Below are 144,179 nucleotides of genomic sequence, written 5' to 3'. Positions count from 1 at the left end.
ACATGCAGCTAAAGTAGGGTCACACTGCAATAATTCTACAGTGCAAATGCACCCTTAGTTCCAGGAAAGATCTTTTTGAAATAAGAATTGAACAGTGGCTTCTGTTCACTTCATGAACGTTTCTTCAGGACCTAAAATGGCCCATAGGCTGAGAATGATGCCTCCCGCCATGCTCTTTTGGGGCTTGAATTTTGTTGATCACCTGTAGGGCTAATGAGATCTGCTGACTTTCGATAGCTGACTAGGAGTAGTGGTTAGAGTGCTAGATTTGGAAAATGGAGGTTCAAGCCCCCTCTCAGCCCTAAAATTCATTGGGTGATGTTAAATTGGTGATTCCCCCCTCAGCCTAGCCCACCTTGTTTATTGATTTTTCCTATATTTTATGTATCTCTCACCTTTTTTCCAGAACTTTCCCAAAGAGCTGTCAGTATGATTAAAAGAGAAGCACAAATAAAGGTATTGCAACTTCCAAAATTAAATCATAATCAAGCAATCTCTTTTTAGAGAGATAAAGTGGAATATAACTCATAATGATGATGTTTTTAAATATGGATGGTTTTAATATATGTTTAAATCTTATGTTTAAATCTGTTGCCTTTTAACTCTGGGTTGTACCCCACCTCAAGCTTTGAGGACAGATAGATAAGAAATAAAATGTGTTATTATTATCTGACACACAACAAGAGTAGTACAGAGCAAACAAGATGACTGTGTTGGATTTTGCATTAGATCACACGTTGGACACTTCCCAAGTGTCTAGTTCTGTGTGATGTTTCAGGGAATCATGCATGCAGATCCTGGTAGGGTGTTCTTTTGCAGCTGACATATGGTAATTTTGTCAGGGCCAATTGTGTTTAAGTGCAGGTCAAGGTCTTTAGGCACTGCACTCAGTGTTCCAATCACCACTGGAATGACCTTTACTGGCTTGTGCCAGAGTATTTGCAGTTCTGTCTTTAAATTCTCATATCTTGTAAGCTTTTCCAGTTGCTTCTCGTCAATTCTGCTGTCACCTGGGATTGCAACATTGACGATCCATACTTAGTTTTTTTCCACAATCATGAGGTCAGTAGTATTGTACTCCAAAACTCTGTCACTCTGAATTCAGAAGTCCCAGAGTAGTTGGATGTTTTCATTTTCTGTAACTTTTTCAGGCTTGTGATCCCACCAGTTTTTGTCCCATGCAGATGGTACAAGTTCCAGTGAATCATCTGAGCAACAATACTATGCCTCTGCTTATAGTCCATCTGTGCAGTCTTCTTGCAGCAGCTGAGTATGTGATCCATCATTTCATCTGCTTCCTCGCAGAATCTACATTTGGAATTATTATTATTATTATTATTGTTGTTGTTGTTGTTATTGTTGTTGTTGTTGAAAATTAAGATGTTGTAGTACTTACCTGATAAACACCTTAAAATAACCTTTAGAACAAATTGATTTCTGAAAGCTCACCTGAACAGAAAGGACTTTGATAATCTTGGAAGGTCTGGGAGAAGCTACCAAGAAGACCAGTTCATAGGGTTGCAATGTGGATAAAAATAGAGGAGAGCCAGGAACAGTCTTTTTTGCACTCTTGGAAAAATATAAATATTAGAAACAACTAATAAATTAGGGTGTTGTGTGGTTGCTAAAGCCATGTTCTAGCAGCATATTCTCCTGACGTTTCACCTATATCTTTGGCTGGCACATTCAGAGGATTTTCAAAGAAACTAATAAATATTTATTTTTATAAATATCAGTTAATAAAATCAACAAAATATGTGTGAGAAAATGCAGATCATGCACAAGAACCTAAACTTGGGGTGGTTTTGTTTCTTGTATGTTCTGTTTTGTGCTACAAAGCAAAGGGGATGGGAATCCTGTTTTGCATTGTCCTGAAATGACAGCTCCATACAAGAGAATGGGTCAACATTTCAGACTGTGCCTTGTGTTTGAGAATGGGATTGAGCATCCCTGCTTTGCATAGCCACCTTGGGAGGTTCTCTGTGGTCCCAAGAAATGCTCAACCAAGGAGCAGAGACAGGAGCATGGGGCTCACCAAGTGACCTAATAGGGGAAGTAAGCGTTCAAAGCCAGAGCCACAATGAGTCGGCTTCGGAGTGATGTTTTCCACAAATAGCTCTGAATAATTAACAGATTAGTAGAAAATGAAAGTCTTTTTCCAGCTAACTCACAAATATAAAAGGGGGTCGATTTGTTGAATAAACTGAATAGCTTTCCCTGCCACACACACAATCCCTGCCCCAAGTCCCAGCTCCAAGACCCCAGTTTTTAGCCCATCTTCTGTGTGCAGGGAATGTGCGTGTGAAAAGAAGATTCTCTGAAGCGCTGTCTAACTATTTTTCTTTGGCTATTCAGTTGTTTTTCCTAAAGTGAACCTAAGACTCTGAGGACTGGATGCCTGATTGACACAACCTTTGGAACCTGAGCAGACCCAAGCTGTTGTCATACTTCTCTGTTTTAATGGACTTTTGCAAAGCGAAAGGAGCCCCTGTTCCCTGCAGCTGGCTTTTTCCTCCCATTAGGCAAAGTAACAACCCAGTAATGCCTTGCTGATGAGACATGGAGAGGATGAAACATGTATCTGTGTGGTCATCGTTTCATCTCAGCAATGTAACACCCAGAAGGTTTTGCAAAAATGGTTTCCATTGATGCACACAGTTTATAAAATCTTTTGTCCACTTTGTTTCAGAATGTTTTTGTCTACTTTGTGAACTATATGGTTTTTATGCAGTGCAGATACAGACTCATTGGTAACTTTCAGAAATTCTTTTTTTCCCCCACAAGGCGCTAATTGAAAATCAAAGCCTAAAAATATTGTGAGGTTTTTTCCCCCATGGTTGGAGGTTTGTGGAAGCTGCCGTCCAAGAAAGCCAATTTCCAAGTTCTGTGTCAAGCACCAACAACTAAAGATGCCTCATTTGTAAGGCATTTGCTCTTTGCTTGGGAAAGAAATATCTGGAAATAAACTTCCTTATTTTACCATATGCTTCTACAACAGCGTTTCTCAACCTAGAAGTCGGGACCCCTGGGGGGGGGGGGTCGCAAGGGGGTTTCAGAAGAGTCTCCAAAACCACCAGAAAGCATATATTTTTGATAGTCTTAGGAACCACTTTGGCAGAGAAGCCTGAAGATTGCTTCACCTGTCCTTCTCTTCCTTTTTGGAAACAGACAGTGAATCCTCCCACCAAAAGCCCTCCTCCGCTCTGATTGGCAGGTCTCTCAAGGGTTGGGCTGGGGAGGGCAGGTGTGCTTGGCACATGGCAGCGTGGTGTGCATGTATGGGTGAGGAGTGTGCAAGGCTGGGGGGGAGGCTCATGCCAGAGAGTCCCTTTGAGGCATGGAGGTTCTGTGTGGGATGTTTGGTCCAATTCTATTGCTGCAGGGCTTCATAACATTCTTTGGTTGCATGAGAGCTATAAACCCCAGCAACTACAACTCCCAAATGTCAAGGTCTAGTTTCCCCAAACTCCACCAGAGTTCACATTTGAGCATATTGAGTATTCGTGCCACATTTGGTCCAGATCCATCAATGTTTGAGCCCACAGCGCTCTCTAGATGTAGGCGAACTACAACTCCAAAACTCAAGGTCAATGCCCACTAAACCCTTCTAGCATTTTCTGTTGGTCTTGGGAGTTCTGTGTGCCGAATTTGGTTCAATTCCATTATATGAAGTGGCATTGAATCGTTGCCTAATGTAAGCCGTCCTGAGTCCCCCTTCAGGAGTAGAGAAGAGACGGGGTAGAAATACCAGAAATAAATAAATAAATAAATAAATAAATAAATAAATAAATAAATCTGCCATAGTTCAATACGACAGAATCATGGGACTTGTGGTTTGGTGAGTCCTTAACAGGGAAAGCTAAATAAAGATTTTGTAAGACCAAAGCTCCCATAATTCCATAGCATTTGCTACGGTGACTTCTGTTTCCCAAAAATCCTCAAAGATTGTTACCAGTAGTTTTAGGGGTTTTTTTTCTTAATATTCTTTGACGTAGTTCATCTGGCCCTGGAGACTTGAATTCATTTATGGTGGTCAGTTATTGCCTCATTCTGTGTTGCATTCCCCTTACTGCATCATCTAATTCATTTTCCCTAGGTTGTGAACTGTTTTTCTTTTGGAAGAAAATCAAGGTAAATAAAGTTTAACTTTTTTTCTGCTTCCTGTTAGCATTTTGCCATCATCTCAACACAGTGGTCATATCCTTTCCTCGTTCTTAGAATTAGAATCATAGAGGTGGAAAAGACCTTGTGGGCCATCCAGTCCAACCCCCTGCCAAGAAGCAGGAAAATTGCATTCATAGCACACCAGACAGATGGCCATCCAGCCTCTGTTTAAAAGCTTCCAGAGAATGAGCCTCCACCACAATCCGGGGCAGAGAGTTCCACTCTCTGCCCCAGGATTGTGGTGGAGGCTCCTTCTCTCACCGTCAGGAACTTCTTCCTGATGTTCAGGTGGAATCTCCATTCCTGTAGTTTGAAGCCATTGTTCTGTGTCCTGGTCTCGAGGGCAGCAGAAAACAAACTTGTTCCCTCCTCCCTGTAGATTTTAATATAAAGTGATGTGTCTAGAACAATTTGGTCTGATGCTACATTGCCCATTAGTTTGAATTATCACTTCAGTGTCAAAGTATCTTCTTTAAAATGAATAAGCAAAGCTTTGACAGTATTCCAATTATTGGTCATCATTGATCTGTGTGAAACAAGACTTTGATGTCAGCCAGCAAAGGCCACCATTCAGTCCTCAAAGTGGCACTTTGCTAAGTTGAGGTGGAAGAAGACAAAAGCCAAACACGATGGCCCTCAAACACATACCCCTTTTTGTTGTTATTCACACTGAAGGGATCTCAGAAGAGAACTTTTATTCCACCTTAATGTCACACGAAACTGGACAAAAACAGCACCTCCGCTATATAACTCACAATTCAAATGCTCATAAGATGTTCCTTTTTGACTGTTATTTAGTTCAAGGAGGCAGAAAAATACTCTGAAGAAAGTTTTGTATGGGAACTTTAACTTCCCATCCCATTTGACTTTTAGTCTTTAAAAGACGGGTCAAATCAATGAATTTAATGAAGGCCATTTAACACAAAAGCTTTGCCTTGCATTTTGACCCAGATAAAGGAGAGTCAGTTTAGGTCAAAAAGCTTTAGCAAAACTCTAAGTGGTTAGTACACAAATGTGACAGAATGTTTAGAATCTCGGAGTCTTGCAAGTCCCATTGACAAGCCGTTAAAAGTATTTGAAATGGCTGCATGAATGAACTTTGGTAAGGTAGTCCTATTGTCTCCCATTGTCTCTTTCTCTTCATACGAAAACACCCTCCGAAAAAGAACAAGAGTCAATGAATGTATAATGTAGTCTCACTTTTTACTGGATTTCTTTGGACTTTTTGTGGGCCGTTCACTCTATTTAAATTCCTCGCTACACATTAAAATCTCTGAAAACACTGTGACTGTTGAGTCACTCATGTCAGACAACAGGCCCTTTAGTTGTGCCAAGAAAACTATGGTGGGTTGGGACACACTTGGAGTAATAGAAACGAAGATTAAATTAAGGATACTCTGCCTTTCTCATAAAATGGATTTTTTAAAACGAAAACAGATTCCACTGATACCAGGTTGCTTGGACACCATGAGGCTAGGCACTATTGTCAAAACAAAAATTCAATGGGAAGATGGGATGCAGATTCATATTCAGTGTGTTTAACAGGCCACTTTCCACTTGGGCAACTTCATGGGAGTTTTTCCAACAGTGTCAAATGGCAGCTAAAAGAATTTCAAAGTCCAAAGCAAAGATGGAAGCATTTGACTACGTACTTCAGAGATGCTTTTTTCCTATTTAAAAATTCTGTCAGCTTTGGAGAAAGAATCCTCATTAGCATGACTAGCAATTTAATAAGGCTTCTGCGATCTTGGCAATAAATGTGATTTTTCTTTCCTCTTTTTGTCACAAATAGCAACCTGCCAGGTCAAAGATTACATTGATCTTTTATTTATGTTTTGGAGAGACCACTCCAATGAACCACATGCCAATTTCACATGCGCTCATGGCTTCCCGGTCTCAAACACTGCGCTTTTTAAGGATCTTTTCCCCCCAGTAATTCCCTATAGCTAGATTTTTATTGTATTTTACCCTTTTGTCTACTTTTTTGTGTTTGAAAATTTTCCCCTTCATTCATTGACCGGCAACTTTCTGTCACCCATCTTTGACTTTTCTCCTTACATCTGCATTAAAGCTGTCATTTACTACTGCGTCTCCCTCCTCCTCTCTCAATATTTGACAGGCAAAAGCCCTCGTTCGCTTTTATAGCTTTTTGTTCGCATTATGACATAACCTGTGCAAAGTGGCAATAGCTCCCCAATCCCCGCATGTAAAATTTGCAACATTTTTTGAGACGGGTCAGTGCCCATTTTGGGGACCCTTTTCTTCATCTGAGGACCGTGTTAAAACTTTTTGCAGATGTGAGCCATTCAAGAGCGGTCCATGACTGCATGCAGAGATGGAAAGAAGAAGAAAAGGCCTTCCTATTTTGTGATTGCCATAGTAACTCAAACATTGCCAGTGTGTTAGGGGTGTTTTGTGTTTTGTTTTTTTGTCATGGTTGGGGGGGGGGGGGGTGGAGAGAAAAAGTGCATTAGTTAGACCCAAGTCTATGCATTTGATTTCCTGTGCAATAAAGCCCTCTACTGGATATCATAGCTTGGATGGCACAAGGTTACAAAAAAGGCAGGATCCTCGTTAGGTCTGAAATTAAAGCGCTGCCATTTAAAATAATACCCATTTGTAACCATTTTGTTCGACATAACAGCTGCTAGCCCCAGGCTGACGGGTTTGCCTTTTAAGCCAAAGTCTCATATGACATTTATGAATGAGGCAGACCCTATTCAATTTCACTTTGAATTCGCAGTCATTATTTTGGGTTGCTTGGTGTTATTTTTCTTCTTCTTCTCTTTAGGTGCGCGATGCCTGGTTTGGTGTATGGAGTCACGGACACACTTTTTAATGAGAAATAGTCTTGTCTGCAAAACAGGTTCTAAATAATTTGTGCTTGATGTGAGAAGGAGGGGAAAAATGAACAAAAAAGCAAACAAACGAATGAACAAATGAGAAAGAAAGAAAGAAAGAAAGAAAGAAAGAAAGAAAGGAGGGAAGGAGGGAAGGAGGGAGGGAGGGAGGGAGGAAAGCAAAAGCTTACATTTTAAATCACAAAATTTCCATTGTATTATCTTTTTGTAACATCAATTTTATACTACTGTTGAATGCTTTCAAGTCCAACTCTATCAATAGTCACTTAAGTGCACCTTCCAACATTTGAAAACCAGGATGTGTGCTGCCTGAAGAAGAATACACAAGCTAGGAGAGACTGCATCTGTTTGCTTTTGCCTGAATCTGCTGGATCTGCTCCTCTCTGTTCAGTTAAGTGAGATCAAACTACTTTTGGCCTTTGAATGCCATTTGCAACAACTGAAATGAATTGAATACAAAGGAATAAAGTTGAGAGGAGAGAGAAACTATAACTGAAAAATTAAGACAACAGAAATTTAACTGGCATTAATCCTCTCAAATTGCAGAAGCCGAGGCACATAAAGCAGCATATTATGGATGTTAGGAAAGAGCAACAAATTGCTGATTATTCACTTTGTTCTTCTTGTATATCTACAGCCAAGAATGTGGAGAGGCAATTGTGGCTCCATCTCTTTCATATGCCAGAGTAACTGAATTGCCTTTGGCACACCTTGATTTGGGCGAACAATGAGGAGCATCAGATGGCAAAAAATGTCTTGGAGCAGATCTGAAATAACTTCAGTAACAGTTGCCATTGCCATGTCATGAAAAATATATGAAGTCCAAAGTCAACCAAACAAATGACTTTTCATTCAAAGCACTTCATGCATGTGGTTTGGCTACTTGAAGAAATTAGTTCTATCATTTTTGTGGCATCCATAAGTCTATTGAGAAGATAATTCTAAGAAGGACAGCTTTAAGATATTTTTGCAAAGAGATTGTAAAATGCTTCTTTTGGACTACAACATCCATGATTCCTCAGCTGAAATGCAATTGACCATTATATCCATGGGATTCTGGGACCTGTGCCAAGTCCTGATTTTGCAGTCTGAGGCAAAACATGCAAGGAACACCCACTATCCTAAGTCAAGGTATGTAGTAGCCAAGGTCAGCCACATTTGGATATCTGTGATACATATTCCTACAACCTGGATACTTGAAGGAGTGTCTCTCCTTATATTTCCATACCTGAGGATCAAGAATTGGAGAATCATTCCTTTGTGATCTACCAGAGGGGGAAATATGATGGCAGAGGTCATGAGAGAAGCTCATTTCTACTTTGACACCAATTTGTAGAATGCCTTCCTCTCCTCTCTCTTTTCCTGTAGAAATATGTAATCACTGTAAAAAAGAGTCTGTGGATCTGGATCAACCATAGAAGTTGGGGACTTCTATAGCAATTGGACGATTAATTCACTTTAGAGTCCCACCAAAAATTTAAAGGAGCTATCCAAGGTGCTGAATCTTAACACCTAAATAGAAATAACACATTGAAATCCCTGTTAAAGTTCAGATTAAAACTTGAAAGAGATCAGTACTTTGCCAGCTGCTATCATGGACAATTATTTATTATTTATTTTATTTACTACACTTATATACTGCCCCTCTCAGCCCGAAGGCGACTCAGGGTGGTTCACAATTGGCAATAATTTGATGCCTCCACAACTATAAAGTGCAAGTTAAAAACAGATTATAAAAACAATTAAAACATTAACATATAGTATAAAAAACAAACAAAGCCATAAAACACAATCTTCAATGTCTCCTTACTAAAATCATGATCCAAGTGCATTGTCAATAGTTCATCTTTATCTAATTATGTTGCATTAGCGAAAGCTTGCTTGAAGAGCCACGTTTTAACCTTCTTACAGAATGTCAGGAAGGAGGGGGCTGCTCTTATATCCGTGGGAAGGGCAGACAAGTTATGTTAGCAAGTATAAATCCTTTTTTTATACTCAGTTGGGCGTTTACCAATCAATTTATTATTTCTGCATGAAACACTAGGCATCAAGGTTATTGATAAGCTGGAAGATGTCCAGAGATAGACGACAAAAATGTTCAATGGTCTAAAAACCAATCCTTATGAGGAATGTCTTGGAAAGTTGGGTATATTAACTCAGAGAAAAGATTGAGAGATGAAATGATAGCTACATTTAAATATCTGAAGAGATGTTGTGTAAAATATGCAGAGCAGAATATAAACCAATGCTTCAAATTACAAGAAAAGAGATTCCACATAAAAATTAGGAATAAGTTTTTTTACTGTAAGAACTATCTGATAGTGAAATACACTACCTTGGACTACAGTTTCCATTATTTCCTTGTTTTCAGCATTTCATGATTCCTGAGGTCCTCTAGGAGGTGGGCTCTGGCTTTTAGTTAGAACTAACTAACTATCATCCAAATATTTATTTATTTACCATATTTATACTCCACCCTTCTCAGCCCATGGGGGACTCAGGGTGTCTCACATATATAGGCAGTGATTTGATGCCATAATAACATACATCAATAAAATAAACATATACATTAAAACAATCATTAAACACATAGGTAAAGGTAAATAAGTCTAGCCGTGTCCACCTCTGGGGTGGTGGTATTCATCTCCATTTCTAAGCCAAAGAGCCAGCATTGTCCATTGACACCTCCAAGGTCATGTGGCCAGAATGACTGCATGGAGTACCATTACCTTCCCACCAAAATGGTACCTATTGATCTACTCATATCAAACACTAAGAACCACTAATTTGAAATCACTCAATCCAATATCACCTGAAGACATTGAAATAGTTAATGTCCCAGATATTACTCAAGCATTAATTAAAAAGGAGACTACAGTCAAGGAACCAAAAAAATACTGGGGCTTAAAAAGGCAACTATGAAGGAACTAGAGAAGATAATAAATGAAAAAAATGGCATTATTGAGTATTGAAGTTAGGATTCTCCATGCCATCATATTTATAACTTCTATGTATGGTTGTGAAAGCTGGGCAATGAACAAAGCTGATGATAGGAAGAAAATAAAAAATGGAAATCTGGTGCAATAGAATAGTTTCACATATATTGCAGGCTGCTAAAATGATGGATTTGAACCTTGGTCTCCAAAGCCCTAGTCCAACTCTCATAGAATCATAGAAGCATAGAGTTGGAAGAGACCTCATGGGCCATCCAGCCCAACTCAGACCTCTTCACCATACTGGCTCCCATTCATGTCCATTTTTTGCTAGTTTTGGATATTATATGCTTTAATGGGGTGGCAGACAATGCTATTTGCTGTTCTATCTCAGGCAGCAATATTGTACGTTCCAAAAAAAAAAATGAGCCTGATTTGAAATTGCTGTATCTCGGCAACAATGAGCCACCCATAAATGAAACTCTTGCTCTTCAAAGGGGGAGGGGGCATAGAGTTTTACATAATTATTGCTAGGTACCTCTCCCAGCAAAAAACAGCTCCTAGCCTCAGTCATTCACAAGATGGTGACCCCACAACGTAAGATTTTTTGTGTTCTCCTGTATGGATAACATTGAGTCAATAGTTGCATTATTTCCAAATGACTCTTAAGTGCCTTCTTCTGCTGAAATGACCACTGTTGTGATTCTAAGGGGTGTTTCAAAATGATGAACCCAATTTTAAAGCAGTATATTTATGTGACAACATGTTACAAAGGCACAAAATGCTACAAACCATTTAATGAGTTATGAAATTATCAAGTTTTAGTAACCATTTTGAGCCAAAAATAAATCTAAAAAATAACTCCTCAAATGGAGAGTATCTCATTAGGCCTTATGTTGTGGTGGCACAAAAATATGGTCTTTTACGTATTTCCACAAAAAAGGCACAAGATGCTTTGTATAGTACAGCAGGTGGAGGACACATTGAGCATTTATAAAATGGTTAGGAAACTATGATACTTGATAACTCATTAAGTTGCTTGTAACCTTTTGTGTAATTATAATATGTTGCCATCATGAAATAAACTGCCCTGAAATTTGTTCCATCATTTTGAAACACTGTATTTTAAGATGGCCCCAATTCTACATCCATTCTGCTGTTTGAATGTCTGTACCACCAGAAGACAAGTGTAACGCTGAAAAGCTGAGCAAATGAAATTTGTAGCCACCGTGGAGTGAGGAAGAATGACAGACTGGGAATAGCAGTGCTTATTTTGCATTTATGGGGTGACAAAGTTGGTAATTTGCAATAGATCCGAAGGAGTTAAATGCCTTGTGGGGCAATGGTATAATCTTTATTTGCTCCTCTACCACCACAACTGAGTTCTGTGTTTAAACTTGATTGTATTGACACCTGCACTGTGAGGAGGATGCTGGGATGGACTTCCTTTGTCACTTATAATGGCTCATCATTATTGTTCTAACATGCTTTTAAAAAGAATAGAAGGGTGGTGGGGGGAACCCACAAACCTTAATCTTCCCCTTGGTGCCAGTGAAGGCGACAATGGTGAGATAGTTTGTTTTTCTCCCCCACTTCTCCTCTTACTCTCTCCCTTCACCTCCCATTGTCCCTCTTGCCATAATACTGGGTCATGGCACGGCTGGTTCCGGGGCAGTTTCTTGTACTGTATTGCCCTTTGCTTGATTGTTTAAATCTTTCTTATTCAACTGTTTCTGAAGATTTACATTTTTAATGGCTCATTTATGTAATCCCATAAATAGAGTAGCAGAAAAAGCATCCCACACACAAATGAGCGAATGGGAGGGAGGCCTAGAAGGAGGGAAAAAAGCTGCTTGCACAGGTCACTGGGGGTCTCAGCTGTGCAGGCCTTGATTGGTATCAACCCTCCTACCCCTGTGGCAACCGACTTAAGACCACCCAGTCAGGCACCAACGGTGCATTACCAAGGAAGAGGACGACGGACAGTCGTTCTTTAGTCTCCCCCATTTATAGAGTTCTCTGAGAAGCCTCATTTACCTTATTGCTTTGACAGCTGCATGTCTCATTCCAAAAAAAGGGGGAAAAGTTGCCCATGATTAGCTTGCTTTTCTGCTAGCAAGCAGCTGATGTTGTCAGGGTTTCACTGACAACACTGTGTCCCGTCCCCCCCGCGGCTTCCACTCTCCCTGTTCCTTAACCAGTTTTTCCTAAGACCTATATATTCCCTTCTAAAGAGTCTGTGAATTCAACCACCTGCCCTGAAGATTCTGCATGACATCCTAGGCAGTCAAATAAAAACGAAATGTATTTGATGGTGACCCCCACTTTCCATTCTGCTCGCAACCTCTTCCTGCTCTGTCTCTAAACACAAAGGCTTGGAGACGAAGAAATAAAGGAATTATATTTTATCAGGGACTGTGTGAGAGAGACAACAAATGGCAACTTGATGGAGATACTTTACCTTTAATTATTTCTTCCATTGACAACACAGCCTTGTCTCTGCTTCAGACAGTAGTGTTTTGTTCTGCTCGTTTACCTTTGTGAATCACAACACTAGTTGGTCTATATCTCAAAACATACGAAGGCTTCAGAGCAAAGCATTCAGCAACAAGTTTTAATGATTGATTGGATGGCATAAATAAACATCTAAGACTTATTTGTATTGATGGAAATTAAAAATGTATTCTAGAGCATTGTGATTGTGGATTACAAATATAGCGTTGGATGGTGCCCATTTCCATTATAGATGGAAGATAGATAGATGTTTTGTTTTTATTAAAAGAGCACTGAAAATGGACAAAACAATTCTACATTTAGATTTTGAGTACTTTGATGGGAGAGTTTCCAACCCATCCTAAACTTCTTCAGATTCACAGCAGCATAGCAGAAATGAAGAAGAGGTCATGTTCATCTTCGGCTCATTGTGGTCTGTCAGTTCTATCTCATGGTCCTAGAAGTGTAATTTGAGACTGAGAATTCCCAAAAGCTTCAGTCTGCATGGTGAATGGCAAACAGTTGTCCAAATCACAACCCAAAATAGTTGGAGGAGCAGAAGATATAGACCATGCATTAGGGGAAAAAAAACTGTCACTGTGAAACTAGTGACACTGGAAAGCTTAGTGGCACTGGTATTCTAAAGGCCAGAAGCTGAGTACTTTAGGGACTACATTTTCCCATGACCACCTCTATCTCTTGCCCAACTAGGGGACCCCAATCTGCCTTGACTGAAGTTCAGTAGATGGGAATGACACGCAGGTTTAAAATAATACATGCTGCAATTCAAGATGAAATCATAAAAAGTTTTTTTTTACCAACTTTACACTGGAATGAAACCAAAGACCAGTGTTAACTTAGTCCCCACAGGGAGGGCATTCAACGAACAGAGTTCCACAGTCTTAAGTGTTTTGATCCCACTGGTTAGACATGTCAAAGGATTCTTCTTGCCTTCGTAATTGTTGTGTGCGTGGATCTACAAGGATTTTCTAATTATGTGGGTGAATACATTATGGAGAGAGAGGAGGCAAAATAAAGGCATTGCCCCTGCAATAAGAATTCTGCTTTCCCTCCCATCACAAATTTCATTCAGTTACCAAATTTCTAGAATTGCAGAGACATTGAAAATTGGTCACACCTAGAACTCTGCCATTTGCAGTGCTCATATTCTCTTGGTTTGCCTTCCCCATTTCTTTAGATGCCCATACTATATTTCAAAATGCTAAAGTTTTAAATTACTGCAGTACTGTAAGTTTGTGAAGGAAAATTTTGCGGAGGGGGGCAAATTCCTATTAGGGTAGCAAATGCTCTCATTTCGTCCCCCCCCCCCCCCCCCCAGCTTCACTCCTGGATGACTATCATACAGAAAAACATTTCTCAGGCTGATTTAGAGAGTTCTACTGAATTCAATGGGACAATTCAGAACACACATGTAGGCTTACATTACAAAAGCTGCCTTAATCTTTCTCCTATATTTGTCAACAACTAACAAGATGCTAAAGTCTATTATTTTTCACAGATTTTCCCTATGTAGAACTTTGTAGTCTTTTTACCAGCCTTCCTGAGAATAATTGTTTTCCCCTGGCCCTGTTCTTTGCCATTTTGAATGTCAACCTAGAACATTTTTCATTTTATTCATCTGATCTCTTTTATTCCAAACTTTCTGCCCACCCTTCCCCTAAGGCTAAGTATTTGATGCTCTGAACAGATAACTGATCATTGTTCAAGCTGAAGATTGATTTACATGAAAGAGGGGCCTGTATGCGAATTCAGCTGACTTGCTAGTATGCACTGAAGCCAAAACAGGACATGCACTTTTTTCATGTCAGGAGTGGCTTGAAAAACCGCAAGTAACTTCTAGTGTGAGAGAATTGACTGTTTGCAAGGGCATTGCCCAGGGGACACCCAAATGTTTTACCATCCTGTGGGAGACTTCTCTCATGTCCCCAGATGAGAAACTGGAGCTCACAAGTGGGCGCTCACCCCACTCCCTGTATTCGAACCACCGACCTTTTGGTCAGCAGTTCTGCCAGCACAAGGGTTTAACCCACTGAACCACCGGGGGTTCCTAGTACATGCACTAAACTTGTGATAAACCGAAGACATGAGTGTTTATGACTGGTAATTAAGAATTTCTATTTATCAAATTATTTTGTTTCATATTTAAACACTTTTACATAATACTTGACACAATTTTAGTATCACAGCTTAGGTTTAATATCAACTCAGAAAAACCACCCAAATAAATGTTGTCTAAAGACTTACATGTCAATGTTTCCATAGAACTTAGGAACTTCAAAGATACGTTAAGTCATCAGCAGATTCAGGATTCACAAAGAACCTAACCAATAAAACTACTAAAAAGACAGTGATCAAAATTTAAGTGGCCATTCCCTGTATTGTTTCACAATTTAAGTAACAACATGTGGTCAACTTTATATCACAGACACTCCTGACGCCCACTGTTTTGCACAGAGATGTCGAAGTACTTTTAGTGACTTAAGAGACATTACCATCTATACAGAGAGAAATGAAATAAAAGCCAATTTTAGATTTCCCAATCTCCAAGTAATAACAAATCACTGCTTGTTTAATTTGTTGGAAAATACTTTTGTATTGAAACAGATTGTATGGCTGAAAATATTCTGTGCATTTAAATAAAGAAACTATTGCTTTTGCCAAGTCCTGTATCATAAGAGTGCCATTGTGCACCACTGTGGACCACATGTCCCCTATGTTTAGTAACATACATTAAATCAATTTGCATGTATTTAAATAATCTGTAATATTCAGGTATATGTCAGATTATGAGCCTAAAATGCAGCTATGTGAGCACAATGGAAGTTTTCTGTACCTACAGGACAAAATAAAATTAAAAGCAAAGATCTTTACAAACCAAGTAATTTATCATTTACATACTATGCATCCATGTATGCTACTATAAAAGATAATGTTTCTGGAAGACAGGTACAAGCATGTTACAACAATCCAAAGAAAGGACAAAAAAGCTGAACTGGAAGAATGTGAGTATGTGTTGGGGGCAGGGGGAAAACAAACACGTCATCAATTTCTTCTTAAGTACACATGAACTCTTCAGGGAATAATCACAAGGAGCAGGTTTGCTGTCTTCTAGAAACCTGCTTTTAACATAGACATCTGTAGTGAAGAATGCTCTCTAGTTGGAAGATAAAGAAACATCGCCCCCATGGTTCATTGTTTAATTACATACTTGGCTTGGAATGGCCTGCTTTTCTCCTCACTTATTTGATTGCTTTTCATACTTCTCCTTTGTGTTCTGCCTTCTGTTCCTGTTTCGATGCCTAGGAGGGGAAGAGCTAACTCTTCTCCTAGACCGAAAGCTGGGTGTATAAGGATATGATCTGTGCCTCTTTGGTTTGGTTTCTTCTCCGCTCTGCTTTGGCTCAGATTCCTTATCATCTTCCTGATTCTTTTGTCCCTGGTCTTGCTCTTTTGAGGAGTGCAATGTGTTCTTAATAGTATTAATAAGAAACCTTTTATTTGTGCTGGCAAGAGGGCACTTCATCCTGCAGGAAACACAACAATATATAAATAGGTTAATGCAAAAAATAAGTAAATAAATAAAGGCCATGAATATCTAAATCAGATAGTTCAATTTGCCATGTTTTGGCTTTCCTTGTATGCCACCTAGTGTAGACTTGCAGTATGGAAAGAAACAGCCAAGATGTGTACACTTTCTCACAGGCCTAAAAGCAACTATTTAACTGTCAGATTTCTTTTTAAAAAGAAGTTACATAATGTACTTGCCATTATTGTGGCATGTACACAAATACAATTATGGTTACACCTGGTTTACAACTATGGTAAAGAATTGTGTAGTGTTCCACTTGCTTGAAAACTACTAATGCTGGGGCAAGAACTTGCCATTTTAAATAAAGGGAGGGCCACAGATCAGTGGTGGCATACATTTTAGCTATGGAAAGTCTCAGGTTCATCTCCTGATTCCTCCAGCAGGGCTAAAAGGGATCTCTAGAAGTCACTGTGAGTCAAAGCAGACAAGGCTAGATGGACCAGAAACTTGATAGAAATGAAAACTTCATATATTTGCACTTAAGCAACAATGAAAATATCTACACAGAGCTTTGTTTAGAAGTAGGTCTTCTTTGGGGGGGGGGGGGGGGTGTCTTGTATTCAAGAAGTTTTAAACAGAAGAGTAAATAAACATGGTATTCTGAAATGCCTAAAGTATAAAGTTATCCACATTCCATAGCACTAAGCAGTTGTCAGATATTAAAAGGCATATTTTGTGCATCATTTGAGCAATTCTGATATAAGCAGGGACCCGGTAATGTTGAACCTGTAAGTACTATAATAATAATAATAATAATAATAATAATAATAATAATAATAATATACTTTATTTATTTTCTGCCCTTCTCCCCTAGGGACTCAGAGCGGATTACAGCATTTAGATACATAGACAAACATTCAATGCCTTTACAATAATATACAATGACACACAAACACAAATAAAGGTAGAGGCTTCTCTTGCATTGTCACCTCCTGGAGCCTGCATTGTCACCTCATAGTTGTGTGGCCGGCAAAATGGTTTGGAGTGTCTCTTTGCCTACCTGCCTGCCTACCTCACTACCACCTCTTCATTCTCAGAAATAAAACCATTTGGGAAAATGAAAGAAATAGGTAGCATTGGGTATAATGGAAGCCCTGCAGATCTGGCTTCCATTTTGGGTCTCCTATTTTTTGTGTGTTATGTTGGTTCTGACCTATGGCCTATGACAATTCTTATTCTATGAATAAAAACTCTCCTAAAACTTCTCTTATCAACAGCCCTCTCTGCTCCTACAATCTTTACTGAGTCAATGCACTTGTAATATAGCATTATGCTTTCCCTACTTCTACTGTATTTTCTAATAAAGCATGCTTTATCATTATATGTATGACAGCGGGATCTACAAGTCCAATAATTCCTGGTAAACAAAATCAGTTTTGTTGGTCCCTCTATAAACAAGCTTTTTTAGCACTTCCATGAATGCCTTTCTTGTCCCATAAGAGCTTGAGAGTGCAAGAATTTAAAGGGGAGGTGGCAGAGTCAGACACCTTGAGTGATGAATGCCAGGATATCTAAGCATGCTTGGTTGCTGTATTAGTTTAAATAATAGAGAAACATTTTATTATATTATTATTTATTTATTTCTATCCTGCTTTTCTCCCAGATCGGAACTCAAAGCGGTGAACAACATGAAAGCAGACATTACAACCATAAAAAATTAACATAGTCACCAAACCATAGCATCTCATGAAAAGCTATAAACCCGCAACAACATAATAAATAACATTGTGAAAAAAAATATGTCTAGATTCCAAGAGTGTACTTAAGAAAAATGCCCTATAAGCAGACCTAGAAAGGCCTGATTCCCTGGATGCTCTCACAGCATTTGCAAAAAGATACTCTCTTTCACTCTCTGTCTTCCCTGCATCCTGCTGAATTACCAGAAACTCTGTTCTGGAGGCACTGTCTAATTTTCCATCCCAGATACTGAAAACACCCAGAGGCTGCGGTAATGTATGGGAGAAATGGGTTTTCCTAGATAGGCCTTCTGTAAGTACCTCATTGGTTCTGGATAAAATATTTAAAACCAGTGTGCTGTATAAAGAGATGCTGCATATAATAAACTATGAGCAACACTACATAGGCTCATTAAAGTCACTTTTCCAAATAAAACTGTAAGCATTAAGGTAATACATGCTCAATTCATCATTTGTATCTCTAACAGCCTCAATCTCATTACTCACTGAAAAACGGAAACTGTTACTTTATTAGAGCAATTGTGTTATCATCAATTTTATTGAATTCTTGCACATGTGCGTAACAGGAATTGCTACCACTAGATAGGTTAGGTGCAATGAATTGATGGTTAAATGGCAAGAACCTATGTAAAACCCACTAAGGCAATGGGTCTATACTAGTTGGGACTAACAACATCACATAGGTCTCTAAAAACATTCTTACTTTTCCAGTGAAGCCTACCAGCTCCAAATGTATTTAAAGACGTTATCCCATGGGTGAGAGGGAAGCTGGGGCAAACGTTTTAAAGAGTAGGGACTCGTCTTACTCCAGAAAGGTCCATATTTGGGAATGGCCAGCCTTCCCACGTCCTTCCCACATAATAATAATAATAATAATAATAATAATAATACTTTATTTATACCCCGCTCCATCTTCCTGCTTTCCTTTGCTTCTCCACTGTTTCTTCAATCCTGAAAATGGAGTCTTCTCTCTATTTTCACACGCTGGCAAGATGGATTCCCATGGACTGCATGATGGGATTGGCTCCGTGGGACTCTGTTTTTCCAGCGTGAGACAACAGAGAGGAAAGGGGGGGGGGGGAGGCACTTGCATGGAATAAGGTTCTAAGACTGAATCCTCAGCCATTATTTCTTTAAGCTGTTTATATTTTAGAAAAGCAGCACATAATCTGAATAACTTACCAGCCCATGGCCCCCATAGTTTCTGCTCTTGTTTTCCCACGCTTGGCCTCTGTGAGAAGTTCTTCCACTGCTTTCCTAAATATAAAAATGAGAAAAGCATTTCATTTTATCAATTCTTGAATGTTCTTGAAATATGGGCACATTTACTTATTTCTGTTGTTCATGAAGAACACTAATGCAAACTACTGACCCATCCCTGGCTCATTAAAGTCACTTTCCCAAATAAAACTGTAAGCATTAAGGCAATGCATACTCAATTCATCATTTGTATCTCTAACAGCCTCAATCTCATGATTCACTGAGCAAATACAGAAGTTAATTGAAAAGGGGACTGATGTTGATTGATCCGGAATGGAAATAATACTGGCACCAATGCAAATGTGTGAAAAGGTGATGTCACTCCATTTTGACTTTTAACAAAACTTATTTTGAAATTGAAACACTGCAGCATTACATTTTCTTAAGTTCATATTCAATCTAGATCTATTAACTTTATTTTAATTGCTGTCGTCCTGTTAACTGTAAATGGAAAAATAAAATACAGGCAATAAATGATAATTACAAATGCTCAGACTTTGGGTTTTTAAGAAAATTACATTTGGGGATGCCCTATCAGCATTCTTCCTCCATCACCTTATTCACAACTGTTCAGTAACGAAGGATCTGAATTATGTTTGAATTCTAGTGACTTGTGAAATTTTAATGGCCTCACACAGAAAGCTAAAATTTTGCTAATATGGGTAACTAGAGGCAGGGTCATAGCCAGAAAAAAAATTCGGGGAGGGTTGCAAATTTTGGGGGGGGGGGGGGAGTTTGAAACCTGCTTCCTAACTCACGCTGAAGCAAAGAGCACAGCAGGGGCAGAGCAGCCTTCAATGGCCTGCAGCTCCGCCCCTGTCAACCACCTCCACCAAGTCTGGCCTCCTTAATGAGAGCATTCAACACACCCCCCCCCCCAAACTTGGTTGCTTCGCTACATCGGCTATTGCTGCAAGTAATGACAGTGTGAATAAATTGTCAATATTTGCTTGAGATAGTGCTTGTAGTTCTGGAGGGACTCATAATTTTTTGCGTCTCATAGACTTAGCATGGGGATTTGGCTAACCAGTTAAAATGAGTAAACCAGGGGTTTTTTTAACCTGAAAATTTTCAGGGGGGGAGGTTGAACCCCTAGCACCCTCCCCCCCCCCCCAAGCTACAGGCCTGACTAGAGGGATATGAAGTATTTACCAGATTACAATTTTACCACAGAACAGTCACATATTTTCTCACCAAGAATGGATGTATGTGTTACTGCACTAAAATCTCTAATGTAAAATTTTCATCCAGATATTATATTATATTATATCTGTGTATGGACTGATAATCTCCCATAGGAGCCTGCAAGTTCCGCTTATAGACAAAAATAGTCACAGTACATAACAATTCAAGAGCCAGCATGTTGTTGTTATTATGGTGAAGTCAAAACATGCTTAATGGACATTGTTACTTGTGATCTTTTAGTTGTATTTTATCTTTTCAAGAGCAATAATTTTAATATTGTCCATGTTTTAACCCATTTTAATGTTGACTTTTTGTATTTTTAACTGTACTATTTTTTACATTGTGAGTCATCTTGAGTCCCAATTTTGGGAGAACATAGGGATAGAAATATATGAATAAAGAATAGATGTGCTAAAAATACCCAGTACTGAAAAGATGCAAGATATTGTTATTTTAGCAAACGCATTAAATAAACAAAAATAGGCTGTCACATTGGTTGCATATATATTAATCCCTCATGCCAGGATAAATTCTGGTGTTGGATGGAGTCCATTTATGTGATATTTCAGGATCTCAGATTAAGCATATCTGCTTCTGGAGGTCTTAAATTTGGTTGGAGAGCATATTGACATAAATAGCACCAAGAAACCAAGGAATAATCAAAAGTAAGTCCAGAATGACATTGTGTAGAAACACAAACCAGAATAAGGTTACTTAAAATAAAATCCCAGGCCATGACAATTCCCCAGAGCACCGCTAAATTATTTTCCACAAACTGATAGAATATGGCTCAGTCACAACTTTGCCTACAGAAGGCCATCCACCGAAACAAAATGAACGTCTTAGGAGTGCATTAGTCACAGAAGCAAACAATTTTGAAGAAGTTGGTGAGATCTGTAGCTGAGATAGGAGATATGAGACAACCACTGTTCAGATGCACAGAATCAGAGCTGAAAGAGACTACAAGGACCACACCGTCCAATCCCCTGCCATGAAGGAACATTCAATCCAAGCACTCCTGACCGATGGCCATCTGGACTCTGCTTAGAGAAGGAGACTGCACCATGCTAGGAGGCAGCATATTCCACTTTCAATGAGTTCTTGCTATCAGAAAGTTCTTCCTAATGTTTAGGTGGAATCCATCGCTTTGTGTCCTAGTCTCAAGCAGAAAACAAGCTTGGACTCAATGTGACATTCTTTCATTTTTTAAAACATGGCTACTATGTTCCCCTCAGCCTTCTTTTCTCCAAGCTAAATAAATATACCCAGCTCCCTAAGCCCTCCTCATGGGGCCTGGCTTCCAGACTTTTTATCATTTTGGTCACCCTTTTCTAGACACATTTCACCTTGTCAATATCTTTCTTGCATTGCTGTGCCTAGAACTAGACATAACATTTCAGGTCTGAATACAGTGGGGCTATGACTTTCCTTAACCTAGACATACTACTCCTATTGATGCAGTCTAGAACTATGCTAGCTTTTTTAGCTGCTGCATCACACAGTTGACTCGCATTCAGCTTGCAGCCTAAGACCCCCTTTCACATGTATGGTTTTCAAGCCAGATGTCACCCATCCTATATCTGTCCATTTCATTTTATCTGAATTTAGCATGAAATCTTATATATCGCTGAGTTGTTGTTGTTGCTGCTGCTAGGTTCCTTCTAGTCATTTCCAACTGATGGAGATCCTAGGGTAGTGATGGAGAATCTTTTAGAGAGAGTGTGTCCAACCAGTGTACTACTCTAAAAGCAATTTTTGGCTATTACTTGTCTAATAATCAGGAATTCCCTAAGGAAGGCCTGCCCTAAGGGAAACCCATCACAAAGGGCTTTCTCTGTTCAGAAGAGGACTTGTCTTTGCTTTACTCTGAGGCTGAGAGTATGTGACTTACTCAAGGTCACCCAGTGGGATTCTGTGGTTGAGAGGGGATTTAAAACCTGATCTCCAGACTCACAGTTCAATGCTGAAACCACTAGAGTTTGATGAGGTTTGTGGGCAGAGAAAGCCTTGTAGAATTACAAATTCTATGACATCTTAGCAATTAAAGTGGTGTCACACCTCATTCATATGGCATTGCAAATAAACTTCAAGTCACAATTATGAGGTTTTTTTTAAAAGTAGAGGTGGAAAAGTGTGTTCTTCTTCTTCCCAGGATGCATCTTCACAGCAGAGTTAATGCAATTTGACACCACTTTAACCATGGCTCAATACGATTGAATCCTGGGAGTTGTGGTCTTGCAAGGTCTTCTTTGCTAAAGAGTGCTACAAAACTATCTGACCACATCACCTCTTACCAATCTGCTTGATCATTTAGATCTTCTTGAGAGAGTCTTCTCTCATTGCCACCGCCGTCACAAATATGGTTGTTGGCAATGAGACAGGGCCTTCTCGGTAACCACCTTGATCCTTTGGAACTCTCTCGCCATTGAGATTAAAACTGCTCCTGCCCTGTTATTTTTCAAGAACCCGTTGGAAACCTACCTGTCCAAGCAACCTTTTGATGAATGAATTCAATTGCTAAAGACAGCAAGGTTGATTGTGAAAATATACTATTTAACTGATGAGTCTCTACAATAACTGTAATTGGTTAATATATATGCTTAATATATATTTCTATCTTATTTCTGGCCATTATTATGCTTTGTGTGATTTTTGTCTTGTATTTTATCTTAAATGTGATTTGCATTATATTATGTTGAGCCCCCAGTGGTGCAGCAGGTTAAATTGCTGAGCTGCTGAACTTGCTGACCAAAAGGTCGGCAGTTCGAATCCATGGAGCGGGATGAGCTCCCCCTCTTAGCCCCAGCTTCTGCCAACCTAGCAGTTTGAAAGCATGCAAATGTGAGTAGATCAATAGGTACCGCTCCGGCAGGAAGGTAATGGCGCTCCATGCAGTCATGCCAACCACATGGCCTTGGAGGCATCTACAGTCAATGCTGGATCTTTGGCTTAGACATGGAGATGAACATCACACCACAGAGTCGGACATGACTAGATTTAATGTCAGGGGGAAACCTTTACCTACGCTGTGAGCTACTTTGGGTCCCATTAGGGAGAAAAGCAGGACAAAAATAAAGATATATAATCATCATCATCATCTTCACTACTGAGTTAATGCAGTTTGACACTGCCATGGCTCAATGCGATCACCCCTTCTGAGTCTCCCTTCAGACACATTACTCCATTTATCCATCTCACCCAGGGTTTTATAAATTTTACCCTTTGAATTTGGCCCGTCCACTGTGCGCTAATTTTTCTACCATTTTATTTTGCATTGTTTTATTGCATATTTTGTTATTGTTTTGCATTTTATTTTGTTGTTATTATTTGCTTGTTTGTATTTTATTTTGCTTGATTGTAATTCTTGGGCTTGGCCACTTGTTAGCCACCCTGAGTCCCCTTTGGGGAGATGGTGGCAGGGTATAAATAAAGTTCATTATATTATTATTATTATTATTATTATTATTATTATTATTTGAAACACAACAAGATCACTCTGTCGGCTGTTGTATTGGATCACATGTCGGACACTTCCCAAGTGTCTAGGACTGTGTGATGTATCAGCGAACAATGCGTGCAGATCCCAGTAAGGTGGCCTTCTGCAGCTGGCAGATGGTAATTTTGTCAGCGCCAATAGTATTTAAGCGCAGGCCAGGCAATTATCTCAGGCTCATCTTGTAAGTACAAAGGCGAGAGCCTTCTCCTCTGTGGCCCCCTGACTCTGGAACTCATTGCCCGGTGAGATTAGGAAATTTTCAAGGAGGATCTCAAAACCTGGTTTTTCCAATGCGCTTTTGGAGAGTAGCCATATTATCATACACAGTTGCTTCCCCTCAATGGTTTTTGTCCCCAGAGTATATTTCCACACCTGAATGAAGGTCTATATTTATGACCCTGTTCCTTTACAAGTTTCTCCCCCACGAACAATCTACTCTATCCCTATCTCATCCTGATTTTAGTATTTTTAGTATCAAGTTTTTATCTTGCACATGCGGCCCACTCATTGTTATGTTATTTTATTTTACGGTGTATGATTTTGCTTTATTGTCTTTGAACTCATATGTTGTATGTATTTTACTGTGTTATTATTGTATTTTGGTTTTACTTTATTGTAATATGTTGTTGGGCTTGGCCTCATGTAACCCGCCCCGAGTCCCCAGTTTATTATTGTTATTATTGTTATTGTTATTGTTATTATTATTATTATTATTATTATAAGGTCTTTAGGCACTGCACCCAGTGTGCCGATCACTACTGGGACCACCTTTACTGGCTTGTGCAAGAGTCTTTGCAGTTCGATCTTTAAATCCTCATATAGTTTCTGCTATTCCAGTTGTTTCTCTTCAATCCTGTCACCTGGGATTGCAACATCATCATCATCATCATCATCATATTATTATTATTATTATTATTGTGGTTTTGCATGGTCTTCTTTGCCAAAGAGTTCTTAGGACAGTGGTTCTCAACCTTCCTCATGCCGCGACCCCTTAATACAGTTCCTCATGTGGTGGTGACTCCCAACCATAAAATTATTTTCCTTCCTACTTCATAACTGTCATTTTGCTGCTGTTATGAATCGTCATGTAAATATCTGATACACAGGGTGTATTTTCATTCACTGGACCAAATTTGGCACAAATACCCGATACGCCCATATTTGAAAACTGGTGGGGTTGGGCGGTTGATTTTGTCATTTGGGAGATGTAGTTGCTGGGATTTATAGTTCACTTGCAATAAAAGAGCATTCTGAACTCTACTTGGCACACAGAACTCCCATGACCAACAGAAAATACTGGAAGGGTTTGGTGGGCATTGACCTTGAGTTTTGGAGTTGTAGTTCGTCTACATCCAGAGAGCACTGTGGACTCAAACAATGATGGATCTGGACTAAACTTGGCAAGAATACTCAGTATGCCTAAATGTGAACACTTGTGGACTTCGGAGAAAATAGACCTTGACATTTGGGAGTTGTAGGTGCTGGGATTTATAGTTCACCTACAATCAAAGAGCATTCTGAACTCCACCAATGATGGAATTGATCCAAACTTGGCACACAGAATTCCCGTGACCAACAGAAAATACTGGAAGGATTTTGGTGGGCATTGACTTGAGTTTTGGAGTTGTAGTTTGCCTACATCCAGAGAGCACTGTGGACTCAAACAATGAGGGATCTGGACTAAACTTGGCACGAATACTCAAGATGCTCAGATGTGAATACTGGTGGAATTTGGGGAAAATAGACCTTGATATCTTGGGAGTTGTAGTTGCTGGGATTTATAGTTCACCTGCAATCAAAGAGCATTCTGAAGCCCACCAATGACAGAATTGGGCCAAACTTCCCACATAGAACCACCATGACCAACAGAAAATACTGTGTTTTCTGGTGATCTTTAGTGACCCCTCCAGGGTCCCGACCCCCAGGTTGAGAACCACTGTCTTAGGACCTCAGCAAACTATAACCCCTATGATTCCCTGGCAGTTAAAGAGATGTCAAACCGCACTCATTCTAGATACACCTTCATAGTTGTGTGAATCCCTTCCTCCTGAAACAGCACCTACCATTCGCAAGTGGTCAGACCCTGCTTAGCTTCCAAGACCTGATGGGATAAATATACTGCAATAGTCATAATAATGGGGTGCGGTCCCTTTAAGATACCGAGGCCCTAAAGATCGGGCGACTAAAGGCCGCTGGGAAGCCTCTAGTAGGACCTTCTTGGCGTTCCCAGTCAAGGCCAAATCCCTCGGCTGCCAAGGGAGCAGCAACCGCCAGGCCTGCCCCTTCCTCCGCGCAGGCCTCACCCACCTCTCCAGCTCTGCGTCTTCCGCCATGGCGGCGGTTGCGGGCTGAGGGGTCTCCGTTCACTCTCACTCTCGCTCGCTCGCTCGCTCGCTCTCTCAGGCCGCCGCCATCATGGCTCTCTTTCTCGCTGCTTCCTGCGACGCAGCAGCCAATGGGAGGCGGAGCTCGCGACGAGGCCAAACAGCCGCTCGCGAGGACCCCGGAAAGGGGCGGGGCCTCTTGGCAGAAGAAGCCCCGCCCCCAGCGCTGCCTGCGCCTGAAGTTCCTGTCTGGGCCCACAAGCCTGAATCATAGAATCACAGAGTTGGAAGAGACCTCATGGGCCATCCAGTCCAACCCCCTGCCAAGAAGCAGGAATATTGCATTCAAATCACCCCTGACAAATGGCCATCCAGCCTCTGCTTAAAACCTTCCAAAGAAGGAGCCTCCACCACACTTCCGGGCAGAGAGTTCCACTGCTGAAGGGCTCTCACAGTCAGGAAGTTCTTCCTAATGTTCAGATGGAATCTCCTCTCTTGTAGTTTGAAGCCATTGTTCCATTGCGTCCTAGTCTCCAAGGAAGCAGAAAACAAGCTTGCTCCCTCCTCCCTGTGGCTTCCTCTCACATATTTATACATGGCTATCATATCTCCTCTCAGCCTTCTCTTCTTCAGGCTAAACATGCCCAGTTCCCTAAGCCGCTCCTCATAGGGCTTGTTCTCCAGACCCTTGATCATTTTAGTCGCCCTCCTCTGGACACATTCCAGCTTGTCAATATCTCTCTTGAATTGTGGTGCCCAGAATTGGACACAATATTCCAGATGTGGTCTAACCAAAGCAGAATAGAGGGGTAGCATTACTTCCCTAGATCTAGACACTATGCTCCTATTGATGCAGGCCAAAATCCCATTGGCTTTTTTTGCCGCCACATCACATTGTTGGCTCATGTTTAACTTGTTCTCCACGAGGACTCCAAGATCTTTTTCACACGTACTGCTCTCGAGCCAGGTGTCACCCATTCTGTATCTTTGCATTTCATTTTTTCTGCCAAAGTGGAGTATCTTGCATTTGTCACTGTTGAACTTCATTTTGTTAGTTTTGGCCCATCTCTCTAATCTGTCAAGATCGTTTTGAATTCTGCTCCTGTCCTCTGGACTATTGGCTATCCCTCCCAATTTGGTGTCGTCTTAGAGTCATAGAGTCATCTCCACTGGGAGAGTGACAACAACAACAACGCATTATTATTATTATTATTATTATCGTCATTATTATTATTTATGTGTTGCCTGCCTCACCTCTTGAAGGCAGGTTTCAACATAATTAAAATTCCTATATACCAGGCCTGGGCAAACTTGAGCCCTCCAGGTGTTTTTGAACTTCAACTCCCACCATTCCTCCAACTCCCAACATCTTAACAGCATCCACCCGAACATCCAGTTCACTATGGAAAAAGAAAACGAAGGAAGACTGCCTTTTCTAGATATCCTAGTCATCCGTAAACCAGATCAACAATTGGGTCACACCGTTTACAGAAAACCCAGACACACAGATAGATATCTACATAAAAACTCCAACCATCACCCAAGTCAAAAAAGAAGCACCATTAAAGCCTTGGCAGACCGTGCAAAAAGAATCTGTGAACCCCACCTCCTCCAAGATGAACTGAACCACCTCAACTGGGCTCTCCAGGCCAATGGATACTCCGCCTCAGACATCAGAAGAGCTGCAAGACCAAGAACAAGCCACGAGAGTAAAGATGAAGATCCACCCAGAGGAAAAGTGTTCCTGCCATACATCAAGGGAACCACTGACCGCATAGGGAAGCTGATGAGGAAACACAACATACAGCTGTGGACAAGTCTACATAGGGACCACCAAACGCAGCGCCCAAACAAGAATCCAGGAACATGAAAGGCACTGCAGACTACTCCAACCAGAGAAATCAGCCATAGCAGAGCACCTGATGAACCAACCTGGACACAGCATTTTGAGAACACAAAAATGCTGGACCACTCTCACAACCACCATGTCAGACCACACAGAGAAGCCATTGAAATCCACAAACATGTGGACAATTTCAACAGAAAGGAAGAAACCATGAAAATGAACAAAATCTGGCTACCAGTATTAAAAAATTCTAAAATTGCAACAGCAAAAACAGCAGAGAGAAAAACAGGCAGGGACATCTAATCACCTTTCAAGAAGAGTTTGCTCCAGGCACAGTCAGCCCATTGTATGCTAATCAGGTGGTCAGTTGAAAGATTCACACCTAGCCCAACTTACAAAAGCCCTTTGTCTCACCCTGATCATTCCACAGATATATAAACCCCCTTTTTTCCCAGTTCCAGCAGACCTCACCTCTGAGGATGCTTGCCATAGATGCAGGCGAAACGTCAGGAGAAATGCCTCTACAACATGGCCATATAGCCCGAAAAAACCCACAAGAACTGAGTCCCACCATTCCTATTTGTGATTTGGACATTTTAATTTTTAATTTAATAACAATAATATCAATAACAACAATAATAAAAAACTTTATTTATATTCCAGTCTTTATCCCCGGGGGGACTCAGGGCAGATTCACAAAAGATTTATTTATTTAAACTTTATTTATATGCCGCCCTTCTCACCCCAAAGGGGCTGCAGAGCAGCTTACAAGATATATATACATACAATATATTATTAGCATAGTACAATGTCAGTATTATATATTACTATATTGTACTATGCTATAATATATTGTAATATAATTAGTAATATTACATGTAATATAAATATATAATTATATTATTAGTATTATATTGCAGTTCATTATAATATTATAAATATATGTATATACAATATATTACATTACATTATATTATATTATTAGCATAGCACAGGAGACAAGGTGGAACTGTCCCCTGGCTCCCTCTCTCTTCACTCTGGCCCAGAGCGGCAGTTGGAGCTGGGGGGAGGGGTCCCCAACTGATGAATATGCAGGAGGAGACAAGGTGGAACTGTCCTCTGCCCCCCCCTCCTCACTTTGACCCAGAGTGGCAGCCGGTGCTTGGGCGAGGGGTCCCCAAATGATGACATGCAGGAGACAAGATGGAACTGTCCCCTGGCCCCCTCTCTCCTCACTTTGACCCCGAGCAGCAGTCAGCGCTGGGGGAAGGGGTCCCCAACTGATGACATATGCAGGAGACAAGATGGAAGTCCCCTGCCCCCTCCCCCGCCCCAAGTGTGTTGTCAAAGTGTTGTCAAAGTGTGTTGGCAGTGTGTTGTCAAAGGATTTATTGGCTGGAATCACTGGGTTGTTGTAGGTTTTTCGGGCTGTATGGCCATGTTCTAGAAGCATTCTCTCCTGATGTTTCGCCTGCATCTATGGCAGGCATCTTCAGAGGTTGTGAGGTCTGTTGTAAACTAGGAAAATTGAATTTATATATCTGTAATGTCCAGGGTGGGAGAAAGAATCCCTGGCTGTTGGAGCTAGGTGTGAATGTTTCAATTGGCCACCTTGATTGGCATTTGATGGCCTAACAGGATTTTTTTTAGATGTGACTTGTTATTGCCTGGGGGGAATCCTTTATTGAGAGGTGATTCCTGATTGTTTCTTGTCTGGAGTTCCCCTGTGTTTGTGTGTTGTTCTTTATTTACTGTTATAATTTTAGAGTTTTTTTTTAATACCGGTAGCCATATTTTGTTCATTTTCATGGTTTCTTCCTTTCTGTTGAAATTGTCCACATGCTCGTGGATTTCAATGACTTCTCTGTGTCATTGAACAACTAGGGGTCCAACATTTCTGTGTTCTCAAATAATATGCTATGTCCAGGTTAGATCATCAGGTGCTCTGCTGTGGCTGACTTCTCAGGTCGAATTAGCTTGTAGTGCCTTTCATGTTCCTTGATTTGTGTTTGGGCACTGCATTTCGTGGTCCCTATGTACACTTGTCCACATCTGCATGGTATACGGTAGATTCCTGCAGAGGTGAGAGGATCCCTTTTGTCCTTTGTTGAATGTAGCACTTGTTGGATTTTCTTAGTAGGTCTGTAGATAGTTTGTGTTTTCTCACCAGGTTCCCTATGCGGTCAGTGGTTCCCTTGATGTATAGTTCCTTTGGGTGGATCTTTGCCTTTACTCTCGTGCCTTGTTCTTGGTCTTCTGATGTCTGTGGTGGAGTATCCATTGGCCTGTAAACCCCAGTTTAGGTGGTTCTGTTCGTCTTGGAGGAGATGGTTTTCGCAGATTCTTTTTGCACAGTCTGCCAGGGCTTTAATGGTGCTTCTTTTTTTTACTTGGGTAATGATCGGAATTTTTATGTAGGTATCTATCCGTGTGTTCTATAAACTCTGTGAACCAATTGTTGATCTGGTTTGCGGATGACGAGAACATCTAGAAAAGGCAGTTTTCCTTCATTTTCTTTTTCCATGATGAATTGGATGTTTCGGTGGATGCTGTTAAGGTGGTCCAGGAACCTGTTTAGTTCTTCTTCTCCATGGCTCCAAGTGGTGAAGGTGTCATTCACATATCTGAACCACATAGTGGGCGTTTTTGTTGTTGTTTCCAGGGCTTGTTTTTCAAAGTGTTGCATGTGGAAAACAATCCAACATAGCCAACATCACACATAAATTATATAAACAACAGTAACTTTCATATGAAATAATTAATTAAAATATGCAGCCAATAACGCCAGCGAGGTCAACTATACCAACCAAGCTAAAACCACCTGAATCAGAGTTTGGTCATAAGTTCAGAACAGGTAAATTGATTGAATGTGAACATAACAAAAATAAAAAGTAATCATGTATCTATACAGGTATCCCACTATTATTATTAATAATAATAATAATAATAATAATAACCCAGTCCTAGAAGCTTGGGAAGTGTTTGACTTGTGATTTTGTGATACGAAATCCAACATATATATCTTGTTTGCTGTGACATACTGTGTTTTTTGTGTCAATAATAATAATAATAATAATAATAATAATAATAATATGTACATATGCAGATGCCAATAATAATAATAGTAATAATTCATGTATATATACAGATATCCAATAATAATCATTTTCATCATCATAATCATGTACATACACATATCCAATAATACTAATTATTTAAAATAATAATATCATGTATGCATACAGGTATCCCAAAATCCAATTATTATTGTTGTTGTTCTGTTGTTGTATTCTGAAATACCTGAATACAAAATGATGAGATATGTTGTATGTCAAACCTCAAACCCAAGTCTAAACAAGGAATCTATGCATGTTTTATATATTTCTGATACATATACTTATTATACACACTTAAAAAAAATTGTGTGCATAAGACACAGGTTTTTTACACTGAACTGCCAAAAAGCATAAATGTCACTGTTTTAGCCGACAAGATGGTCAGTTTTAAATTTTGGAGTATTTTGGAATTCTGGATAAGGAAACTGCATTATCATGTCCTACCCATCCCTCTTCATGGATAAAGGTGGAGAACAACATACATCATCAGTTAAAACATATAGCTGATGTGTTTAACTAGCAGTTAAAGTAGAATCATAATGTTACAACGTTGTAGTATGTATCCACTCAGCAGAGCCTCCCTTTTTGTTTATGATACCTTTATTAAAACAAAAACTTTAAAATATAAAAAAATATAAGGAAAAATTAGATACACTACAGAACACAAAGTAACTACTATTTAAACTGCAAGTGTAAATAACTACACTATAAAATGACAATACAGAAAACAAAATGGGAAACATAAACATGTGACTTCCAATGTCCCAGTTAATGGTTACAATTGCCTGTTTCTTCTAATTTTATAATATAAAAACGGTTCTACATATTTGTTCATGTTTACTATTCTTCAAATCCTAGCACTGTTAATTTCCACCAGTTTCAGAAATGCAATTATTGTGAAAAATTTTTTGTGAAGTTATTTCTCTTTAGCCAAAATTGCTAATTTGTTATCCTTACCAAGCCACACAATGCCACCAACCAATCTTCTTGTGATGGGATGTTTGTATCTTTCCATCTCTGTAAATAAAGCAGCTTGGCAGCTGTAATCATGTACTGGAAGATTATTCCATCATTCCCAATCAGAAAAGTTCTGATTTCAGCTGGAATTTAAATTTCAAAATGTTCTCCATCCAACAAAGTATCTGAGGCCCCTTCTACATCCTATATCCCAGGATCTCATCCCAGATTATCTGATTTAAACTGGATTATATGTGTCTCCACTACCAGTAAAATCTCTGGGATAAAGAGATAATCTGGGATCAGATCCTGGGATATAGGGGCAGTGTGGAAGAGGCCTGAGTCCAAAAGTTTGAGCCTCCCTTTGGAAAGATTAGCATAGCAGGTTTCCTGTGCCTGTAATCTGTACCCTATAGAGCTGTATAGAGCACCATACATCTCTATAGAGCTTGATTTCTAAATTATTTCATATAGGATTGTGTTGTCCCATTTTTGAGTCCGGGGAATATAGCTCTAAGGACCCTTCTAGACAGGATCTACTGTATATCCCACGATATACTCTCTCGTCCATAGAGCCATCATAAGTAGAAGTGCATTATGTTGTAAATAAGGCCCCTTCCACGTAGCTGCATAAAATCCCACATTATCTGCTTTCAACTGGGTTATCTGAGTCCACATTGCCATATAACTAGGTTATATGGCAATGTGGACTCAGATAACCCACTTCAAAGCAGATATTATGGATTATCTGCCTTGATATTCTGGGGCCCCTTCTGGGGGGTCGTGAGGGGTTTTCAGAGGGGTCGCCAAAGACCATCAGAAAACATATATTTCTGCTGGTCTTAGGAACCCCTTTGGCAAAGAAGACTTTCCTTATTCGAAACGGCCGCGGATCCTCCCACCAAAAGCCCTCCTTCACTCTGATTGGCAGGCCTCTCAGGTGGCCTCTCAGCCAAGGGGAGGACTGTTTCTGAGACTCCAAGCAGGAAGGGGAGAGCAGGCGTGCTTGGCACATCAGAGCATGGTGGGCATGAGAGAGCAAGGGAAAGCATGTGAGGTTGGAGGGAGGCATACACCAGTATGGGGGTTCTGTGTGAGAAGTTTGGCACAATTCTGTAGTTGGTGGAGTTCGGAATGCTCTTTGATTGTAGGTTAACTATAAATCCCAACTACAACTCCCAAATGACAAAAATACACACCCCACAACCCCAACAGTATTCAAATTTGGGCGTATTGGGTATATGTGCCAAATTTGGTCCAGTGAATGAAAATCCATCCTGCATATCAGATATTTACATTACAGTTCAACACAGTAGCAAAATTACAGTTATGAAGTAGCAAAGAAAATAATTTTAAGTTTGGGGGTCACCACAACATAAGGAACTTGTAGTAAGGGGTCGCGGCATGAGGAAGGTTGAGAAACACTGTACTAGAGAGCCATGGAAGAACCCCATCTTGGTGGGATGGGAGAATCTTGGTGGGATGGGATGGGGGAAGGGGAAGGAGGAGGAGGAGGAAGAAAGAAGAGGAGGAACATGGAAGGAGAAATGAAGAGAAGGAAGGAGGAGGAGGAAGGAGGAGGAAGAAGGAGAGGAAGGAGGAGGAGGAGGAGGAGAGGAGGGAGGAGGAGCTTCCAGATAAGCTGGGGGTAGGGTGGGGGAATCTCGGGTGCCAAGTCCCGCCTGGAGTTTGCTTCATTCCACGAGTGGCAGTGGAGGAGGAGGAGGAGCCAGAGGGCCTGCCTTGCAGCCCTGGCGGCTCCAGCTGCGGCGCGGCGGGGGAGAGGACCTTCTCTGCTGCAGCTCCCTCTTCCTCCTCCTCCTCCTCTTCCACGATGCCTCCTTCCACGAGACGGCAACTGCGCCGGGCTCCTCCTGCCCCTTAGGGTGAGTAACTTCCAGTGGGAGAGGGAAATGAAATAATGGCCGGGTCTGGGGCGCCTTTTCCTACCCCGGTGCCCCCCCCCCCCCTTATCCTCCTCCTCTTCTCGCAGCCTCTTGTTTTGGGACCCAGGCGCTTCCTTTTAAGGCTCCCTCCGGGCACTGCGGCGGTGCGCATTTCCCGGCTGCTCTCTCCGACTTGCCTGCCTGCCTGCCTTCCTTCCTTTTCTTCCTTCCTTTTCTTCGTTTTTGGTCTGCCGCCACCTCCGTTGGCAACCTCTGCCTGCAGGCTGCTGTGACATCTACCTATAGAGCATCATCACCAACTCCATCATCCCCTGCTCTTCCTTCAGGCGTTGGGTTTCCCATTCATTCTCCCGCTTCTCAAACATCAACAGAAGATGCTGCTGGTGTTGCTGGGAGGAATGATTCCCCACCCCACCGCATCATCTGAGGTGCATCCTTCTACACCAGGCATGGGCAAACTTGGGCCCTCCCTCCAGGTGTTTTGGACTCTCAACGCCCACAATTCCTAACAGGTCCAGTATAGACAATTGGAGCCTGACTCTCACATGTCTGAACGTACACAATGCATGGACTATCTGGGACGGGCATGACTAAACTTGGGCCCTCCAGGTGTTTTGGACTCCAACTCCCACAATTCCTAACAGCCTCAGGCCCTTTCCTTTCCCCCCACAGCTGCTTTCCCCCCATTTCCTAACAGTCTCCGGCCCTTTCTTTTTCCCTCTCAGGCATGGGTAAACTTGGTCCCTCTAGGTCAGTGGTTCTTAACCTGGAGTCCCCAGATGTTTTTTGCCTACAACTCCCAGAAATCCCAGGATTTCTGGGAGTTAAAGGCCAAAAACATCTGGGGACCCCAGGTTGAGAACCACTGACCTAGATGATTTGGACACCAACTCCCACAATTCCTAACAGCCTCAGGCCCTTTCCTTTCCCCTCTCAGCCGCTTTCCCCCCATTTCCTAACAGTCTCCGGCCCATTCCTTTTCCCTCTCAGGCATGGGTAAGCTTGGGCCCTCCAGGTGTTTTGGACTCCAACTCCCATGATTCCTAACAGCCTCAGGCCCCTTCCTTTCCCTCCTCAGCCGCTTTCCCTCCATTTCCTAATAGTCTCAGGCCCTTTCCTTTCCCCTCTCAGGCATGGGTAAATTTGGGCCCGCCAGGTGATTTGGACTCCAACTCCCACAATTCCTAACAGCCTCAGGCCCCTTCCTTTCCCCCCTCAGCGCTTTGACACTGCTCGAACTGCCAGAGCTCCTTGCTATGGAACCATGGGAGTTGTAGTTTTGCAATGTCTCCAGCCTCCTCTGCCAGAGAGTCCAAAGATTCCACAGCTTCCAGTCAGAGTAGTTAAAGTGGTGCTGACATACATTAATTCTATAATGTAAATGTATAGAGTTTCTTAGGCAAGGGGGACTATATTATAAACCGCTGTGAGTCGCCCTTGGGCTTGAGATACAGCGGTATACAAGAATAGTAAATAAATAAATAAATAAATAAGTATATCCCAAGTCTTCCTTGCCTAGGAAACCCTATAAAATATCATGGGGTTGCCACAAGTCCCTGAGCGACCTGAAGCTACATACACTTGGATTTGTTTTTAATCGTGTCAGAAGCGAATTGAGTATATACTGTAAGTCACTTCTGGTGTGAGAGAATTTGCCATCTGCATGGATGTTGCCCAGGGGACACCTGGATGTGTTGCCATCCTGTGGGTGGCTTCTCTCATGTCTCCGCACAAGAAGCTGGAGCTGACAGATGGGAGCTCATCCCACTCCCCAGATTTGAACCGCTGACCTTCAGGTCAACAGTTCAGCCTGGACAAGGGTTTAACCCATTGCACCACCGCAGCTCCATACTCATACATTTGGTTTCAAACCACATTAATTCTACAGTGCAGAAGCACCTTGGGAAGTGGCCCAACTAACCCGTCCGAATGCATCTCCTCCTATGAACCAGCTAGGACATTAAGATCATGTGGGGAGGCCCTGCTCTCGGTCCTGCCTGCATCACAAGTATGTCTGGCAGGGATGAGAAACAGGGCTTTCTCAGTGGTGGCCTCTTCGCTGTGGAACGCCCTTCCTACAGATATTAGATGGCCCCCTCCTTGTTAGCATTTAGGAGGAAAGTGAAGACCTGGTTGTCCGAACAGGCATTTGAACAGGCAGTGTAATGAATATAGGAATATGGAACAACTGGATGATGAGACTGGATCTTGATTCTAACTATGAGATGCTAATGAGATCTTTTATTGATGTATAATTGATTATTATTATCCTACTGTTTTAATTATTTTTGACTGTTTTGTGATGTTTTGAGCATTGAATTTTGCTACTGTTAACCGCTTTGAGTCACCTGAGGGCTGAGAAAAGCGGTATGTAAATATAGTAAATAAATAAGTGGGCACAGAGTCACATAATCCTCCAATAATTAAGAATTGCCTGCAGGGCCAGGAGGAGGGCACACCAATTATAACTTGTTTCTGAATATTAGGTGTCCCGCTTCTGCACACATTATTCTTTTCCTTTATGATAGGTTATTTTATTGATGATCAGAAATTAAAGCAGTGGTTCCCCAAAGTTTGAAAATTTTTGAAAGAAGCTCACTTCAGGCCTGTTTTCTCAGACCAGTGCATTGTATTCAGAGATGGAAGTGAGGCCTTTTCTGCACAGCTGAATAAAATCCAACATTTTCTGCTTTGAACTGGAATGCATGGCAGTGTGGACTCAGATAACCCAGTTCAAAGCAGATATTGTGGATTATCTGCCTTAATATTCTGGGTTCTATGGCTGTGGTAAGGCCACTTGCTCCTTGTGTCGATCCCCTGATTTGTGGCTAAACTAGTGGGCCAATTTTTATTTCTCACACTGTGAATTGCCTCTTAGTCTCTCCCCCCCCCCCCCCCCAAGTGTCCTTCAGTGCCTATCTGTTGTAGGTTTGAGTCATTTGTATTCTAAACTTCCAGGCCCCAGGGATGAATTGTAAGTGATAGCCTCTGACCAAACTATCTGTCTTTATATATTGCTTAATTGGTACCTGCAAGGATATGCATGTTGTTTACATCCTCCTTCCCTTGTGTGAAAGCTTGCGTTTTCAAGGGCAGCACAACAGGATCAGAAATCAAGAGTGTATAACACAAGTAGATGCATCACAAATATATGCTAGGCCTTTCTTCCCCATTTTAGTGAACACTTAGAAGCATCTTGTGAATTATTATGCTGAACCGAGAGGGTCTCACTCTCACTCAAGTTTACAAGTTCCAAGAAAATCATCTGGGCAAAAATCATCTGATTTTTGGATATGTTCAAATTTATTTATTTATTTATTTATTTATTTACAACATTTATATCCTGCCCTTCTCACCCCGAAGAGGAGTCAGGGCGGCTTACATAAGTGGCATTATATTCCATGCCCAAACAACAATTAAAAGCAATTAGACAACAATTTAAACAACATATGTAAACATTAGATGACTATTGTGCATAGATCCAAAGCCAGATAATCAAATATTCATCAATCCAGGGTCAATTCCAACTGTATTGCACAGAAAATTGTGCTGGGCCAAATGCTTCCTCCCAAAGCCAAGTTTTCACTTGTTTGGGAAATGACAAGAAGGAAGAGGCCGATTGAATCCCACTAGGGAGGGAGCTCCACAGCCAAGGAGCCACCACTGAGAAGGCCCTGTCTCTTGTCCCCACCAGTCACACCTGCAAAGGTGATGGGACCAAGAGCAGGGCCTCCCCAGAAGATCTTAACCTCCGTGATGGTTCATAGAGGGAGATGTGTTCAGACAGATTGTGAGCTTGTGTTGAGTGGCTATGGAATAGACTGCAAGTGTATGTGAGAGAGTACAGTCTGTAAGAAACTGCTGACTGGGTAGCATAAATGTTTGGTGATGTTGGAAGAAGTAGGAAAAGAGGAAGACCACATTGTAGGTGGATGGACTCATTACAGAAACTGCAGCCCTGAGTGTGCAAGACTTGAGCATGACTATTAAGAGCAGGTGGTCTTTCAGATCTCTCATTCATAGGGTTGTTATAAGTAGCATAAATGTGAGTATAACTTATAGATATAATGAAAATTGACTTTTTTGGTACTGACATATCAGAATCTAAAGATTAGAAAAGTTACCAGTAGGATTATCAAGTCAACTTTGCTTTATAATAGAATAATTCAGACAGACTATAGGTTATTATGTGACTGGCAAAGAAAAGAACAAAGTTAAACATTAGAAAGATGTCTTAAACCCGTCCCACTGCACATCCCAGATTTTACGGGAAAGTGTGTTGTCGAAGGCTTTCTGTTGCTGTGAGCTTTCGGGGCTGTATGGCCATGCTCCAGAAGCATTCTTTTCTGACATTTCGCCCACATCTATGACAGGCATCCTCAGAGGTTGAGGGGTCTGTTGGAAACTAGGCAAATGAGCTTTATATATTTGTGGAATGTCTAGTGAGAGAAAGAGGCAAGTGTGAATATTGCAATTGGCCATGTTGATTAGCATTTAATGGCCTTGCAGCTTCAAAGCCTGGCTGATTGAAAGTTTTTCCAAGGTCTTTAGCCTTCTCTGTTGAAGAGTGCTGGTGCCTCACCAAACTACTGATTCTAGGACTCCACAGCATTTAGCCATGATAGTTAAAGTGGTGCCAAACTACATTGGTTGTACAGTCTAGATGCACCTTGAGCCTCTAAGGAAAGGACACTTCACAACTGGAGTTTTGTTGCAAGAAGTCTCCACTGTCTACATATAGTGTGTAGCAGCCTTTTTGGAACAAAGCAGGTATTGGTCCAGTCTGGAGGGGAGACTACCTGCACATGTTGTTGTGGGAAGGGATGTAACTTGGTGCTAGAACACATCCCCCTTCCCAAGAGAATTCTCCACAATCTCCAGTCATGACTTTCTGAAACCCTGGAGAACTTCAGCCAGTCAATGTGAACTGTACTAAGTGAGCTACATCAGTGGTTTAAGAGCAAAGTCTAGGTTTCTGAAAGTGCATCCCAATACAAATACAATGGGCCTACTATAACCACAGTTGAATCAAAACACCATCAAAATACTATTAGATACATTGAGGGACAAATGGGTTGCATGCCCTGTATATTTGCTGTATCAAATAACAATGGGGACCCAATTGGTTGTGCCCCAATTTTCAACTGTACTGACCTCTCAAAACAAAACTGGAAGTAGAGTGAAGTCCACGCTTGGCCCTAAAACCAGTTAAGGAGAAGTTATACCACCTCTTCTGGAAGCTCCCAGGACTGACAGTTCTCATTTTTAATCCAAATTGTTTATAGCAGGAAGCCTCAAGATTGAAAGAACGGATCAAGTGCTTCAGAAAAAAGCCTAGAGTAACTGTCATTCACCTGCTTTGTCATGACCCACCTATGATTGATCAAGCCCCCCCCCCCCCCCCAGGCCCTTTTCTTCCTATGTTCTTTGGGTGGAGAAGTCCCTATCCTAGTGAATACTAGAAATGACTTTTGCCCAAAATGTGGCTCTATGATACTTTCCATTCCTAAGGTCATCTGTATCATCCTGTATCAATCCTGCAACCCGCCTGTGTTACAAATGCTTCTCAGCATGGCATTATCAAATTTCACCCATGCTCTGCACCTGCCCTCCACAAGGACACTGCTGAAATACTGGATAAAACAGGATCCCTGATAAAAAAATTTCCCCAGTTACTCTGACCCTTTCTACTTAAAAGTTGTGTTTTTGGAGATGAAGATTAACATGCCCATCAAACAAATGGTTCCGTTTTCTTAGTATTTTGTTTACCTCTATTAGCCTTGGGAAATATCCCAATCAAAGCCTGATTTGTTGTTGTTGTTGTTGTGTGTTCTCAAATCATTTCCGACTTATGGTGACCTGAAAGCAACCTTGATGGCCATACGTTCTTAATCCTGGCATCTGGTATGGTGTTTCCGATTAAAGAGACTGTGTTTAAAGATCTATTCAGTAGCTACTGTGTTCATATCATATTTCTGTAAGTGTCCTAAAATATTTTGCACTAGATGCAATCAGAACATCTTTAGTTCCATGGGCTTGGATTTATTTTTATTTTTTTTCTAATGTTCTTGGCATGGTGCCCAATTTTGATGGATGTCTGAGTTCTTTCTAGCTTTTCCTTCTTGTTGTCATGACTCAGGTATTTTTGTGCCCCTCTGACTTTTGGTGGTCCTACAATAAGGGTTCCCTGCTAAGATACATTCAGGAGCAGGATGCTACTATCTTTCTCTAATGTTGGGAGACTATGACTTACCGTATCTAGAGCTTGAATTGCAAGGATTTGAGGAAAGATTCAAAACCGAGTCCCTATCGACACTTGACCATTTAATGCAGTTGGAAGTTAGGAAGGAACACTCAAAGGTGTTTTTGCAAGTTCTTTTTACCGCAATATAGACAACAGTGCCTGATATCCATTAATGGCCTTCTATCCAAGTACTAACAAGGGCTTACCCTTCTTAGCTGCCAATATCAGATTAAAATTTGGCACCTTTAAGGTATTTTGATATTTTTCACAGTATATTCATGTAAATATCAAGTCCTGTCCCCTTTTTAAAGCTTAATTTCTTTACTTTTTCCCATACCAGTTTCCAAAATGCATGGTATTGGATTGCTGTCAGTATTGCAGTCCAGCTAAAGATATGTCAGAAAACAAATGTGAGGGGAAAATTGATGACTTGCAGGTTGACTCAGCATCCAATCCCAGCAGTAGTAATTCCTCTGTAAATATGCTTTAATCCTCCATTTGTATTGCTGGAAAAATAGAGTTGACAAACCTGTGTTTGTTGGATAACAAGTAGTTCTATATGCCCTAAGACAGTGGTTTCCAAACTTATTTTTGACCAGGGACTGCTTTGTCCAGGGATCACTCTCCAACACTAGTAGCAAAAGGGTTACAAAACAGTTTTTGATCAACTTTAGATTCAATCTGGTTATTTGGGGTGCTGATTCAGAAAATTGCATTGGATAGACCACATCAGCTCAAGTTTCTGATAGAGAACATATACCATCCAGTAGTTGCCATGTGCTCACCCACAGAAAACCACATTGAATAATCTAGAGCTGATGTGGTAGTTGTAATCTTTCGTGGTAGTCAGCCTCTCCCCTCCTGACATTCCCATTGCTTTGGCACTATAAGAGGCAGAGGTGGCCCTAGGTAATTTTCAATGGTAAGCAAACAGTATTTTGGTGCCGCCCCCCCAACCAATCACTGATATATATTTTCTGTTCGTCGTAGGAGTTCTGTGTGCCATATTTGGTTCAATTCCATCATTGGTGGAGTTCAGAATGCTCTTTGATTGTAAGTGAACTATACATCCCAGTAACTAAAACTCGTATATGTCAAGGTCTATTTTCCCCCAAGAGCGCGTCAAAAGCGCCCCTGGGCAAAATCAACTATACTGCAAATGCTTACTTTGCATAATGGGTTGAGCCGCCCCTGATAAGAGAGTTTCGCGAGACCAGTCACTCTTGTTGCTGCATGGTTTCAAGGCAAAGGTGTAGTAATGGTGAGGCCATGGAACATATTTTCGTTCTTGGGGACCACTAGTGGTCCACAGACCACAGGTTGGGAACCACTGCCCTAAGAAAAGGAATTGTTATACTTCTGAGATTTAGTGCCAAAAATTATCACTCATCATTGAATGCTAAAGAGAGTTCATTAAAATGGAAGTGTTTTTATATATACTAGCATTTTGTTTATTGATGCAAGTCAGCCTTCCTCATCCTGCATTGTGTTGGTGGTAAAAATCCTATCATCCTTGACAGCACTATCACTGAATGAAGAGGACCAGGGCCCAGAAGGTTAATAAAGCACTTTCTTTTCTGCAATGGAAGATGGAGTGCATTTCTGAGAAAGAGAAATGTTGATTAGTTTTCTTGGTGTCATCCTAGAATTGCACAGTATGGATAGGTGGAGGAACAGATGCAATCCAAATCCTGTGTTTTACAGCCATGCCAAAGGAAGATACAGTAGTGCATAATCTTTTATTTGACTGTCTCAATTGTTTAGGAATTTAACTTCTGAAAGTATGGCTTTAGATTATGGATCTGCAGTATCTTTTCTCTCACAATTTTTCCTCTTTGAAAATGCAACATGACTGGATGATTCCATCTTGAATAAATAAAGTCAGATCATATTTTGTGAATGACACTGAGATAAAATATTTTCCTTCTAGGATTCATTCAGTTGACTGCATGATACTGATTTCATTATTTTCATACAATGTTGTAAAATTGAGGTGGATGTGATTGGACCACAACTCTTAGCAACTGTAGTCAGTATAGACATTAGGGAGAAATATCCATCTCTATTATAAAATCATAAAATTGTAGCAGTATGAATCAGATTTACAATCCCCAGGTTCAAGTCTCTTCATAACCATGAAGCTCATTGAATTAACTTGGGCTACTCTCTCACAAACTAGCCTACCATGTAGATTTGTTGTGTGGATAAACAAGTGTTGGAGAAGAGTATTTTAATGTGACAATACTTCTGTGAAGACACTGGTGTTGAAGATTAGTATAAAAAAAATAGTTCACCCTCTCCAGCAGATTAAATAAAAAGACTTCCATGAACTGCCTTGATTTAGAGCAGGGCTTCTTAAGTTTTTTCCACCTTTGATCCCTTTCCACCTGAAGAAATTTGTATGTGACCCCAAGGTATATAGGATTTTTTTGTCGTGTCAGGAGTGACTTGAGAAACTGCAAGTTGCTTCTGGTGTGAGAGAATTGGCCATCTGCAAGGACGTTGCCCAGGGGACTCCTGGATGTTTTGATGTGTTACCATCTTTCTGGGAGGCTTCTCTTACATCCTTGCATGAGGAGCTAGAACTGATAGAGGGAGCTCATTCGCATTCTCCTCGGATTAAAACCTGCAACCTGTCGGTCTTCAGTCCTGCCGGCACAGGGGTTTAACCTACTGCGCCACCGGGGGCTCCAGTACATAGGATTATAAAATAGGTATTTTCTGCAGAATCCACTGTAAACCCTGCACATTGTTGCTAACAGATTTGTGTAAATGGGTGGTGCTCAGAAACCTTTTACTGTCACCTAACATTGAACTAAGGCAGTGGTTCTCAACCTGTGGGTCCCCAGGTGTTTTGGCCTACAACTCCCAAAAATCCCAGCCAGTTTACCAAATGTTAGTATTTATCAGGAAAAAGTTGAGATAAATCACCATTTTTTTCTCAGCTGCTTCAACCTTTCAAGTTCTTCTTGAAGGCACGAAATTGGAAAAACACCAGACCCATCAATTTAGTTTTCAACTACAGTGGCACTTTATCTTTATTTTCAAAATATGTACACTACGGTGGTTATGACCATTCACATCTCAGCACACTTCACAAAGCACATTGCAAACGTCTTTTCCGGTTTGCACAGAAAACTCCAAAAGTGACACTCTATCAATTCTACACATCTCTATTGTTTTAACTCACACATTTAACTCACACACATATAGTTTAAACTATAAGCAATTTTCATACTCGAAACTATTATATTCTAAGGGTATTTCTGGGAGTTGAAGGCCAGAACATCTGGGGACCCACAAGTTGACCACTGAACTAAGAGCATCCGATTTGGGATTGGGACCTACCGTTTCAGAAGTAATGAGAGCACTCAAGTGAAAAGTCCAGAGTATCTCAGGGTCCAGTCATGCCCAATGCGCACAGAGGTATTAAAGATACTTATTATTATTTCCTACATTTGTATCCCGCCCTTTACAATATTCAGACCCAGAAAATGTATGTTGATATGAATCTGAGAGTTCACTAGAATAACTTTCAGGTCTTTTTTCTTTGCATCAAAAAAGATAACATGCAAATGCAGTCATTTTTTTTTACAACCATTTATGTCCCAGACATATTTTATCTCTTAAAGAACAGGTAACAGAAACTTGAGGATATTATTCACAGCCCTTCAGCAGACAATGTCATACAATGTCTATCTTGTAGGTCCAGTTCTTTGTGCAGTCTACAACAAAATGCAACTGGAGGACTGAAACATCTCATCTGCCTGAATAAAGGTTCAATTAATAATAACAAAACAGTAATTACAACATCAGAGTTTTTTTTTATCATGTACGGGTGGATCTGGCTTGTGCCTTCTAACCCTCTCTTCCATTGCTAATGCATGCTCAGTGCTATTTGATTGTTTACTTTTGTAGAAATCCTCTATTAAGTACTTCTGAGCTTCATTTAATTCCTTCTTTAATTACATTATATTGTGGGTTCTCCCACTCCTTTTGTATGCATTTAAAAAGATCTGTCGTGGATTAGCTCAAAGGTATGCTTCTTTCTGAAAATGATTTCTAACATTATAAATACGATTGACCTTCTGTTGAGAAGAAAAACTGTTTCTGGCTGGCTAGGCCTTTCGTCTCATTAAATCAACAATGTGACCAATGTGAATTCTTCCCAGTTCTTTGTGACTTGTTGATGTTTTACACTTGCTAAGCATACAATCAGACAAGAGATCAAGGAGGCTTAGGCAGAAACATCAGCTGGGTTGAGTACTGTCCCAATAAAGATGCTTTTACCATATGCTACTCTGACTTTCTGGAAACAAATTTCTTCCCAAGAGAAATGAAATGAATCACATATTCGCCTGATGGGGAAACTATTAGAACATATTTGCAGGATGGGATATAGGAACACATGAAGCCTGGAATAACCTATTTCGGGCTGTATCCTTTTGTGCTAACATTGTAATTGGCAATAGGACAATATACTGGTATTTGGAATTTGCTCAGTACTACATACATTTTGGTAATAAATAGAATTAAAGCAGAATTTGGAAAAAGGATATTAGAGGCAAATATGAAGTATTCTGTCCACATAATGAGAAGACAGGAAAGCTTGGAGAAGACAATGATGCTGGGGGAAATGGAAGGGAAAAGGAAGAGGGGCCGAGCAAGGGCAAGATGGATGGATGTTATTCTCGAAGTGATTGTATTGACCTTAAAGGGGCTGGGGTGGTAACGGCCAATAGATAACTCTGGTGCAGGCTGATCCACGAGGTCATGAAGAGTCGGAAGTGACTGAACAAATAAACAACAACAAATAATCCTAGTCTAAAAGCCTAAGAATTACTACTCAGTGGCTGGACTGAATAAGATGGACTAGTGGTCTGATTAGGAATAAGGAAGACCTTGTAAATACCTGGTTGTATAAGGTTTAGAATCAAGTATGTAAAGCAATATGCTGGTATTGTGACACCAAAGTCATGCTGTTATTGTTAACTGTTGTCAAGTCAATTTTGACTTATAGTGATCCTATGAATGAGAGACCTCTAAGTTACCCTATCCTCAACCAATTCAGGACCGTGGAATCTTTTGATTGAGTCTGTCCATCTGCAATGCGATCTATTTTCCTACTGTTTTACTAAGCATTATTGTCATTTCTAGTGAGCCATGACTTCTCATGATGTGGCCAAAGTACAACAGTTTCAATATAGGGCCCTTCCATCCAGCCCTATATCCCAGAATATCAAGGCAGAAAATCCCACAATATCTGCTTTGAACTGGGTTATCTGAGTCCACACTCAGATAATGTGGGATTTTCTGTCTTAATATTTTGGGGTATGGGGCTGGATGGAAGGGCCCTTAGTCATTTTGACTTCTAGGGAGAGTTCAGAGCTGATTTACTATAAAAAGTTCATTTGATTTTTTAGCAGTCCACGGGGTCTGTAAAAATTCTTCTCCAGCACATTTCAAATGAGTTGATTTTCTTCATAACATATATAACGTAGTAGCTTAGCATTCGTAAGTGAAAGGTGAGGAGAGAAAATAAGCACCTTTGATTGCTGAATATAAAATCAAGAACCTACCAAGTATAATCGTATTAATCTATATTCAGAGGTGAACACATTTGAGTTCAGTGTGACTTATTCCTGCACAAACAGGTAAAGAACTGCGGCCTAAATGTGTCAGATTGGTTTATGGGATAAAATTAAGACAAAGAAGAATATGGGGAAAGATTAAAATAATTTAGTATATATTGAATTACTGGGAGGTGGGGGTGGAATTACCTAGAATGAAATGGATTAGGTCTATGAACTCTTAAGCAATTTGTAAAAGTTGCCAGATTGATGGTTTAACTATAATACACTTTGTATTAGAAGAATCTGGTAGGAAGGATAAATCAAGTTTTGAATGATTACTTAGCAAATAGCTTTGTATATTTGATTTATTTATTTTCAAAAGAAGAAATGGAAGGCATTAGCTATCCTGGAATTTTGCAGCATGGGCGTATTATGTGAATAACATTAGAAATACTAAGATACATTATGAAGTGAATGGCTAGTGTAATGATTATCTTGTTTTCATCCGAGTCAATTATATTAAACAATTTTGATTCTACACCTACTAGAAATTAGATTATTTGGGAATTACGGTATAGTGATTATAATATTGGGTCAGATATATTCTTGTTGTCTGTGGTGGACAAACAATAATATTCTTTTACTGACACAAAAACACAGTATGACACAGCAAACAAGCTATATATGCTGGATTTCATATCACAAAATCACAAGTCGAACAGTTCCGAAGTATTTAGGACTATGTGATATATTTTCGAATGATTTCCACTATCTTTGCAGGTTTATGATCCCATCAGTTCTTTACTACTGGCAGTTGGTATTTATGACATAAACTCCAATTAATCATTTGGGCCACAGAGTTGTGACTCTGTTTGTCATCTGTTTGTGCTATTTTCTTGTAGCAGCTGAAGATATGGTCAATGGTTTCATCAGCTTCCTTGCATAGTCTGCATTTTGGGTCATCAGCCATAATTAACATGATAATTCTGAATAATTTTTCCTGTATCTTTAAGGAGACCCCATCATAGGGTCTTCCTGGAATAATTTGTTCATAAAAGGTTTGCCCATGCCTTAGTTACATTTCATATGGATTACTGCAATGCACTTTGCATGAGGCTGCCTTTGAAGACCATCCGGAAGCTCCAATTAGTGCAAAGATCTACAGCCAGGCTGCTGACAAGGATGGATTGTAGGGAAGATATGACCATATCTCTCCCTATGAACATGCAAGGGGAGACCGTTCTCTTGATTCCACCTCACTCGCATGCGAGGTTGGTGGGGAAGAGAGAGAAGGCCTTCTCAGTAGTGGTCCCCACTCTTTTCACATTCAGGAAGGAGTTAAGACCTGGCTATCTAAGCAAGTTTTGATAATGGCTAGATTATCGGACAGAATTTGATTGACCTGACATCCAACACTCCCTAATGCCAAAATAGTGAAGGAGTTGACAAAAGAGTGGACTTCAGGCTACATGGTTCCTTGGGTCCACCTGAATCACCTTAAAGCTTCTCAAGACACCTCAATTTTTCCCTGGGCTGTTTTTTTATCCGAGGATGATACAGATTGAAGTGTTGAACTCCACAGGACCCCATTTTTATTTTTTAAAAATCTGTTTCCTATTGTATCTATGAATAGAATGAATAAGGAAGATGTTCATTAAATTTTACACCCTACACCCTACAATGATATTTAGACCTCCACATCAAGTATCAGAAGAACCCATATATATGGGCCTATAAGATCCCCTCCCCTTGCCTTTTATTCTAATTCCCAATGTACATATTATTTATTTTATTATTGCTTTGCATATTTATATCCCATCCTTCTCACCCCTGAGGGGGGACTCAGGTAAAGAACCTGGGTGGCTTACAATGGGCATGTTAGAAAGTTCATTGAAATCATGAATCCAAGCTATATATGTCCAAAACTATGGTGAAAGTGGGCAAGATCAGACAACTTCAAAATACTTGCAGGGCATTGTGGGTTTGTGGGCAAAACATGTAGCTTATTTCCTTCCCTGGAATCTAAGATGAACTAAGTGGGCCATGAAATGTCATAGGCAAAGCTTGGAAATACTATTTTGGCAGGAGTATATCTCCTAGAACCCCCAGCCAGCATGGATGCGGTCCAAAAGTTTATTTTTTTCATACTCTGGTCATATGTTCTATTAGAAGCAACCACCCATCTGCCATGGAGATGACAGACGGTAAGACATCTTCTAAATTGGTGCAGAAAGCCAAGTCTTAAATCATCATAGCAACCATATGCTATGATATTTAAAACTCTCTTGGTATTCAATTTGCAATAGTTTAGTGAGATATAATTGATGTTCATGGCTCTTCATTCCTTCATTAAATGACTGGTGTTTGTTGTGTATAAATTATAGGCTCTTGTACATTTGAAATTAAATAATTTCAAATGCCATTAATTATATGCTTTAAATGTTAGGTCATAATATGAAATGAAATAGCAATGTGTTAATGTGTACTAGGTTTTGGATGCAGTCTTACAGGTGCTCAATTAATTAATTTCTAATGTGAATATTTCCATAAGAGCTGCTTTTTCTGTAATATTAAATTTGTATAAACAGTTGAAGCAGGATGCCTGTATAATTCACTCTGGCAATTTAGCTCGTTATATGAAGACAGCCAGTTTTATTCGCAGATATTACTTCATTTTATACATTTTAAAGTTTTGTTATGTGATGTCATGTGCGTTCATTGTGTTGAGTTGTTATTTTATGTTGTTATTGTTTTATGCTATGTATTGCCTGTTTTATGTGCTGTACTCTGGAGTGCTTTTGTGAGCTGCCCCAAGTCCCTTCAGGGAGATGGTGGAAGGATATAAATAAAGATCATCATCATCATCATCATCATCATCATCATCATTATGTTACTGACACAAAAACACAATGTCACAGCAAATGAGATCTATATGCTGGATTTTGTATCACAAAATCACAAGTTGAACACTACCCAAGCGTTTAGGACTGTGTGATATATTTTTGAATGATGCACGCAGATCCAAGTAAGGTGGCCTTTTGCAGTTGACGGATCATGATTTTGTCAATGTTTATTGTTTCCAAATGCCGGCTGAGATCTCTTGGCATGGCACCCAGTGTGCCGATTACCACTGGGACCACCTGTACTGGTTTATGCCAGAGCCTTTGAAGTTCAATTTTGTGGTCTTAATAATGACTGAGTTTTTCCTGTTGTTTTTCATCAATTCTACTGTCAACCCTCAATAATCCAAACTTTTTTCTTTTCCACAACCATGATGTCTGGTGCATTGTGTTCCAAAACTTTGTCAGTCTGGATTTAAAAGTCCCACAGTATTTTTGTGCGTTCATTTTCTACTGCCTTTGCATACTTATGATCCCACCAGTTCTTTACTACTGGCAGGTGGTACTTACGACATAAATTCCAATGAATCATTTGGGCCAAATAGTTGTGCTTCTGTTTGTAGTCCACCTGTGTAATTTTCTTGCAGCAGCTGAGAATATGATCAGTGGTTTAATCAGCTTTCTTGCACAGTCTGCATTTTGGGTCATCAGCTGATTTTTCGATCCTGACCTTAATTGCATTTGTTTTGATAGCTTGCTCCTGGGCCTTCTGTCTCCTTTTTCAGTGTTCCATTAGTGAGCCATAACCAGGTCTTCTCCTTGTCAACTTTTCCTTCAGTTTTGTCAATGAAATGCCCATGCAATGCTTTGTTGTCAGCAATGGGTGCCACCTTTGTCATGGTGGAGGGCTTAACTGCTCCAAGGATGCTGGGAGCTGTGCTGGCGGTAGTGTAACTATCAGCAGGTCCAACCAAGTCAGAGAGGTCTCGGCTGAAGAGTGGAATTAAGATCACCTAACCCATTAGCACTAGGGAGAAACAAAGTCTATACTGGCTCAGTCGATGCCCAGGTTAAAAAGGACCATGGTGGATGCTGCTGATTTTGGACATCCATCAACAAGTGGGCTACAGAATCAAAGTACAAATGGTCACAGAAGTGGCAGAAATATACAATGCCAGAAAACAGCATTGTTGTTGTTGTTGTTGTTGTTGTTGTTGTTGTTGTTGTTGTTGTTGTTGTATTTGGTTGGTTTTATCACTTTGTACTTGTTGTTTGGTTTTATTACAGTAAATAGGGCTTAAATCATGACCATATCTAAATAATTAACAGTAATCAACACTGGTGTTATTCAGTGTTTTTTGTGAAGTCATACTTTTGGCTTAGCCCTTTGTGTCCTATACATTGCTTTATGCAGAATATTGTGTGAGCACATGTTAATTCCACAAATAGCTTTCTCAGACAATGAGGCACGTAAATAACCTTCTACTGTTTTACAGCTTGTTTCAAGAGAAGCAGAGTAGAGGAAAGGTGTGTAAGTGGCCATGATAAATTAAATTTCCTTAGGCCATAAAACGAATGCCTGATATAGCACACACTGCAACCTGCCACAGTCCTGGAAGGAGATAAGTAGGGGAAATACCCTAAGAAGGCATGGGGGAGAGCCTTATCTGCTTTGGCACCCATTTTGGAATGATGTCTGTTTATAAGGGCTTCCTGCACAAGCTTTTCTGCAGAAAGCATTTTTAATAGGCTTACTATAAGCCCTTATTTTGGGCACTTGAGACGGAGTGGAACAATAGGGACCATTTTTAATAGGGGCTTACTGTTATTGGAATTCTATTATATGCAGAGTATCATTGATCAAGATCTTATAACATTCTAAACCAGCGGTTCCCAATCTGTAGTCCATGGACCACCAGTGGTCTGCAAGAACTAACATATAGTCAGCGGCCTCATCATTACAAGAGTGACTGGTCTTGCAAAACCCTCATATAATGCTGAGGCTTATTAAATATGGTTTTCTGTGGGCAAACAGATGGCGACTATTGGGTGGTATATGTTCTGTATCCGAAACTAGAGCTGATGTGGTCTATCCAGTGCAATTTTCTGAATCAGCACCCCAAATAACCAAACCGAATCTAAAGTTGACTAAAAACTGATTTGTAACCCTTTTGGTACTAATGTTAGAGAGTGGTCCCTGATCAAGTGGTCCCTGGTCAAAAAAAGGTTGGAAACCACTGTTCTAAATGAAGATTATGATATTTTCATAGACATTTGTAGCATGCATTTCAATTGCACTTAAAAGTGCTGCTCAAATGTGGGTAGTGCAGCCTTGAATTTCATCTCAAATTTTGGTAGTGGATTCAAGAATCTAGTTATGATAATAAATAGACACTTTACTTCTATTTATATTTCCTTTAAAACATAAACAATTAAGTATAATCTGGGAAAGGCAGATTGTTTTCTTAAGTCATTAGGCAAATTTAACAATCCTTTGCTTTCCTGGTAGAAACAAGGGATGACCCATGGCTAATTCCAAACTACAATTCTATGCTGCACATCTAGCTCCTTGGAAGTTAATTCTGATGGAGTTCAGTATGGATGTCTTCCAGATAAGCATGTGTAGGATTTCCAATTCGATTATTCAGAATAAACCTACTACATCTGTTAAAGATAAACCCTCCACATTTGCAGATTTGACTTTAGTAGATTTAATTAAAATGTTATCTCTAGGAATCTATAGGTCCCCCAGTTGACCACAAAATCATGATAGAGAACCAAGAGATTTCTAGAGAGTGCATCTCTCTTGGAATCTGTGGGTCATTATGCTAGAGAGCCCAGAGATTCTTAGAGAAATGGTCTCTCAGGTTTTAAAAAACTAGTTTTTTTAATTCATTTTTTCACACTGCTGAGTCTCTACTGTGGAGTGCTGACTATAATTTTCAAACAGCAATGGGTCCATTCTGTGGTAGCTTTCCCTTGGAGACTGCCTTCTTTTATTTTGCCCCAGGAGTTGTAGGAATTAGTTCAGCCTCTGTTACGGGCTTTAAAATAAGGATCAAGGAATGATAGCTATTAGATCTCATACCAAAATGAATGCTGGATCTGCTGCTGCAGAGCAGCGAGTGGAATGCACCCTAAGAAGGCAATGCATCCTGGAGAGAGGGTAATCCCTTCCACGATGGAGAGGAATTTAAGAAACAAGCTGACGTAAATGGGAAGACATCTGGCATCCCAATTCAAACCTTTCTGCTGCCTTTTGGACTGTAGTGCCAGCATTAGCATCATGCTTTCTGACATAATGCATGTATAGGAGTTACTATAACTGTTCATTGTGTGTTGCAAGTGTTCTTTCTCAATGGAGAAGGCGGTGTTTCAATGCTTTAGTGCAATGGTGCTGGAAATTTGGTAAGCAGATCAGGTTGGTTCACTTCCTCTCAGTTAGTGGTTGTCCTGTTCCCTTGTCACTTACTTGGCAGCGTTTGCTCCCTTAATTAATGGGGAAAATGAATTTATATATATATGAAGTGCTGGTGGCCCTGCAGATTGTTTTTAAACTGGGATTATATTTCACTGTGACAATTGAGCATATCTGCATACTGTATTTAAAGCAAGACTGGTTTAAAGTGAAGGTTGGAAATAGTGACTGATAATGTGATAGCCTAAGGCTTGAGCTTTGTAATAGTAAAATTTATGTTAGTTGTAATAGTAAACAAGTTAGTGAAGTTATTTGCAGAAGGGAAAACCTGTCCCTGTTGATGCCTATTACAGGAATGGACTAAGTCTGTGGACTCAGAGGGTTCACTGAGAAGGGCCCCTACATCTGAGTCACATGTATACTAAAAAGGGGCAGGTCTTCGCAGATATTCTAAATGATAAAAATGGTAAAATACACACAGCTTTCCATCAAAGAGATTGGCCCTCAAGGCTGGGAAATGAAAGGCTGGGAAATGATGGTTCTCTCTATGGGAAAAGTGGCTCAGAAAATGCAGGGCCTCGAGGCCATTCTGGGCAGTCAGAAGTAGTAACAGCAGATAATGAAGAGTGAAGAGCTGAATGATAAGGAGGGTTCCCAGGAGAAATCACCTGTAGCTGCGGAGATCAACAAAAGTCTTGGTTTACAAATCAGAGCCAAAGATGGATTGCGCGATCAGAGAAATTACATGGGAAAGTTGTGGAGAAAATTCATGGGAGACATACTGCTTTCATGGGTGTCTATTAAACAACAAGTTGTTTACCTTAAGGTCAGTTCAGGCAACATTGTGAAGCTTAGCCTGAGTTCTCTTGTTCCTGTTTCAAGCCAAGTCTTGGTTTTGGGTTTAATATATCCTGGAAGTTTTGTGGTCCTTTCCATGTACTCTCGTTCAAGTTTTTACTAGTTCTACCTTTTTGCTTGTGGACTTATGCTATACCAGTGATTTCTGGCTTTTCCTGGACTTTGTCACCTTTGGACAGATGTTTGTTATCATCTGTTGCTAAACCTTTTTGGATTACACATTTATTTATTTATTTATTTATTTATTTATTTATTTATTATAGTTATACCTCGCCCTTCTCCCCCCAAAGGGTTATTATCTTCCTTTCTTACATATATTACAGTAAACTGTTTGCTTATATTCCTGGATTCTTGTGTGGTGCAGTGGACATCGGCGTTTCCAGGCCTGGCGTGCAACACAAATAGATAATAATGCATTTATTTATTTTTTAAATTTCATCATTGGCTGATAAAACTGTTATCATGAACAAATACATTGTCTATTTATACTTGATTAATTAGTATTTGGAAAGACTATATTCATTATTAACAAATCAATATACATGTAAGTGAACCATAAATATAATTTTATTGACTTTAATAAGATGTTGAATATTGAACATGGTGTTAACTATTCAATTGGCTAAAGTCAGTGGGATGGCCAGGAGGGTAGTGAATTAAATGTCTTTACCAATGACCATTTAGCAGTTTCCATTATTTTTAATATTTTTAAGAATCTGTGGATGATAAAGACTTTTGTCCATCCTTTAATACACTAGGGCAAAATTTCTATGGAAAAAACAGCTTACTAAAACTACTGTATCTATTTGATTCTGCGCACACAAAAATTAGGGTGCGCAGTATATTTATTTATTTGTTTGTTTGTTTATTATGGTTGATGACCAGTACCAAAAAATGAACAAACGTCAGAACAGGAACATATACGTTTGGGTATTAAGAAACACATTAGATTGCCATTAGCATGCACATTAGATTAGCATAATATAGTAAACACCTTTTTGGGTTTCGGGGTTTTGAAAGTTGAAGTGTGCATTAGATTTGATGATGCATTAGACTCAAGTAAATACAGGATAATTTGCTTTCAATTCAGTCATCTTTTTTCTAAATGCAGTTTGTTCCCCTTTTTTTTTAAATGTACCTCATGGAGAGTTTAGATTTGAGTTGAATCCGGGGAAGGAGGTTCTTACTTGAGGTAGCATCCAACAAGGGGAGTGAAGAAGGAATCACAAATAGATTTGGAGTTGAAGGCATTTATAGAACTCTACCTCAGTATCAGGAGATATGTGGCTATTGGTCCTGAGTTCCTACCTGACTAAGATATGACTGTATGTGTCCAGCAGATCTTAGTTCAGGAATACTGTAGACTAGTCCAATGACAAGGCTCTGGCGTAGATTGAGCTCTGCTTACCCAACGTGTCACTGCAGATCACATCCTTCCAACAATGGAACTGACATATTGGATTTTGGGTTGTTGTAGGTTTTTCGGGCTATATGGCCATGTTCTAGAAGCATTCTCTCCTGACATTTCGCCTGCATCTATGGCAGGCATCCTCAGACCTCACAACCTCTGAGGATACCTGCCATAGATGCAGGTGAAACATCAGGAGAGAATGCTTCTAGAACATGGCCATATAGCCCAAAAAACCTACAACAACCCAGTGATTCCAGCCATGGAAGCCTTCAACAATAGATTGGATTTTGCTCAGATAAGGACTAGTTAGTTGCTAGGCATCCCCATAGGAACATTATATGGTGCAAAAGTTATTATTTCAGAAAATAAATGCAGCTGTTTAGACCATCTGAACCTATTTATGGTTGCTCACAGAGAAGCATTACTGAGTTCGGAAGTGCAAATAAATATGTGTAGGATGCATAAAAGGAAATAGCTGGAAATAGCTGGAACTCAACAGCATTGAGTTGGGTATTCGTTTTTCTTGCCAGTATCAGGATTTATTTATTATGTATTATTTACTATATTTCTATACCACCCTCCTCAGCTTTCTCATGGCAGCTGAGGCCAATATTCAGTTTGAGACAGTGTTTTGTAGATTAGAACCAAAGTATTCCACAGAGCATATAGAATTTCCACTCCCATTATTTTATATCCTCATCTTAAACTTGTTTAATAGTAAGTAAGGCTTACTGAATGAGACTTAAATTCCAGATAATTGTTGGTAGGCTTGCTGCCCAAGATACACCCCTGTCCCTCTGGCAATTCTTGGTAGTGCATTAAACTGTGGCATAACCTTCCAAGCGCCGTGCAGATCTCCTTAAATCAATGTCAAGATCTCTCTGGCATTTCAGTTTACTTCTAAGGGAAGAGTGATGCTGATCTAAGTAATATTCCACTCCAATAACACTGGTTAAACAAGAAATTCCAATGTTATATCCTCAAGCTATTGACATTGCTGTTTTAATATGTGGAGATAACATTCATGTTATTTCAGCAGGAGATTGGCAATTCCCAAAAGCCTTTACACAGTGGTCTCATTGAAAAACATTTTCCTAGAAATTGCCTACAAAAGTTATCTGACAATCTCTTACTGCTTTCACAGTTAGAGAAAAAAATTCTCAGAACCAGTATTTTACACATTGTGTACTTAATTGTCCAAGATCAGACGGGTTCAGAAAAGCTTACCTTCAGATAAGTGAGAACAGATTTACACAACCATTGAAAGCAATACCAACATGGTGGATCTTTTTATGATCAGCCTGGGGCTACCACTATATAAATACTGATTGGAAACCCATACCTGGAATTCTGAAATCCAAAATACTCCAAAACTCAAAACTGTCCACATGAATAGTGGAGACAGTAACACCTTTGCTCTCTGATGGTTCATTGTACACAGAAATCAAAATATTGTGTATAAAATGGCCTTCAGATATTTAATTATTGAACATATAAAATATAGCTAATGTTAAAAAATGTAAATTTCTACAAATGTTTGGTCCTAATCATTTTTGTTAGGGATACTGTTTTTATATGTTTATATGCTCATGCACTTTATTATATTTTGTGTATTTGCTGCACTACTAAGTGCTTTTGTAAGCTGCCCCAAGTCCCTTCTGGGAGATGGTGGTGTGATATAACAACAACAAAACTTTATTTATATATCACTCTATCTCCCCAAGGGGACTCAGAGCAGTTTCCAGGTAATATCATCAATACATACAGAGTAAACAACATACAGTATATTCTGGCGTATAAGACTACTTTTTAACCCAAGAAAATCTTCTCAAAAGTCAGGGGTCGTCTTATACACGGGTGTAGTCTTATGCATGAGAGTCGTCTTAACTCTATATTTTAATTGGAAAAGTTGGGGGTCGTCTTATATGCCCAGTCGCCTTATATGCCGGAATATACGGTAAATATAAAATTAACAAAACAATATAAGCATAAAATTATATATCAAAAGTAGTCCTGTTTATTCAAGGCAATTTAAAAGGCCAGGCCAAGGCTAGTGCAAGTTCAAAATTTTTAGGGGACCCAGAAAATTAAGTGCAGTGCTATAGCAGGCAACAACAATAACAACAGGTACGGTCTATGGCTGTTCATTTCCGGGGCCTATTAGAGGGAGTGACCTGGGTAATTGGTAGGAAGAATAAGGCCATATTCAACAATGTCTGGGGCTGAACTAGAATTAGTCATTCTCAAAGGTTTGTTGAAACCACCAGGTCTTCAAGCTCTTACAAAAGGAGGGGAGGGATGGGGCCTTCCCTCCTTTCATAAGAGCTTGAAGATCTGGTGGTTTCAACAATAAATACATTATGATCATTATCATCACGATAACCACCACCATCATCATCATCTTGTAATAGAATCTCACAGGTATTTATGATTATACAATGCTTCCATTTGGATGGAATAGATCTTCCGCACTGGATTGTGCCACAGAGCTGAAAGTGTCTGAAGTTCATTCCACACACTCAAGTTACCTGAGGAAGGAGCCTTCATTCATATGCTTAGATCCACAGTAGTTAGCATGTACATTAAGTTTAATACTAAACTGAAGCTAGAATTCAACAAGATATTACATTATTACAGCCTCATCAGATGGACAAAATTGCCAGTCGTACAATGTTCCCTCTTCACTTATGGCATGGAGTAAGTGCCGTAAGTGCCACGAGTGAAGTGGGAGTGTGGTAAGCCGCAATGGTGGCAACACATGAGGTTTCTCATGTTACATAGGCAACAATGAGGGGAAGCCAGGTGGTAATCATTTCCCCCGTAGGATGGGGTGAGGGGTAAGTTGGGCAATGCAGGGTGCCAGGTTGCCCCTGCCAGATTTGCCACAATGTGTGACAAATCCCAACCTTCATGTGATGAGGTCCTTAGTCTTTTTCAGCATAAAAGACTTAATAAAATCTAGTAGAATCTTTCAGACAAAATGGGAAAAAAGATATTTCTAGCCTGACCTTTTATGGACCCCATTGCATTAGATGGGGTGGACTGAATTCATGAAAGCTTAATGTAGAATTTCCATCTTCCTAGGCTCAATAGTGCTACTGGATTCCTTTATGGTTTTTCATACTAAACGAAAAATTTAGATAATTAATTGGCAATGCTCTGGCTTTTAAAATTAATTGGGGTGAATGCTAATCACATAACTAGTTCATTGCTTGAGGCCACATTGGTTCTGATGTCTTACTGTCATAAGGAATGAAAATTATTACAAACCGTTTTCCCCCCCTGAAAGCAGTTTTCAGCTAATAAAAGTTGAGCATTCCTTAACAAGAATTCCAAAATCTAAACTACTCCAAAATGCAGAATTGTTGATATGGGTGTTTGAGATAACAACATCTTTGCTTTCTGAGGGTACAGTGTATGCAACCTTTGTTTTACACACAAAATTATCAAAAACATTGTATAAAGTTAGCTTCAGGTTTTGTGTATAAGGTTGTACATGAAACATCACTTAATTTTGTGTTTGGACCCATCTCCCTTAGACATTGGGTCCCAACTCTAAGGCAGCTCATTAGCTTGGTAGGTGCAGGAAATACTTTGGATGTAGCATATCTTGTTCTGTGTCCTTATGACTAAAAGTAGAGAGCGTACTGTATACTAAAAAGCTTGTAAAGTCAGTTTAGGTTTGATGTGAAAATTAGTATTGTATGTATTCCAATACCTCCTCCAAACCTTTGGTTTTTTGCCTGGAATAAAATAGTGGATAACTTCCCCCATGGCTCTAAACTTTTAAATAAAATTTGCATATCTGTCTGCCTGGTTTTAAGGACCACAACACCACTTCTGTCATGCAGCAGGATTTTCTGACTTTTCAGGGAAGCAGGAGAGGCTACCATGAGGATTATAGATAATCAGCTACCATCAACCCAGCTGTATGCACATGCATTCAGATCTAGTGCTTAGCATGTAGACGGGCGAAGATTGTAGATTCCATGCCAGTGGGGTACTGCAAACATTCCAGCTTTTAGTTCAGACTTTCAAGGAACTATCCGTGGTGCTGAGCCCCATTCTCATGTCACTCGTGGGTTCAGCACCTTGGACAGAATCTTTAAGCTTTGAACAGTGCCAGTTTTTCTGCTCTACTTATACGATATAATTTGATATAACTAATTCATTTTTCTTTGACTTCTTCCAGTGCCATCAGAATTACACCTTTGGTTTAGATGATACATTCCCTACCACTTCTTTATTCTGAAGCTTGAAGCAAGACAATCTGGTTTAGCTACAATTCAGAAAACACACAGAATACTTATGAAATGGGTTTTTAAGATTGCAGAGATGTCTCCCTTTCCTTCCTAGCCCACTGTGAATTGTTCAGATGTTAATCTGTGTGGTTTTACTAAAGAGCTAGAGATGAAATTCTAATTTTGTTAAAATCAATATGGCTGTGATGCTAGCAATTTAAGTGAACATAGAATTCATTTATAGCTGCAATGGTCACTGAACTGTTCTCACTAACAGTGAATTCTAAAGTGCACGTAATATTATTATAAGTACAGAATCCTGCTTTAGAATTCATTGTAGCAGATCACAAAAGATGTGATTTTGACACAAATCTTGTATGTGCACAAAACTGAATTAAATAATGTCACAGCATTCCTATTCATTTATGGGACTTTACAACATATGAGCACCTATTTCACAATTGTGGTGTGACTGAAGCATAATGGCTTGAAATACAATAGCACTAGCTGTGAAGTTCTCTTTGAACACTCTTGGCAATGCTGGATGTGCATCTTTGCAGATCACTATAGTTGTGTTTTGTTTCTGCAACGTAGCTATAGATTCATAAAGTTACAAATGCAGACTCTGTTACAGGAACTTGTCCATTATTAATAACTAGCCATCCCCTGCCATGTGTTGCTGTGGCCCAGTCTGTGTGTGTTTTGTGTGTGTATATCTATATTTGTGTATATGTGTGTTTGCATGCATATATGTGTGTGTGTGTGTTGTTTTGTGCATGTGTTGTATTTTTTTGGTTTTTGGCTTTTTAAGTCTCTTCTGTGTTTTTCAGTGTTTTTATGAGTGATGGTCACTTGTTGGTCTGATAGGTGTATTGTGTCCAAATTTGGTGTCAATTTGCACAGTTGTTTATAATTTGTTAATCCCACAAACAAGCATTACATTTTTATTTATCTAGAATTATTAACTATTAATAGCAATAATGTCTAAGAGGAACATTAGTACTGGAATTCCAGATTAAGTTGACAACTTTAATTTTAAAAATGTATCTTTTCCTTTTCCTTTTCCTTTCTTTTGACAAACCTCCTAACTTAATTCATAACTTTGTTGGTCTTGTTATCCACCATGGAGTTGACTGTGACTGATGGCAGCCCTGTGAATGAGAGACCTCCAAGCCTCCCTTTCATCATAATTTAATTGATTTTAATGTCATTGTTCCTATCATTGCTGTGAGATTGCTTTGGATGCGATTTTCCAACATCTTGGCAAGGGGGTTGGACTGGATGGCCCATGAAATCTCTTCCAACTCTATGATTCTATGAGAGACATTTTTCTGTCTGTGGAGCTTTAAGTCATGCTCAGTGTCAAATTCATCAGGGTTACATACTAGAAAAGGGTCTGCATATTCTAAAGGCTTCATGTTCTGTCTGATCAGAGAACTAAGCATGGTCAGCCCAGGTTAGTGCTTGGATGGGAGGCCATCAACAAATGCCAAGTGCTATAATCAGAGAAGGGAACTGCAAAATTTATGTAACCTTCTGAAATGCAGGGGGTTGCTGTAAGTACACAGGTGACTTGAAGACACATATAAACACTACAAAACAATGTTCCAAGAACTTCACTGTAAATAAGCTTGTCAGTCATTACTTAGAATTCAAAAATATATTTTAACAGTGGGTTGCTGTGAGTTTTCCGGGCTGTATGACTATGTTCCAGAAGCATTCTCTCCTGACATTTTGCCCACATCTATGGTAGGCATCCCCAGAGGTTGTGAGGTCTGTTAGAAACTAGGCAAATGGGTTTTATATATCTGTGGAATGTCCAGGGTGGGAGAAAGAACTCTTATCTGGTGGAAGCAAATTTGAATGTTGCAATTGGCCACCTTGATTAGCATTGAATGGCCTTGCAGCCATGGCTGCTTCCTGCCTGGGGGAATCCTTTGTTGGGAGGTGTAACAATTACAGAGTGATTTAACATCCCCCCCCCCTTTTCTTTGCATAGTACACTTCCAAGTCCCTTTACATGCAGTGCACAATACCCTAAAATTTATACATTGCCAAATCACCATGGGAATGATGACTTGAAAAGATTTAATGTACAATGTTCGCACTGTAAAAATGTGTCCTAAAATAGATAATGAATGTACTTCTTACCTTTAAAGAGTGACTGGTAGCTTGATTGGAAAATACCTTGTGGGATTTAGTGCATGGAATAGCTGTTAAAACAATTCATTGCAATATTTCCCAGAATAAATTGAACAAACTAATTATACCCTTTGGAGATCAAATGGGAGAATGTGCTAATTTTAGAAGGAACAGAGCCAGGAGGTACAGGATTCCTACAATCTTTTATAGAACCTGCTATTGGAATTCAGTTATGTACAGAGTCTTGTTGGTCAAGGTCTTAATAAAATTTTACAAGAATATTATGAGATTTTAATAAAAGTGGCCACTTTATCTCACATTTCACTTAAAGATGCTGCTCAAATGTGGGGTGCAGGTGTGAATTGCTTCTCAGATTTTGGTAGTGGGTTATTGAATCTAGGTAAAGGTAAAGGTTTTCTTCTGACATTAAGTCCAGTCGTGTCCTACTCTAGGGATTGGTGCTCATCTCCATTTCTAAGCCGAAGAGCCAGCGTTGTCCATAGACACCTCCAAGGTCATGTGGCCGGCATGACTGCATGCAGCGCCATTATTGAATCTAGTAGCAATAATAAGGGAGACCCTGATGGAACAGCGGGTTAAACCTCTGAGCTGCTGAACCTGCTGACTGAAAGGTCAGTGGTTCGAATCCAGAGAGCGGGGTGAGCTCCCTTGTTAGCCCCAGCTTGTACTGCTCCAATGTACCGCTCCATTGGAGCAGTACCCATTGGAGGTACCACTCCAATGGGAAGGTAATAGCGCTCCATGCAGTCATATCGGCCACATGACCTAGGAGGTGTCTACCAGTCCTGTAGCGAGGGGGTGGTTTTAGGGGTTCATCCCCCCCGAATTTTCAAACCCCCCCCCCCAAATTGTCAACCCTCCCCGAATTTTTTTTCTAGCTACGGCCCTGGTGTCTACGTACAATGCCGGCTCTTCTGCTTAGAATTGGAGATGAGCACTACCCCCCAGAGTCAGACATGGCTAGACTTAATGTCAAGGGAAAACTTCTAGCAATAAAAATACATATTTTAACTCTATCTGTATTTCCTTTAAAACATAAACCATTATTATCTGGAAGAATAGGTTCTTCTCTTAAGTCATTAGGTAGATTTCACAATCTTTTGATGTTCTGGTAAAAAAAATGAAAGGATGATCCCTGGCTAACTCAAAACTACAATTCTATGCTACACATTTAGCTCCTTTGAAGTTAATTCAGTATAGCTTTCTTCCGCACAAATATGTGTAGAGTTTCCCATTAAATCATTCAAAATAAGATCCACTAAATTTGGAGATATTTACTTCTGAGTAAACATGCATAGGATTAAGTTGTGGCTTAATTCGAATATGAAAAACTAGATAAATCGGGAAGAAATGGTTGAAAATCTGGGTAAATCCTCCTTATTTGAAGCCTAAACTGGAGGAAAATGGAAATTTGGCAGAGCAAACGGATTGATATTTGTGATAATACAGGTTAATTATCCCTTATCCAAAGTGTTTGGAATCAGGAAAGTTTTGGATTTCAGATTTATTTCCATATGTTACAATACTTGTATTTGCATATAAGAAATGTATTAATGCTTCAGATACACTGTATACATATGGCTTGAGGATAATTTTATACAGCGTTTTAAATAATTTTATTTATGAAACAAGTATTTGTACCATCAGAAAGCAACAAGGATGCTGTCTCAGCCATTCATGTGGGCAGTTTTTCAGAAATCAGGATGAGGGATGCTCAATCAGTATTGTTTTTGACCAGATTGTTAAATAAGCAACACTTTTGGGATTTAAGAATATTGGGGGAAATATGCTTAGATAGTGAAGAGCATTACAGAGATGTTGGGTGCAGGAATGCAGTTGAGTTGCTAGGGGAATTTTCCATTAATTTAGCTACAACTGTGTATATTTATTTATTTCCTGTATTTATACCCTGCCCTTCTCAACCTCATAGGGGAATCAAGGCGGCTTACATATATAGGCAACAATTAGATGCCAAAAACAAACATAATAAAAATATAAGCACTAAAAAGGTTGTTAAAACATATAAAACCTTAAAACCAATTATTTAAAATCACACAATCCAATATTGTAGTCCGCGACCATTCTAATTTGTCGTTGTACTATTTCATATTTTCTTATTGCACTTATAAGATTGCTCATTGAATGCTTGGCCGCACATCCATGTCTTTAGCCTTTTCCTAAAGGTCAGGAGGGAGGAGGCTGATCTAATTTCACTCAGGATGGGGTTGCATAACTGAGGGGCCACCACTGACAAGGCCCTATCTCTCATCCCCACCCACTGCGCCTGCGAACGAGGCGGGATCGAGAGCAGGGCCTCCCCAGAAGATCTTAATCTCCTTGCGAGATTGTGTTAGCTGGAATTATAGGAAACTGCTGAGTTACTGTTATAACACCAAGACGGTCCCCACAGTAGTTCTTCTGGATTTCACACAATCTTGCTATCATGTCAACATCCACATATGTGAAGGAAGGACTAGAACCATGTGTTACTTGTCTTCCGTTTTGTTCGCTCACACACCTGTGCAACTGTAAAAACTGGGGGGAAACCCTTAGTATTACAGTTACACTGCAAAAAAAGTTTTCTTTTAAAATTTTAAAAAGTCCAAACAATGATAAAACTGCAAAATAAGCTATTAAATACAAGTAACTCTTTACATCCAAGCTCTGACTAACACTGCAACTAATTGCAGCTTTCCCACAGCAATTTATAAAGTTTCTGCTCTAATGGCTTGGCATCAGTGGATTAAAACCTTTCTTCCCTAGGAAACCCTCTGGGCTATGAATGATTGTTTCTTGTTGAATTGTTTTAACTTGTCAGACGCTGTCTAGTTAAATTATTTTCTGCACCTTTGCCTAACATTCTTTTGTTACAGGATTTTCTTGCCACTTTCTGTGTTGTTGCTCCTTTGAAAAGTACTTGTTTTAAACTTATTTTTGTTGCCCAACATTAGGAAAGACAGTTTTAAAAACAGAAGTGAGCAACTGTCAATGTTTGGGGGCCATATGATATTTGAGTAGACTCCTGCAACTAATGCTATACGGAACCCCTGGGTTACAAGGGGGTGTCAGATGGGTTGCCAAAGACTATCAGAAAATACAGCATTTTCTGTTGGTCATGGGGGTTTCATGTGGGAAGTTTGGCCCAATTCTCTCATTGGTGGGGTTCAGAATGCTCTTTGATTGTAGGTGAACTATAAATCCCAGCAACTAGAACTCCCAAATTTCATGTCTGTTTTCCCAAAACTCTACCACAAACTCCAACAATGTTCACATTTGGGCAGATTGAGTATTTGTGCCATTTGGTCCAGATCCGTCATTGTTTGAGTCCATAGTTCTCTCCAAAACTCAAGGTCAATGCTCACCAAACCCTTCCAGTATTTTCTGTTGGTCATGGGAGTTCTGTGTGCCAAGTTTGTTCAATTCCATTGTTGGTGGAGTTAAGAATGCTCTATGATTGTATGTTAACTATAAATAGCAGCTACAAGTCCCAAATGACAAAATCAACCCCTCTCCCCAACTCCACCAGTATTCAGATTTGGGCGTATTGGGTATTGGTGCCAAATTTGGTCCAGTGAATGAAAATACATCCTGCATGTCAGATATTTACATTACAATGCATAACAGTAGCAAAATTGTGATTCCAAAGTAGCAACGAAAATAATGTTAAGGTTGGGGTTCAGCACAACATGAGGAACTATATTAAGGGGTCGCGATATTAGGAAGGTCGAGAACAGTTGCTATACCCCTGCAAAACATGTATCCAAATGTTTGAAATTAATTTATGAATAGTTACATAAAGCCCAAGCAGGAAGCTTAAGAAGCCCCAGAATCCGCCACCCAGTTTATACAATAGCCAGACTGTATAGTGGATGCTGGGGCTTTTAGTTAAACATTTCTCAATGTATTCTTTGTTTTATAAAACAGGAAGAGATCAGGTCATGAATTTTGTGGTTCAGAGAACTAGACATTTTGACTACAAAAGGAAGTGCTTTTTATCAACAGTCTGAGCTGTTGGAACCTTTATTAGAAAATAGAAAATGATAACACAATGGTAATTAATATGAGAAAATAAGGATATCAACTCTTGTTTTTCCAGAATCTTACAGATATGCCACCTCAGGAAATATCCATCAGGAACTCCACCTCCACTCTTCGGATGAAGTATCCCACACAAGTAAGCAAAACCAGAGAAATAAGATGTCCCCATTTATAATTGCTGCTAATTTCTCAATGTCTCTCTGTCTCTGTTCTTTGTTGTTGTTGTTAAGCTCAACTATATTGGCAAAATTTTCCTTCCTCCTCCAGCAGGAGTAATCTCATGCATGAAAGAGCCAGGACAGGGGTTGGAGAGGTTTTTATACAATTATACCACAATTATTCTATTTTGTGCCATGGTTCTGTCCTATGCAATTGTGAGATTTTTCCCTTTAAGAAAGAGTTGTCAGCTAGAGAACTCCATTACTCCAGCATAGTATGCCCCAGGATAACATAGCATCTAGCAATGGTGCTTACCATAAAATCACAGCACTACAGTACAGCTGGCTTCCTCACTCACAGATTCCACCACCACAGTTTTAAATTGGTTTTTAAAAATACAGAAAGTAATTCTTGATTTTGGTATTTTAGGTAAGTCATACCTTTCAGTACATCAAAAACAAGTCATGCCAGACTAATCTGATCTTGTTTCAATAAAGTTACAAGCTGGGTAAATGTAGGAAACGCCGTGAATGTAGTGTATCTGGATTTCAGTAAGGCCTTCGACAAGGTCCCCCATGACCTTCTGTCAAACAAACTAGTCCAATGTGGGCTAGGCAAAAACTGTGCTTTGGTTGATCTGTAATTGGTTAAGCGAACGAACCCAGAGGGTGCTCACCATTGCTTCATTTCCATCCTGGAAAGACGTGATGGGCAGAGTGCTGCAGGGCTCCGTCCTGGGCCCAGTTCTATTCAAGTTCTTTATTAATGACTTAGATGAAAGGTTAGAAGGCATGATCATCAAGTTTGCAGATCACACCGAATTGGGAGGGATAGCCAATACTCCATAAGACAGAAGCAGGATTCAAAATGATTTTAACAGATTAGAGAGATGGGCCAAAACTAACAAAATGAAGTTCAACAGTGACAAATGCAAGACACTCCACTTAGGCAGAAAAAATGAAATGCAAAGATGCAGAATGGGGGACGCGTGGCTTGAGAACAGTACGTGTGAACTCATGGACAACAAGGTAAACATTAGCCAACAATGTCATGTGGCAGCAAAAAAAAAGACACATGGGATTTTGGCCTTCATAAATAGGAGTCTAGTATCTAGGTCCAGGGAAGTCATGCTACCCCTCTATTCTGGCCTTGGTTAGACCACATCTGGAATACTGTGTACAATTCTGGACACCACAATTGAAGGGAGATATTGACAAGCTAGAATGTGTACAGAGGAGGGCAACTAAAATGATCAAGGGTCTGGAGAACAAGCCCTACGAGGAGTGGCTTAAAGAGCTGGGCATGTTTAGCCTGCAGACAAGAAGACTGTGGGATTTTCTGCCTTGATATTCTGAGTTATATGGCTGTGTGGAAGGGCTCTGAGACTTGAGCATCCACAGGGGATCCTGGAACCAAACCCCAGCAGTTAGTTTCACCGTAGTGTGAAACAACTCCAGGTCAATTTCAAAGTTTGCAAGATTTTAGATATTGATATGGCTGTCTTGTTGTATCGAGAATCTCTCATAATGTGTTTTGTCTGCATGTATTAAGCGCTTGATAGAACTAGTTCTCTTGGCATTACACAGCATCAAAATCATAACAATGGAACAAAAGGAATCACAAGCCTAAAATCAGTTGTTCATTCCTGCTAGAGAAGTTCCAACACATCAATCAGACTTATATAAGCACTGGCTTATCATGTTGTCATTGATTTAATGGGGTTACTCTTCTTAGAACAAACAGTTGGATTTAGGTCATAATAAATAACTAAGAACCAGTGCAGCATAAACCCATGACAAGCACATTCCACAAACTGCAAAGCAAAACAAAATCTAAAACTGCCCCAGAGGCAAAAGGACTTGAATGTTTTTGGAGAGATCTAGACTGCTTAAAATATTTATAATGTTTGGGAGAAGGAGAAGTTTGGGAGCTGGTGCCACAAATGTGAATAGCAGACAAGCTTTCTTGCAGAAAACATTCCAGGATGCTGAGTCATCGTGCCAAAAGTTATTTCTTCTGCCACCATTTTACTTGATGCAGACAAGAGTTCTTTCTTCCACCCTAGACATTCCACAGATATATAAACCCCACTTTCCTAGTTTCCAACAGACCTCACAACCTCTGAGGATGCCTGCCATAGATGTGGATGAAACATCAGGAGAGTATGCTTCTGGAACATGGCCATACAACCCAGAAAACTCACAGCAACCCAGTGATTCCTGCCATGAAAGCCTTCAACAACACATAGAACCTATCTTGCTTGTAACTGGAGGACCAAAGTGGCTTAGAAGGAACTACTCATTGAACTTTACCCTTGTTTCCAATACACTACAACTTCCTTATCCACATATTCCATATTCATGGTTTCACTTGCCCTTGCTCCAAAACAGTGTTTGAAGGCCTTTCTAGATACTCCAATGCAGTTCTACAGTACGTTTCCAGCCCAGGTATAGTCAAAATATAGGATTCACTATTACCTACACCAGGGGTCCTCAAGCTTTTTAAACAGAGGGCCAGGTCACAGTCCTTCAAAACATGAAAAAAACATGAATGGATTCCTATGCACACTGCACATATCTTATTTGTGGTGCAAAAAAGCCACTTAAAAACAATACAATAATTAAAATGAAGAACAGTTTTAACACATATAAACTTATTAGTATTTCAGTGAAAAGTGTGGGCCTGCTTTTGGCTGATGAGATAGGATTGTTGTTGTTGTTGTTGTTGTTGTTGTGTGCTTTCAAGTCATTTCAGACTTAGCTTGACCCTGAGAAATGTCTGGGTAAATGACCTTGGAGGGCCCCTGATCTATGCTTTCACGTGTCCATGGGGTACATGTCTTGAAACCTATTACATGCGGATACGGTGGTCATACTGTACTTGAATCTGAAATCATCTACTAATGTAAGGTGGGAGATTCAGGTCAGATGAAAATAAGCACTTCTTCATACATTGCATAATTAAGCTGTGTAATTGAGTAGCATAACATGTGTCGACAATTACCAATTTGAATGATTTTAAAAAGGAATTAGACCTATGTGTGGACAATGTGACTATCAATTGTTGCTACTCAGATGGCTTTACATTTCTTTCAATATTAGAGATAGCATGCCTCCTAATTGCCTGTTGCTTGGGAACATGAACAGGAGGATACATAGCATTTGTGTCTTGCCTCTTGACTTTTCCTAGCAGCTTGGTTTGATTATTGTAGAAACAAATCCTGGACTAGGTAAACCTTCAGTTGGAATGAATATATCTGTTCTTATTTTCTTAAAGCCTGAGCCAACATTTATTATTACTTCTTTTGAAAGAATCTCCCATGTATAAGGTCTCTCACCACTCTCTTTACACACTAGACAAGCTGTTTTCATTTTGAATCAGGATGGGCTTCCTGCTGAACCCCCAGAGGTTTAACTATATTCAGTTCTGTAATTTTTAAAAGGAAAGTGCTATTTACATTGGAGTGCTAATGTGGAGATGCCCTCCACAGGAAGCCAAACAAGCTGTGATAGTCTTAATTTTCCAGGCTGTTGACATTCTATCCTCCTTTATCCCCTGGCATTGCTGTCACTTTATTTCCTCTCTAATGGCATGAGCCAAGATGTCATAATATCCAAAATCAAATGTACCAGAAAATGTAATAAATTAGAGTCAAGCTAGCAGAGTAATTGAAGAATAAAACTGAATTTTAAATAACAATTGGCTGCGTTATGGGGTAGTTTTAGATTGACTGCTGTGCGGCAACATGTGCCGGAGGTGAGAGGCACCATGTGATTTTTCTGTAGATGACAAAGAAGCGGAGGAGTCATGCCAAGTGAGGAAATAATGAGGGGAGAATAGCTTGATCCAGTAGAGCAGGAACATAGCACTGTGACAGGATAACAATACCACATTTGTTGCCGTTCAGATTTCATAATAGCATTTTATATAGCATGTCTCAAGTGTTCTCAGTCTTTCGCTGATATAATCTCTCGGATGCAGTACTATTTGTGGAAAATGAAGTTTGTGGAAGAGAGATGCATTTCTGTTGATGCCAGGTACATCAGATGTGGGCAGACTTCAGGCTCGTGGAATCTATTTTGGGTTTTGTTTTATCCTCTAGAGGTCCACTGATAGGAGTGTGATGTAAAAGTCACGTTGTTATGTTTAAATCAGTGGTTCCCAGCCTTTTTTTGACCAGGGACCATTTTCCAACATTAGTACCAAAAGGGTTACGAATCAGTTTTTGGCCCATTTTAGATTCTATTTGGTTATTTGGGGTGCTGATTCAGAAAACTGCATTGGACAGACCACATCAGCTCTAGTTTCTGATACAGAACATATGCCATTCAGTATTCTCCATCACCTTGCCCACAGAAAACCATATTTAATAAGCTAGAGCTAATGTCGTAGTAGTAATATTTCATGGGTAGTCAGCCTCTCGCCTCCCTACATCCTCGTTGCTTTGGCACTATAAGAGGGTTTCCACATGTTTTCAAGGCAACGGTGTAGTAATAGTGAGGACGCGGACCATATTTTTGTTCTTGTAGACTACTGGTGATCCACGGACCACAAGTTGGGAACCACTGGTTTAAATCAGCACCAACCTATGGCAACACTATCAGAGGATTTTATTGGCAAGATTTAGTTGGAAGAAGCTTACCATTGCCTTCCTCAAAAGCTGAGAAAGGATGATTTGCCGAAGGCCACCCAGTGGGTTTCCGTGGGTAGGCAGGAATTCAAACCCTGGTTTTTTGGAGTCCTAGCCCAACACACAAACCACTTTACCACTCCAGCTCACAAAATAGTCAGTTAGTCAGTAGCCTTTATTTCGGTCAACAAACCATCGGCTAAGTCAAGTGAAAGTAGAATGATGAAATACAACAATTAACAATTAATAACATCACATTTGGCTTATAATTAATAAAAACTAGTATCACCATTCGCTATCGGATGAATGACTGAAGCTCACAAAACGAATCCACTTAGAATTAAATAAATTTGATCCTGGGAATTTATGTTGAGTACCAGAACATGATATTTACTGTCCCCATGTGCCAAAAATCCACTCTTGATAACCGAGAGGTCTCTTCATTGAATTTAAACCCAGTGGTTTAAACTGTTTCTTAAGGGAGGGAAATCTTCTAGCAAGGGAAGAAAATTTTCAAGTTCTTATAAGCAATTGTTCTTATGATAACAATTTTCCCCCATTTCAAAAGTATTTTCTGCACACAAAAATGTTTTGCATAAACATTCTTTGAACAATAGTACCTTGCTGTGTGTGCACAAACTCCTAAAAATCTTGCAGTAGTTCTTGACAATATATCTCACTGTGTTGACACAACCTTTTTCACTGAGGATGAGAAAACTTGCAAGTACCCTGCTACATAGGCCATATACAGGTATCCCTCTCAGCAAGTTTCTGGGATCCTTACAGCAACTTTATAAAGCAGTTGATATGATTTCCCCCATATTGCTTTCCTAGAGACCCTATTGGAAATAGGAAATAGCAATCTTCTTCAAGCCTCCACTAGTAATTTGTTTTGTTGTATGTGATTTAGTTTACTTACTGTATTATATATGTATGTTTTGGTATGCAGCTTTCTCTTTGCTCTGAGAAGTTGTGGGAGGGGCTACAGACCACATGATCAGATCTAAGACTGCTCAGAGCTCAGGCCCCATTTTAGAAGACAGACTCCATTAAACTCTAAGAATGTAAAGATGTTGCTGTTTGATTGTAAAAAAAAAAAAAAAGATGCCCCGAGTTATCTCCACAGAGAAACTACTTCAAACATATCTGTAACTCGATTGACAAATTATGTATGTTGAATACACAAAGGTTGTGAGTAAACTAGATATGTTATTTTTTAACGAAGTCTACTTTATTTTTGTCTCTTGAGAGCATGCTATAGAAACAAGATATTTTATGGAAAAGTAGATGTATTTTTGGGCAACCGAAGAAAACACTTCTGAAGAACTGCTATATTTTGTGCATTGGTATAATCTCTGTTCCTAACAGATCAGAGACAACTAGGTTATCAGTCTAACAACTGGAAGCCAAATTGCCTTGCATAAGTACATGTGGTTATATACCACTGAAGAGAAGATTTTACTCAAATGAGTGTTTGGCTCTTCTCTGGGAGATCATACTTTTACAAAGGCATATGATTTTCAAATGGTTGTGAATGCCATTTTTCTCCAAAAGGTTATGGAGATTCTGGGTTTCCAAAAAGTCCACCTAGGGCCACCACTGTGATTCCTTTGGTACCAAGCACATGCAACTCTTTGGTTTAAAATGTGGTTCGATCCATTTTACTCCTTTAAATAGAGGATTTATATTTGACTTGTTTATTGTAGACTGCCTTGGAAGTACCTCTGCAGAGAAAGCATGTAAGTGTTCTAAGCAAAATAGATTTAGTATATATTTGGATCTGGGACTTGTTGGCCGAGAGCTTGCATGTTAATATGATATATCAGTTCTTTCACTTGAGAAAAGTAATATGCCCTGAACTCTTGAAAATTCATTAAATGTTTCAGCTTCCCCAAGGATGATTTTTCAACATGAGTGTTGTTGGTGCAGTTCAGGAGGAAATGGTACTGTTTTCTGTTCATCTTTTTGTATTTGTTCATTTTTTCCCCATAAGCATCCTACTTCCTGAGGAACCTTCAGCTCTTTCCTTCTTCCTTTGGACTGAAAGCGAGGCAAATCGTTTGCCAAGCAGGCCATCTGCTTCCTTGTCTCATTGCCATACGCTAAACAAATCTACTTGGAATTAAATTCTGTTGATTTTCAGTGGAAATTACTTCTAAGTAGGTGCACTCAGGATCGCCTCTTTAATTGCATTTAGTGAAGCTCAAGCAATTGGTTCTTGGCACTTTGATCCTAAAAGCATTTCTGTTGAAGGCCACCTCTTTAAAACAGAAGGGACTGACTTCTGAGAGAAGGTTTCCCTTGGATGCCAGCAGGCCGAGTCCACCCATTCAGGGTTCTTGTTTCCTATAACACGAGATGGAAAAGTGCTTGATTGGCAGTTGCATGCTAAAATACTTATTTATTTATTTATTTATTTATTTGTCATAGTTGTATCCCCCCTTTCTCAAGGGGACTCAAGGTGGCCTTACAAAGGCAACAATTCAATGCCGCATGTATACATACATCAATGGAAACACAAAACATGAAAACCATCCAATTAAAACATAACACTAAAACAACAATTAAAATCACATAGTCTGGGTCATATTCCAAGGCCAGTCCGGACATCTATTCCACCATTTTTCCTAACATGTCCTAAGCTGAAGCAAGGGATTCTGCTGACCAGATGGAACCTGAAGATCTCCCTGAAGCAAAAGTTTGACTTCACTGAAGCCAAAACATGTTACACTCAGTACATAAACTGGCCTGCTTATAAGAGATACAGTTACACAGGGGAAAGAAACTGGTGAATACAAACTAGAATAAATGTGAATTAATATGATAGAATAAATATGATAATCCTTCCACATTTGCTGTGAAAGTCAAAAACTCGCTATTTGTTTAACCTGGTAGAAACCCTCTCTAGGAATCTATTTCCATAGAATTGCATTGAAGGACTTAGCGATTCCTAGAGAGAAGATTCTAAATCAAGTCTGTGAATAATCAAATCCACAAAAGTCAAGCCACCAATGTGGAGGGACAACCGTATAAACTTGTGTATAAGTTGACCTCGTATATCAACCAAGGTCAGATTATGGGGCCAATATTATGGATTTTGATGTGATCTATGGATAAGGTATGAGTCATTCCATGGAGAAGGGAAAGTGCCAGCACTGCTTCGGGGGATCAGCCACTCCAGGCTCCATCACCATTTCCCTGCCCATGCATTCCACTCTATTCAGAAAAGGGGATGGTTCCTTTTTTCGATAATTACATTATTAATTTTGATCAAAAAGGAACTATTCCCCTCCTCTGAGTACTGAGTAAAAGAAGCACTGACTTCTTCTACTCTCTCAACGCTTCTTTGAGGTGAAGCGTCAAAGAGCAACCTCCACCACCACTTTTTCTACAAGCCATTCCAAAAGGCCAGAAATGGTACCATGGCAGAGAGAGCAGAGGGGGGTCAGTACTTCTCTTAGATGTAGCAGACTAGGCTGACATTTTGCACAGAGAAGGCAGTGGTTCCTTTTTTGTTAGAAGTTGATACAGCACTTATCTAGACCCATGGAAGAGTTGACCCAGGTTTTTCTACTCATGTCTCCAAACGATACATGAACACATCCTGTTTATACCTAAGAAGCTTTCTATTGTTGTGTGCCTTCCAGGTGTTTCTAATTTATGGGGTTTGACCACAACCTGCAAATCTCATCTGTGGGAGACTTTTTAAGATCTTCAAGAGTCAGGGTGGAAGTATTTGGATGCCATCTTCTGATCTGTATGGGTGCCTATGTGCCTGTGTCTTTATTACATCCTGCAGTTAGAAAGAAGTACAAAAGGGAATGGGCTGTCTGTCTGATTATTCATCTTCTTTCTTACACTAGGTTTTTAGATAATAGGAGCCATCTAACATTGTCTTCTTCACTGTAATTGAAAAGTAAGCAGGAACTGTATCTACTAGCTAATTCGGTTGCATCTGTACTGTATGGAAATCACTGTCTATTATGACTCTCAAATGGGCCTTCCTCATTGTATTTCAGCATGGTGCTCTGCTAAGGCAGGGTTGGGGTTACAAAAGTGATTAAAGTAAATTACAATGCAAGGTATAAATCTTGGAGTTGATTAAAGCTGCAGTCCTATACAGTTTGCCCTCAACAGGATTGACTTTTGCAGATTTGGTTATTTAGGGATTGGATAAAAATGTTGATAAACGGTTCCAGCCCAGTTTACTTGTCCAAACTGATCTCCCTCTATGGACCATCGCAGAAGTTAAGATCTTCTGGGGAGGCTCTGCTCTCAGTCTTGCCTTTGTTGCAAGTGCCGTTGGTAGGGACGAGTGACAGAGACTTCTCAGTCGTGGCTCCTCAGCTCTGGAACTCCCTCTCCAGCGAGATTAGATCAGCGCCCTCCCCCCTGACCTTTAGAAAGACAAGAAAGACGTGGTTGTAGGCCAAGTCCTTGGCTAGTAAAATAACGCAGTACAAAGAATAATTAAGGAATGTGCAATGACAATCAAAATGGCTATGGTGTTCGGTTTTTGGATCATGTGATTTTAATATTTGTACTAGGATGATTTTAGTGCTATATCTGAATGTTTAAATTTTGTTTGTGTCTTATGTTTAATGATTTTAAGTCAGAGTTATATGTCGTAATTAGTTATTATGATTTCTTTGTTTTACTATATCTTGGCATTGAATTTTTGCCATTAGTATGTTGTAAACCACCTTGAGTCCCGTCCCCACCCACCCCCAAGAGTGAGAAAGGCAGTATATAAATACAGTAAATAAAATAAAATAAAATAAAATAAAAGGTCTCTTAGGGACCTCTTCACACAGTCCCTGTTCCATTTTGCTGGCAGTTGCGTGCGGCACCCTGTGCACCCTCCCTCCTTCCACTGTCACATAGTGGGAACAGGACAAGATGCATTGGCACCCTGTCCCTATCCACATCAGATGGAGGAAAGGGCAAAAAAACGCAGGTAGATCCATCGGAGCCACCCAAAACCCTCTTGCAACGCTTCCTCAGCACTTGGAGGGTAAATGGAGCAGGACTTGCCAAGTGATCATACTCAACTGGCTCTGTCCCCAAAGTGCTTCAAATGGCCAAAAAGCCCCAATGTGATAAGGTGGTAGGAATCTTTAGTTCCTCCAGTGTGGTTTTGTAGTCAGCTTCCAGTAAAAGCTGATCATGGAGTTTTACTAGAGGCTCTAGAAATTCTTAAAGAAATGCTGTGTCAGGTTTTTAAAAATAGTGTTTCTTATTTGTTTTTTTTCACTTTCACGAGGGACCTGTGGCCCCAACCCAAGCAAAAGTGGAACGATGTTAGCATACCACACTTTGGCCACTTCTGTGGATTTGGGGATTGGGGTGTGTGTGTACAATACCTCCAAACGTATCAGAGGCCAGACTTTTCAGTGGCATGGCATTGAATGCCACACACAATTCTTCCTAAATCAATGCATGAGGGTGCCATGCTTTATTTATAAGATTAACATGCTGGGAAGCCTTTTGGAAGTGCTAATCAGAACCTAAACAAGATGCAAACTGCCTACATGGATTTTTAAAAGGCAAATCAAGGCTCCACCACCTGTTTCAGAATTGTAGTGATAGTAGATGGTTTGTGCTCCATTTTTTAAAAGGGGGATGTCGCCTATTCCTGTTATACTCATTTGTCTGCCAGTAAGATACACTGAACTGAATGTGAATTGAATGCCTGCTTGGGAATGTGGGAATGCTCACGTCTGAGACAAACCCTACCCAGTAGTGCTGCAGCTGAGAGCCTTTAGTGTGAAAAGGAGCTGGGATCAGCCTGCATTTCTGATAGAGGAGGACAGGTGGGAGTCAGAGATCAGTAGGCTCTGATTTACATGGCAGCAGCAGATGTCTTTGCCTGGAATATTATTACAGGAGGGAGCCACAGGGGCCCACTTTATATCAATGCCTTGGCATGTCACCAGTTTTCAGCAGAAATGGCAAAACCTCCTGTTCAAATTTTATGCATGATCATGAGCCAGATACAAATAGGAATCTCTTTGACATCCTTAAAGCTACGGAAGGAGAAGGGCAACTTATAACTTGTTAAAAAATATCTAATTTTTATTTTGAAGAAAAATCTGTAGTGATACAATAAAAGAGGGAGAACATTTCATGTGTATAGAAAAGTAGGAAATAAAGTGAGAAATAAAGAACTAAAGCTAATTTCTAAGAAAAAAGAGGAGAGAGAAATGAGAAAAAAGAAAAAGATTTTTTTTTGCTAAAATAGCGCCAAAGTGGAATGGAAATTTGGTATTTCCTATCTTCGCCTCGAAGAATTATTATCTAAGGTAATGGTAAAGGAGAATTATTTGTATAGTGCTAGTCCTTTTAAAGTTTGAATTCAGTCATTCCATGTGTTTTATATAATAGCTTCTTCTATTATTGTTTCAAGATTTTCATTTTTCAAAAAACATTTCAGGGGTGTCCAGTTCATTTTCTTTTTGGGATTTGGGGAATTACACGAGATTTGATATGTCAATATGTCCATATTCATTATATCTAATAATCTTAGAACCCATAGTGTTCTGCTTGGAGTGATTTCTTGTTTCCATAGTTTTGCATACATTAGTCTTGCTGCTGTCATCATGTAGGTCAAAAGCTTGTCTTGGTTTTGATCTAAAACACTGAAGTAAGCTGAATACAAATGGGGAAATTGGGAAGATAAAAGAAGCTGGGGCTTTTTAAAAGCAGCTCAAAAGTGGGATGGCAGTGGAATAATCAGGACGCTTCTTGCCAAACAGGGACAGTTGGTGGGTATATGAAGTCAATATTTATTTTAAGATCCATTGAATCAGTAAGTCTAATTCCAGTTGAGTCTTACAATTGGCTTTAGCCCTTTGATCCCAGCTGAAGCAAAGAATTTGAAAGGAATACCATGACTTGATGGCTACAATCGTCACAACAGCAAAGCAAACAGGAAGGTAGCTATCACAAGGAAAGAAAGAAAGGAAATTTTCAAGGACACAAAGGAAGCAGGTTGTTATTTTAATTTAAACCCAACATATTTTGAACTGTTGTTTTTCTACAGGAATGCAGTAGCGTGCAAATAGCAGGTTGGAATTTTTGCTACACTGGAAGAATAATGACAAAACAATGGTTTGGGTTTAACTTTTTTTAAAGGTATCCTTTTTGCACAGAGAAGCCTTTTCTCTTTAATTAATAAATAAAATCCCACTCTTTTCCCAGCACAGGGCTCAAAGAGGCTCATGGCAAATTGAAACAAAGTACAGATAAAACAGATATTCATACAGAAGTGGAAAAACAATTTAATAATAATAATAATAATAATAAACTTTATTTATACCCCGCTCCATCTCCCCCAGGGGGACTCAGTGCAGCTTACATGAGGCCACGCCCATCGATACAATACAAGCAATATAACACAAAACACAATAAAACGAGCAAAATATATAAAATGCAAAATCAAAATAATATACAACACAACAGTATAAAATCAAACATTAAAAACACAGGGAATTTCACTAGGCAGGGCCAGATGCATGGATAAAATTATATTTTTTTAAAAAAAACACTGGGAGATAAGACAATGTAACTTATAAGGAGGAGGCTCCAAGAATGAGGAAGGATTTCATTGCACAACCCATAAAATAAAGTGCGTCTAAGGACATTTTATGCAAAGTGTGGTCAGGGAGAATCTTACATTCAATCACTGAAGGCACATTGGGATAACCAGGTTTTCAAACAAATCAGTTGGGTTTATTAAAGCTGAGTTTAAACTTATATATACAGTAGTGTCTTGCTTAACCAACATTAAATAGGCTGGCAGAATGTTGGATAAGCGAAAATGTTGGATAATCAGGAGGGATTAGGGAAAAGCCTATTAAATGTCAAATTACGTTACAATTTTACAAATTAAGCACCAAAACATCATGTTTTACAACAAATCGACAGAGAGAGCAGTTCAATACACGATAATGTTATGTAGTAATTACCCCCTAGGGGTGAGAAAGGCGGTATAGAAATACTGTAAATAAATAAATAAATAAAATATTTGTGAATTATTTATTTATTTATTTATTTACAGCATTTTTATCCCGATCTTTTCAGCCTTAATGTGACTCAGGGTGGCATACAGATCGGCAACAATTAGATGCCACAACGTACATACATACATATCAATTAAAAACATTTAATATTACATAATAACAATAATATAAAACTAATTAAAAACTATAATCAGTATCTTTCAGTTCAACTCCTTATCCATTTGCACCATTTAAGCTGTTCCGTGTTCCGAATTTAGTACCAAAACATTGCAATGTATTAAAACAGCTGTGGATCCAGGAGGGAGGCAGTTTGTGTTGGATAATACAGAACATTGGATGAGCCAAGGTTGGATAAATGAGACTCTCCTTTAATAAGATGACAGCATGGCATACCATGTTAAAAGGACCATCTGGCACATGAATTAAGACTGAAGAGCCAGTCTCAATAAAAAGACCTTTGCTTGGCAGTAGAAATGGGGGGGGGGGATTAGGGTCAATCAAAAGTAGTGGGTGACATCCACTAAGGACGAGTTCATTAAAAAATTATATGTAGACAAGAGCCTAATTTCCTGTTATGGCAGCTGTTTCTTTCTTCTGAACATCTGTATTTTTCTGTGGATTTTTTGGGGGGTGAATTGGGATTATGTAGGCTGATACAGAGAAAATAGTAAGGTTTGTTCTCTCCTGCCTCAGGAGGCAGAACTAGGTCTAATGGCCTAAGTTAGAGGGTGGTGTGTTTCAATTAAACATTGGAAGGATATTCATGACAGTAAGAGCAGTTTGGCAATAGAACCAATTACCTAGAGCAGAGTTTCTCAAACTGTGCTCCTTCAGGGGTTTTGGACTTCAGCTCCCATAATTCCTAACAGCTGGTAAGCTTGCTGGAATTTCTGGAAGCTGAAGTCCAAAACACCTGGAGGAGCACAGTTTGAGAAACACTGGCCTAGAGAGGTAGTGGGGTCTTCTTCTCTGGATAGCTGCCTGCTGGATATGCTCTAGGTCAGTGGCTCTCAACCTGTGGGTCCCCAGGTGTTTTGACCTACAGCTCCCAGAAATCCCAGCCAGTCCACCTGTTAAGATTTCTGGGAGTTGAAGGCCAAAATATCTGGGGACCCACAGGTTGAGAACCACTGCATTGAGCCCATAAGGCCCCTTCTAACTCTGTGGTTCTATGAATAAAGATGTTACATATTGAAATAGTCAAGGAAATTCCATAAATGCTCCTCTATAAACTGCACATTTTAGGATTCCATGTGATGTCACCGTGTTGTGATTTTCAGCCAAAACCTCAGATAAAGGGTCATTGCCCGGTGAGGCTTCGCTAAATTCTGATCTCCAGTCATGCATGAAAAAACACACAGGTGAAACCTGGAAAAACATTAAATCCAGTCTTAGGGTGCATCTACAATGTAGAATTAATGCAATTTGACACAACTTTAACTGCCATCACTTTATGCTTTAGATTCATGGGAGCTGTAATTTGGTGAGGCATTAGCACCCTTGGGCAGAAGGCTGGAAACCTTATAAAACTATAATTCCTGTGATTCCAGGACATTGAGCCATGGCAGTTAAGTAGCCATCAAAATGTGTTAATTCTACAGTGTAGATGCACCCTAAGTCTTGGTTTAACGCTTTTCCAGGTTTCACCTGTGTTCTTTCATGCTTGACTGGAGACCGGAATTTGTGAATCTTACTTCTTTTGGCTTCAGCTGCCAGAATCTCTGGCCTGGGTTTCTGGGAATTGTAGTTAAAACAAAAAACTTCCTGAAACTCTTGGTCCAAGCTTCATCTTTATTCAGATTCACAAAAACTCAGTACAATAAATATGTGAGGGGCAGTGTGTCCATCCCAGCCTGTTCTCATATATTTCTGTTACTCTTCTCACCTGGAGTATAATGGTATGAAGAGGAGAGCTTTCTCTATTTGTGGAGGCTCTCTGTGCAGTTCAGAACACTAGAAAGCCGTATCATGTGTAATTGACTCTGCTTTGGGTAATAATAAACACTGTGCACAAAGCCAGTCCTAAAAATTCCAAATTCCAGAATGGAGCTGTCTCCGTGCCCCTGAAGAAACATTTGTATGCCTAATCAAAGCCCGAGATCTGCCTTAAAGTCTGGTTTTCTTTAATATGCCCTCCAGGGGGAAGTAGCTTGAATGCTCACGGCTATGCATCCTTTTAACTATGACAGACGCGGCTACAACACGTCCTGAACTGTGGTTGTCAAGGCTGAGCTTGCATTTATGTGCTGTTATGCCGGAGAACCCATTTACTGTGTTTAAAGCGTAGGCTGCCATAGGTTGCTGTGGTTAGAGAAGGGGCTGGCTGGTGTGCTTTTAATTATTCTGGTGGTGTATTTTTTGCTTATATCGACATGCTGGCAGCCTTTCCTCTTGAAGTTCAGTGGGATCACGTGGTCTCTTTCAATGGGAAGAACAATGCCACTCATCCAATGCCTTTATATGCTGTGCAGGTATGTTGCGCTTCTCTCTAAATAGCAGGGACAAAGTGTGAGAGTGTGGGAGTGAAAGGAGAGGGAGAGGCAATCTTTCATATTTGCAGCTTTTCTAACAGCTTGTTTGTACTGATTTCCTACCTTTCCTGCAGAGGAATTTTAAGGACTTCTGTTTTGCTTTTCCAATCCATGATCTGCCTTATATTCTGTAGCAGGTATCAAGTACATTCATATTTTTAAAGAATTGTTTTAGAATTAATTCTATCGAAAGGCAAGAATGTTTGGGGCTCATTTATATGCACCTTCCTCTCAAAGTCCTATGGTTTTGGAATGGAGATGCAGTTCTATTTAAAACACCAAGTCAGCACAAATCTGGAAGCCTGAAATGAACTATCCTTAAAAGCTGCTTATTGCATTTGTTGGCTTTATGTATCATGGAAAACAGTGAATAGTGGACATTACTTTACAATATTACTATTGTGACTAAGAACTTCTTTGTTGGGTGAAAACGTTTATTTAGGGAACACTGAAGCTCAGTTATAAAGATGCTGTTGTCAAGACCCTTCCTTGCTTTTAGATGAAGTCACAGTAGGAAATTTTAATGCTCTTGCAAATTGAGATGCATGGAGAGTGGGGACGTGACAGATGAATGATATCAAGGGAATAGATATAAATAATTGGCAGCATAAGCAAACAGCAATACACACTTTACATTGTGTCCCAAAATGAGATATTATTCGTTAACCTTCCTTCCATTATTTATGTAGCATGTACTCAGCACTCAAAGCAAGGCAAAGTACCCGGCCTTTTAAGTTATGAAAGCTCAGTCTAGTCTCCTAGGATACATATTCTGTAATCGTTCTGCAGTTATCTATTGACAGTTCTTCATTGGGATACACAGAAAACCTCTCTAAATAGTCCTCACTATTGTGTTCATTCCACTTGGTTTTGTATTTTGATATTGGGTTCTTGCTCTGCTGGGAAACGTTTTACGTAATATAATGGGCCTTCAAATTTGAAAGAGAAGATATCTGACAGCAAGGTGGTTGCTACCATTTCTTGTAACTGGCTCAAATATTCTTTCTAGCTTTTTTGTCTAAAAAGACATCCTTATTTTATGTTGTTGTAAAACAAATGTTTTTCAGGACATATTGTTTGCTTTGTTTGTTCTGCTTCTCATAAAACAGGGAGAGGTCCTGGAAGATATAATTCTTAAAGTTTGTTCTCCGAGAATCTTCAGGACTTGGGAAAGTTTGTTGTATAGATTCCAGCTCCCCGAGTCTCCCAACCCATATGGCTACTGGGCATGCTGGCTGAAGGAGTTGTAGTCCCAATCAGGAACTTTCTTAAGCTCTGGACATCTTATTTAGCTACATCCCTATCTATTCAGATTTCACAGGTGCTTCTATATGCTGAAAAACTACTCCGCTGGACCAAGACATTTTGATCTCTGAGGCAAGGTGATGATTGCTCCATTTGATGACCAGAAGCTGAATGATTCTTGGGGGCCATTCCAGACAGGCCCTGTATCCCAGGATCTGATTCCAGGTTTACTGTTTATCCCAGATTATCTGGCAATGCAGACTGATATAATCCAGTTTAAAGCAGATAACCTGGGATCAGATCCTATGATACAGAGCCTGTCTGGGAGGACCCTGAGTATTAATTCAACCCTTATATTCAGGTAGTATCACTTCCACACATGGAGGCAGTAGACAAGTGTTGGAGGTTCAAGGCAGTTTGTGTGGTATGTAGCACACATTCTGTACATATCACACATACCTGTACATACCTGTCTGAATAACATCCTTTTATTCAGATAGGGTTTTAAAGATGAAGGTTTTTAAGATCAATTCAGGGGGTGCTCTGGCTTTTGACTTTGGATTTGTTTTAATGGTTTTAACTAGGAATTTTTAAATACGGTTTACACTTAATCCTGTTTTAATGTTTGTATATTTTATTGCCAATTTGGAAATCATTCCGTGTCTCCTTTGGGGTTGAGATAGAGTGGGGTAAAGATACAGTGAATAAATAATAAAATAAATATTTGAATATTTTAAATTGTTATGTGAATGCTTTTATATGTTAAGCTGCTTTGAGTTTCCTTTGGAGAGATAAAGCAGGGTGTAGATGATGATGATGATGATGATGATGATGATGATGATGATGATGATGATGATGATATCAAGCTACTCTGGGACTTCCGGATTCAGAAATACAGAGCATAATACTCCTGACCTCACAATCATGTTAAAAAACAAAGTATGGATTGCCTATGCTGCCATCCCGGGTGACAAGAGGATTGAAGAGAAACAACTGAAAAAGATGACACGATATGAGGATTTATGCAGCTGAGTGCTTCCTCTAGAGTAAGAAACACAACTTGCCTCCTTGCCTTGGAAAGAGAGTGTGTGTGTGGCGTGCAGGCACATGTAGTGTGCACGCTTTCTCTCCCAGTACCGACAGCTGAGCACATCTCCTCTAGAGTAGAAACAGCAGATAAGAAGCCTCCTTAAAGTTTACACCTGCCTGCAGCTCCTCTAGAGTAGAAAAGGCTTAAATGCCTAAAATGATGGGAAGGGGAGCCTGAGAAGTGTCGCCCCCCTCCCCCCAAATAATGGGCCAATAAAAAATTGATCTTTTGGCACCCTAGAGCAAAAACATATATTTGCCTTCCTGATTTTGGGAGGCTCCCAAAAAAATGGATCGGGGCCCCCACTGAAAGCCGGGACACGAAATGAGTTAAGGTTTACCCCAAATGCACAACAGTAATAGTTTGTCATCTGTTCCCCCTCCCAATTCTGCATGTGTAGAATCTGGTTTATAGTAGAAGTGGGACTTGGGCAGCCCTCCAGATGTGGTTGGACTGCAGTTTTAGACAATATAAACAGTTGTAAGAAAGTACTAGGTTCTGAGGATGCTTGCCATAGATGCAGGCGAAACGTCAGGAGAAATGCCTCTAGAACATGGCTCTATAGCCCGAAAAAACCCACAAGAACCTAGTTGTAAGAAAGGCTGGGAGCTGCACTTGAGTAACATCTGGAGAGCCAAACAGTTATTGCCCCTGGTTTCAGGTATTATTTCATGTTTGCGTCTAATCCGATTGTTGTGTCATGACTCTCATGTTTTTAGAGATTGGATGAATTACTAGGGAAGGCTATGCTAGAGGTTTTCCTCCCACACCCAAGCAGTTTCTGAAAGAGCATATCCTTTGTTTAATGTATAGAAGCAAAAAAAGCATTTAACATCTGGTGCCATGATGTCATGCAAGATTTAAAAGTAAATGTAGAATATGAATCAGCATCTGTTACGGAAAATCTCTCTGCTGCATTTTCAGTGTTACAAGTTTCCACTTAGTTTGACTTGACCTCTCTCGTACTAGACTTTAGCCTCGGAGTACATTACGTCCAAGAGAGTTCCTGTAAATTACAGTGATTCTGCTGTTGGGCAAATGCAAAAGTTCTCTCCCATGTGGGTTTTAACAGCTGTGAAATAGAATAAAGGAACCTGTCTTTTATCAAGCAAAACCACGGTGCTTCTATCTTATTATGGTATTCAACAGGCATGGGCAAACTTCAGTTCTCCAGGTGTTTTGGACTTCAACTCCCACAATTCCTAACAGCCTCAGGCCTTTCCCCCTCAGCCATTTAAGCTACCGGATGTTAGGAATTTATTTATTTATTTTATTTCCAACAGTTCTATCCTATCCATCTTAACCCCCAAAGGGAGACTCAGTGCAACTTACAACGGCAGCAATTCGATGCCGACAATGTATGACACATTGTGGGAAGTCCAAAACACCTGGAGGGCCAAAGTTTGCCTATGCCTGGTCTACATGGTGGTCAAAAATGGAGTCTTCAACAGTATGGAGACCCTCTATCACGCAGGCTAGTAGGACGCTACAGTTTTGGAGGACGTTTTGGGATAGTCCTCCAACATAGCTAAGAGCTGCAGTTGCCATATAATTTGGGCAATAATCATGATAAAGGGAACCTTGATAGCAACTGAATTGTCAGTGATGTTCCCCTCCAGGTTTGGTAGATGTCTAGTCCAGGCTTCTTTTCCTTGTGAATGATGCCTGCTTATCATCTATACCACATGTGTCAAACCCAAAGACCATGGGCTGAATCTGGCCCACCGTGTCATTATATGTGAACCTCCAAATGCTGGAATAACAACTCCATAACATTAGGCATAATGACTAGAGCTGATGGGAATTAATACTTGAAAGACTGTAGTTCAGGTATGGGCAAACCCAGGCCCAGGGGCTGGATGTGGCCCCCTGGACTCTTTTCTCAGGGCCTTCTCTCTCTCACCATCCTATCCTTCCTTCTTTCTTTCCTCCATCCCTTCCTAACATCCATCTTTCTCCCTCCCCTTTCCCTCCCTTCCACATTTTGTCCTTCCTTCCATCTTTTCTTCCTCGCTCTCTCTTTCTCCTTCCTTCCATCCTTTCCTTTTGCCTTTCCTTCCTTCTCTCTTCTCTCTCTCACTTCCCTCTCTCCATTCCACCCTTCACTTCTTTCTTTCCTTTCCATCATTCCCTTCCTTCCTCCCTTCTCTTTTTCCTTCCTCCTTTTCTCCTGGGGGATGTTTAGCTGGGAGAAGATATGGTTGAGAGGGATCATGAAAACCATGTTTCAAGATTTAAAAGGGTGTCCCATTGAGGACAGGAAGGAAAACTGTCTTTCTGCTGCTCTGGAGACCAGGGCACAAGGGAGCAATGGTTTCAAATGGCAGGGAAAGAGATTCGACTGAAAATATTAGGAAGAACTTCCTGAAAGCAAGAGCTGTTGGAGAGTGGCATAGGCTGCCTTGGAGTGTGGAGGAGTCTCCTTCTCTGGAGGTTTTTCCGCAGAGGCTGTACAGTATTCCCTCACTACTTCGCTGTTCACTTACCGTGGACTCGCTATTTCAGTGTGTATATGTATGTGTGTGTGTGTGTGTATGTAGCAAGAGAACACTGTAGCAAGGAGGGACAAAGGGCCGCACCGCCTTGCCACCTCCTCAATCGCGGGGCCCAAGTGGCGGCAAGAGGACATTTTTCTTCCTCCTCGTCACCGCCTGGGCTTCTTGCTGCTGCTTGGGCCCCACAACACCTCCGCCACCTCCTCAGTCGCAGGGCCCAAGCAGTGGCAAGAGGACCAGGCAGCAACAAGGAAGAGGAAGGTAAAGAGGGTGAGGAGGGAAGGGGAGGGGGCGTCCCTAATTTGCGGTTTTTCACTTATCACGTGTGGTCCTGGAACATAACCCCCATGATAAGTGGGGGAACCCTGTATATCAGGAGTGTTTTGTTTGTGCCTCCTTGCATGGCAGGGGGTTGGACTGGATGGCCCTTGGGTGTCTCTTCCAGCTCTAGGATTCAAGGATTCTATATCAGGAGTAGGCAATATGGGGTCTAATGGATATACGTTTTCTCTCCCGTCCACTATCACATCCTGATCAAGGCTAACCTCTTTTGGGATCCAAACGTTTCCCAACTTTCCTTGATTTTCTGTCTCCGAAAGAGAAGAGAAAGGGGAGGAAAGGGCAGGAAGGGGACTTGAGGAGAACCCCCTCCCTCCCAGCCCACTCACCCCACTCCAGCCCATCATGAAGCCCCCAAGTTAGAAAGTTTGTCCATGTTTACTGTAGTTTCTTCTGTTTCGTCAGGATAATGGGGTTTGAATTTAGATACAAGCCTTGTGAATATGATGTCTGACTTTAAAATATCATTTAACCTTTCCCAACCACAGAGCCACAAGTGCTGTTGGTTTGCAATTCCCATTATCCTCAAGTCAGTATGGCAGATAATCAGAAGTAATGGGAGTTGCTGTTCAATAACATCTGGGAACACAAATGGATAAAAACTAAAGAGGATTATGTAATATATATATAGTTGTCTCTTTATATGCATGGATTCCCCATCCATGGATTCATGGCCATTTGAAGACTGATGTGGCCTCGATGAAAACGGGTTTGACACCGCTGATCTACACTGACTGCTGATGGCTCTTTAGAACTGAATAGTCTTGCCTAGAAATTCAAGTGGTTGAATCTGGGTCCTTCTGCATTCCAAGCATGCGTACTATCACAGCATGAAAGAGTTTTTCTTTTTCTTTTTTTGGACTACACCTGAATTCCCTAGTTAGCATATACTGTCTTGCAGATTTGGTGAGCTACAAACCAAAAGAAAAAAAAAAGGGGGGGGGGACTTTTAAGCTCTGAGCTCTCCCAGGCAGTTACAGCCATTCTGAAATTCAATAGGAAATGGTAGCAGCACATCCCATGATGAGACAGGCTTAGATTACCATGCTTTCATTTTATTCTATCGACATTTATTTAAACCAGTGTTTTGTTTTATTTGTAAAGAGCCTATGAATAAAATGGGGTGGGGTGGGGAGCCTGAAAGCTTATTAAGAGTGGGAAAGACATTACATAAGACTAGAAATGAGAAGTTTGGGGGGGGGGGCTCCTCTTTGATCTGACAAATGCTTTCTTAGAAACCTTTAATGCATTTCATGGATATGGAATTATGACAGTTGAAATAAGGGAATGTATCATGCCTACCTATTGACTTGACAAATGCAGCATTATCTTAATTTGTACATTCGTTTTCTCCCCAGAAAGAGACATGAGTTACATAATCATCTAATGGCCATTTGCCTTTGAGACGCCTATCTGCAGGCTATGTTTAAAATTCTGTCTCTAATATTGATAGTGCAGTTGCATAAAGGCTTTGCTAATCTTTTCAAACATGGTTTCTGTTTAAAAGAACATTAAAGAGCATCACGTGTTCTTTGTTCGTATATTCCTTTTGCATCAGTGGACCTGTTTGAATTTAAGATAGTGCATTTGTTTTCAGTCAATATAATCCCAACAGTGCAAGCTTTAACACTGATGCTCTTCCTTTTCACATTGCATAACTACATTGCTCAGCTTTGTAGTTCATGGAAGCTTTTTTCTCCTATGAGTTTTCAATCTAATAAGATACCTTAAACACACACACACACACACATCAAATTTCCCAACTCCACTCTATTACTGTTTCCATACTGTATTTCATTTGTTCTTTGTATGGAATATATAACTTTCAATTAATTTCACACTGGCAACGAAGATCCGCATAGTTAAAACAATGGCATTCCCTGTAACAACCTATGGATGTGAGAGCTGGACCATAAGGAAGGCTGAGCAAAGGAAGATAGACACTTTTGAACTGTGGTGTTGGAGAAAAATTCTGAGAGTGCCTTGGGCCACAAGAAGATCCAACCAGTCCATGCTCCAGGAATAAAGCCCAACTGTTCAATGGAGGGAAAAATATTAGAGGCAAAGTTGAAGTACTTTGGCCACATAATGAGAAGACAGGAAACCTTGAAGAAGATAATGATGCTGGGGAAATGGAAGGAAAAAGGAAGAGGGGCCTACCAAGGGCAAGATGGATGGATAGTATCCTTGAAGTGACTGGCTTGACTTTGAAGGAGCTTGGTCTGGCCATGGCCAACAGGGAGCCCTGGCATGGGCTGGTCCATGAGGTCACGAAGAGTCGGAAGCGACTGAACTAATAAACAACAACACAACATGCTTTCACGATTTGACCGTCCATTCATAGGCCAAGATCCAATTTCTAGTTCAAGTAAAGCAGGACCATTGAATCGACTGTGGAATAGTAAGTCAACGTTTATATACATTGCATTGCTTCCATGGTGGATTTAGGCCATGATGCAAATTACAGTGGAGAGTAAGTGTGGTGTAGTGGTATGAGTGTCGGACTCAGATTTGGGAGATCAGGGTTCAAATCCCTGCTTGGCCGGCAAGTCACAGTCTCACAGCCTCAAAGGAAGGCAATAGCAAACCCCCTTTAAACAAATCTTGCCAACATAACCCTGTGTTGGTTTTGTTTTACATCATACCATCAACATTTTATCTCAAGAGTCTTTATTTTTCTCACTTATTCAGTTGTTGTTCTCTGGGCAATTTCCAAAGGGCTGGTGGAGATTGCAGTCCAGTGATATCTGGAAGTTTCTGTTGCACTCGAGGCTTGGAAAACCCCATGACCACCGCACTGCAGAAGAGTCCAGGAATATAAGCAAACAATTTATTGTTAGCAAAGGTGAGAACCAAACAATAATCCAAATATCTCATAAAGTCCCAGAGGTGGCAAAGTCCAGGAATATCCAGGAACCACAGATACAGCATAAGTCCACAATCAGGAAGATACAACTAGTAAGATTTAAACAGGAGTATATGATCAGGAACATAGAAAACTTCTAGGATTAATTAAATCTAAAATCAAAGCTTGACTTGAACCAGAAACAAGAGAACTCAGGTTTAGCATCAATTGCCTGAACTGACCTTAAAGTAAACAACTGGAAATCATTCAATTCCCTGTGAATTCCCACACCACACAAGAGTCCAGGAATATAAGCAAACGGTTTATTGTGTGTGTGTATGTATGTGTGTGTGAATATATATATATATATATATATATATATATATATATATGGATATGGGTTAAAGCGCTGAGCTGCTGAGCTTGTTGACCGAAAAGTCACAGGTTCGAATCCGGGGAGTGGTGTGAGCTCCCACTGTCAGCCCCAGCTTCTGCCAACCTAGCAGTTTGAAAACATGCAAATGTGAGTAGATCAATAGGTAATGGCACTCCATGCAGTCATGTCAGCCACATGACCTTGGAGGTGTCTACGGACAACGCCAGCTCTTCGACTTAGAAATGGAGATGATCACCACACCCCAGAGTTGGACACGACTGGACTTCATGTCAGGGGAAAACCTTTACCTACCTTTACCTTAAGGAAAACAACTTGAAATCATTCAATTCCCCATGAATTTCTTTCACAACTTTCCCACGTAATCTCTTTGAATGGTGCAATCTGTTTTCTGCCCTGATTTGTAAACAAAGACTTTTGTTAATCTCCGTAGCTGCAGGTGGGTTCTCATGGGAACCCGCCATATCACCCAGCTCTTCACTCGATTCCTTATCTGCTGTTGCCACTTCTGACTCCCTGAATGCCCTTGAGGCCTTGCACTTTCTGAGCTGGTTTTCTCACAGAGAGAACCATCATTTCCCAGACTCGAGGGCCCATCATTTTGTGCCACAGGAAAGTTCATAATCCCCTCTAAGTCATCAGTTAAAGTATCAGTCCCTGGTGACTGATCTACAACAGTTCCAGATTTCCCATCCTTGCTATCAGAGTGAATAAGACAGTGGTGTGAAGGTAAAGGAAAAGTGTGGCAATCAGGTGCAACAACTTTAAGAACACTGGATGTTCAAGGAAGGTGATGCTCCCCACTTTTGCTCCCCATGTGGCCTATGACTATTTTTTCTGCCTCTATCACTTTCTTTCCAGTCTGGCCAGATCAAAATGTTCCGCAAATTGGCTTTTGCTCATTAACTGCCCAGTGGACCATGCTGCTGACATGGACTGTGAGTTGCATTTGCAGATTCCATTTGCAGATCCAACAATCCTTAGCACAGAGGGAGCTTTAGATTTTGTGTAACTAACAGCCCTGTAGTTTCCAGTCAAGAGGTCATGATGCTTTGTGACTGTTCTTACTATCTTGCGCAATGCTTCATTGTTCTGGAAAAAAGTAACAGGCAGAAGAAATTCTGCCAGCATGATTTAGATCACATAAATGATTAATTCCTATTTTGTTCATCATAATTTTACTTTGTGGCCAATTTAAAAAATGGTTCTGAACTGAATTGAAGGCTATTCTACACTGTTGAATTAATGCAGGTTGATACAATTTTAACTGCTAAGTCTCAATGCTATGGAATCATAGGAGTTGCCGTTTTATAAGGTCTTTAGCCTTTCTGCCAAAGATAGTTGGTACCTTGCCAAACTACAACTCCCAGGATTCTAAAGCATTGCATCACAGCAGTTAAAATGGAATCAAACTGTATTGATTCTAGAGTGTTTTAATGAGAGTTTACCGATTGAAATGAATAGGGCTTGTTAATAAACATTGATGTGAATCCTATTAACGTCATTGAATAGATGAGGACTAAGATTATTCCCTGTGTTTGACTTTGCAGATTACTTTTCATGTTAGAATTTGAACCTCTTTCAATGTAAACATTCAAGAACAGTCTTTCCTAATCCAGTATTCTCCACATATGTTAGACTCGAGCTCCTATTTTTCATAATCAGAAAAATGAAATGTCCATATGTTATGTGCATTTGCTGTGGTTGTTCTTATAATTTTATGTTTGTGTATGTTTGTGTGGAGTGCTTTTGTGAGCTGCCCCGCGTCCCTTTGGGGAGATGGTGGCAGGGTATAAATAAAGTTTATTATGGGTTGTTGTGAGTTTTTCGGGCTATATGGCCATGTTCCAGAAACATTCTCTCCTGACATTTCATCTGCATCTATGGAGACCTCACAACCTCTGAGGATGCCTGCCATAGATACAGGTGAAACGTCAGAAGAGAATGCTTCTGGAACAGCCTGGAAAACTCACAACAACCCAGTGATTCCAGCCATGAAAGCCTTCAAAAATACAAAGATGATGATGATGATGGGAATTATAGTCAACATATCTAAAGCTCGCCAGGTTGCAGAGTACTGTTCTAGAGCATTGCTTCTTACACTGTGGCCATGACCTAAATGGGTTTCCCTTAGCTCAATGTTGGGGTCCTGAAACATTGGACCACAGTGTAAGGTTTCTGAATTCCATCAGTTTACATGAGAGTTTCTCAAACTGTGTTCCCCCAGATGTTTTGGACTACAGCTCCCACAATTCCTAACAATTGGTAAACTGGCTGGGATTTCTGGGAGTTCAAAACACCTGGAGGAGCAGAGTTTGATAAGCAAGCACTGATTTACACAAATCTGTGTGCAGTGTTTACAGTGGACTCTTAAGAAAATGCTTCATCTGTACTCCACCAAAAGGAAAATGAGCCTATTTAACAAGTATGGCAAATGCAGATTTATTATCAGTAAATGTTTGTTTATTATATATACCTATTATATATACCTGTATACCTGGAATCATGTAAAAACATTTTGGGTGGAAAGGGGTTGCAAAAGAAAATTAGGGTGGAAAAGGGTCATGAATGGAATAAGCTTTAAGAAGCCCAGTCCTTAGAGCACTTCATGGGCATAATTTTTATGGAAGCTTGCATATGAAAAAAGGTTATTTCAATAGTTGAACATCAATATACCCACATGTTGCTTTCAAAGCACTCCTGGGAAATGTATGTGAGCGACCAATACCTGCATAACATTTTCACATGAATCACATCCACAGGAGTAACTGCAAAGACATTCCAATGCAAATAAACCAAACCCTACTGAAATCACACCTGAGTCAGTTACCGTTTTTCATGTTTCTGTTTGCTTCAGTTGTGAAGTGAGGTGTTGGAAATGATGGGAAGGAGATCTTTCGGAAAATGAGCCACTCTGTTTTGCTACACATAAATGAGAAGAGGTAGAAAGTAGTGGAAGCTGGGCTCACAGCAAGCAAATCCTGTTTGATATAGAGATATGAGATCTCCAAAGCTGTAGAAACACTTATCACAATCTGTTACATCTAAAACAAGAGACAGATGGTGAGGCACAGAAACAGATAATTTAGTGCCCTTGAGGATCTCTTGGATGGTAGCTCCCAAACATCCAAAGTTTATGTACATTGAACCAAGAGAAGGCAAAGGCATCACTGTCTCAATCACCCAAGTTAGACAATTTTGAAGGATTTTGGATTTCAGAATTTCGGATAAGGGATGCTTGACCTGTATTAGAGTTCTCTGCCTATATTTTTATCCCTATATTTTAATAAATAAAAGGACTAGATATTTCAACTAGAAATTTATAGAAGAGACCTAGGATATCATGGAAGGATTTAGGACCCCCTCATTGTTAATGATGGCACCAGATCTTCTGTTGTAAAGCAAGCAACCAGCATGCAGCTGCAAAGGGCAAGACGGCATATATACCCCCTTGTCCCCAGTACAGAAACTAGTGGGACTGGCTTCTATTACTTTGCTCATGGAGATGGGGTACCCCCCTTCATTACACCTAAAGCAGTAGCTAGTTTGAAAGTCCCAGGACTGGTAGCATGACATGCCTAGCTTTCGTCATAACCAGTTGGAAACAGCCCAAAAAAGTGCAGAAGGAAGAACTGTGAGCCTGCCTCTACCTGATAGTCCTCAGGTCTCTTCCATATTGCACAACTAATAGCACTTTGATACTACCTTAATCACTATTGCTGCATCCTATGGAATCCTGGAATTTGTAATTTGGTGAAGCAATGGACCTCTCTGGCAGAAAATTCTCAATGCCACACAAATGCATGGAGAAGATGTTGAGCAGCGCTGCTTTTCCCTATCCCTAACAGGTGGCATTAGTGCTTTGCCCTCTCTCTGCAGAACGAGCCTCGACTTATCAACAAGTCTGGACAAAATTCATAGTTTTGGACCCAAAATGTGCCCTCAACTTAAACATTTAGATATTTTCAGTGGTTCTGTGTAGTATGAAAGAGACCACAAACTGTCTGTGTCCATTGCTGTGACATGTGTCATGGAATAACTTGATCCCTCTTGTACTTCGCCTGTGACAGTGCTTATATGGCCAATTTGGGTTTTTTGTCTCACTTATTTTAAAACGGCCATAGGGCTGGTTTAGGTGCTTCATTCCATTCACCCCTAAAAAGTTTCCTTTGAGAGACTGTAATGGTTCTCTGACGAAATGGCAAGTTCAAAGCATGGCACATGGTGCCCTCTCGTTTCCAGGCTAAGTGAATCAGATGAGATTTTGGAAAGACAGGATAAAAATGTTGTAAATAAGTGATACCATTGAATAACTATATGAATGAATTAAACCAATTGTTTTAGAAAGGTCTTCTATTCTGAAAGGTAGATATTAACAGTACAAAGGATTGCTGCTGTAATTTCAGTAATGATTAACAAAACTTTCTTCTGTCAGATCTTTGGAAGCAGGCACATTTATGTAAATGCAAAGGGCTTGACTGACCGCATTAGACTTTGTGATCCCAAAGAGTGTCCAGTGGCCTTTCATACAAACAAAGTCCAGTGCAAGCAATTTTTTTTTTACTATCCTGCCTCCTCAGAGTCACTGGGTCAGTGAGAAGAAATCAGGTTGGCTAATTATTCCTTTTCCCTTAATTAAATGACTGCAAGAAGAAAATTCTGCCCATCCAAGTATTCTGGTAATATGTGGGTGGGGACATTTTCTTCGTGTATAAGAGATCTTACTAGCTGAGTTTGAGAATATAGAAGACCTTGTTTTATATTTAAAGATTACATTGCAGCTGTTTAAAAACAATTAGTTCAGCTGGATTGGTGCACACATAGAATAAGGTATGTGCTTTTATTTTATTTTCTGTTGTAAGGTGAGTAACAGGCATGCAATGTGACAAAAAAGAGTACATTTTTAGATACCCAGTGGTTTATTTATCGTATCAGAAGTGAACCGAGGGAACAGTTGTAATGGTGTTTGTTTTTTTTAAAAAAAACCAAACAAACAAACACAGATTTTAAAAACTTGGCATTATACTAAATGTCGTTTGACCAGTAGCTGGCCACTTGAAGTACTTCTGATGTTGCTGTAAGAAGGTCCTCCATTGTGCATGTAGCAGGGCTCAGGTTGCATTGTAATAGGTGGTCTGTCATTTGCTCTTCTCCACACTCAAATGTTGTGAACGCCACTTTGTGACCCCATTTCTTAAGGTTGGCTTGCATCTTGTGGTGCTAGAGTGCAGTCTGTTCAGTGCCTTCCAAGTCACCCAGTCTTCTGTGTGCCCAAGAGGGTGTCTCTCATTTGGTATCAGCCATTGCTTGAAGTTCTGGGTTTTAGCCTGTCACTTTTGGACTCTCACTGGCTGAGATGTTCCTACGAGTATCTCTGTAGATCTTAGAAAACTATTTCTTGATTTAAGGTGATGGTGTGCTGGCTGATACCTGAACAGGGGATGGGCTGGAGATGTCACTGACTTGGTCCTTTCATTATTGGCTGCTATTTCCCGGTGGATGTCAGGTGGTGCAATACCAACTAAACAGTATAATTTCTCCAGTGGTGTAGGGCATAGACATCCTGTGATAGTGCAGCATGTCTCATTAAGAGCTACATCCACTTGTTTAGCTTGGTGAGATGTGTTCCACACTGGCCATGCGTACTCAGCAGCAGAGTAACAAAGCCCAGGAGCAGATGTCCCCATTGACGAAAATTATTTTATTTATTTATTTCGAGTGCTTCTATTGTGTATTTTCATTGTTTGTTCTGTGTATTTTGCCATGTTGATATGTAAAAGTCTATGACGCAGAAACTTAGATATTTATGCAGAATGATTTACATTGGACAATTATTGCTTTGCTTCAGCAACATTACTACATTGGTTGCTTTTGGAAATCCCATGTTGAAAGATAGACAAGAAATTAAATAAAGAAATAAATATACCTGAGACAAGCTTATAAGGAAATCCACGTAAATAACTCGACTTTGTTGTCCATTTTAAGTAATCCAACTAACCGTAAATTTCCATATTAGTCTATGGGCAAACTTCGGCCCTCCAGGTGTTTTGGATTTCAACAGCCAGTAGGTTGTTAGGAAGTGTGGGAGTTGGAGTCCAAAACACCTGGAGGGCCAAAGTTTGCTCATGTCTGGTCAAGAAGGAGAGCTAAAAGCTTTTGTGGTAAACCTTGCTAGCCTGATTGAAGGAAAATCTTGCTATTAGAAGTAGTAGACAAATATTTTAAATAAAAATATTAAATAATCAATTAGATTATTTAAACCCTTGTCCTAATTCCAACAGACCTCACTACCTCTGAGGATGCTTGCCATAGATGCAGGCGAAACGTCAGGAGAAATGCCTCTAGAACATGGCTCTATAGCCCGAAAAAACCCACAAGAACCTAGTGATTCCAGCCATGAAAGCCTTCGACAATAAATCAATTAGATTAATAATAGAGTTGGAACAATGAGGAAGTATTTTTGCCTTATCATCAAAACAATCTGAAACGAACCATTCAAAAAACAGAGATAGCAGGACATGATAAAACACAAAATTATTTAAACTATACAGTGGGCCCTTGGTTCCATGGATACAAAAATATGTGGATGTTCAAATTGCTTTATATACAATGACAAAATCAAGGTTTGATTTTCAGATTTTTTAGAAAACCATTTTCATGTTGTGGATGATTGAATCCATGAATGCAGAAGGGATGACTTTGTCTGGAAACCCTCTGTATTATCAGATTTACCCTGCCTGCTCAAAGCCATCTATTCCAATCTGGCTGAGACAGATTAGTTTGATCCACCAACTTTTGCTGAAATTCAGAACTTTAGAATGGAGATATGTAGCTGTGGTTTACTACTCAGACATTTTACTTTGAGTTGAATATATTATCTTAATGCCATAGACATGTAAGAAGCATTTTTCCATCTTGATTTAAGGTTCACAATTCAACTATACTTTTTGTTTGTGATGATTTTACTACTGGCAATAGATTCTGTAAAGAGACTATTAGACTTCCACTTGAACTTAAGCAGTTTTATCAATGCTTGTCTCCCATCATTCCCGGCACTTTCTCTTGTACAATCTTGTGTGTCATATTACCAGCGTGATGCATTTTCAGCATTGTGAAAGTATATGACAGGAACTTTGCTCTGATCTGCCAGTGAGTTTAACGCCTTTGATATGCCTGCTTGCTTCAGCAGTGTTAATTTTGGCAAGTGGGACAATGTTAGTCAAAACACCACCACAAACCAGGTGCTTTTCACTTATTTTCAAAGTGAGAATCCTAGACTGAGTCTCCTGTATCAGCATCAGCTTCAGTTCTCCTTTTTTTATTTGTTACACAACATCTAAAGGTGAACACAGGAAAGGCCTGGGTGATATTACTATGTGTTTTCAAATAATTCCTGACTTATGATAACCATATAGACCAGCATTTCTCAACCTGGGGGTTGGGACATCTGGGGAGGGGGTGTCAGAGGGGTCACCAAAGACCATCAGAAAACACAGTATTTTCTGTTGGTCATGGGGGTTCTGTGTGCCAAGTTTGGTTCAATTTCATCGTTGGTGGAGTTCAGAATGCTCTTTGATTGTAGATTATCCCAACAACTACAAGACCCAAGTGACAAAATCAATTCCCCCACCCCACCCCTGACCCCACCAGTATTCAAATTTGAGTTTATCGGGTATTTGTGCCAAATTTGGTCCAGTGAATGAAAATGCATCCTGCATATCAGATATTTACATTACAATTGATAACAGTAGCAACATTACAGTTATGAAGTAGCAATGAAAATAATTTTATGGTTGGGTGTTACCACAACATGAGGAACTATATTAAGGGGTCGTGGCATTAGGAAGGTTGAGAACCACTAATATTGGCAATTATGTCTACATACAACAAGGATTGTAGTGATACATAGAGGAAGGGAGGCTCGTGGGGTGATCCAGGGAGATCATTTATATAATACAGTTGCTTTTTCTTTTATCTGTGTTCAAAAAGAGTCTAAGCTGAGTAGGTATTAAATAATTTGTTCCAGTTCTTGGAATATCGTAAAAATCAAGTTGAAAAGTAAAGAAAGAAGAATTCCTGGGTTGTTGTATGTTTTTGGGCTATATGGCCATGTTCTAGAAGCATTCTCTCCTGGCGTTTCGCCTGCATCTATGGCAAGCATCCTCAGAGGCCATATAGCCAGAAAAACCTACAACACCCCAGTGATTCCAGCCATGAAAGCCTTCAACAATACAAAGAGGAATTTGTCTATCGCAATTCAGCATCCTGGGAGGCTCAGAGCTTAGAAAAGTTACTTTTTTGAAGTATAAGTCTTACAGTGAACATCATGCTGACTATCAACAGCTGGAAACTATGGTCAAACAAAGCAACTTTCCCCAGTTTCATTCTGCAACACTCTGGTTTCTAACTCTTATTTGCAGCTTCGTTTGCTCAAAATCAGACCGGGCAGTGTTTGTACTGATGTATCACACATATATCTTTGATGCTCACTCACAACCAACACAGAAAATATAAATATGAGATGCACATTGTTCCCAGAACTATCTCTCTATAAATAGATTGTAGAATATATCTTGAGAGAGACCAGTTTTCATCCCTCTCTCTCTTTAGAGTACACAGAGTATGGCACATATTTATTTCTAGGACCTAATATTAGGCTTTGGTAAGAGAACGTAAGGAGAGGTGTCCTTGAAAGAAAGCGAGTGAGAGGAGTTGGCACTCTTCTTTAAAATCACTGCTGTAATTAAAGCCTGAAGCTTCTTGTTACCATGGAAACCCAAAGCAGCGGAAATATGGAGTGCGGGTTTCAGGGATGTATTTAATTCCGCCTTAATATTATCTGTTCATAAAACTGAAGTAATCCACCTTCTGTTCCCCCACTGCCCGCCCCTATCTCTATTTTCTATCCAATCACTAACCATCTTGTTCCAATTAAACATAAGTGTTCCTCAAAAACAGAGAACTTGTTATTCATAGAATCCTAGAGTTGGAAGAGACCTCATGGGCCATCCAGTCCAACCCCCTGCCAAGAACCAGGAAAATCTCATTCAAAGCACCCCTGACAGATGGCCATCCAGCCTCTGTTTAAAAGCCTCCAAAGAAGAAGCCTCCACCACACTCCCCGGATGATGATGAACAGCTCTCACAGTCAGAAAGTTCTTCCTCATGTTCAAATGGAATCTCCTTTCCTATAGTTTGAAGCCATTGTTCTGCGTCCTAGTCTCCAGGGCAGCAGAAAACAAGCTTGCTCCCTCCTCCCTATGACTTCCTCTCACATATTATACACATGGCTATTATGTGTCCTCTTAGCCTTCTCTTCTTCAGGCTAAACATGCCCAGCTCTTTAACCCGCTCCTCATGGTTCTTGTTCTCCAGACCCTTGATCATTTTAGTTGCCCTCCTCAGGACACATTCTAGCTTGTCAACATCTCCCTTCAGTTGTGGTGCCCAGAATTGGACACAATATTCCAAGTGTGGTCTAACCAAGGCAAGATAGCATGACTTCCTTGAATCTAGACGCTGTACTCCTATTGATGCAGGTCAAAATCCCATTGGCTTTTTTTGCCACCGCATCACATTGTTTGCTCATGTTTAACTTTTTGTCCACAAGGACTCCAAGATCTTTTTTCACATGTACTGCTCTTAGGCCAGGCGTCCCCCATTCTGTATCTTTGCATTTCATTTTTTCTGCTTAAGTGGATTATCTTGCATTCAAGAAACAACTCCCCATAAGGCTGTTGGGAATTGGAGTAAGGTAGAGGATGGAGTAAGAACCACTCTGTTTTTCGGTTACACAAGGTGCCACACCAGATTTCTTTTCCCTCTCATAAAAGCACATGGTTATTTTGTAGAGTTGCCAAGACGAATGTAGGACAGGCTCTTGTATTTTATGAAAGTAAACACATGCTGGAGCAAGAAAGCATCACATAAAAGTTCCACTAGAAAGAAATGTGGGAGTTTTTATCTTGCACTCTCCAATCTGCTTTGAAGTTGCTTTGCCCTTCATTTGGCCATTCACGCCATCCAGTCATGCTGGCCACATGACTTTGGAGGCATCTACGGACGCCGGCTCTTCGGCTTAGAAATTGAGATAAGCACCAAACCCCAGAGTCAGACATGACTGGACTTGATATCAGGGGAAAATCTACCTAGCAATCTTATAGATCTTATATCTTCACCCTGTACAACAAAGGCTACAGAGGATGGGAGGCTCATGGGATGATCCAGGAAGATACACTCACATGCCTATTTACCAGCCAATGAAGAGTGAAGGAGGGAAGAGAAGTGTCCAGATATGAGTCCATCTGTGGAGATAGATGGATCCATAACACTCATGTCATCCTGCAGTGCTGTGAGTCTATCCATTTACAGTTTTAAGAATGAAACTGCCCCAAGGATCCAGAGATGATCATTTAAAAGGCCCTGACTTTTGTGTCCACCAGCCTATTAACTATAATCTAATCTTAACAGCTGGTCTTCAATCTGGGCTTCCAAAGTATGAGCCAGTTCATAGTGATGGAATATATCCTTCAATTAACTTGCTACCTAGCCAGTTTGTATGTCGTACAGGTTGGCAAATAATCAAATTTTCAAACATTGTAACAAAAATTGCAATATACAGGCTGGACAAATTTTTGATCAAATTAGAGTTTCTGTAATGAAGAAACCACTTTCCTCATCATTGGAAAATCAGTTTGCTATCCTAGGGATCGGACACATTTGGAAGCAAGGGGGAAAGTCTGCTGCCAAATATGCCTGATTTCCCTTCTCTCAGTTGTAAACTTAACAGTGCTCTAATCTTAGCATTCTCTTTTGGCAGCCTAACAGCACTGGCTGTTTCCTGCTGTCAGCATCTTTCCTGTGACAGTGTTATATATTAGTTGTTTATACCCAGTCCTACAGGAAAATGTAGCATAATTTCTAAAGAAGTGACGTCTTTAGGAAGATTGGCGTGAGAGTCTTTAATACAGATTAGTTTCCAGAATTTCCAAAATATGATGCTCATAGTGGTGCAGTAGCCACAAACTTTACATAGTACAGGTTGATCATCCCATATCTGAAATGCTTGGGACCAGATGTGCTTTGAATTTTGCTTTGTTTTTTTTTAGATTTTGGAATAACTGTATCTACATATATGTACATAAGTAGACTGAATCCTTGGGGAGTTCAGTTCCACCCTGTCAAACGGGTGGGCAACTTTGGGTGCATTGGCATCCCGTGGAAACCTTGGAGATGCCACAGACATCACTATTCCTTCCCATTTTTGATGTTGAGAAAAGCACACACAAAAACCCTCCCAACATCACTGCTGCTAAAAAGGTGTATTTGTTTGAAGACCCCTGAGAGCTTCAAAAATAGTCTTAGAGCTGTGCGTATTCTGTAATCCATATTTTTTTCACCCCTGCAATTATATACCTTGAAATTTCCCTGATCCCTGGATTTTCTTTCCATTCTCTTCAGTTTTAGTGCCATATTCTATGCTATTTGCAATGAACTCTTGCAGTTTCGTGAGGTGTTTAGAATTCTCAACCATAGAGCTCTAGTGACTCCATTGCTGTTGTGTGCTTTCAAGTCATTTCCAATTTATGCCAATCCTAAGGCAGAGCTATTGAGGTTGGAGCAAGCTTCCATTCTGCTGCTCTATAGTCTAGGAGACATAGCAATGGATTCAAACTGCAGGAAAAGAGATTCTACCTAAATATTAGGAAGAACTATGACCATTAGTAATATTCAACCCCACTCCGAAAGAATTTGTGGGCCTCTCTAGATCACCCAGTTGGGTTCTATATTATGAATCAAGTCCAAGTGTAATAAAAATATAGGGGTCACTATCATCTGTGGTTTCAGGTGTCCATTGAGATCTTGGAATGTATCCCACATCGATATTGTTCTTAAGTGGGAGACCACCAGTGACTTACTTACTTAAGTGATCCCTCGTTGTCCGAGTAGGATCGTCCTCCAGGGTCAGTGTGTACTGTGTGGTGGGTCCATAGGTGACTGTGGAGCCCTATTCTTGATCTGCATTTTCTCCCGCAGTGAGGGCATTGGTTTCCAGGTGGAAGGTGGTCCTGGTCGGTGTTGGCTTGATGCGCCTTCCTCTTGGCACGTTTCTCTCTTTTCGCCCTCCATTTGTGCCTCTTCAAATTCTACAGCACTGCTGGTCACAGCTGACCTCCAGCTGGAGCACTCAAGGGCCAGGGCTTCACAGTTCTCAGTGTCTATGCCAGAGTTTGAGTTTGGCTTTGAGTCCATCTTTAAATCTCTTTTAAATCTAATCAAGGTGGTCAGTTGAAACATTCACACCTAGCTCCAACAGACAAGGATTCTTTGTCCCACCCTGGTCATTCCACAGATATATAAACCCAGTTTTCCTAGTTCCAACAGACCTCACAACCTCTGAGGATGCTTGCCATAGATGCAGGCAAAACGTCAGGAGAGAATGCTTCCAAAACATGGCCATACAGCCCGAAAAAACCTACAACAACCCAGTGATTCCGGCCATGAAAGCCTTCGACAATACTTTTGTTTATGTATATATGAATGAGACAATGTTGTTTTGGAGTAGATTTAAGAAGATCCAGGCCCACACCAAGCCACAAAAGCCAGTGGATGGTCCTGGGCTAGTTACTTCCTTGGCCCAGCCTACTTCATAGATTTTTATGTAGTTAAGTAGGGAGGAGCAGAGTCACATATGCTGCCTTGGTCACATATGGATGCCTTCCAAAAACAGAAAGAATATGATAGAATGTGCTTTTAAAAGAGAAGAGGAGGAGAACTCAAAACAACAGTATATATGTAAATGAGTTGTTTATGGTTTTCCATAATTATTTGTCATTATCCCATCCCCATCAATGCATTTTATGTATAGTGTCAGATACCTACTGAGACAGGCCATGTTTGATGGAAGATGAAGTCATCAGAAACGGGCATGGAGCAGTGCTTCTGCTTTATAGCACCAGATGTTTGTCATGAAAAAAAATATGACAAGACCAAATTTGAAACAATTTTTATCGTCTCTAATTATCTAGCTTTATCACTGGCTAGTTAAGACAGGTGGCTGGGACCCCATGTCAAACTCTATCTTTTTTTGAAATTCTAAGATGGGCTGAGCATCTGCTGAGTAGCCAAGATATAATTAGACTTAAATGTGAACCCTGCTGATGGTTTCCGTCTGATTTGTGGTCAGGTAATATATTTATTGCTATCAGTCGTCACCAATTGTCATATTTGGGATTAGTTGATCAAATTATAAATTTTCCATGTTCAAAATGGAGAACATGACAAAGCTCAGAGAAAGTTTCTTAGTTATTCCAAGCAATTTATTATGGCACTTGTCTAGAATTTGGATACACAACAAACTTTGTTTTCTTAATTTAGTTATTATTATTAAAAGTTTTCTTCATTTGTTTATAAATATTTAGAAATGGGTAAATCTATGTCATTTGTTTTCATTATTCCTATTTGTTTTCATTTCCTATTGACTTGAGTGTGTGATCCTTCCTGTCTTTTAGCATGCAGTTTACAGCCATTCTGTCACTTCAATTGCATTATTCTCCCAGCCCCCACCCAGAAACCTTTCAATGACCTGCACAGGTCGTTTTGTAAATCTAAATCCAATTATTACTCCATCTAGAATATACGCATGGAATTAATGGCGTTTACATAAGTCTTAATTTACTAAATTCCTATTAATTCAATGGGTGTATTCTAGCTGGGATTAACCATTGGATTATTTGGGATTTACAAAGAACTGGATTTTGACAAGAGAGTTTTTCAACGTTGTTTTCCCATCCTATTAGCAACCCATGTCATTATGAATTACACACTGTTGCTTTTTAAAAAAATTCTGAAAGTATTCATTTCAGTTGTTAAGTTGATGTTAAGTTGTTAAGTTTTTCAGTTGATGTATGCCAATTTCAGTATAATTCCTATCAGGCCTACCCAAGTTATTGGACAGAAATGATGGGCATCTAGAAAAATCCAGAGAGAAAAAAAGGTTGGGAACAACTGCTGTATAGTAAAGTGCCTATTCAATGAAGATTTATAGGCAAAAATCAAGATTCTCAGTGTTATCATGAGACACAGAATGCTTTCTGCCCCCAAGTTTAAATGAAAAATACACTGAAAATCCTTCTTAGGCACATGGCTAGCCAATTTGTGGTCTGTTACTCAATGATCTGTAATTTTAAAGGAGAGACAAGGGCATCACCTGTTATTTGGTCGTCATTCTGAAATTCCAAGGGGTTTATTTCCAAGTGAATTACATGTTTTGACAAATACCGTTGTATCACTTTTTCCTGTTTTTCTTGATGTTTGTTTTCTTCTCTTTGCTATTACTCTTTCCATAATGCTGATAAATCTGTTACCATCATTGTGTTGTGGCTGATGTAAAATGTGATGTAAGGAAGAGTGGCTGACGATTCTCACAAGCAGCAGATAAGAGAGCAAACTTTATGCCTGACTGAATCCATCCTGGTACCAAAAAATTCATTGCATGTAGAAAATTAGATATCATAGAACCTCATCACACTAGAGAATGAATCCACTTTAAATCAACCGAGCATTTAGTAAGCATTTAGCAGCCTCACTAAACTACAAACTCCAGAATTCTGCAGGAGGCAGAAACCAGATTTAACGTGGTTTCATTCTCTAGTATGATGAAGTAGTAAGAAGAATTGCACTCTGTTCTTTCTGTTTTCTATGTGCTGGGAATTTTCACATGTGAAGAATCTCTTCATTTTAATCACCCAGTTTATGGTCTGAAATGTTCCCGTCCAGATTAAGATTTAGGAATTAGTCTATTTGGTTTGTTTTCTTATGTAATTAAATTAATTTTAGCCTAACCATCTGTGAATGAGCTCAGGCAGCATGATCTTTAAATCTCCCTTCCTTCTTCACAGTAACCCAGCAGATAGGCAACACTGAGGGATAGTAATCTGCAGAAATTCAGAAATTACTTTATTCTGAATCAGTCTATTCACAAAAGTCCTCCAGGGTTACTTTCTTAGCCCCACTTGGAGATCTTGGGTATTCACTCTAATCTCATCTAATTTCAGAACTGAACAAGATGCTTACTTCCTAATTTGTTTAGAATATTTATACCCCACTGTTCAGGCCAAAAGCCTTCCAGAGCATGGTTAAATATTGTGATTTGACCATTCCTTGTCAATGCCAAGGATTTTCAGGTAGGTCTAGGACAGTGTTTATCAACCTACCTAGTGCTGCGACCCTGTAATACAGTTACTCATGTTGTGGTGACCCTCAAACATAGAATTATTTTCATTGCTACTTCATAACTGTAATTTTGCTACTGTTATGAATTGTAATGTAAATATCTGATATGCAGGATGTATTTTCATTCACTGGATCAAATTTGGCACAAATACCGATATGCCGAAATTTCAATAGTGGTGGGGTTGGGCGGGGGATTGATTTTGTCATTTGAGAGTTGTAGTTGCTGGATTTATAGCTAACCTACAATCAAAGAGCATTCTGAATTCCCCCAACAATGGAATTGAACTAAACTTGGCACACAGAACTCACATGACCAACAGAAAATACTGGAAGGGTTTGGTGAGCACTGACCTTGAGTTTTGGAGTTGTAGTTCACCTACATCCAGAGAGCACTGTGGACTCAATGATGGATCTGGACGAAACTTGGCATGGATACTCAATATGCTCAAATGTAAACACTGGTGGAGTTTGGGGAAAATAGACCTTGACATTTGGAGGTTGTATTTGCTGGGATTTATAGTTTACCTATAATTAAAGAGCATTCTGAACCCCACCAAAATTAGAACTGGGCCAAACTTCTCACACAGAACCCAAACGGCCAACAGAAAATAGTGTGCTTTCTGTTTGTCTTTGGCAACCAGTCTGACGCCCCCTTACGACCCCCCCCCCCAAAGTGGTGCAGAACCCCAGGTTGAGAAATGTTGGGCTAGGAAACAATGCTGCCTGAAACCTTCTGCAGCCAAATTGAGGGTTTGATCCCAGGTTTTCTGCTTTAAACTGGATTATATGAGTCTGCTGAGTCTGTCCTGCCAGATAATCTGTGATAGACAGAAAACATGGGATCAGATCTTGGGATATAGGGCCTGTCTGGAAGGGCCCTGAGGGAAAGCTTTTGCCTTTTTTATCCCAGAAGCATAACAGATATGGCTTGGAGTGTCCAGACCAGAGGGGAAAACAAACAACCTGTTCGGAGACATTAAACATAGCTAAAAACACTTTTAGACTTTCCCTCACCTCTGACTTTTCCACCAATTGTTCAGGTGTTTAGCAGATATGTTCAGTTGCGGAAACATGTCGTCAGCCAGCTCCACTTTTGAGTGTCCTCCAAATTCTTCTAAAAGTATTTAATGCACATATGATTTCCTGCTTGAAACAGCTGATAGGTGAAAAGGAAATGTCATTTCCAGACACGGATGCTGGAAAGCCAAACAATAAATATCATTCAAGGGTTAATATCACAGTTCCCTTTCTCTTATGTATGCTAAACTCACACAATTGTGCAAAGAGATGTTTCCACCAGCCATGTTATCTCTTTGAGAGGAGTGACTTTAAAGAGAAGCCAAAATTAATCATTATCAGCATATAAACTGTGTATGGAAACTACTCACTCACTCCTTAAATCTGTGCACATCAGCTTATTACTTTGATTCTACTGTCTTATTTGGTGCTTTCATTGGTTTGTACTTTAGTTCCAAATAAAATCTTTGTCGACTTTTTCAGGCAACAATATTGATAGTATGTTATTATATTCTAAAAAGATTTGTTTTAAACCATTAGAAAATAATGACTGATGGTAAATCATTAAACTATCATTCTGCCTTCCTTGAATTATTGAGGTATTAGAAAATTATTTCTGCATTGCCTGCCTTGATGTTAGTGATTTAATTTATGAGTTGAATGTAATAAACATTTGCCACATGGTAGACATATAGTCCTTTAAGCTTGTTTCATATCAAGTGGTTTGCAAAATTTATCAAAAGCAATTTTTAAAACCTCACACGTTTGAAGATTTACCCCCAGCTTGAATAAAAATGTTTGGGATATGAACCAAAGTTCAAATATCAAGCGTGGCAAATTTCCAGAACAACAACAGAGATCTAAAGTGTCTGGGTTTGAGTCAGGAAACATACTCAGCAAACCTTTCACTGTGGTGGAGTCTTCTTCTTTGGAGGCTTTTAAACAGAGGCTGGATGGCTATCTGTCAGGGGTGCTTTGAATGTGATTTTCCTGCTTCTTGGCAGGGGGTTGGACTGGATGGCCCATGAGGTCTCTTCCAACTCTATGATGCTATGATTCTAGGGAACAAAGTTTTCAGAAGAGTGGTATCTATGGAGGAATGAAAAGCACACATAGTTCATGTCTTTACCAGAGAAAAGATATGCCACACAGATGATCAGTAAAAAATGTGGTGTTTACTCTTTGTTATGCAGAGCAAGATATATTCAGTCATGTGAACAATTGCATTGACTCCCACAATGTCCTTTTAGAGAGATTCAAAATGGTCCTTAGTTGTCCATGTGAAGGATCTCCTTCCAGCAGCCAAGAAGCAGAAATACAAAACTGTATTGGCACAGAAAACCTAGGCATTTAACTGTTGCCAAAACTCCCAGGCTCAGCTAGCTTCTTGGGCATAGCCCAACCAATCAGCTTCGTGCTTTGCATTTTGCACTCACCAACTGATTTTTACATGCTCCAACAGTATCTTTATTGACCCGCTATGAAGCAACACTACAAGTATTTGTCTTTCCAAATTTATGCCTTAAAAATATTTTTGCATTTGGCCTTTAGATGTGTTTGCTAAGCAGTTATAGTGCAACTGCTATCTTCTGTCACTCTGCTACTGAAATCTGTAATCTGACAATATGCTCTCACTGTGACATTCTGGAATGTTTAAGAGCCATATAAATTGCATAGCTTTGCATCTTAGCTGGGAAATGTTCTTTTTTAGGTTTCAAAATGTTATCGATCCCCACTTCCACTCCATCTGCCCTCTACTTATAGGAACAATCCCCAAACCACTTACATTCCATTGATTTCAATGGAATTGCTTTGGATTAAGTGGTTTCACTGATGGCAGGCATACTCTATAAAGCAACCTTTATGCATCTGATTCTTGGATGAACTTGATGATAGATGCAGTGGAACTCCATTTTGTGCAAGTACTGGATATCAGGTGCCACTGTTTGTTTATTTTTAAAATACTTTACTTTCATTTTCCTACATAAGCAAGTTTTCATAAGTAAAGGTAAAGGCTTCTCCTTGACATTAAGTCTAGTCGTATCTGACTCTGGGTGGTAGTCCTCATCTCAATTTCTAAGCCGAAGAGCCAGCATTGTCCATAGACACCTCCATGGTCATGTAGCCGGCATGACTTGATGGAATGCAGTTATCTTCCCACCGAAGTGGTACCTATTGATCTACTCACATTTGCATGTTTTCAATCAGCTAAGTTGACAGAAGCTGGGGCCAACAGCGGGAGCTCACCCAGCTCCCCGGATTCGAACTGCCAACCTTTTGGTCAGCAAGTTCAGCAGCTCAGCAGTTTAACTCACTATGCTACTATAAATTCTTGGAAAAAATATTTTTTTATTTATTTACTATATTTGTATACCGCCCTACTCAGCCCGCAGGCGACTCAAGGTGGTTTACAGAGGAGTTGATATGGCTGATTTGTATATCACTGTGTCACTAGTGCTGGTTTGTACATCACACTACTCTGAAATGCATCCTAGAAACAATTTCTTTTCTTTAAAAAATCATGGCAACGAAGGAATCTGAATTCCCCAAGAACTGTGGTATCCTAGAAGTACAAGTCAATTTCATTAATTGCTGACATAATCCATATTTATTTATTTTATTAATTTTGCTACATTTATATACTGCCCCTCTCAGCCTGCAGGGGACTCATACAGTACATACCCAAAGTCACCTGCCTCCTAAACTGGTTCAATGGAAGAAGACCCCAAGAGAATGCTTCTGGGTCATAGCCATACAGCCTGGGAAACTCACAGCAACCCAAAAACCCAGATCCATTGCCAGTGTTGAACAGGACTGCCAGTCAGGTTGGCATCTGAATGTGGCAGGGGGTGGTTAGACAGCATCTTTATCCTTTGCTTCGAGCTATACTTGGGTTGGACTTGGCTCTAAGAAATTACTTTACACTGAAATAAGACTAGCCTGACTGAAAAGGGCCTCTGACTCCAAATCTCAGGTGAGTTACCAAAGAATCTTTTTAATTTAATTTATTTCTTATTTGTTAGTTTGTGTTGGGTTTCATTCCTGGACTACACAAGGTTTTGTGTCATAGAATCATAGAGTTGGAAGAGACCATGTGGGCCATCCAGTCCAACCCCCTGCCAAGAAGCAGGAAAATCGCTTTCAAAGCACCCCCGACAGATGGCCATTCAGTCTCTGTTTAAAAGCCTCCAATGGTGGAACCTCCACCACACTCCAGGGAAGAGAGTTCCACTGCTGCACATCAAGTTTCTAGTCCTCTAAGAGTAGCTAGACTAGAGACAGGGCTAAGCTGAGAGATTCCTTCCCCCACACTCCTATGCATGTTTCCCAAAAGAGCTTTGTCTTTTCTTTTCACTGCTAGCCACTGTCTCTTTCTCCTTCGATGACGCAGTAATGGAATTTCTGTAAGGGAACTGTCTCTACCATTTTAGTTTCTGCTGCTTCTCTTTTCTCCCTGTGAGGATGCACATTTTGCCTCTCTCTAGGCCAGCGTTTTTCAACCTGGGGGTCGGGACCCCGGGGAGGGGGTCATGAGGGAGATGTCAGAGGAGTCGTCAAAGACCATCAGATAACACAATATTTTCTGTTGGTCATGGGGGGTCTCTGTATGGGAAGTTTGGCCCAATTCTGTTGTTGGTGGGGTTGACAATGCTCTTTGATTGTAGGCGAACTATAAATCCCAGCAGCTGCAACTCCCAAATGTCAAGGTCTATTTTCCCCAAACTCCACCAGTGTTCACATTTGGGCATATTGCGTATTTGTGCCAAGTTTGGTCCAGATCCATCATTGCTTGGGTCCATAGTGCTCTCTGGGTGTTCGTGAACTACAACTCCTAAACTCAAGGTCAATGCCCACCAAACCCTTCCAGTATTTTCTGTTGGTCATGGGAGTTCTGTGTGCCAAGTTTGGTTCAGTTTCATCATTGGTGGGGTTCAGAATGCTCTTTGATTGTAGGTGAATCATAAATCCCAGCAACTACAAAACCCAAATGACAAACTCAATCCCCCCCCCCCCAAACCTCACCAGTATTCAAATTTGGGCAGATCAGGTATTTGTGCCAAGTTTGGTCCAGTGAATGAAAATGCATCCTGCATATCAGATATTTACGATTCACAACAGCAGCAAAATTACAGTTATGAAATAGTAATGAAAATAATGTTATGGTTGGGGGTCACCACAATATGAGGAACTGGATTAAGGGGTCGTGGTTTTAGGAAGGCTGAGAAACACTGCTCTAGGCAAAATGTAGGTGCATGGATATTTTTACCTTTTGCCTTCTTTAGAAGATGAGATTTAGCAAGCTAGTTAGCTCCAAGACCTTTTCTATCAACAATGTATTTCTTTTTTATTTCAATAAATAGTATTGTATCAAAGATCTGACTCTGCAATCTTGAGCCACCCTAAGGATTAGAAGCCTTCCCTTGCTCCGTACACATAAGTTTCTGCTGGTTAAGGAGTTTACTCCCGGTACTTTGCTATATTTTGGTGGAATTGCCCCAACTGAGGGTTATTTTTGAGCCTAACAGCTCAGATTCCCCAACAGTTGGTATCCATTGGGGATTGGTTCCAGGACCCCCATGAATACCAAAACCATTGGAAGCTCAATGTATGATGGAGTAATAACGTGGCAAAATCAAACTCAGCGTATTTTAATTTCTTTTTGGAATATTTTCAGGGCATGGATGATTGAATCCATAGGTGCAGAATCTATGGATACGGAGGGCTGGCTGTACATACCTACGTGCCTCTCCTCTATCTGAACTCACAACAATCCTAAGGGAAACTATTTTGGTAGAGAGTGGAACTGGTCCAAGTTTATACAGTGAATTTCAGTAGAAATGGACCTCCAAAGTCCCAGTCTCAATCTTTAAATGATTATATCACACTGGCTCCCTTTTTAAGCTCTTCCTATTTCTCCTTCCCTCTCTCTCTCTTTAATTGCTGGTGCCAGGAATGAAGTCTCCTTATGCAGGCAGTGTGTGCACTCTCCCATTGACCTACCAGGCCTTGCTTGTTGTTAAGTCTTCCCATGATATTTGTCTTGTTAATGACAACTGTTAATGGCAACTCCAGTGAACACATTCAGGGGAGGCAACCTCATTAACATGTGAAGACTAACCACTTGGCTGAGACTGACATTTTAATCATCAGAGTAACTTTCTCTCCATCTCATCACATTGCATGTTTTACTTCATTAGGCAGAAAAAAAGCCAGAGGATCAGTTGCCAGCTATTAATTATAAAAACCTATTTATAACAGTAGCCTTGCCTACGTGACTTGCTCATTGTTCGGCACACCGAGTGTGTATCATTATTGTGCTGGAGTACAAGAAAATTGACTTTTTGTATGGGGTTTTGTTAACCACAGGTCACACATTAATAGCCATCTTGGGCCAGTGAGCTGCCTGGCTAAGAAAAGGACAGGAGAGAAAGATTTCCCCAGATAGGATAAAGGACAAGAAACACACCTCTTTCCAAAAATTTCAGAAAAGGGACCTCATTCCAGTGGGTTAGGCCGAGGACAAAAGCAGGGACCAAAGCAATCAGTAGAACTCTTTACTGCCAAGAACAAAGCTTTAGGAGAGGACTATCCATCTTTTAGAATGAAATTTGAGAGGCCGTCAAACAATAGAATCATGAAGAAGTTGTGTGGACAGTTGGGGAAGCCCAGAGGACCAGCTTTATAATATAATTATTATAACTTTATTCTTATATCCCGGAGCCCCTGGTGGCGCAGTGGGTTAAATGAATGAATGTTGGCTCGCCATTACTTTTCTCTTCCCTTTCTTCCTGTTAGATGATGATTTTAGACAGAAGATCCTTGCCAGTATGAAACCAGAGTTTCCCACGGCTTCTAAACTGGGGAACTTTGGTTTAATTTCCTGGCCCAGTATCCAATGGCATGTCAAAAGTGTCACTCTAGATACTTAACTCCAGAACATGTACCAGAAAGGGGGATGCAATTTCTGTTACTCGGCACAAGGAACTAGTTATAGCCGTGGTTCCCAACCTTTTGGCCTCTGGGTGTTTTGGACTTCAGCTCCCACAATGCTTAACAGCTGCTAAGCTGACTGGCATTTCTGGGAGTTGAAGTCCAAAATACCTAGAGAGGACCAAAGTTATAGAATAGCTTTCATGAATGGTTGCACATCCTATACCAGATATACCATCCTTGCTATGCATAGGAACTACAATAGCAGAAGTGCTATTGCTTGAACAATTAAAAAAGAACAACTTGATTTTGCTGGAGCACTAATGTTGGTTTGTCAATCAATGATGAGGCATAGTCATCTGAGATCCCACAGTTTAGTGATCATTCAAACCAGGTCAGTATTATACCTTTGCTTGCTCACAGGATATTATTTGAACTTTCCATATTTGTTTGTTCTTTACTTAAACTAATTTTTTATCCTGCCTTTCCATCTATTATATGCCCAGGGTGACTATTGGTAAAATAACAAAGCAATTTAAAACAATCAAAGAACACATTGCAAGCCAATTACATTAAAATGCTGACAGAGCAATAAGTAAGCATAATCAATAGGCATCATCAAAAACCATATACATTTAGGGTGGTGCGTACAGAATGTAATTGCTAATGGCTTGTCATTGAGATTAGCAAAAGGATCAACGTTTGATATATGCCTCTAACTTCTCATATGCATAAAAGCTAAAATAAGTATCTATTTATTTATTTTTTAAAAAGACTGAACGAGAGAGGAATGGAGCCAAACTTTTATGTACTTACGTCTGTGCCTTCTCCAGCTTCAAACCAACGTAAAGTTTGTTCTACAATGGAAGCATTTATTTTGTACTATCAACAAATCAAATTGTTTTTCTTTGGAACCTAAATGGTCACTCATTTCCCCTTGTTCTCACATAGCCAAGAAGCATATAATTGCTCATAAGGTAAAGGTAAAGATTTTCCCCTGAGATTAAGTCCAGTCGTGTCCAACTCTGGGGATGGTGCTCATCTCCATTTCTAAGCTGAAAAGCCAGCATTGTCTGTAGACACCTCCAAGGTCATGTGGCCGGCATGACTTCATGGAGCGCTGTTACCTTCCCAGCAGAGCAGTACCTGTTGCATGTTTTTGAACTGCTAGGTTGGCAGAAGCTGGGGCTAACAATGGGAGCTCACCTTGCTCCCCAGATTTGAACTGGTGATATTTTGGTCAGCAAGTTCAGCAGCTCAGCGGTTTAACCCACTGTGCCACCGAGGGCTCCCTATAAGTGCTCATACGTAACAATAAACCAACATGTTGTAATGGTAGAACTACAATTATGGGAGACTGGGGTTCAAATTCCTATTTGGTGGAGAGGGAAATGGTATTCATTGAGTTTTCCTCCCTATTACCTCCAATTGTCTCAAGAATGTCAATCGGGCTGTGGTTTTGACCATCTTTGGTTTGAGTTCACCAGAAGTTTTCGCTCAGTGGTGGCATAATGTTTCCGTTGTACTTGGGTTTATTTGTCTATAGTCTTGTAGCTGGAAGAGACCACAAGGGTCATCCAGTCCAACCCTTTCCCCTGCAGAAACACACAATCAAACCACCCCTGACAAATGGCCACCCAGCCTCTGCTTTAAAACCCTCCAGAGAAGGAGCTTCATCATGCTTCGAAGTAGAATATTCCACTGCTAAACAGCTCTTACCGCTAGGAAGTTTTCATAGTGTTTAGGTGGAATTTCTTTCCTTTCAATTTGAATCCATTGCTCACTGTTGTAGTCTCCAGAGCAGCAGAAGACAAGCTTAACCACTACTCTGTGTGGCATTTTTTCAAACATTTAAACATGGCTATCATGTCCCCCTGGTAGTGGAGCGGATTATACCACTGAGCTACTGAACTTGCTGACGGAAAGATTGGCGGTTTGAATCCAGAAAGTGGGGTGAGCTCCCACTGTTAGCCCCAGCTTCTGCCAGCCTAGCAGTCCGAAAACATGCAAATGTAAGTAGATCAGTAGGTACCACTTCTGCTGGAGGGTAACAACACTCCATGCAGTCATGCTGGCCACATGACCTTGGAGGTATCTACGGACAATGCCTGCTCTTCAGCCTAGAAATGAAGATGAGCACCACCCCCCAGAGTTGGACACGACTAGATTTAATGTCAGGGGAAACTTTTACCTTTACCTTGTCATGTTCCCTCTCAGTCTTCTCAGTTATGTTTCCAATATTTTTGCTCCTCTTATAGTGGTAGCAATCAGTATTTGTATCAATAATTTATTTGTTTGCACTTTTTCAGAGAAGTGATTCCTCTCTAAAGAAGAAAATCCACAAAGAACAAATGAAACCTCTATTTCTCCATTGACAAGGGAGCCCCATCACATTGCTTTATAATGGGCACCACAAATGAAGAGACGGTCCCGGTGGAACAGAACTTGAACCCTCTGTGCTTTGAATGCGGGCAACAGCACTGGACGAGGGAGAACCACTTGTACAATTATCAGAACGATGTGGACGATGACTTGGTCTGCCATATTTGCCTTCAACCCTTGCTACAGCCATTAGACACCCCTTGTGGTCACACATTCTGCTACAAGTGCCTACGGAACTTTCTGCAGGAGAAGGATTTCTGCCCTTTGGATCGCAAAAGGCTCCATTTTAAGTTGTGCAAAAAATCCAGCATTCTTGTTCATAAACTGCTCGACAAGCTCTTTGTGTCATGCCCCTTTGCTTCAGTGTGTGATGAGATCATGCAACGTTGCGACCTGGAAGCTCACCTCAAAAACAGGTAAGGCAAAGAAGTGAGGGGCCTCATACAACTTCTGGGCATAACGTGTATTTCTTTTCTTCCAAGCCTTCCCTTCCCTTCCTCTAAATCAGATCTTTCTAAATGTTGCATGTCGCTGACACAACTTTTTAGATATGCATCATTTTATTATTATTATTATTATTATTATTATTATTATTATTATTTACTTCAGCCCGTAGGCGACTCAGAGCGGTTTACAACCAAATCAGTATACAAAGTGGACAGCATGAGCATTTAAAACAGTAATCATGGCAACTACATCAATATAACAATACATCAATACATCCATATAACTAATCCATCACGTTTCATCAGTAAAGTCATAATCTGATCTCCTTGTCCATTATTCCATGTTCCAATGATCAATCAATTAATTGCACTGCTTAATTAAACGCCTGTTCAAAGAGCCAGGTCTTCACTCTTCTCCTGAATGCCAGTAGGGAAGGGGCCGATCTAATGTCTGCGGGAAGGGCGTTCCACAGCTGAGGGGCCACCACTGAGAAGGCCCTGTCTCTCGTCCCCGCCAGCCGCGCTTGTGAGGCTGGCGGGATCAAGAGCAGGGCCTCCCCGGACGATGTTAATGTCCTAACATTTTGTGACACAGTAATTCAGTTTTAGTAGCAAACCAGAGGTTAAACCAGGCATGGGCAAACGTCAGACCTCCAGGTGTTTTGGACTCCAACTCCCACAATTCCTAACAACCTCAGGCCCTTTCCTTTTCCCCCCTCAACCACTTAAGCATCAACTCACATAATGTCCTTTTTTGAGAGATTTAAAATAGTCTTTCTTTGTCCATGTGGACAAACTCCTTCAGCAGCTCACTAAGCAAGAGCACACTCCAAACTCTGCCTCTCTCTGCTTCACTCTTCTCTCTGTGCACGTGCATAGTTCAAGCCTGAACAAAAATGTAACAGCATTCAAAAGTCCCAGGCTCAGCCATCTCTCCAGGCATTGCCCAACCAATCAGCTTCGTCATCTTATTTTACAGTTGACACACACACACTCACTGATTCCTTGTATGCTCCAACAATTTCTATGGCATTTTCACATAACACAACATTTGCAGTATGATTCCACTTTAATTGCCAGGATTCCAAATGGAATCATGGCACTTACAGTGGGATCATAGTGCAAAACTCCTATCGAATCATGAGAATTGCAGTTTATAATTCTCAGCCAAAAAGTTGTAGTGCCTCATGAAACTCAGGATTCCATCGGATATAACTTTTGCTGGTTGGTCAAAGTTATACTACTACTACTACTACTACTAATAATAATAATAATAATAATAATACTTTATTTATATTCCACCCTATCTCCCTTGGTGGACTCAGGGTGGATTCCAACAAATTGGCAAACATTCAATGCCTCAGTGACAATAAATACAAATATAATAACCCAGAATAATACCGCATAAAAGATATCCTAAACATAACAACTATAACTTAAATAAAACGTAATCTATCAAAAATTACAACTCTCATAAAGTTGCCATATTGCTAGAATCATGCCCCATTTCCCAGGTCCAAGCCCTACACCCTGTATTATTGTGATCCTTATATAACTGAACAGATCTGCTTGGCCTTGATATTGTAGACTTTCAAACTCAGACCTGGTAATTTCCATTGACTAAATAACTGGCTTCATTTAAGCAGAAAGGCTGAATAGAATGTCAATGGAACCCCGAGGCAGTTGTAGAGTGTGTGGCAAATTTGCAAACCAGTTTAGCAAGGAGATTAGAAGAATGAGGCACAAATGTAATTATTTCCTGGTCACTAGTCCCACCTCCAATATTACCCTTTTGCCTCATTAGCATCCCCTTGGTTTATCAGATTTTCAGGTTCATCAGATTCCCTTGAGAGCCTCAAACCTCGTGGAATACTTCCAGTTCATCTGTAATAAAATGTCACAATTTTGAGGTGGGCATCTCATTCCCAAGTATAAGTTATTTTTATAAAACCTTAGTACAGTGTTTCTCAATCGGGGGTCTAGACCTCGGGGGGAGGGGGGTTGTCAGGAGAGAGTGTCAGGGATCACCAAAGACCATAAGAAAACACAGTATTTTCTGATGGGGGTTCTGTGTGGGAAGTTTGGCCCAATTCTACAACTTCCAAATGACAAAATCAATCCCCTTCCCAAACCCACCAGTATTCAAATTTGGACATATTGGGTATATGTGCCAAATTTGGTCCAGTGAATGAAAATACATCCCTCATGTCAGATATGTACATTACAATTCATAACACTAGCAAATTTACAGTTATGAAGTAGCAACAAAAATAATGTTATGGTTGGGAGTCACCACATCATGAGGAACTGTATTAAGGGTTGACGACATTAGGAAGATTGAGAAACACTGCTTTAGTAGTTCTGGACTGGGCTTTGCCAAAAGTCACTTGCTGTACGAGACATTGCCATTATTTATTTGAAGGTGATTGTTTTTTATTTGGAGATTCTTTAGAAAAGCAATCAAAAACTCAAAAAGTAAGGGCAATTGCCCAGTATGCAACAAAACATTCAACATAAATATTAGGTATGACTTTCTGATGGTAAGAGCTATTTGGCAGTTGAATATGCTGCCCCGGAGTATGGTGGACTTTCCTCCTCTGGAGGTTTTCAAGCAGAGGCTGGGTGGCCATCTGCCAGGGGTACTTTTGTGTGTTCCTGCATGGCAGGGGATTAGGCTGAATAGCCCTTGTGGTCTCTTTCAATTCTTCTGTAATTTCATGATTCTGTGAAAAATGTTCTCCAAATTGTGAAATTTCACTGAATAATTTGTTTGTTGTACAGGAGAATATGGACAGCTAGCCAGATGCATTCACTCATATTATTATTATTTGAAAAACAAGATGAGTTGTTTCACTTTGCTGGCTGTTGTATTGGATCACATTTCAGACACTTCCCAAGTCTAGGACTGTGTGATGTATTGGCGAATAATGCGTGCAGATCCCAGTAAGGTGGTCTTCTTGAGCTGGTAATTTTTTCAGCTCCGATTGTGTTTAAGTGCAGGCCACTCCACATTCCACTTAGTATGTACCAAAAATTCTTGAGATTCACATTTTAAGATTCTTCTAAGACATTTATACAAACATGGATGTGTACACCTCCAAGTGTTTTGGTCTACAGTTTCTATTATTCCTTATCACTAGCTAGAAACTGTTGGGGAAACCGATTATGAAAACTTTCTGGCAGTTAGGGCTGATAAACTGTTGCCTTGGATGATGGTAGGGTCGCCTTCTATTGAGGTTTTTAAACTTTTATTGAGGTTTTTAAATTGTGTATTTCTGGCTGGCAGAATGGAGTTGGATGGGTTGGCCCTGGAGGTGTCTTCCAATTCTGGGTCCTTCCACACAGCCATATAACCCAAAATATCAAGGCAGAATAACCCACAATATCTGCTTTATCTGAGCTGGAATATCTGAGTCCACACTGTCATATGTCCCAGTTCAAAGCAGATCATGTGGGGTTTTATTCAGCTGTGTGGAAGGGGCCTCAATGATCTAGCAACTTATGGAGGACTTTATGTTCCCTGCCCACTTCTAAGTGATAGCAGATTGTGAAGTGTCGATGTTGGGTGCTACCTATAGATAGCACCCAACATCGACACTTCACAATCTGCTATTTATTTGTTGATGTTTTGTTCTCTTTTTATTGCGATTTTATAAAGCAGAAACAAAAAGGGCAAATGTTGTCAGAATTTCAAATACTTGTGGCAGGAATTCCAGGTTTTTTAAAATAATATGTGACGTTGGTTATCCTAGATTATTTGCTGGTAATTCCCAGTAACATCTGTAACTTTGTACAGGCAGTCCCCAGGTTATGAACGAGATTGGTTCTCTAGGTTTGTTCTTAAGTTGAATTTGTTTGTTAGTTGAAACAGGTACATTTTTAAGTATTACACCAGCCTTAGTGTGTGTATGTGTGTAGGCTTTGGATAACATAGGGAAGGGTTGCACCCCTGTGATATTTGTTTTTTCTGTCTGTGCCTTTATTCTGAAGATCTCACTTCACTTTCTGTCTCTGTAATAATTGGATTTTGAAAGAAAAAAAAAGCTTGTTTTGGAAACTAAGGATTGGTGATAAAGCTTCATTGGAGACCCCTTTTCCACTTGATAAGTCTTCCAGAAGTGAATTTCTCTTCCTATGGATAGATTTCTCTCACTTCCTATTGTCTCTCCCCCATTTGTAACTATGAGTCGTTTGTAAGTCGCATGTTTGTAACTTGGAGACTTCCTCTATTTGCATCCTCTATTTTTGTTTAATATCAGACATGACCTCTATTGTTGTAGTTCATGCTTCGATTTTAGCTACTTATATAAAATGGCAAAATCAAGGTTTGCTTTTGCAATTTTTTAAAAAAATCTCAATTTGTGGAAGGTTGAATCTGTGCATTTGGAGAGTTGACTGTATTGGTGTTTCATTGTTTGGTTATCATCAAAATTATGAGTATTTTAACAAGATGCTAAAAGCCTTTCTCACTGCATTGTGTGCCAGATATTTTGGACTATAACTCTCATCAAGCCAGACCAGCTTAATGAGTAGACAGGGATGATGGATATTGCAGTCTGAAATATCTGGTGGGCACTCTGTTGGGAAAAATAGTACTCTTCAAATGCATAAGGAAGATTGAATTGTGCTCAGGCATTTTGTGCAGTTCTCTGCTTTTGTGACTGTGTGTTTACTATTTCATCCCTAGATGTCCTGGGGCTTCCCATCGACGAGCCGCCTTGGAGAGAAGGAAAAACAGCAAGCTGCAGACTGACACTGAGAGTGAAAATGAGAGCAGTGTGATCGATCGCCCCGGTTCCCAGTCTCCGGATGCAGAGCATGCCGGGACGGGAACGACACCAGCCGAGCAGAACATTACATCAGCCACTGTTCCAGTGTGGACAGATGAGTCTGGCCTTGACAACCCTGCCTTTGAGGAGAGCACAGGAGCTGACAGTATGTTCTGTTTCTCCCTTGACATCCTGTTTGATCTGTCGCCATTAAATGTATTTTTAAAAGAAACCAAAACCCTAGGCAGTCTCAAAGACAGACTTTGTTCTTGAATGCAAACAAGCAATTGCTTTTTCCATTCACCTGTTTTGTTATTCAACTTTAATCTCACTAGCTCATTAAGAAATCCTTTCTCTCATTTGTTTTTGGCGTTAACTGCCTTCAAGTCGACTTTGACTTATGGTGACAATATGAATGAGACACCTCCAAGTCACTTTACTTTCAAAAACCCTGCTCAGATTTTGCAGTTCCTTGATTGAGTCGCTGCATTAGGAATGCAGCCTTACTATTTTCCTACTAGAGCCCCCCAAGTACAGTGGGTTAAACCCTTGTGCTGGCAGGACTTCTGACCAAAAGGTCAGAGGTTTGAATCCGGGGAGAGGGGTGAGTTCCTGTCTGTCAGCTCCAGCTTCCCATGCGGGGACATTGAGAGAAGCCTCCCATAGGATGGTAAAACATCTGGGCGTCCCCTGGGCAACATTCTTGCAGATGGCCAATTCTCTCACAACAGAAGTGACTTGCAGTTTCTCAAGTCGCTCCTGACACATATACACACACACACACAAAATCTTTTCTAGTGAGTCGTTCCTTCTCATGATAGGGCCTGGGATAGCCTTGACCTGTGAAGCCGAGGTAGAACAGGTAGAATGTAAACATTTAAATAGATTAATATGATATGGCTCAAATCAAATAAGCCCAAATGATGACCTTCCTGTTTGGATGAAACCTATCAGTGTTGAATGGCTGCCCGAGTTTTTCTTGTTTAGATAAACGAGGGATTCAGAGGAGCCAATGTGATGTAGTTGCTTGAGTGTTGGACTTGGACCCTGGGAGATCAGGGTTTGAATTCCCACTCAGAAACCCATGTAAACAGGAAGGGTTGTGAGTGATTATTACTGAAATGAAAGGCCTGCTAGAGTTTTTATTCCAGACACAATGGAAGTATCCATTTTTGGAGCTTGAAAGAAAAAAAGTTTAGAATCCTCAAGAGGAGCCACATTTGTTGAGGAAGTACATTCTTGGATGACTATAGCACAGGCATAGGCAAACTTTGGCCCTCCAGGTGTTTTGGACTTCAACTCCTACAATTCCTAGCTCAAGCGGCTGAGGAGAAAAAGGAAGGGGCCTCAGGCTGTTAGGAATTGTGGGAGTTGAGGTCCAAAACACCTGGTGGGCCAAAGTTTGCCCAAAGTTTGGGAGGAGTCTCTCATTTGGTATCAGCCATTGATTGAGGTTCCGGGTTTGAGCATGCCACTTTTGGACTCTTGCTTGCTGAGGTGTTTCAGCGAGTGTCTCTGTAGATCTTAGAAAACTATTTCTTGATTTAAGTCGTTGACGTGCTGGCTGATACCCAAACAGGGGATGGGCTGGAGATGTCACTGCCTTGGACCTTTCACTATTGGCTGCTACTTCCTGGCAGATGTCAGGTATCTTAGGCTGAGTAATCAGAAATCAGAAATGGATGGATGGCACCCAACAACAGCTAAAGGATTCTAGAAGTTGCAATCCCCAAATTTAACTTTTCCATCAAAACTCCATAAGACTGCTCATTTAATTTCCTCCCAACCTGAGACTGCAAAAGGAGAGGGCTCATTTTTTGCATTTGCACAAGTTGTGCTGGTTCAGTTGAAATTTATTTGTATCACATCATGCCAGGTGTTTTTTTGTTGCATGTCTGACAGTTCCTTCTATATGTGGTGGGCAAATCTATTTAGGTGTGTGTACATATTGAGTGTGGGTTTTTTTGTTTCAAATCGGGCAGCAACCCATCACCCGCCAAGTTTGCCAGAAGGCGAGATCACAACCATTGAAATCCATCGGTCCAATCCTTATATTGAGCTGGGAATTAGCATCGTGGGTGGCAATGAAACACCTTTGATCAACATTGTTATTCAGGAAGTTTATCGAGATGGGATTATTGCTAGAGATGGACGGCTCCTTGCTGGAGATCAAATACTGCAAGTATGTCTGTAATTATACATTCATGTGTGCTTACGTCTGTCGAGACTCTGCAGCGCCATATCAAATGAAGGAGATGTGGCCAGGAAAGAGTCATAATTTCCTGGCAGCCACTTGCTATTCCTTGTTTCTGGGCAAACGTTAGCAGCTTCAGGTTGGAAAAAAAATGATATTATTCAGACAAAGGAGGATTTACTATTTCACTGTTGATATAGTGAGTAACATAGCTCTTGGGGTTTTCAACCTATCACTGTTTTGGTTGCATTGCATTTTTTTCTAAATGTGGGAAGTCAGACAGCTGTCTGTCTGTCTTCCTCTGTTGAATGATGTGAAAGGCTTGCCGGAAGCTGTCTTGCAGCACACAACATCCTGTGGAATTACTTGTAATAATACAGTAGCATAATTTGCAATGCCCAGTGGTATATATTGCCTTGGATCATCTCTATAACTTTTGCTTGATACCAACTTGGTATACATTTTCATAGAATCATGGAATCATGTAATCATAGAATTGGAAGAGGTCACATGGGCCATCTAGTCCAACCCCCTGCCATGCAGAAAAAGCAGAAAATACCCCCAAAAGGTGGCCACCCAGCCTCTTTTTAAAAGCCTCCAAGGAAGGAACTTCCACCATACTCTGAGGCAGAGAATTCCACTGTTGAACCAATTTTACATTCAGGAATTTCTTCCTAATATTCAGTTGGAATCTCCTTTCCCTGAACCTATAGCAAAACCATGTCCTAGTCTCCAGGGCTGCAGAAAACAAGCTTCCTCTTCCCTATGACATCCTTTCAAATATTTAAACATGGTGATCATGTCTTCTTATGCAGGCTAAGCCACTTCTCCTAGGGCTTAATTTCCAGACCTTTGATCATTTTGTATCATTATCCCAAATAGAATTACCTATACTGAATAGGGGAAAGAGGAACAAGTTTGTAGGAGACACAGCTGTTGCAAAAATACAAAAACAGGGGAGGACAAATGGAATGGATTATTCTAGAAAAGGACATGGGTGGCTGTAGTTTACCATACTACAGCGATTTGTTGTAGGGAAGGATGGAATAGGGGAAAAAGGGAGGGCAAATGGAATGTAGTTTCCTAAAATGAGCATGACTGTTTGTAGCATTTTCTTACAGGTTTCCACTTATTTTTCCCCCCTCCAGGTCAATAACTCTGATATCAGCAATGTATCCCACAACCACGCCAGAGCTATTCTATCCCAGCCTTGCGCAGTGTTGCACCTCACCGTTCTCCGAGAGAGGCGCTTTGGGAGCCGAACTCACAACCACAGTGACAGCCCTCCCCAGCGAGAGGAAAGTTTTCACGTGACCTTGCACAAACGAGATTCCAGTGAGCAACTTGGCATTAAGTTGGTGCGCAGAACGGATGAGCCGGGAGTTTTTATCCTTGACCTTTTAGAAGGGGGCCTGGCTGCTCAGGATGGAAGGCTGTGTAGCAATGACAAGGTGTTGGCCATCAACGGGCATGACCTGAAGCATGGCACACCTGAATTGGCTGCTCAGATTATCCAGGTAAGGCTCAAATTAAGCAAGAATGAAGTCACAATTATCTGTTACAGGAATAGGCTGCTGTTTGGTATTGAGGTTCTGCATTGTCCCCTCTACCTTTCATGAAGTGCTGTGTGACGTTTAGCCATTCAGGGTTTCTGGGGCATTACTTTTTTTAGTTTTGTGTCAAGAGCAACTTGAGAAAATGCAAGTCGCTTCTGGTGTGAGAGAATTGGCCATCTGCAAGGATGTTAGCCAGGGAATGCCAGGATGTTTTATCATCCTGTGGGAGGCTTCTCTTATATCCCCGCATGGGAAGCTGGAGCTGACAGACAGGAGCTCACTCAAACCGCCAACCTTTCAGTCAGCAGTTCTGCCACCACAAAGGTTTAACCCATGTTGCCATCAGGGTCTCCTGAGGGGTTACTGCAGCCAACTAACTTTCCACAATTGTTCACCCCTGAGCTAGACAGAGGATAAGAGGAAATGAGAGGGCACAGGACGGATGTACAAAGCCTTTGTAAAACAGATCTGCTTTGTCTGGCTTCGATTACAGAGGTATGCCTGTTATCTGTTTATTATCAAGGCAGGAAAGGAAAATCCATTCTTAAAAGTAAACAGTGCTTTTCCCCTTCCATGGCGATGACAGCAATTGCCAGGAAATCCCACAAGGCCTGTGAAAGCTGCAAAGATGGACAGGAAGCCACATGCAGCTAGTGAACTATATCTTGCCCGCCATTCTATTAGATACCATGTCTCATTTCGGGAAAAGTTTCAATAGAGAAATGGCATATCGAACTACTATCTTCAAGAGGCTCAAGCTGTTAACATTTTCCACTCCGTTATTTGCAAATCACCGCCCCCTTCAGGAAAAAAAACCCACCTTCTGTAAATATGGTGCAAGTGGCAGGTTGACATCTTGCAGCATGCAAAATGGTCCCAATATCTCAGTGCCTACTTCATTACAATATCAAGCATATGTGTTATTTTGGCTTCCATAAGAAAGCAGTTCGTAACAGGACATCTTGTGGCATAAAATATAAACAGCATTATTTTCCTGCATTAAAGGAACTGCTACAACATTCTTGGATATAGTCGTGCAGTTTTGTTATTATGATAAATCACCACAATTAATAGACATTTTTATGTATGATGCCTTTTATCCATTTTTTGATTAACCCTTGTATGCTGTCAACCAATAGAAACCTCTCAGTTTATCTTCATTGTCGTTCTCCCAATAAAAAAGATACCACAGCAGAAATTATTTTTCTCTTATATCACTTAATATTTGCTTGTCAGTTGGAAAAGCAAAGGCTATACATGCAGACTACTGTTCTTTTTGGAAAAAATGCATTCATAATTTTTTGAAAAGGAAAAAATGATGTTATATCCCTTTGGCAAATGTGAATCTTCTTGAACATCTGGAAACCACCTTTTAAAAACCACTAGTCAAGGAAAGGCATGACCTTTTTAGAAGTCAACCCTTTGAAAAAGTAATGTTCACAAGCGTTCATGTAATGGCACACAGGTAAATCATGTGTTACACTGATAAACCATGTCTTTGAACTGCCAGAGACAAATGCATGCCACTGCACAAAAAAACCATATATTTGGCTAGCAGAGTTTGAAAAATGTTTCTTTGAAGTTGAAGTTGAAGTTGCAGTTACCCAAAACATATATTCTCCCTTGAAACCTCTTAGTTTAAAATATGCACTCAAAGACAAAAACAAAGTCTTCTTTAAAAAGTAACATCTCTTGTTTACTCACAAGCATATTGTATTAATTCACTATACATGCCCATTTCTTATTAAAGTTCAGTTATATGGGGTGTAGTTTCTCTGTGTTGAGAACACAGGGCATCATTCTTAATCAATAGTCCAAAGTCTTGCTATATTACATGTTATGAAAGTCCAAACTATATAACTATACTCACTGCTTCTCAAAGCAAACATATAGTAAACAAATGACATCTGCTTCCATTGAAGTCCAAGAGCATACGGCATCCACCTCCACTGAGGTCTAAGCGAAGTGCTAACATTGAAATCCAGAAACATACCAATAACAAAATGGAGTGGAGTCGGACCATTCTCAGTACAATCACATGTTTGTAGTCCCTCCCACACCAAAGAGGTGAGCCAAACTGGCTAATCAATATATACATAGACTACAGGTTAGAAAATATATACATTAACAGACAAATAGTGAAGGCTAGGAAGGTTGCTATTTCCAACAGTTCTACCTATGGCTGTTTTCCAGCTGTTCTAGTAGGGGAAAATCATTTTTCAGCATAATTTTTCCCCCCGGTTCTAACACAGTGAAAGAGCTTAAGATGTCTGGGACAGAAAAGCACCAACTTAGCACTATTCAACCAAGAAATGCAGTCCCCCTCATAAGAACCTAAGGAGCTGCCTTTGAAGCAGGTTGGACCGTTTGTCCTTGTAATCCAGTATTTTCTTCTGAGTCTGTGCTAGCTGAAGAATGATTTTCCTACAAGGGAGCCTGCCCTGGTATTGAGATCTTTATGGACCCTTCACTTAATCCAACTTCCCAAAATTAAATTTGTGAGAACATGAGAGAGGACATTTTCAGCTAACACTCGCAGGCTGTGAAAGTCCCTGTCAAAGAAACTAGATCTGTTTCCCTTGTACTACAAATACTTTTTAAACAAAATCAGGCAAGCTTTTTTGGTAGCTAATGTGGGTTTTTAGTAAGGCACTTTGTTTTGTTTTGTTTATTGGTTTGATTTATTTTTACTGGCTTTTAACATTTCAATTGACATATTTTATTCTTTTAATAACTCAAGGATTGAGATCTGCTGAGAAGGATAATATCCTCTGTTCCCACCAGAGATGTCAATTCACTGTGTCAGGACATGGAAGAGAGTTTTAAAACTGTGAACATGTTTGCACCAAATATTTTAGAAATTCACGACTGAGGAATTATAGAAACATATACCTAAAAAGTGATTGCATTTGTTCCTGCAGTGTAGCATAACTTGAGAATCTGTGGTTCTTATCTTAGCTTGAAGAATCTTTTAATGTTTTCCTTCTTACAACTGTATGACACACTGATTTTACTCCATGTTCTTCTTCAGGCCAGCGGAGAACGGGTGAGTCTAACCATTTCTAGACCTGCCAAGTCTCAGATTGTGACCATCCTAAGAGATGGAGGCACCCACCCAGTCAGCCAGCACCCGTCTCACACACTCTACCACAGCAGCAGGCCCAGCCCACACAGGGTACGTCTCAACAGGCTGCCATTTATTTGGGAGTTAGGGGTTATATTTGGTTGGTTTCCATTTTAATGCAGGCTCATAACCTTGTGTGTTGGAGGGAAATTAGATCGCAAGAAGATCAAACCAGTCCATACTCCAGGAAATAAAGCATGACTGCTCATTGGAGAGAAGGATATTAGAGGCAAAGATGAAGTACTTTGGTCACATAATGAAAAGACAGGAAAGCTTGGAGATGCTGGGGAGAAGGGAAGAACAAAGGAAGAGGGGCCAACCAAGGGAAAGATGGATGGATGGTATCCTTGAAGTGACTGGCTTGACCTTGAAGGAGCTAGGGTGGTGATGGCCTCAGGGAGCTCTGGCATGGGCTGGTCCATGAGGTCACAAAGAGTTAGAAGTAACTGAACAAACAACAACAACATAATTTGCATTTCTTAAATCAATACATGAATCAAAATACATTCATCCTTGTTATAATTTTGCAATCCAGGTCTCAAAAAACACAATGCAAAATATGCTAGGGAACATTACACACAAAGATATGTATTTTTTAAAAAAATTACACACAAATTTGCTTTATGTTGCACAAAAATGAATTCATAGAATTATGGAAAACTTAAGTTGGAAGAGACTCCAAAGGCCATGCAGTCCCACTCATTGCCATTCGGGAACATTCAATCAAAGCACCCCCAAGAAATGATCATCCAGACTCTGAAGAGGCAGCATATTCTAGTACCAAACTGCTCTTACCACCAGGAAGTTCTTCCTAATGTTTAGATGAATTTTTTTATCCTGCAGTTTTGGATCCATTGCTCCATATCCTAATCTCCAGATCAGGGGTCCTCAAACTTTTTAAACAGAGGGCCAGGTCACAGTCCCTCAGTGTTGAAGGGCCGGATTATAATTTGAAAAAATACATGAATGAATTCCTATGCACACTGCACATATCTTATTTGTAGTGCAAAAACACTTAAAAACAATACAATAATTAAAATGAAGAACAATTTTAACAAATATTAACTTATTAGTATTTCAATGGGAAGTGTGGGCCTGCTTTTGGCTGATGAGATAGATTGTTGTTGTTGTTGTTGTTGTTGTTGTTGTTGTTGTTGTTGTGTGCTTTCAAGTCATTTCAGACTTAAGTTGACCCTAAGTGAGGGCCAGGTAAAAGACCTTGGAGGACCGCATTCGCCCCCCGGGCCTTAGTTTGAGGACCCCAGCTCGAGATAATTCTTGTGCAGATTTTCTTTTTTAAAAAACATGCAAATTTGAGACAGAACAAACAGAAGATTGGGAACAGTGATAAACTGAGGAAGAGCAAAAATCAAAATGGGTTGCTGTGAGTTTTCCAGGCTGTATGGCCATGTTCCAGAAGGTGATTAATTACAACATTCACACTTGCCTGCAAAAGACAAGAGTTTTTTCTCCCACCCTGGGCCTTTCACAGATATATAAACCTCACTTGCCTAGTTTCCAATATATCTCATAACCTCTGAGGATGGCTGCCATAGATGTGGGCCAAACGTCAGAGGATGCTTCTGGAACATGGCCATACAGCCCAGAAAACTCACAGCAATCCAGTGATTCTGGCCATAAAAGCCTTCAACAACAACAACAAAAATCAAAATATTATGGTTCGCTGAAAGAAATAGTGCCCAATTATCAATAAAAGAGTTAGTTAAACCCACCAACTGTGTAAGAGCAAAGTAGAGTAACACACATGTAGGAAAATGGCTCATCCATGGATAGATGGTCTCAAATGGTGCTGAAATCATTGTTTTATTCATTTTTTACATTTTTGTTCCACCTTTCCTTCATTGAGTTCAGAACAGCATGTGTGAGTTTCCCTTTCCCCTAGTGTTGTCTTCATAACAACACTACGACAAAAGCTAAGTTGAGAAACCGTGATTGGCCCAAGGACACCCAATGTGTTTCGGGAAGTTCCATACTCTGACCACTCCCACCATCTCTGATGTCCATATGTAGTGGAGGGCATCATGCAAGATCTGAATGCATAATTTCAGCAACTACTTAAGTCTCCATTTGTGTAAACTTGAGCAGATAAAACAAACCCCATGGTTCTAATTTCCATTTTACCCCAAAGGCTGGAATGAGGGGGGGGGGGTATAAATGCCATTGTCTGTCCAAGGCAGGAATCTTGTTGCCATTCAGATGTTTAGAACTGGAACACATAGGACCCCAAACTATCATAGCCAAAAGTCAGGCATGCTGGGAATTGAAGTCCAGCAACATTTGGAGGAATGCACAATTTTACCTCATATTAATCCCAACCAAAATAGATTTGTTAAATCAATGGAAATTTAGTACGTCAACCCTTTCATAAATTCCATGGTTCAGTGAGTTTGTTCTAGGTAGCATTAGCAATTTGACTTAGGTGATTATGCTCTATTGTACTGTCTGAATTAAATATCAACGGTATAAGAAAAGATCCACTAATATTTTACATTTCCCAGGATTTTTACTAAAGCATTCAAGATCAAAGAGAGGGTGAAAGAGAAGCCCATACATACGCCTGTACGTGACTAAATGTGGGTTTCAGATCCAGGTTGACCTGAATGTCTGCCTCAAATGTCAACACCTATTATCTTCTTTCAGGATCTCTCACAGTGCGTGACTTGCCAAGAGAAGCACATTACGGTGAAGAAGGAGCCCCATGAATCCCTTGGTATGACCGTAGCAGGAGGCAGAGGCAGCAAAAGTGGAGAACTCCCCATCTTTGTCACAAGCGTACAGCCTCACGGTTGCTTGGCCAGAGATGGCAGGATCAAAAGAGGTGGGAAAGGAGTGATCTCTTGGGTCGAAAACTCTGTTATGTGCAAATCCTGCTGAAATATAGGGGGAGCGCCATTCATCTTGCACAACTCCTCTTTCATTCATCTTGCACATCTCCATGTAGCTTATGCAGGAGATATTTCCCAGCATCCTATAAAGACAGTATGATACTGACTGCACTCTGGGCAGAGTCAGGCAGCTATAACAAAAGAAGGCAGGCAGATGGGCAGCCTTTTTACTGGTGCTTCCCTTCCCTTGTGATGACTGCATTTTCATAAGTACAGGATGATTAGCTGTTACTTGAAATGCTTGAGTTAAAAATTGTTTTGGATTCCCCCCCCCCCCCCCCAATTTGGAATATCTGCATATATGTACATAGTGAGATATCTCTGAGATAAAACTCAAGTGTAAACATGCAATTAATGTGTTTCATGTGCACCTTATACATATAGCCTGAAGCTAATTTTGCACACAACCATTAATTCTGTGAAGGAAACAAAGTTTGCATACATTGAGGCATCAAAAAGCAAAGATGTTCCTATCTCAACCACCCATGTGGACAATTTTGGAATATTTTGATGTTGTCATTCCAGAAAAGGGTTGCTCAGACTGTATGACCATATTACACACAGCTTTGTGTTCTTGAAGGTTTTGTCACTGCCTTCAGTATACTATTTGATTTACTGAGCTTGCAGAAACTGTAATGCCCAGTGGGACAATAAGCAGCGTCAGAGTCCCCTTTGAGGAGATAAAGCGGGATGTAAATAAACATAAGCATAATACAATATAACAACAATAACAATAATAATTGCAAAGTCTCTGGCACAAGCCAGTAAAGGTGGTCCCAGAAGTGATCAGTACACTGGGTTCAGTTCCTAAAGACCTTGGCCAGCACTTAAAAACAATAGATGCTGACAAATTTGCCATCTGTCAGTTGCAAAAGGCCACCCTACTCGGATCAGCATGCATTATTTGCTGATACATCACATAGTCCTAGACACTTGTGAATTGTCTGATGTGTGATTGAATACAAAAGCAAGCATAGTGAACTTGTTTGCTGTGTACTAATCTTGTTGTGCATCAAATAATAATAATAATAATAATAATAATAATAATAATAATAATAATAATAAATAATTCGAACTGCAAAAGCTCTGGCATAAACCAGTACAGGTGGTCCCAGTGGTCTTTGGCACACAGGGAGCTGTGCCAAAAGATCTCAGCCAGCATTTGAAAACAATAAACATTGACAAAATCATGATCTGTCATCTGCAAAAGGCCACCTTACTTGGATCTGTGCACATCATTTGAAAATACATCACACAGTCCTAGACGCTTGGGAAGTGTTCAACTTGTGATTTTGTGATACGAAATCTAGTATATAGATCTGGTTTGCTGTGACATACTGTGCTTTTGTGTCAGTCAATAATAATAATAATAATAATAATAATAATAAATGGCAAAGACTCTGTCACAAGCCAGTAAAGGTGGTCCCATCGGTGATCAGTACACTGGGTGCAGTACCCAAAGACCTTGGCCAGCACTTAAAAACAATCAGCACTGACAAAATTATCATCTGTCATGTGCAAAAAACCACCCTACTCGGATCTACACACATTATTTGCCGATATGTCACGTAGTCCTAGACACTTGGCAAGTATCTGACGTGTAATCAAACACAAGAGGTAGCATAGTGACCTTGTTTGCTGCGTACTAATCTTGTTATGTATCAAATAATAATAATAACAACAACAAGAAGAGTGATGTAAGTTTATCACTGTATTAGTATAAGTTTGTATTATACAAGCATGATGCATGTGGCACTGTGACTACACTGGCTTATTTGATCCAAGTGCTAGTTAGGAGCACTTGTGTTCCTGCGTAGGGAAGTCAAACATGTCTAAACACCTCATAAGAGTTTTTCCCGCTCTGCTTTCTTTTCTCCTAGGTGATGTGCTGATGAATATTAATGGCATTGATCTGACCAACCTAAGTCACAGTGAAGCGGTGGCAATGCTCAAAGCCAGTGCTGCCTCTTCAGTTGTTGCCCTAAAAGCCTTGGAGGTTCAGATTGCTGAAGAACAGCCCCAGGCAAGCGACGAGCCTCCCAGCACCATCAGCGAGAATGAATATGATGCAAGCTGGTCTCCATCGTGGGTGATGTGGCTGGGGCTTCCAAGGTATTGCTTCACAGCCAACTAAACACCAATAGTTCTTCCTCTAATCTTCTATAGCTGTTGCATGTTAGTTTGAGCAGGCCTTTAGTTGCCTTCAGATAATCTTCTTGTTGCTTTGTAGACAAGTCATTATACGGTGTGCTTTTTTACAAAGTTAAAGTATGATCTAGTCACTAGAGAGCCAGTGTGGTGTAGTGATAAGAGTCCCTCAAAACGGTGGGTGATCTCAAGCCAGTTTTTATCTCTCAACTTGACCTGCCTCACAAGGTTTTTTGTAAGTTTGAAACAGGAAATGTGAGAATCATGTGCAGTGCTGTGAACTCATTAGAGAAAGAGCTGGAGAGATGTGCATTTAAGTAACCTATCCATCCTAATAAGCAATAGAGGATGTATGCACCTAATGTTTTGCATGGGGAAATGGAAGGGCAGGCAGGAAGACAGTATAGATCTCCCACAGCGGGTAGGCTGTTAGGAATTGTGGAAGTTGGAGTCCAAAACACCTGGAGGGCCAACGTTTACCTGTGGCTGGTGTATACAGTGGGGTTAGGCCTTCATTAAGGACGGGGGAAAGCGCCTCATGAGAACAACATGTAGATGGAACAGACAGAAATGGAATATATGGTCACTCTTCAAAGGCACATTGGAAGAGCCAAGTTTTTAGATGTTGCTTAAAGGCTACTAAGTTGGGGGCTTCCCTAACCTCCCCAGGAAGTGAGTTCCAAAGCCGAGGAGAAGGCTCTCTCCCTCGTTCCCACAAGTCGTACTTCTGATGGGGGAAGGGGCGAAAGGAGGGCCTCCCCAGAGGATCTAAGAGATTGTGCAGGTTTATGGTAGGAGATGCGGACACTGAGATAGATGCACCTTAAATTGAGACCAGAAGATGAATGGCAGCCAATGGAGCTCCTTAAACGGGAGTAGACCGCTCCCTGTAATTCACCCCAGTTAGTAGTCTGGCTGCCGATTGTTGGACCAATTGGAGTTTTCGGGCCGTCTTCAAGGGAAGCCCCATGTAGAGTGCATTGCAATAGTCCAGTCTAGGGGTAACTGGTCAAGTCAGACTTCACGAGGTATGGTCGTGGCTGGCGGACGAGCTTTAATTGTCAATTAAAAAATTTAATTGTCAAATTAGTTGACCATTAATGTGATGCAATTAGAATATTTTTGAAAGGGAAAAAGCATTATATACTTAGGATTTTTAACAATGTTAGCAAGTGTTCAAAGTAAGCATAAAGAATTCCATAGAATTTAATTCACTGCAGCAAGTTAAACTGCTGAGCTACTGCTGAAATTGCTGACTGAAAGGTCAGCGGTTCGAATCCAGGGAGTGGGGTGACCTCCTGCTGTTAGCCCCAGCTTCTGCCAACCTAGCAGATAGAAAACATGTAAATGTGAGTAGCTCAGTAGGTACTGCTTCATCAAGAAGGTAAAGGCGCTCCATGCAGTCATGCTGGCCACATGACCTTGGAGGCATTTACAGACAATTCTGGCTCTTTGGCTTAGAAATGGAGATGAACACCACCGCCCACAGTCGGACACAAGTAGACTTAATGTCAAAGGGAAACCTTTACTTTACCTTTTAGTACTCCCCTAAATGTATGTTGGGGCTAGATTAGTGTAAAAGAATTACAAGACATATCTTTCATTTTGTGATACTCTGTTTCCACAGTTGCCTGCACAGTTGTCACGACGTAGTGCTACGGAGGAGCAATTTGGCAAGCTGGGGCTTTAGCATTGTTGGGGGCTACGAAGAGAATCACACAAACCAGCCTTTCTTCATAAAAACGATTGTTCTGGGAACACCAGCATACTTTGATGGAAGACTTAAGTAAGCAATTTCATTTCCTCCTTTTATGCTACTTTGAAATAAAGAGGTACAGAAGCCAAGGCTAATGTGTGATTCTGCACATTGAGTGTCATGTAAATTGCTGTTAGGGCAAGAATTTAAAAAATGGGCCTAGGTAAATTAAAAGGGTCAGATCAAGACTAGTGCAAAAAACCATGAAGCCAACAGGAAATTGAAAGTTACTTGGGAAGGCCCAGAGCTCAAATACTGTTCCCATCCTAAATATCTTGGCATCACCTTAAATCGAACACTGACATTTAGGAAACACTGTAAGAACACCAAGCATAAAGTAGGTGCACACAATAACATCCTGCGGAAACTTACTTGGGGGTGCAGACCCTAATAAGAACATCAGCCTGGTCTTGTCTTATTCAACTGCTGAGTATGCCTGCCCAATTTGGCACAAGTCTGCCCATGCGAAGCAGGTGAACATAACATTGAATGAAACATGCAGAATAATCACAGAATGTCTCAAACCTACACCAGTTGATAAACTCTGCAAGCAAGCTGGCATTCCCCACTCCCTCACCCAATGTGCAACAGGAAGTTGCTGCTGAGAGAAATAAGGTTGAACACAGTGAAAGCCATTCACTACATGGCTACCAGCCTCCTCCCAGAAGACTCAAATCAAGGAAAAGCTTCATGAGAACCACCATTCCTCTTAACGTTCGCCTTATAACAGCAAGAACATCCCTCTAGGCAGCTAAGCCCGGAAATCCCCCCACAAGGGTCTTCCTACAGGGGCAAACCAAGAATGTGCAGTTTGGAAGTCCTTGAACGGACTCAGCAGTCGAGTGGGCAGATCAAAAGACAACCTAGCAAAATGGCACTACTTAAAAGGATCCTCCACTTTGTGCAACTGTGGAACAGAACAGACAACTCCACATCTGTATGCTTGTCCACTGCGCCCTGCCTCATGTACAGAGAATTGCTTAAAGCTACAGACAATGTGGTTGCTGTTGTCCATTTTTGGTCAAAAATATTTAGCTGCTTGTGCTCCTTCTATTTTTATCAGTTTTATACTTATTTGTATAATGCTTAAGATACAAAATAAATAAAATAAAAATGTGCAAAGCAAAAATGTGAGTATTTATATATTTACTAAACACTGCCATGTCTCTCTCTCTGTGTTTTTCTCCACAGATGTGGCGATATGATTGTTGCAGTCAATGGACTTTCAACTGTTGGGATGAGCCATTCAGCGCTGGTTCCTATGTTGAAGGAGCAAAGGAATAAAGTAACATTGACAGTTATCTGCTGGCCAGGAAGTCTTGTATAGACTCACAAAGCAACATCCCCTTGTGTTCAAGCAGCTTCTTTTTTCTAAATGGCTGGTTCAAAACTTTCAAGCAAGCTGTGTTTGTTTTTTTCTTCTTCTGTTCCTTTTTCTTTTCTACTATTGATGCAGCTGGTAATAAGCTGGGCCAAAAATGCTACCTTCATAACTGGGAGAGTTGGGAGGGGAGGGTGGAAGGAAGGAAGATGCTCAACCTCACTGTGTGTATCCATCTTGAAAAGCCATTCCTATCATGTTTATTGGGTTTTCTTTTTGGTTTTTCACGCATTGACACCCAGAACATCCATGTGTGCCCACACTTGAGGGTCTCAGAGCGTGTTTAGAGGTCATCATTGTCCAAGAAACTCTAGTGCTTATTGACATTACGGCCAGGCTAATATGCTGGTATGCTATGAAGCTACTGTTAGGTAATCTCAATATGTTGGCAGAGTTTGAGAGAGTGAGGAGATAAATGGGAACTGTTATACAGGACCTTTAATGTTACAAACCAGAGTATGGAAATGTTATTTTTTTTTGAACTCGGACACTGAGAAGCTCCCAGCGAGTATGGCCGGTATGCTGGCTTAGGGTTTCTGAGAGTTCTAGTCCACCAAAGTAATTTTTCCAGGCTCTGCACAACACCCATTAGTAAAGGTGCTTCATATATAAAGTACTTGGTTTCTTCTAGTTTTCGCAGTCACCATGGTTTGGCCAAGAAAACATCTGGAAGCATGCTTTATACTTCTTAAAGTGTGTTCCTAGTGCAGTCATGTAGTACTTCTGCAAGTTGCTCCTCTATCTCAAAATCCCTCCATATCTCTCAAAGGACAGGAAATGCCTTATGCTATGGCTGCTATAAAGAAGTTGCAGGAAGTATAGTCATCCTTCCACATTTGCAACTTCAAATTTTGCAGATTTGGTTTTTTGTGGATTTGATCAAAAATGTTCTCTCTAGGAGCCCCTAGGTCCTGTGGTCAGCTTACAGTGAAAGTTGATTGTAGAGTTGTGCTGGAAGACCTAGACCTTTCTAGAGAGGTATTCTCTCAGGTAAAAAAATAGGAATTCCTTTATTTGCAGTGTTTCACTTTCAGAGGGATCCTGTGCCCCTAACCCTAGCAAATGTGGAGGGCTGACTATAGCCCCAAGTGGCACATGCTGGACATAATAGTTGCCCCATGTGAAAATAACACAACATACTCCCCATTGTCTGGAAAGTCTCTCCTCCAGTGGCAGCTATTGCCATCTCCAGATAATGCAATGCAGGTTTTTCCAAGGATACAGCCGATAGGTGGGCCATGGCCCCATGTTATGGCCTTTACCCCAGAAAAGCATTTACTCTAGCAGATTGTGAGTGTCAGTGTATGAATCTGTTCCTAAATGCAATCAGCACTCCCGTGTTTCAGCTCCAAGCATGGCAATAGCTTTGTCAGAACAGTCTCTGTATCATCCAGTTGCGGTTTTAGTGTGAATTGTCGTGTAAATTGCACTGGGGTTACTATGTCAGGTCCATGCCAGCCTTTGAGATCTTCACTGTGACATGGATGGTTTCCATATCAGATACACAAAGTACATCCCACACGCATAATCGCCACTATTTTTACGGGAAAAGGTTGTGTATACTGTGTGTTAAGAGAAATCGAAATCTTGTAACCTGAATAAATTATGAAAACTTGCAATTGCATCTGTATTTTGCATAATTTATTCTGCTCCGGCAATCATTGAATGGAGAGATGGAGCCATAGAATACTGTGAAGCCCTGGAAATCCTGTTCAGCCTAGTTTCAGTGTTCGGTAAATATTTTTCTTTGTTTTTTAATGAACATGTTAAAGTTTGCAAATCAATAATCACAGCAAACAGAACAAATAGCTCAAAATCATATAAACCCCTACAAACTTTCAATACTGTGATCCTGGCAGTGTTAAATTGTGTGCCAAATATTGGTTTCCAGTCCCGTGCAATGTGCCGCAGGATACCGGAACTGGCAAAACACTTGATTTTGAACTACAGCTTCCAGAATCACCATGGTCATGTTGGCTAAGATGATTTTGAAAATTGTATGCTGAAACAGCCAATTTTCAAAACTCTGGTCTAAACTAGGCCACAAAAAGCCTTCAGTGCATCCATGGGATGGTCTGTGTCAGTTCTGTATAGATATGTACTGGTACAACCATTGTATAACTAGGCATTCTGCACTAGGTTAATCCATCAGTCATAATTTAAAATTTACAGTGCATATCAAAACTCTTTTTTTCTGGATTAAATGTGAACTGTTTACGTTCAGCCCCTTATAGACAGAGCCTAAACATTTGGCCATCTGGGCTGCTGTGCATTTTTCGTACTGTATGGCTATGTTCCAGAAGCATTATCTCGTGACATTTCACCCACATCTATGGCAGACATCCTCAGAGGTTGATGGGTCTGTTGGAAACTATGTGAGGTTTGTATGTCTATGGAATGTCCATTTGCTTCATTTCCAACAGACCCCTCAACCTCTGAGGGTGCCTGCCATAGATGTGGGTGAAACATCAGGAGGGAATGCTTCTGGAACATGGCCATACAGCCTGAAAAATGCACAGCAACCCAGTGATTCTGACTATGAAAACCTTTGACAACACATTTGGACATCTGTCAGGGGTGCTTTGAATGTGATTCTCCTGCTTCTTGGCAGGGAGTCGGACTGGATGGCCCACGAGGTCTCTTCCAGCGTTATTCTAGATGTGTGATATCCAGGAACAATCAACCCATCCTATATAATTTTAAATCCCCTTTATAATTTTTGCAAACTGAAATGGAAGATTCATTTAGACATTGTCAGCCTCCTTTTCCCCAAAGCGAGTTGTAGTGGGAGAGATCAAACTAGTTGTATCCCTTTTGTGCTCTTTAACACACATTTTGAAAAGGACAGATACTTATCAAGCATCTTCATATTCACCTGCTCTTTTCTCCATAATTTTCCAAGAGCCTGTCCTTTTCCGAGGACACATTTTCATCCCATAGCTTCATTTGCAGGCCATGTGTGTTCATTTCAGTAGGACAAAAGCCTGGGTTTCTCTTCTTTTTTTTATTTTGTAACAAAGTGCAATAACTGGATTATTTCTTAGCAAGCTATATAGTGTATAAAGAAGTTTATACCCTACACTTAAAACATGTTGTTGATGCGATTGCTTGCAATACTGGCAAGAAAAAGAAACCAAATTAGGAGGTGACTTCAATCAATCTGCAATGTCAGTGTTTACTGATACTACTGTTCCAAAGTGAATGTTTTACTATGTAAGAGTTTTGATGAACCTTTTTTCTTCTAAAAACCATTTTTACAGTTTATACTGCAGCTATCTTTAGCTCTTGAGTGTATTGTATGCAAAATTCAAGGAGTAATTTAAGAAAAGAGAAAGTGGGGCTGGGAGTGCTATGTTACAAGTTCAGGAATTCTAAAGGGGAGATCATCTTCTCCCTCTTAACCCAAAATGAGATTTAAAAAACTGGACATTTCCCCCTTGTTCTGTCATCTGCTGACAAAAGCCCAGATGCCTTCACATAAAAATGCTGAAAAAAATACCTTTGTGTTTGTGGATTCATTTTTTTGTTAATTACCTGTTAGTGATGATGCCTTGCTTTGTTATCTTACAATTGTCTGTCTCTAACCCATAATGTTGTATGTGTTCATGTTAGTCTTTGACATTTTTTTAACATGTCAGAAGTGACTTGAGAAACTGCAAGTCGCTTCTGGTGTGAAAGAATCGGCTGTCTGCAGAGAGGTTGCCGAGGGGACGGCCGGTTGTGTTACCATCCTTTGGGAGGCTTCTCTCATGTCCTCGTTTGGGAAGTTAGGGCTGACAGATGGGAGCTCACTCTGTCTCATGAATTGAAAGCACCGACCTCCAGGTCAGCAGTTCAGCCGGCACAAGTACTTAACCCATTGTGCCACCACAGCGCTGTCTCTGACATGAACGGAAGGCATTATCCTTTTGTATGGAACTCAGAACTTTTGCTTTTGAACTAGGTCCAAACTTCATCAGAAGTTTTCCCTGTTTCAAAACACAATAAAGTCCCAGATGGTTCAACCAATTTTATGAATTGGAGCCAGATACCTGTTGGGCAGTTATTAATGCATGATCTAGCTCTACTTCTTAAACTGAGGGTCCCAGTCCAAATGGGGTTCCCTTAGCTCAATGTTGGGGTCCCAAATAATTTGGCAACAGTGAAAGTTTTTCTAAACATCACGTAGTGATCACTTTAGACATTTGCATGAATATGTTGTGTCAGGTTTACAGTGGCCTCTGCAGAAGATGCTTCAGCTATACTTCATAAAAAGGAAAATCAGACTGTTTAGTAAACCTTACAAATGCTGATTTGTTATCAGTAAATGTTAGAGTTTTATACTTATTTTATATATTTATACCCAGGGTCATGTAAACATTTCTCAAGCCAAAAGGAATCCTGAGTAGAAAGGTTTAAGACACTTTTTTTGTATCAGAAGCAACTTGAGAAGATGCAAGTCACTTCTGGAGTGAGAGAATCGGCCTCCTGCAAGGACATTGTGCAGGGGACGCCCGAATAATTGATGTTTTACCATCCTGTGGGAGGCTCCTCTCATGTCTTTGCATGAGAAGCTTGAGCTCAATAGATGGGAACTTACCCTGCTCCCCAGATTCGAACCGCCAACCTGTTGGTCAACCAGTCCTGCCGACACAAGGGTTTAACCCATTGTGCCACCAGAGGATCTTTAAAAAACCCTGATCCTTAGCTATGTATTTATAGCTGTTTGGTATTCGTGATCCCTACATATTCCTTAATTTAGGAGGACACACAGAGACACTGAAAGCCCCCCAATCCTCACTCCCCAGAAAGCAGCCGCTGCGATTGATGGAGGTCTGTTCTCATTGTCCAGAAAGCAGGTACTGATGCTACTACCCTCTGCACAAACTTGCATGTCAAAGACAGTGTTCCTTATACCAAACGTGTTGCACTGTGTGTACAAAGGGAGAGAAATACGTCAAGTATACAAAAATACTCCATGCATGTGTTAAAAAACATGTACCAAAGTGCAAAGAGTCCCATTGTCATTCCCAGTTTTCTTGGAGCCTGGAAAAATAGTTGTTACAGAACAATTCCAATAATTCTTTAATCAATGTAGTCAGAAGCCATGTTGGCTGGAAAAGTCATAACCCACCAGCCCTAGCAACTGTTCCAGGCTCTGCTCCCACACTGTAGGTAATTGCACTAATGCACAAACTTGTTTTATTACATGTAATGTAGCCAGCATATATCTGTTAAGATTTAATGACTACATTTCATTATATTAAGCCACAGCAAAACTGCAGCTGCAGCATAAGAGGGGGGTTAAGGACCTCAGGAGTCCATTCCCTTAGCTATCACCTTGAAATGGCACTGTATGTCCTACCACTATAAATTTTGCAGAGCAACTTTCCTGCAGTAATATCTTGAGTATTTTTGGTCACCGACATGAGCTTACAACTGTTGAGTCCCTCATTCACAAACACAGAAAAGGGAAGGGATTTTGTTATTTTTGACACAGGATAATAGAAGTGGGACTCTCAACAAAATGTTGAAGCGCTAAGAAATTAAGAATTAGCCTACCATGTCTCATACCCTCCAGTGTCCCAATTTGGCAGGGATAGATTCTCTCATATCACTTTTAAAGCTGATATTAAAAGGTCCCAGTTTCTTTCTTTTCCCCTTTTGTCCTCAGCTTACTTCAGCTGCTGCAAACTAATTCAAACTGCAAAAGGAATTTGCACTCAGTTAACTCTACAGTAATTTTTTTTAAAAAATCTTACCCTCCATTGTGTGGCATAATGTAAAATAAACCACATTAGTTCACGTTTGGTCAGCTCACACACTGCCTTACCAGAGAAAGAAAATAGGTCACGCAGGTGAACAGTAAAGAACAAGTAGCACTGAACAGCGTACCGTTTATACTCGAATATAAGCCGACCCGAATATAAGCCGAGACACCTAATTTTACCACAAAAAAATGGGAAAACATATTGACTCAAATATAAGCCGAGGCTGAGAAATGCATCAGCTACTGTCGTATTCAAAATAAAAATAGATACCAATAAATTACATTAATTGAGGTATCCATAAGGTCAATGTTTTGGAATACTTACATAAAACTGTAATTTAAGATAAGACTATCCAACTCTAATAAAACCATTATTCTAATCTTCTTCAATGTAAAGGTGCTTACGTAGTCTTCCAATAATTATAGAGTAAAATAATAAATGTAATAAAAATAATAATGATAGAGTGAAATAATGGAAATGTAATAATAACAGTAATAATAGACTAAAATAATAAATGTAATAATAATAATAATAATAATAATAATAATAATAATAATGTAATAAATAACTTTGACTCGAGTATAAGCTGAGGGGGATTTTTTCAGCGCAAAAAAGGGCTGAAAAACTATGCTTCTACTCGAGTATATACAGTATGTACAATGTAATCAGTTGTATCACCTCACATAATGTCCTTTTATGAGAGATTTAAAATGGTCTTTCTTTGTCCATGTGGATAAACTCCTTCAGCAGCTCATGAAGCAACAGTACACTTCAAACTCTGTCTCTCTCGATCCTTCTCTCTTCTCAGAATTCAAGGATTTGAATTCTGGTCTCCGGGACCATAGTTTCATGTTCAAGCCATTACACCACACTGACTCCTCCTCTTAAACCTGATATAGCTTAAGAACAAGGTGCCAATCACATGGTCCTACACAGATATAGTTGTACTGCAACTCCCATATGCCTTAACCACCATAGACAATGGAGAGGACTGCTGAGAAAGGTAGTCCAACAACATCTGAAGGGCTGCATCATTCCTATCCCTCCTTTAGCTCCTTTGCATATCTTAATCTTGTCCTGGTCAAGTGAAGGATAAATGTGAAATTTAAAGCACTGCACGAACATGTAGGAAGCCAGGCCCTTCCCTTGCTCAAATTATTCACCCACTCAAGTCATTAGGACTGGAAAGAATATTCACAATTATTCATTCCATAAACTGGGTTTCATGACAATTGGAAAACCCCGTTGAGAAGAATAAAAGCAACAAGACTTTTTGTACAGCTTTCTCCTGTTATTCAAATATCACAACATTCCAAAGGAAATATGTGGATGGAAATGTATGGTCTTTTTTGTTTAAACAATGTGTTCAGAGCCTTAAACATTTCATGGACACCAACATCAACATAAAAAAATTGAATTGAATGCAAAACCCCATTTTCACGAACATTGTAGGGTTTCATGGCCAAGAAGGGATTTGAATGATGGGATAATGGCATGTAAGTTGGGCGTACTATATATACTCCCGTTCTCTTAGTAAAGTGGTGAGAGGAAAAAGCTTATCCCACCCCAGGAAAACCTAAAAAAAATACTGATAATGTACAGGCAGTCCCCAAGTTACAAACAAGATAGGTTCTATAAGCTTGTCCTTAGGGTGAATTTGTTTGTAAGTCAGAACAGGTACATTTTAAGTGTAACTCCAGCCAAAAATATGCATTTCTTTTATCTTTGGATAGCACGGGGAAAAATTAACACTCCTGAGAAGTTTGTTTGGCTGCCTTTGTTCAGAAAATTTCACCTCACTTTCTATTCCTATGACAATTGCATTTTGAAAAATTTGGCTTGTTATGGAAACAAAAATGGTGAGAAAGCTTCAGTGGCAATCCCTTATCCCCATGATAACTCTTCCAGGAATTAATGTCCCTTCTGAGAGGTAGATTTTTCTCACTTCCTGTTGTCTCACCCTTGTTCTTAACTAAGAGTCATTTGTAAGTCAAATGTTTGTAACTCAGAGACTGCCTGTATTTACATTAACCCATGGATGAGTCAACCCAGGCTTTTTTGGCTGTTTTTATGACCAAGATTTCTAGATTATACATTAGTATTAGGCTTGTGCATTGTGGCTGAATCTCAATCCATTTCTGCTACCCAAATTTTGGGTAGCCAAAAAAGCAGGCAGTTAGCCAAATAGCCGTTTTTGGCTGACAGCCAAAAAACGCAGCTAGATCCGGCCCACTGGCAGCAATTGAGGGCTTCCGGGCTCACCTCGCTGTCATTTTTGGAGCTATCCGAATGAAAATGACCACACTTGGGGGACATATCAACCACTGTTAGCTCACCAAGTTTCATAATGTTTGTGTCATACCTTGATTTTTAGGCATTTCTTTTATTTTTAGAAATGAAATCTCCTTTTAAAAAATTCCAAAAAAGTATCTCTCCCCAGCCCCCATGCTGTAGTTCCTCCAGGAGCAGGAGCAGGGCACCAATCCTTCTGGCCAACTGTCAGAGATGCACTTCCACAGCACACAGCCCAGTGCCCCACTATTACACTTTCTTCTATACTAAAAAAAGCAAGCAACTTCATCCAAAGCTTTTGATTTCTTGTTCTCACAAAACATATTGGAAGAAGCCAGCAGCAACAGCAAGCAAGCATTATCCCCTTTATTAGAAAAACACTTCTGTATGATCTCTCTGATGTTACTTGACCACAGATGTCCTGGTTTTCATCTGTGAAAGTCTGGAGAGTATATCAGAGAAAACCTCTCTTTAGGTACATCTAGACCAGGCATGGGCAAACTTCGGCCCTCTGGGTGTTTTGGGCTTCAACTCCTACAATTCCAAGCACCCAGAGGGAGGAAGTTTGTCCATAACTGGTCTAGACTGCAGAATGAATGCAGTTTGACACCATGACATGATGCTACGGGATTCTGAAAACTGTGGTTTGGCAAGCTCTCTTGGCTTCTTTGCTAAAGGGTTTTGGTGCCTCACCAAACTACAAATCCAAGGATTGCATAGCATTGAGCCATGGCAGTTAAACTGAGTGTCAACCCCCTCTACCTCTGGGCTGGGCTCTGATAGCAGATGAAACAATAGATCACATCCTCAACTGCTGCAAGAAGATCGCACAGACAGACTACAAACAGAGGCATAACACCGTTGCTCAGATGATTTATTGGAACTCGTGCCACAAATACCATCTGCCTGCGACAAAGAACTGGTGGGATCACGAACCGGAAAAAGTTACAGAGAATGAGCATGCCAAACTCCTCTGGGGCTTCCGCATTCAGACAGACAGAGTTCCGGAGCACACCACTCCTGACCTCACAATCTTGTTAAAAACAAGCCTAGAGAGCTTCTCTGCTAAAGGGTTTTGGTGCCTCACCAAACTACAAATCCAAGGATTCCATAACCTTGAGCCATGGCAGTTAAACTGAGTGTCAACCCCCTCTACCTCTGGGCTGGGCTCTGATAGAAAAGTCGCATGAATGAACAATAATGTGTATAGAACAGTGGTTCCCAATCTGTGTTTCATGGACCACCAGTGGTCTGCAAGAACTAAAATATGATCTGCAGCCTCACCGTTACTATAGTATTGCAACAAGAGCAACTTGTGAAATCTTCTTACAGTACCGAAGCTTATTAAGTATGGTATTCTGTGGGCAAGCAGATGGCAATTACTGGATGGCATATGTTCTGAATCAGAAACTAGAGCTGATGTGGACTATCCAATGCAATTTTCTGAATCAGCACCCCAAATAACCAAACCGAATCTAAAGTTGACCAAAAACTGATTCGTAATCCTTTTGCTACTAATGTTGGAGAGTGTTCCCTAGTCAAAGTGATCCCTGGTCAAAAAAAGGTTGGGAACCACTGGTATAGAAAGTGGAGACACTGAATGTATGGGCCCAATTTATGAGCCCAGTGCAATCTATTCAACAATATTGGTCTTGGACCAGAGAAAAGCATTCAATGCTCACCAGGGTGCATTGTACATTCCTTCACAGCCTAATCTACATTGCAAGGTTGTTGTTGCAAGGATACAATGGGATAACATTTTATATGCCAGAATGAACTGTTTAGGAAAAAAGGCAACGATAGTTAAATGCAACATGTGATCCTTGGTTTGTTTGTTTCTTACTTCCAAACAAGATTTGTTTCAGGTTGAGATGAAAACATTTCTGTGACTAACAGCTGTATTTAACTGTCTGGAAGAAGCACATAGCCCTCCTTTCTGTGGTTTGGAGGTTTAGATCATACTGAGTAAAACTCTTTTCATTTTACAGAGACTTCCATAATTGCACATCTTCTGCTGATGGTAAATGTAATTCTGATCATGCCCTTCTAAAAATGCCGCAGATTAAAAGCTTTTACGGACTCTTTAGGCCAGGGGCCTGCAATTACAGAAAATGAACCGCATCTTAGCTTTCCATTGAAATTAATAACAGCACTTCTCCAATTGACTCAGTCAGTAGTTAATGGAATTTCAGTACAATATGGTTTTAAAGCCATTTGAGGAAGAATCTGTCTTTCAAATGGGATAATAATTCATGCAGTACAAACTCATCTTGGGGCAGGTTTGTAGAATCCCAAATATGTCCTGATTTTTAAGATGTAATGGATTGACAATTATTAACTGTTTGAATCTGATCTTCCTTGCTCTGGGTAGCTCCGAATGGTGCCTTTCATATCAGTAGAAGAGAAAGGAAAGGAAATCCATGCAAAATGGACAATCAGGTAGAACAACTTTCCACCTGTGTGGGTCTTGCAGTGGTTCTCTGTGTTGGATTAGCAGTGGTTCTCAACCTGTGGGCCCCCGGGTGTTTTGGCCTACAACTTCCAGGTATCCCAGACAGTTTGCCAGCTGTTAGAATTTCTGGGAGTTGAAGGTCAAAATATCTGGGGACCCACAGGTTGCGAACCACTGACATATAGTTTTCCATCTGGATTGGCCAAAATCCAAAATATCTGAAGAAGAAAACAGAATAATCTGCAAACTAGCATTCCCACAGACAGTCACTACTTAAATACCCATGGTACATTAAATATATTACTTTTTAACATGAATTTCTGCACTCTTAGCTTGTGTTTTAAATGTCTCACCACATTATACACCAGGGCTTTTAAAATGGGCAGCCCCACATTTCTGCTGACAGCAGAATTCTGGGAAATGTAGTTTGGTAAGGCAAGGAGCTCTGTAGCTGAGG

The 144,179-nt window shown here is 40.3% G+C and overlaps 2 protein-coding genes across 3 annotated transcripts; one reads left to right on the top strand and one right to left on the bottom strand.

The window, feature by feature from the left end:
- Positions 1 to 14,644: 14,644 nt before the first annotated feature.
- On the bottom strand, positions 14,645 to 26,189 carry POLR1D (RNA polymerase I and III subunit D). The gene is made up of 3 exons (XM_060770890.2): positions 26,007 to 26,189; positions 18,941 to 19,015; positions 14,645 to 15,996 (listed from the first exon to the last, which is right to left on the bottom strand). Exons 1-3 carry the CDS (start codon positions 26,030 to 26,032, stop codon positions 15,708 to 15,710), a joined length of 390 nt encoding a protein of 129 aa, XP_060626873.1. The 5' UTR covers positions 26,033 to 26,189; the 3' UTR covers positions 14,645 to 15,707.
- A 7,422-nt stretch (positions 26,190 to 33,611) lies between these two features.
- On the top strand, positions 33,612 to 134,847 carry LNX2 (ligand of numb-protein X 2). 2 transcript variants are annotated; one of them, XM_060770891.2, is made up of 11 exons: positions 33,612 to 33,828; positions 64,694 to 64,771; positions 112,876 to 113,364; positions 118,082 to 118,329; positions 120,146 to 120,345; positions 121,506 to 121,874; positions 124,945 to 125,088; positions 127,699 to 127,876; positions 129,824 to 130,055; positions 131,719 to 131,877; positions 133,039 to 134,847. In XM_060770891.2, the coding sequence occupies exons 3-11, from the start codon at positions 112,970 to 112,972 to the stop codon at positions 133,172 to 133,174; spliced, it is 2,061 nt and encodes a 686-aa protein (XP_060626874.2). In that variant the 5' UTR covers positions 33,612 to 33,828; positions 64,694 to 64,771; positions 112,876 to 112,969; the 3' UTR covers positions 133,175 to 134,847. The 2 variants fall into 2 exon arrangements, with proteins under 2 accessions (XP_060626874.2, XP_060626875.2); XM_060770892.2 differs by lacking the exons at positions 33,612 to 33,828; positions 64,694 to 64,771 and adding an exon at positions 79,658 to 79,916.
- The last annotated feature ends 9,332 nt before the right edge of the window (positions 134,848 to 144,179 follow it).

The sequence above is a fragment of the Anolis sagrei genome, chromosome 3 (assembly GCF_037176765.1).
Source record: "Anolis sagrei isolate rAnoSag1 chromosome 3, rAnoSag1.mat, whole genome shotgun sequence".
Lineage (NCBI taxonomy): Eukaryota > Metazoa > Chordata > Lepidosauria > Squamata > Dactyloidae > Anolis > Anolis sagrei.
The sequence above is the reverse complement of the archived record's forward strand: the minus strand, read 5'-3'. Positions and strand labels throughout refer to the sequence as shown.

What these genes read in the sequence shown, in the direction of transcription:
- POLR1D (XM_060770890.2), bottom strand. Translation starts at nt 26,032, where the DNA reads ATGGCGGAAGACGCAGAGCTGGAGAG. An exon ending in GAAGACGCAGAGCTGGAGAG is followed by an intron (nt 19,016 to 26,006) that starts GTGGGTGAGGCC and finishes TTTTATATTTAG; the next exon opens with GAAAGCAGTGGAAGAACTTC. An exon ending in ACTATGGGGGCCATGGGCTG is followed by an intron (nt 15,997 to 18,940) that starts GTAAGTTATTCA and finishes TGTTTCCTGCAG; the next exon opens with GATGAAGTGCCCTCTTGCCA.
- LNX2 (XM_060770891.2), top strand. Translation starts at nt 112,970, where the DNA reads ATGGGCACCACAAATGAAGAGACGGTCCCGGTGGAACAGAACTTGAAC. An exon ending in AGATGGCAGGATCAAAAGAG is followed by an intron (nt 127,877 to 129,823) that starts GTGGGAAAGGAG and finishes CTTTTCTCCTAG; the next exon opens with GTGATGTGCTGATGAATATT. An exon ending in TACTTTGATGGAAGACTTAA is followed by an intron (nt 131,878 to 133,038) that starts GTAAGCAATTTC and finishes TTTTCTCCACAG; the next exon opens with ATGTGGCGATATGATTGTTG.